At 29.0% G+C, this 110349-nt stretch overlaps 3 protein-coding genes across 3 annotated transcripts; all 3 read right to left on the bottom strand.

Annotated features, from left to right (window-relative positions):
- Window positions 1–2705: 2705 nt before the first annotated feature.
- LOC107444895 (cell adhesion molecule Dscam1) lies at window positions 2706–45620 on the bottom strand. The gene is made up of 16 exons (XM_016059165.4): window positions 45570–45620; window positions 45405–45476; window positions 43106–43396; window positions 40064–40183; window positions 37573–37743; window positions 36012–36153; window positions 34310–34458; window positions 31871–32005; window positions 28761–28925; window positions 26048–26118; window positions 17701–17938; window positions 15224–15325; window positions 12017–12199; window positions 8219–8386; window positions 4225–4402; window positions 2706–3000 (listed from the first exon to the last, which is right to left on the bottom strand). The coding sequence occupies exons 2-15, from the start codon at window positions 45451–45453 to the stop codon at window positions 4227–4229; spliced, it is 2160 nt and encodes a 719-aa protein (XP_015914651.2). The 5' UTR covers window positions 45454–45476; window positions 45570–45620; the 3' UTR covers window positions 2706–3000; window positions 4225–4226.
- A 130-nt stretch (window positions 45621–45750) lies between these two features.
- LOC147808281 (hemicentin-1-like) lies at window positions 45751–96086 on the bottom strand. Its single transcript, XM_087166968.1, has 20 exons — window positions 95824–96086; window positions 94637–94939; window positions 90668–90958; window positions 88849–89139; window positions 84837–85127; window positions 82885–83175; window positions 78247–78537; window positions 76548–76838; window positions 74483–74773; window positions 72435–72725; window positions 70232–70522; window positions 66244–66534; window positions 63247–63537; window positions 60193–60483; window positions 57248–57538; window positions 54872–55168; window positions 52472–52762; window positions 49835–50125; window positions 46078–46368; window positions 45751–45809 (listed from the first exon to the last, which is right to left on the bottom strand). Exons 1-20 carry the CDS (start codon window positions 95882–95884, stop codon window positions 45751–45753), a joined length of 5376 nt encoding a protein of 1791 aa, XP_087023094.1. The 5' UTR covers window positions 95885–96086.
- Window positions 96087–96248: 162 nt separating this feature from the next.
- LOC147808280 (cell adhesion molecule DSCAM-like) lies at window positions 96249–98799 on the bottom strand. Its single transcript, XM_087166967.1, has 3 exons — window positions 98592–98799; window positions 96429–96719; window positions 96249–96277 (listed from the first exon to the last, which is right to left on the bottom strand). Exons 1-3 carry the CDS (start codon window positions 98641–98643, stop codon window positions 96249–96251), a joined length of 372 nt encoding a protein of 123 aa, XP_087023093.1. The 5' UTR covers window positions 98644–98799.
- Window positions 98800–110349: the final 11550 nt, after the last annotated feature.

Genomic DNA, 110349 nt, shown 5'->3' with positions numbered 1-110349 from the left:
AACTACTGGGTCATTCTGCACTGAGTGGAGGTCTTTCTGATGGAACTAACCAGCTTTTGCGTTACAGTGAGAGGAAAACCACGAAAAAAATATGGTTAGCCCGATTGCAAAGGGATTCTAATCCACGATCCGTGTACCACTGAGGATAATTTACGCTAGCATTGAACTATAGGAGCATTCTTATTATGCAAAATTTATCTTGAATAAGATGAAGAAGACCTAAATATCACTATCATAAAAATAACAAAATTATAACGATTCAGTTGTTACCATACTTTTTTTTCCCCCGATAGCAATAGAGCGGAAGCATGCGTGCACATTTTGCAAAAAGGCATCAGATTGATTAAAATTTTTTAGCTACTCGAAATTAAATGAAGTAATATAACTGTTTTCAATGTGATTTGTCACGGTAGAGTTCGTAATTTCGTCCCCATTTTTTAAGTTTATGAAGAATTTCATGTTTAGTATTACATTAAGTAAACCAGGAATTCATAGAGCTCTTTTATATTTTAGTGGTGCTGCCATCTGCAGTTGAAACTATGCATTTATAAGATACCCAAGGATCTTTTACCCAAAGAATGATATATCGAAGTAGTTAGACTGCACAGGGGGTGAAAAATTAGAGGGTCTTTTTTATCAAATAAAAAAAATTTACATAGAAAATAAAACCAAACCTGGCCAAAATATCATCCAATATATAAGATCAATCTATGAAAAACACATGCATGTTAACATGCATATCTTTAGATTTAGACATTTTGCTTGTATTTCAATTCTCCCATTTTTATTTATATAGTTTAATTAAGACAATTTTGGCTGTATCTGCTTTTTAGAGCTTTTCCATTTTGATTTACTATTTTTAAATTAAATTTTGTTGTTAATTTTTGTTTAATTCTATTTTCATACTTTGATTAGAGATAAACATGTCTAATAAGGTGGCTTGGACGATTTAGTGACTTCCGTATAGATTTTAAATTATTTTATAAAATTCAATACATGAAGAACTTTGACTTTGTCAAAGTCATCTCTTTTGAAAATAGAAAATTTTTTAACCGAAGTACTACCGCATGAGCAAAATCGTGGGCAATAGTTTGACGGTGAAAAATTTTGGCTACTTTAATCGCTTGAAGCTAATTAAAACGTTGTAGGAGGGCTTGAAAAATTAGAATATTTAAACATGTTAACTTTAAAGTTTATATGTTATGTAAGATAATTTTTCAAAGTGAGCCAGGCTAGTCTCGTATATAAGATATAACCTCTTTCAACTCACGCATTTATTTTCGCAAAAATTATTGCTTTCTGATGGTGCATTAATAAAGAATCAATGCAATGCACTTTGTTATTATTGCATTAATATTAATTACTAATATCGCATTAATAATGCCATGTATTAACCCCTCACTGCGCCTCTTTTCATATCTGCAAGCCAGGATTGAATTGGATTTTCTCAGCTGTTCTGTTTAATTTAACATCGAAAACTGCTTTGCATATTCAAGGTTGAAGGATTTGCTGTCTCTTCTCGTTAGTTTGGTGCCTACTGTCATTTGGATGAGAGGTTTTGATGATTTAGCGTTATTAGAAACATTTATTGCAGCTTGATGATTTAGAAACATTTATTGCAGCTTGATGATTTAGAAACATTTATTGCAGCTTGATGATTTAGAAACATTTATTGCAGCTTGATGATTTAGAAACATTTATTGCAGCTTGATGATTTAGAAACATTTATTGCAGCTTGAAGCTTCGTTTCTTATATTTCAGTTTTTATTTGATTTTTGTATTCATTATTGCGAAGATTCTATTGTATGCATTTAAGTTGGGCATCAGTGAATTTAAAACATTGTACAAGCACCTTTGTAGATACGGTAGGTAGGTACTTTATTAGTATTGGTAGGGCTATTGGTGACTGTCTGGGAAACATCCCTGAGGATGATCCGAAGACATACCCATTGCAATTTTGATCCTCTGCAGAGGGGGGTGGCTCCCCTGCCTTGGTAGTGTAGTTTCATCTAGACACAAATTCTGGAAATATTCTGGGTTCAGGAAATAAGACTCATGTAAATATCCAAAGAAAACATTTATTTACAGCTGCTTGAAAAATAATACGCGAAGACCAAATATCAAATCCACGTCACAGCATTTATGCTGTGAAGATCGATGCAGAAGTGACGCCACTATAGCACTTTACGGTTGAACAGTTTAACGAGGACTGATACCACGCACTCTCGGTCCCTACGCAGCGTGATGAAAGTGGTCACCAACCCGCACACTCGCCGCAGCCAGAGATGCTTGGCTTCGTTGTTCTACTGGGAACCGTGTCCACTGCGCTACCAGAACATTTAAAGATAGTTGTAGATAGTGCGTCCAGAAAAACATTTCGTCTCATGTTCATATTGTTGGGATCATTAAGTTTGAAATAAATTACTAAACAATTTTATTTTTTCTGTTCTTGCAGATATGTTAAGTGACAAAAAAAAATAAAAGATTTTATGCTTCAAAACATTGCAACTCATTATTTTTTTTGTAATTTTTCAGGTATTTCTTGACAAATCCTGCATATAAAAATAACTATTGTTTTTCACTTAAAAAAACTCGCAGCCCCTTTTTAACGGCTTGTTTTTTTTATAGAGGGTTAATTTTCCGTCTCAGATATCGAAAATATTGCCCAGTCATAATCCGTGGGAAAAAAATGGTTACAAAGAAGCTTATAATACGAATACAAACATTTATTTGAGAAGAAGCATTTCTTACAAAAGAAAAATGAATGCAGTAAGTAGAGACAATCACATGAATGAAATGAAACATTTACAAATATGTACAACTCTTCTTCTTCTTCTTTAAATGCACAAATGGGAAAAATTGACGCTAAAAATAATGACACCAAAATGCACGAACACTTCACTCACTAATAATTCCTTACAAAATAGTAGAAAATGCATTTTCATAAGTAGTATAATAAGTTTTTTTTTTTCGTTTTGTTCGATGATTGCACTTAAATACCTATAAAAGAAAAATAATATAATTATGTTTGCAGAAAATCAGACACCAAAGAAAAAATGTAAAAGATGAATGATGAGGAAAAAACTATGTTTGTATCTTTTAAATTGATTGCCAATTTTCGATTTTCATTTGAAACCATTCATGTCAATACTATAATATTGTGAACTTAACATATAAATTACTAAACATAAGATTGACCCGTTTTATGGAAACTTAGAAATTTTATAAAACGTGGTATTATTATCATGGAAATATGCTTAAATTACACTCATTGAGTCGCAAAAAAGATTCGTGCATGAAAAATAATATTTTATTTCACAAAATAAATTATTATTTATCATGCACGAAACCTGGACCTGGGATTGAGCGGGGAGTACTCTGTCCCCTAAACCTCCATGGTTCCCCATTAAAAACTAGATGACAAGTAGTAAAAATTATAATGAAGTATTCGTTAGAGAAGTACTCGAAAGAATCATTAATGAAAGATTATAACGGAAAAATTTAAACTATAAAACGAAAATAAAATAATTGTTTGAAACGACTGTCGAAAGTAAAATTATCCATCCAGAAAACAAGAAATCTATTGATCTGAAAATTCTTATTCAAAGACGGTAAAATATCGCCGTTTTTCTTTTTATTTGAACGGCAATCTAAACATAGCTTGTAGCAATTCAAACTATAGTGTGTCTAAGCTGAGAACTCCTCCCGCCGCAAAGTCTGAGGCGATCTGGTGCTATGGAAACAAGAATGGTGCACTTTAGGGAGGGTAGCTTCAATTTCGGACTAACACAATAGACCGAAGAAAGATATTCCTGTCTCTCGCCGACCCGAGCAGAAACCACTCCAAAACAGTGACCCTGCACCCCTATTTAAAAAAGTCATACCTCGTTACCATAGTCACCGCCACAGCTCCAGACGAATGTCTGGAGAAGTTCTTATTTTAGACAAACTATACACTAGTTATAGAAATGGTCACTTCATGTTTAAAGTGAATAGGATTAATAGTGAAGGGGTTATTATGGTATCTCCTATAATGATGTTCATTTAGGAGAACGGTATTCAAAATTTGTGAAAGCTCATTTCATTTACACACGTGATGGCAAAGAAGAAAAAAAAACAAAACAATGCATTTATTGTTTTGACGTCACTTTTTAGGACAATGTTAAATTTCGAAAAATACAAGTATAATCATTAACAGAATTGTTATGGAATAGTTAAATATACCTCTATTGCTTGGGCCTGGCTGCTACAGGAATGTCCCACGGTATGTCATAAGCATCGTCTGATGGTACAACTGGACCTCCAGCAACCGTTACACCTGATCCACCGGCATTTTGAGGAGGGAAATAGGCAGTCTTGTGGGGCAAAGTATAGTAGGCTTCGGCGTACAAAGACACCCGAGCTACAAAAGAAACAAATTCAAAGTTAAAAAACTCAACTTAAACAAACTCAAAGTTAAAATCAACTCATCAAACTCAAAGTCAAAAAAACAACCTTTTATATAAAAAACTTAAATCGAGGTTGACTTAAGGTTTCAAAGCATCCTTTCATAAAGTTAGTATCAAGTTGAAAATAATCTTAACTCTAGGTAATTATAAGGTTTCTTTTCGCAACTTCTTGTATGATCAGCTAAAATCTGAGTCACGAAATTTTAAGCGCAGGTCGTCGGGCTACCGAAGCGGGGGTGCCATCCCCTCCGCAGAGGATCAAAATTGTGATGGCATGTCTTCGGATCATCCTCCGGGATGTTTCCCAGACCGTCGCCAATAGCCCATTGTGCAGCTCTAGTGCGACGTAAATTATCAACAACAACGAAATTTCAATGGAAAATGCAAATTGATCTTATCGCTAGTGTGACGTCAGCTAAAACGTCATTATGAACCTAAGTGAACATTTTATATATATATATATATACATACATAAATAAATACAAGAAAACACGAAGAAAGTTAAGAAAAACAATGAATTTCATTTATTGCGCTTAAGCTGCAAGTAAACAGAACTCATTAGATAAGTTCAAAATGAAGAATGAAACAAAGAAAAATTATAGACATATAAAAAGAAAGGGGGGGGGGAATAATAAGTAAAAAAATAACAAAAAATAGTATATATATATATATATATATATATATATATATATATATATATATATATATATATATATATATATATATATATATATATATATATATATATATATATATATAAAAAGAAAAAAAAAGATATAATCTTTTCCTCGGCTCACACGATCATATCCGCAAAACAGAGGGCTTTCTGATATTGTATCAATAAAGCCAAAGCAAAATATATTAATACAATAGTATGTAAGTTGATGTAAGTTGATCTGATTTTGCTACTCGCTTTATAGCCCCCTTTTTAATGTTTTTCCTTCTATTTCATTTTATTTTCTGTTTTTACATGTTATTTTTACTTTTTGTGATCTATTTTACTCATTGTTATTTTTATAAAAATTTTTTTGAGTGCTCCTCACATTATTGCATTAATATATTTTGCTTTGGCTTTATTGATACAATATCAGAAAGCACTCTGTTTTGCGGATATAATCGTGTGAGCTGAAGAAAAGATTATATCTTTTTTTTTCTTCCGGTTTTTTGAATAAAATTTAATTCTTTTTTATATATATATATATATATATATATATATATATATATATATATATATATATATATATATATATATATATATATATATATATATATATATTACACGAAATTTCTCATTTTTCAGTGCATGTAAATTAATTCGCTCACCCGTCACTGACACTATTCTTTGAAGAGATAGAGACAAGAAACCAATATACAAACTCAATAATATAACAATATGTAATAAATAACAGTGTATATAGATTAAGAATAACTATGCAATAATAATAACAATATATAACACCTATATAACAATGTAAGTCATAAAAAGGAAAATTCTTTACTCTGCTAAAATTCTGCATAATACTTGCTAATTTTCTTTCTTAACTTAGGTAAATTTATTCATGAATATGATTCATGAATTTCTTTTTATTTTTCTGATACATTGAAAAGTATTTTTAATTACTTCTGATAATCATGCTTTCATCTATATTTACAGTAAATAATATAAAGAAGTTAATGAGATCCAGGTGAAAAATTCCTAAATAAATATTCAATAACCAATATCACAGATTAAATTCGAGATCAAGTCAAATATGTACGCGACCACTAAAGCTCGAAAGTCATAATATGCATATTACTAACAGACTGATTAGGTTAAACCATTAAAGTGCAGAATCAAGAGCTTTCCCTAATTTATCTTGGTAATATATACATTAAAACTTTCCCTATGAACAAATTTCATAAGTTTGTTTCTTTCATTCTATCTATTAATATGGTGATTGTGTGATAGTATTTATTGACTTGAATCTTCAAATTATGAAAAACAAATAAATTACCCAGGAGGACATTATGTTAATTTCTTTAACTGTAATATCATTTCAAACCGTTTAATTCTTTGCATTATAGCTTTTAAATGCGATTGATAACTGATTCTATCAACAATTTTTTATATTTTATAGCTGTCTTTGAACAGCCAACCCAATTTTTTTTGGGGTTTACGACTAATGTTAAACTCCGTAGCCTTGTAATTTTGAGCCCAATCCAGAAGATAGGGGAACTCCTGTATCAAGTATAGAGTGAAATTTGCATTCGTGGAGGACATTATGATGGAACTAACTCGCATTTGCGTCACACGGAGAGGAAAGTCACGAAAACCTCTTATGGTTAGCCTGACAGCAAGGGGACTCTAACCCGTGATCCGTCTACCACTGAGGATATTTTACGTGAGCATTGTGGTCGATGCAAGCCGGATGTGAAATTCCTATTGACCAGTCATTGCTGGGATTCGAATCTTGGTTGCCTCATTAGAGGGCGAACATTATACCATTACTGCTCTCTATCAACAATTGTAGTAACTTGATTTTTTTAGAGAGCAGAAAATAAATAATTAACATTATATCAATTTAAACTAAACTCAGTGGCGGGACAGCCTGTAGAGGGCCAAGCCCTACTGGGCCCATCTCAGTTTTCTTGACCTTGGGCTCTGGGGTGCAGGAGCAGATGTCCCGGTCAGGTGGTCAGCCGAACACGGAACCCCCAGTGTGTATCAATTACAGCATAAGAAAATGTTGCTAATGTTTTAACAAAGATTTCCGCTTTAACAAGTGCCTCGTAGGTAATATGCAAATTATACAGTTATTTTGCAGATTATACACTTTAGAGGTAACATTGACACAAAATAATTGGTTGGTTGGTATAAATATTTATACCATATCTATTTGTATTGTAGAAAATCAAAATCGATACAAGTCTATGTGAGATCTTTTATTTTTTATTTTTAAAAATTAAAACTTTGTTAGAAATTATTTGAAAAATGTAATGAAACTAAACAATGTCCCAAAGGTATTACTTGATTGAAAGTTTTACTTGAGTGTGAAGGATTACATGACTGAAATTTTTCAAACTAATACACACATAAAATGCAACAGAAAAAAAAACAAAAATAATTTTACAAACAATACTTCAATATGAAATTCTTATTCTAAAAGATAGATATTGTTAGCAATAGATACTCTTTCTCTTTGATTTCATTAAAATAATTAAAGATAAATTTACAAATAAGATGAATACTTCTCAAAACTAATGAAAAAATTTTTTTTTTATAAAATATTTTTTAAAAAATTAATATATTTCTAAAAATTAGAAAATATGTATTTTAAAAAAGTATACCATGCCATGCTATAAGGCAAAATTTCGTTAAAAAAAATTATTTAAAACGTTGTCAACAAAAAAAAACACCAAAAAGACTTATTTTTAAAATTTTTTTTTTTATAAAATTTGAAAGATATTAAAAAAATAGTAAAGAAAATGTTATTGTAGAGAAAATAAAATATTTAAGAAATTTTTAATGTAAAATTTTTTTTCCACACAAAATAAAAGCGTCGTAAATTTCATAAATATTTTTTACATTTCGTTTTGATCAAAATTTTTAAATATTTTGCAGCAAAATGTGCGCTTTGCGATTAAATTAAAACTTATAATTATTATAATAAAAATTCCTTAAGTTGTATAACAAAAATAATTCATAGGTATAAAATAAACACTCCATCTTAATTTTTTAAAAAAATTAATTTCTTTTTAATATTTTAATAAATTAAGTATTTGTAAAATACCTGCTTCTCTTTCATCTCTAAATTGAGCTTTCTTTACCCAAACCCAGGCTACTACAATTACTATAACTATAATGACGATAGATGCCGCTACTGGTACTATGAAGTGTAGTTTTAGAAAATATGGCGTGTCACCATGATGACTAACGATAGATGGCGTTAGTGCCTTGCCTGAAAGAAAGATATTAGTACAAGGTCAGGTCAATGAAATGCAAAAACACATACAAAATCAGGGATGTCTTTTTTGGCAATATATCCCCTATTTTGGCAAAATAAATAATTATTTTAATATAATAAATAATATTGATGCTGATAAAGATGTCTATCGTATTTAAACTCGTTTAAAAATTGCGCTGTTATTTAGAATACATCCTCTTTACATAACCTTATTTCTAAAAATACATATTTTTTCTGTTTCAGAAATTATTAAATACAAAAATTAGTTAAAGTTAAAATTAAGTTCTTAAATAAACTAGTTAAAATTAAGTTCATTCATATGTGTAGAAAATTTGGTACTTATTTTGACTAGTATTCTTGATTAATATACATAGCATTTTTTTTCCTTCCATTTTTACAAACTTTGATCATTTAAGAGGATAATTATATAATTTATCGCATTTTTGTTCATTCATTGAACCAATCTATATTAAAGATTGTGCAACAAAATGTCATTGTTTTATAACTTTTAATCCGTTATCTTTTATTTTATTCAATATTTTTTAAAAAAAATAATAACCAAAAGCTTTATATCTTGATACCTTTTTCCTATTTTTTAAAAAATTTTATTTTTGGCTTACTGCACAGATTGTCAAATGCCCTTAATTACAACTTAACTTATAGCTTACAGTGTAGAAATAATAAATAATTTCCGATTCTAAGGATTTTATTTTTAATCTGGGCTAAAGCAAAACGGTTGCAGTTTATTTTCATGGCCGTGATTGGATGACCACAATGGAGGTTTAAGAAATATTTCATAGGACACGCCACCTCGAGATAGAAAATTAATTCCATTACAAATTAATTTAATAGATATTCCAATTTCTTTTTTTTAAATATATACAATCATTTGTACTTGGTTTCAGGGACTGCGAAACCGGTGGGGGTAGAGGGGACTTTAGCCCACTCACATTTTATAAATGCACTTTTTGAACTGTGAAACTAAATTTACAGCTAATCGAATTCTTATATATATATATATATATATATATATATATATATATATATATATATATATATATATATATATATATATATATCTAGTGATTTCAGAGTTCCCCAGTAACCCTTTAACCTGACTGTAATCAAGTTCTCCCTGGAAAGGAATTCGCTAGACAAAATGACGTAAGCAATTTATAAGTATTTCCTGCCTTTTCTCTTTCCACTTACGACAGCCATCGCAATCTGCGGTGAATGTCATCACTAGATTGCATAAATTACGAAGCAAAGGTTTAATGTTCTCTAGAAGGAAAAAAAAAACATTCAATTTATTTATTTGTTTTTTCTACACTGTCTTTTAAGCTATAAACAAAGTAGTTCTTAAGGGTATTTGGCACTCTGTGTAGTATGCCAAAAATAAAAGAAGAAAAAGGTATCACTGTATAAAGTTTTTAGTAATTACTTAAAAAAAATTAAATAAAATAAGAGATAATGGATAAAAAGCTATTTAATGATATTTTTTTTGAACACTCCTTATATGGATTAGTTCAATAATGAACATATATGGGATAAATTATATAATCATCCTCTTAAATGATCAAAGTTTAAAAAATAGGGGAAAAAAATGCTATAGATAATCAATAATTGTAGCCAAAATAAGTACCAAACCTTTTACACAAATGAATGAAATTTGCTTGAATAATAACAATAAAACGCGGACCTTTAAACAAGTAACTTTTCAACTTTTAATTCATTCAAGTCAAATGTATAATGTTTTGTTTCAAACTTGTTTTTTTTTTTATCTAAACAAAAGACCAATTCAATCTAGATTTTTATCGCACATTATAAAACCATATTTTATTGTTAATTTTACACAAATCAATACTAAAGCTTTATCAAAATCATTACAGAACTTATTGATGTTTTCATAGAGCCACGGTAAATGCTACCTTACTCTCAGTGCATACTGAAAAATGACATCTCAATTTATAGTGAAAAGCAAAAGTGTTTGAAATGTCCATGCAAAGAATTTCGTGGTTATGAACACTTTGTCATATGATGTAATGAATCTATTTGTTACCGTTAAAGTGCATCCGTTATTTCATAGAATAAATAGGTTATTTCATGGAATAACAATAGGTATTCTGTAGAATAACGATTACTTGATCGTTAAAGAATGAAATACGGCACTCGCAAATTTCTTAGAACCGGTTTCTAGCTGCATTTTAGTTATCTGAATCGCTTATAGATGCTTTGTAATGATGTGTGTACACTAATTCGGTTGCTTTTTGACGTAATTATTGATAGGAGCAATAAAACATTATATCATCTGTTTTTCCTTATTATTTATCAATTAATCATCCGCAATAGAGATAAAATGCATTTTTCGAGATATTTCAGCTATTTATGATCAATTAATTTATAAAATAATTTTGAAATTGCTTATTTTTCACTTTAATGGTCTATCATTAGTTATTTCATAGAATATCTAGTTAAATTGAAGAATTCAATAATTTTGTATATACTGTTAGAAATTTCTCGGAAAAGATGGTTAAATAACAATTTATTTTTTTGTTATTTCACATATTAAAAAAAAAAAACAGACAAATCACCATAAATAATAAGGTAATCAAACTGCTAACTGTGAAAAAAAATCGTTTATTTACTGCTTTCACATATTATTGGTCAAACAACCAGAATTTTATCGTAGCAACTAAGCCCACCTCATGAAGCCACTTAGTGCCTTGTAAATGGATGCATATTATAGCCGAGAAGGCTAATCGGAGAGTCTCATGATCGATAGAACTGGGGTTCGAGTTCCAGCGTTGATACAACAATATTTCCTCCATTCCTTTCAACTCAAAAGAATCCTTCATGCCCATGAAGAATTTCCAGTGTCCTGCACTCTCTAATGCTCATTACCCAACGAAAATCCTAGCCATGTTTGAAGCCATTCTAGTTGTAAGTGGTTAAAAATCCCATAAGTTTTGAATTCATGGTCTTAAAACCATTTTAGTTATAAATGGTTTCAAAATCGCAAAGGAAAAAAATATTTTTTCCGTAAATTTTACGGTAAATCGGATAGACATACTACTTCCGGTTATTTTACCATAATTTTAGATAGAAAATTCTGACAGTGTATTTTAACTGACTTGTCTGGATATTTCATGAAATACTATGAAATAACTAAACTATACGGACTGGGATAGCCTGGTTGCCAGGGCGCTGGACTCCCGTTCGTGGGAACGGGAGTTTCAATCCAGCCGGCCGAAGACTCCCTGGGCAGTAAATGGTGACGGGTGCACATTAAATCTGTCGGGTTACAAAGTCAGCCATGTTTCCATAACAAATTATACCTTTGGGGGTACTGAATTGGAGATTGATCGTTCGCTGGTTCAGGTCGAAATTACGATCTGTGGATGAATGAATGGATGTAAGTCCACCCTGTAAACAGGTGTGACGTATGGGTGTGGCAGAGGTCTCATTCTAGATAGATGGCGCCATTGGAAAACAAGAACAATCGTATCCCTTCTGCCTTAATGGCCGACAACAACAACTTAATTATACACTTTGACGGTAACATAATAAAAATACATTTGTGGTTATTATAGTAGAAAAAGAGAATAAAAGTGAGAAAATGAATACCTTCTGTTAGAAGCGTGAGTGTATCAGATGGATCCGACACCCCCGATTCGCTGTAAGCGGTCAGATAGACCTGGTATTTGGTGCCGCTCTCCAAAGAGGTCAGCTTGAACTTCTTATCTTTCGAAGGAACGTGCACACTGTGCCAGTTGCCTTCTGATCCAGGTCTATAGTAGACCATATAATCTATGGTTGAGAAGAAAAAAAAATCACAATGTCTTAAATTCATTCGATAAAAAAGGAAACACATTCTGAAAAAACATTTTATATTTTATTTTATAACCGGCGTTAAATAACCGAACCAATCTTTTGAGTTTACAAACACCGATGTTCAACTCGGTAGTCTTGAAATTCTGAACCCGATCCAGATGATAAGGGAAGTCCAGGATCAAGTATTGGAAGAAATTTGTCTTCGTGGAGGACTGTTTGATAAAACTAACCCGCATTTGCTTTACATGGAGAGGAAAATCACGATTACTAACTAACTAACGAACTAACCCATGATCCGTCAACCACTGAGGACATTTTACGTCAGCAATGAGGTCGGTAATACCCGGGTGAGGAATTCGTATCGATCAGTCATCGCTGAGATTCGAACCCGGCGCACCTCATTGGGTGGAGAGAGCTCCATCCTCTGAGCCACAACGACTCTCTAAAAACACAATATACAATCCGACTTTGCTAAGAGCCGTCATTTTGAATTGCACCCGATTCATTAAAAAGGTCTTTTGCATTTCCTAAACAGGCCGGCACTTTTTAAACTTATTGCAGTTAGCAAACATATCTTTAGGCTAAATAAGAAATAAATGAAGCACTTCACTCACAAAAGGTTAAGTGTAAAATGTGAATCAAAAGTGTAAAAAGTAAATTGTAAAATTAACATTAAAGCGTCAAGAGGGATATAGCTCAGGATACAATATTACATACATAATATTACATATATATATATATATATATATATATATATATATATATATATATATATATATATATATTACATATATACTCAATATACAATATTACATGTATATATGTATATATTACAAATTAGAAATGTAGACAGTGATATTGAAATTTATGTTGGCTCTATGACCATTACTGAAATCTGTTTTCTTTATTTAATGCAAAACTTGATCTTGTGACGTAGGGCTTTCTACGTTGTGGAAATAGAATAAAACTGTTAGTGTTTGAATTAAAGCTATTATAATATGAAGAGTTCAGAAGCTCTTAAAGTTGTTCTATGAGAGTTGAAGTGGAGTCCAGATTAATTTTCCAAGACCAAGCATGCATGAAAGAATACTATCATCAACAATAAAAGGAAACAATTTCTTAAGTCTCACTGGGTTAGACTGGGTCGGGATAGCCTGGAATGTAGGGTGTTGGGCCTATGTCTAAGAAGTCGTGAGTTCGAGCCCCGCCGACCGAAAACAAAATACTGATTGGTGTACGCTAAATCTGTTGAGTTCACAAAGTCTTCTAAGTTCCCATAACAAATCAACACCTCTAGGGGTACTGGATCGGAGATAAATCGTACCCTTGTCAGCTCAAAATTGCGATGGATGGTGTGTGAATGTGTCTTCCCAGTAAAACGGGCTGTGACGTATGTATGTAGCAGAAGTCGAATTCTTGGCCATAGATGGCGCCACTGGAAAACAAGTCATTAATAAATATTTAATGGATGCATTATGTCCCCTCCGTAATCTTTTCCTTTTAAATTCACTATAGAGCGAATTTCGTTAAACAGAGGTTAAAGAAGATGGCATGTAGGTTACAAATGTTTTAGTCAGTGTACGTTAAAATATGACTTTTAATTAAAGTAAAATAAGACGCATTTTATAGGAGCGCTATTACCAGAAACATGGTAAATTTTACCATATTCTAGTAGTTGTGACCATACTTTTTTTTTTCTCAGTGTGGTTTCTCAGCGAAAATCGAAAAGACGAACAATTGATATGTTCTAAAAATGAGGAAAATGGGAAAAACAAACTCTTATAAATTACGTTACTGAGATGTAACTTCTCTCTAGAGTGAATTGTTGAACACTCTATAACGACCTGATTCATTACAAGGAGGTAAACAAGATTGTGTTTATTTAGGGAGGGAATTCTTGCAATGAATTCACGAAAAATGGTATTGTCGGTATTTTTATGAATTTATTTTTCTTGAAATGTTTTTGTGAAGCTTTTTTTTCCCTAATAACATGCTATTTTCATAACTGCTGTGAGTAAAGCAACAGTTGACTTATGACTGATAGGTCAAGTATAGCTTATCTGTAACCAGAGCTCTTTATGCTTATTTTGAAATAAATAAGAACAGAAAAAATAGCGCAAAACGTCAATATCCACATTTTAGTAAAAATGAAAATCATTCGAGGTCTAATTTTTTAACATTTTAAGACTTATTCCACAGCTACATTAACTGGGCTCATAAAAATTTGCAAAAACTGATTTTCAAAATTTTTCATGGAAAAATGACGTAAAGTTTAATAAATTTTTTTAAAATATCTAAGTTATTAGTCCGTTCTAAAGTCCAGATAATTCCTCACGGCATGTGGGTCACGTGTCACGTGTTCTTCATGACAGAAATGATTGGTTGTTGACTTCCACCGGTGAATGTTGACAATCAAACAGTCACTTTGGTAAATGTCCGAAATATATACTAGGTCTAGTTAAGTGCCACTGCCCGACATATTTTTGCCCGGTATGCCCGACATTGCTTTTTTAAGGTCAAGTGCCACTGCCCGGTATGCATTTAACAGGTATTCCGAAAACTGATGTTTCTCCTAATCTATTCTCAGTGATATTAAAACATCGAATTTGAAGGATAATATCAACGAATAAATTAATATCAAATCGGATATAACAAATATTTCGGACATTCACCACAGGGACAATGTGATTGTTGACATTCACCAGTGAAAGTCGACATTCTCTTGATTTTGGTTATTCACGGCAACATATACAGTTGTAGCTTTTTAGTGTAAGGCACTTGAACTGCTGCTTTTTTTGTATTTTCTCAGAGCTTCGAAAATGCATCTTACTTCAGTTACTATCACAATGCAGTACCAGTTACTAAGCAAATTATCACAATGCATTTCAGTAATTAAAGCTTTACCTGAACTCTCTCTTTTTTTTCTTAGATTACTTATAAAAAAGTAAATTGCTGTATAAGTGTGTAAAAAAACGAAAGAAAAAAAAAAGTAAAACTTACGTGTGAAAACATTTTCTGGCAGGTCTCTGGGATGTTCCCATTCTAATAGAGCAGCGGTGTCACTTGTTTCAGACACGTACAGGTGAGGGGGTTTCAGGCTGTCTGTATATACAAATAATATCATACATTTGTGGCTTAACTACCATTACAATTATTAAACATCTATTCACTAGTATATAAGACATGGTAACTCTACTCAATCTTGGGGTACCTTTTGATAGATGAAGGTTGGCATTGTCGATTTCTACTCTTCCATATTGGTAACCTACGGACGTGCTATGAACACGCCTACTTCGATGGATGGCACACATTGAAAAGTTAACTTGCTATTTGTTACTGTGTCATCGTCCTCGTGCTGTTGCTTCTCAGTCTCATTTACACAGAACGGGATTCTGTACACACTCAACTGCTAATAGCAGCACAGAAGAAAGAACACAAAACCGTGAATTTAATACAGCCAGCTCTCACGAGAGACGTTTAAAACTCGGTGAACTTAATGCAGCTCTCCCCACAAGTGCTTAAAGTCCGGTGAACTTAATACAGTTGGCCCCGTCTTTCACAAATATGGCAACTAGTGGTATCCGTTTATCGAGTTCCATTCCTGATTAAACCTTCTGGTGGAGGTGTATTGCGGCTTAACTACCACTACGATTATCAAACATCAATTCATTAGTATATAAGACATGCAAACTCGATTCAATCTTGAGGTACCTTTCGATAGATGAAGGTTAACATTGTCGAAAGATCCTTTTCCCACATTGGTGACCTGCTGACGTGCTACTTTGGTACACATTGAAAAGTTGACAGTACACATTGAAAAGTTGACTTTGTAACTGCGTCATCTTCCTAGCTCTGTTGCTTCTCAGTCTCATTTACACAAAACGGGATCCCGCACACACTCGGCTGCTAATAGCAACACAGGAAGGAACTACACACACAACTGTGAACATAATACAGCTCTGACGACAAACGCTCAAAACTCAGTGAACTCAATACAGCTCTCACCACAAGCTCTCAAAATTCGGTTAATTTAATATAGCTTTCCCGGTCTTTCGCAAATACGGCAACTAGTGATATCTGTTCATCGAATTCTATCTCTGATAAAATTCTGGTGAGGGAGTATTGTGGCGTAACTACCACTAAAATTATTAAACACTAATTTACTAGCATATAAGACATGCTAATTCGATTCAATCTTAAGGTACCTTTTGATTGATGAAAATTGGCATGGGCGATAACTACTCTCCCCACGCATTCCTTGAAACACATTATGCAATGTAAAAGGATGGGATTGGCTATGTAAAACATGTAAAAGGATGGGATTGGCTAAAGAGGCACGGGCTTCGATAGTGTACGCACTATAGATAGCGTATACGTACTAACTAATACGAGAGTACTAAAATGATATCACGTTCATGCTAATCAATGCCGTTGGAGTCATAAAGCTCTCTTCATATAAAATACCGTAGTATATGATCACCAGTTAAGCCGATTTTGAAAAGAATTACCATGTCTCATATACCATTATTAAATAAAAGAAACTTGAAATACAAAACAAAACTCATGTAGGCTGTGACATCGAGTCACTGACTTGCATTTTAGTAAATTTTATTCTTTCCTTTTCCCTGTTTTAGTCGGCGTTTTCTTTCATTTTTGCTATGTTATAAATCTACGCCACACCTGCTAGTCGCCAAGCAGCGAAGTAGATTTATAACATAGGAGCAAAAATGAAAGAAAACACCGAACTATAAAAGTGAAAAGGGTGAAAATTATTAAAATGCAAGTCAGTGACCTGATGCTACAGGCATTAATAGTTTCCTGTACCATACCTGTGACAAATTAATCTTCTTTCCAAAATGTAATAGAAACTATTAGAAATGCAAACTTCGTTGCTTCAAAACAATCCCCGATTTCAGCAATTATAGTTGTTAATCTAAAGTATGACTAAAGTCTAAAAAGTCAAAAAGTTAATTTGAATTTTTAATTTCTTTCACAAACACTGGAGAAAGACTGATTTTATCGACATATTTGACGCAGACAAAATATTTTTCGCAGAATAAATGCGATTCGAAACTTTATCTGCATTTTTAAGCATAAAATAGTTCATTAATTTAATGATATTTAGCTCCATTTCTTATGATATTTCTCTCTTTTGAGAGAATAGTTTGTCCTTTTTGAGACATTTTGCTGGGAAAACAGCAGTTTTTAAATTTAAAATATATTTAATTAGCTAGAGAAACGAAAGGTATAATAGCAGATGATAAAGCGAAGTAAGTGTCTGAAAAAGACGTCGATGATGTTCCTTTTCCTGCTTCCGCGCTGGAATTCTGCGTCCGAGGAGGTGGATCCAAGTGCAGACTCCTGGTGAACGAACTATACCTCTTGACCACTGAGCCCTCTTGGCTCACAATTTTATTCAAGTGTTCACATTTTAACTCAGAAAAACAGTTTAGATGGGAGAAGATATGATTCTTTACCTTTGTCAGATGTCTCGACAAGCAGTTCGTGAGATTCAGGACCTGATCCCACAGAATTGAAAGCTTTCACAACCACCGAGTATCGGGTGGCTTTTTGAAGTCTGGTCAGCCTGTAGTCAGCGTGGGTGGACCTTCCAGCCGGCACTGTGTGATAGGCAAACGGTTCCATAGATTGGTGACGCTTGTGGCCCACGTAATAACCCAACAACCGGCCGTTCCAATGTTCCCGCGGAGGGGCCTATCGGAATATATACATATATATTAAATCACAATAAATCAATACCAACAATTTTACCTTGACCCTAGTTGGGCTCAAAGTTGACCCAATGAACATGCACCAAGGAACCAATATTGGGATGTATAGATTCTTTAACATTGGTCCTATACAGTTGCAATATTGGGATGTATAGATTCTTTAATATTGGTCCTATACAGTTGCAATATTGGGATGTATAGATTCTTTAATATTGGTCATATACAGTTGCAATATTGGGATGTATAGATTCTTTAATATTGGTCATATACAGTTGCAATATTGGGATGTATAGATTCTTTAATATTGGCCCTATATAAGGGCAGTATTGAAATACCATGAGAACAAATGGAAAGTAACTGTGATTAAATACGTCAAAATTTTCCATAAAACAACCGAAACTTATATCGATGACCTTTCAGCTTTATTGATGTCACGTTTTCCCATCTTCTACAATCTACCGAAGTGTAAAGGCACTCTGTAACTAATGAAACCTTTTCAACTCGAAAAACAGTGCTAGTGTTTCATAATTTGATTGCTAAATGTTTTTAGACAAAAGAAAAAAGGCTTCAAAAATTATTACGTGTCATATCTAATAAAGCAAAGTGTTATGTTAGTGCGGTTATTTTAAACGAATTTTCCATCTTTTTTTTTTTTTTTTTTTGAAAGGTATTGCTTGGTCGAAAGATACCTCATTTAAGAAGTTTATTAAGAGCTAATAAACTCGAGAAAGTGAATCTGATAAATTCAACATAAAATCGAGCATTATCGAAGGAAGACTCTTAAGATTTGATTATGGTACCTGGTGGTGGTTCGTTCGCACGTCGGAACACACTGGTAGCAAAAACGGTGTTTCGCGACAAAAAAAAAAAAAAAAAAAAAAAAAAAAATTAAAACATTTATAAACAATGTTAGGAGATGCATTAAAATGTTTTTTTTTTAAAATAAAATGTATCAGTGTTCTTGATATATTTAAATAAAAAACGATTTATTTATTTTAAATTTTCCACAGCTTCATTATTTTTTTTTTTATCTGTGATGTAAATAAGCTATCTCATATTAAAGACAAGTTAAAAGGCTTCTTAAAAGAAAACAAAAAGCATAATTATTTTACTAATTTTTTTTAAGTTTCAGTCAAAAATTAAATTGGGCCGAAAATATTTGTGGCTTAGGTAAATTTCAGAGAGACAAAAACACATTAGTGATCATTGCTAAATTATAAACATTACGCTTGATAATATCCTTAGACGACTTTTAAAAATGAAGTGAACTAAATCATATTCCTTCCTTCCTTCCTCAATGGCACGACAGCCCCGGGTGGGCCCTGGCCTTCTCAATCAACTTCCTCCAGGCCTGTCTCTGCCTGGCAGTTGTCTTCCAGTTTGAGACTTTTAAGACTGAAAAGTCTCTTTCCACGCAGTCGGCCCATCTCAGCTTTGGTCGACCTCTGGGCCTTGATCCGATGGGCTGAGCCGAAAAGATTATGTTTGTCGGACGCTCTCTGTTCATCCGAATGATGTGACCAGCCCATTTAATTCTTTGAATTTTTACGTACTTGACAACTTCAGGCTCTCTAAGGGCCCGATAGAGTTGTGAGTTTGAACGTCTGTACCAAGTACCATCAACTTGTTTGCCCCCAAAAATGGATCTTAGGATCCGACGTTCGAAGATTCCCAAGGAATTCTCATCTTTCTGTGTTGTTGTCCAAGTTTCTGAGGCATATGTTAGGATAGGTCTGATCAAGCATTTATAAATTAACAGTTTAGTATCTCTTTTTAGTAGGTTTGAGTTTAAATATTTTTTTAATCCATAGAAACATTTACTTGCACTATTGATTCTTCTTTGTATTTCGGGTGCGATATTGCCATTAACGTTGACTTCAGAACCAAGATAAACAAAACTGTTTACTTTTTCAAACTTGTATTCACCAATTTGCAAGTGAGTTGTAGAATCAGTTATTTTGGTGCATTGCATGTACTTGGTTTTCTCCTGGTTAATAGTGAGATGCATTTTTTCTGCCTCTTTTTCCATGGATAGAAAGGCTTGCTTTAAGTCAGATTGTGTTCGAGCTATGATGTCAATGTCATCGGCAAAAGCGAAAATTTGGACAGACTTATGAAAGATATGTCCTCTGGTATTGATTCCTGAATCTCTGATAATTTTTTCTAATGCCAAATTGAAGAGTAGGCATGCCAAAGCATCGCCTTGCCTTACACCATTTTTTACCTCCATTGGTTCCGAGAAGTCATTTTGGATTTTAACTTTCTGCATGGTCTTACACAGTGTAAGTGTGGTGAGTCGTACAAGCTTGTCCGGGATATTGAATTCTCGCATAGCTTCAATGAGTCGCTTCCGGTTTACACTGTCGTAAGCAGTTTTGAAATCCACAAATAGGTGGTGGGTACCAATTCCAAATTCCCTGGTCTTTTCCAGAATCTGTCTTATGCAAAATATTTGGTCAGTTGTAGACCTGCCCCTCCTAAAGCCGCACTGGTATTCACCAATGATGTTTTCTACATAGGGGCTAAGTCTGTTAAATAGAATTTTTGAAAAGACTTTATATGCAGTGCAGAGCATGCTGATACCCCGGTAGTTTGAACATTCAAGAATGTCTCCTTTTTTGTGTATAAGACAAACAGTGCTGTGTTTCCATTCTTCCGGGAGTATCTCTTTTTCCCATACTGATGTTAGAATATTATGTATGGCCTTTAACCCATCTGGTCCTGAGTTTTTTAAGAATTCTGGTGATATCAAATCTGGGCCAGGAGCCTTGTTGTTCTTAAGTTTTTGAACTGCTTCTTCAACCTCAATCATTGAAAGAGGTGCTATACACTCTTGGTTAACGTTTGGTGAACAGGACTCTACTAAATCATATTACTCACAAATATTCCACCGCTATTGCACGTTTTCTTGTGTCACGTTATTTGTTTCTCTCCTTATTAAAAAAGTTACGGTTATGAAGTTTTTTTTTCCTTCTTTTTTTTTTTTAATCCTTGATCCTGCTTTTGCTAGGGTCCTGAACACTGGAGCCCAAACGGGGGGGGGGCATAGATTTTTTAAAGATCGTAATTGGGTATAATATAGCCTACGTCACAGGTTGTGTTATTCCTACTAAATTTAACCCATGAACGACATTTTCTGCGAGCCTAACTTCAAGCCACAAATAAACAAACGAAGTGTTTGATCGTTTAAATAGCTGCTCGCCAGATTTTATTGCATTATAAAGAAGAGTAATTGATATTCGATTTTTGATTAATAATTGATTTATGTGGATAGTGGCATAGAATTTAGCATTGCGTCATGGTAAATGTTATTCCTACTAAGTGGAAGTAGTTGTGTTTTTTTACTATTATACCCAATTGATACTTTCAAACTTTTTTAATGACTATTCGTAAAAAAATTGTGAGGCATAATTATATTTATACTATGGTAACGACATACTATCTTAAAAACTTAATTGTGCTTTAAAAAGTGTAAAACAGTGGTAGTGTGAACGATAAAACATCGAGTCGAAAAAAAAAGCAATAAACTATTATGTAAATTTTTTGCGATAGTGTTTCTTCGAATTCGAACTTAAATGTAAGCATGTTCATAATCGGCATCATAAGAGATGTTGCATAAAATAAAAGTTAATTGAGAAAAAAAGTAAATTGCTTATCCAGTGTAATCATTTGCGTTTCATTATCGTCAATAACATAGTTTTAAGTATTGTTGTCATCATTAACATCATTTCAGTTTAACAATCGACATTAATTGCTATCGTCATTATCATTAATGGCATTTTTTTCATCCTCAAGTCTAAGTTTTTAGAGGTGGCAAACGAAATATAAAGATTTTTTTCCCTTTGCACACAGTGAGAGTCAAAATTCTGGCGTCACGCCATTTTAGAAGAATTATTTTTAATAAAGAATATATGTAGAATATTAATTACACAGTATTTTAATATCAATAGTTGTTAATCTTTAATAACCTTTATATGAGGTTAACCGGGTTAAAATCCCAGCGATGACTGATCGATACGAATTGCGCATCTGGCTTGCACCGACCACAGTGCTGACGTAAAATATCCTCAGTGGTAGACGGATCATGGGTTCGAGTCCCCTTGCTGTCGGTCAAACCTAGGGAGGTGTTCGTGGTTTTCCTGTTTATGTAACGCAAATGCGAGTTAGTTCCATCAAAAAGTCTTCCAAATTTTTCCCAATACTTGATCCAGGAGTTCCCTTGTCTTCTGGATTGAGTTAATAATTACAAGACTGAGGAGTTGCACATGAGTAATCATAAGGAAAAAGGGGAAAAAAAGGAAGGAAAAAAAATGGTCGGCTGCTTAACGACGGTTATAAAATAAAATCTTTTATAATCCATAATAACATAATTTTTTGCTTGTTTGCAACATTTCGTTATAAATAATTATAAAAAATAAAACTAGTAGCGTATACATCGGTGTATAAGACTTTACTTCTACACCAGCGATAAAGTCGGACATTCGTTGATCGTGAAATATCGATCGTGCATTACAAGCAATAACATAGATGTAAATAATTCTGTATAAATTTATCCCTTTCAAAAACTATTTCTAATATGTACATTTTGCATTTTCTCTCAACACAATCGATTAATTTTGCATTTTTTTCTCATCAGAATCAATTAATTTTGTATCTTCTCTCATCACAATCAATTAATTTTGCATTTTTTTCTCATCCCCAATCAATTAATTTTGCATCTTCTCTTATCACAATCAATTAATTTTACATTTTGTCTCATCACATTTTCCTCACATATAAAGCTTTTTTTTAGAAACGATATTTTAAATTATGTTAAGAAAAGAATTAAGAATGAGAAAAATTTAAGATTCGAGAATATTTCATAAAATATGACAGTTTAAAACATTATAAAATTACAAATTTAAAGAACATCGTCTGTGACGGACTCAGTAACGTTATTAAATCTTTATTTTAAGGGAAATATCCAGAAAAAAAAAATAACGTGAAACATTTTTAAGTGGAGAAAATTTTGTAGACTTATTAATTCTCATTTATGTTTTTATTTATTTATTCTTATATTTTAGAAAGTTTTATATTTGTTTTTTTCAGCTGTCACATCCGACATGTCAGAAATTTGCTACCTCATAATCAAAAATAAGGAATCAACTTACACACCGAGATATACGGTAAATAATATAAATAATAGTAATTGTAAAAGTCTTTTAATTTTGCATTAGTTTCATAAATTAATAGTACTTCTTACAACACATGAGCAAAGGAAATTAATTTATCTTCGCATAAATGCAACTAATATTAAATAAAAATAGAAGTGTTTAATGAATGTGCATAAATACACAAAAATTTCTTTTTTCATTTCCATAACAGTTAGAGGAAGAAACACAAATTTCCTTCACGCCACATTCAAGTAAAGGGCGGATGTTATTTATTAGGGGTAGTGATTAGGCTTAGCGTGTTTGGCAATATTGGCGATGAATTCGGAGAATGCAGCCGACGATGGATGCAGCAGCAGATGTGAATGGAGTAGAGTGTGGTAACCCGGATGGAGCGTGAGTAAGGAGGAAAAAAATCAATAGAACACGTGAAGAGGGAAAAACCAGCTGTTCTTTCTTTCTCTCTTGAAAAGAGCAAGTGCTGCTGCGAGGGAAAGTAGTTCTCGCAGGTGATCCAGACAGTCGCAAGTGCTGCATATTTATTTATTTGTTTTTATTTAGAGAACTGGTTTTTAATTAGGTACAGTTAAAATATGAATATCAAAACACAGAATGAGTCGCATACTTTAGATAACAAATATTTAAATTTTAGCAATATTCCTTTTCGGTAACTTTTTATGTACCGTTAGAAAACTTACATTTTAAATGCTTTTTCAAGAAGATTGAATAATTATTTTGAATGACGCAACAACAGTTTTACGAGGAAGCGTTTTAAAATGACAAGATCGCAATTCACATTCATTAGTATACGAAATGAAGTGATGACGTAACGAAGAAAAATCATTTAGTTCATTCGAAGGAAATGTAAAATATTTCAGGAGTTTAATTTTTAAGCAGATTTTGCAGTGGCCTAAATAACAACCCCGCGGCGAAAGGGCGCACGATTAAAAAAACAAAACAAAACACTAATAGGGGAGCACAACCTGCGGCCCGCGGTAGCACCTGAACATATTAAAAAAACTATCATAATCTTTTAATAATCTTTTAAAACTATCTTAATCTTTTTTTTTTTTGGTACTTTTTTCTAAATTCCACCTTTTCATCACGATTATTAATTCATATTAAACTAATTTAAATTAAAATCGTTAAATTAATATAAATTAAAATAAATTGAATGATTATAAGTTCCCAAATTTTTCTTCGCAGTGTTCTTGTCTCATTTTATAATTTAAAAAAAATTGTCTTAAGTCTAAGATAGAGCACATTTATAATTCTTGCAGGGGGGCGTAACTAAGTTTGTGTAAGTGACTGAGATTTTGCATATATATATATATATATATATATATATATATATATATATATATATATATATATATATATATATATATATGGATATTTTGGACAGATATATTTATACGTTTTGATCTATTTTGTATTATAAGTTATATAATCATCATAGTCTTATTATTTATTAATATAGATCTTAGACTTAATACAATTCTTCCTCAAACATGTCATTTATAATATTTTATAATAATATTTTCAAAATAATATTTTTTAATCTATTTAAATATGTTAAGAGTGTTATTTTGTCTTGTTCTTTGTCAATAAATTATTACTGTGTACACTTTGTCAATAAATTATTACTTTTTTTTTGGACTTCGCCATTTTGGTATAAATGATATCTTACTCCCTCGTCTTTGAGTCAAAATTAGTTTATAGAATTTACGTTGAATTTTTTTCTGAAGGTAATTCAAAAGCATAAAGTTTCGTCTTTTATAACTGAGAGCATATATTATTTATTTTTTAAAGGTATTTTTTAAGTAGAATTAAATGGAACAATTTGATTGGCATAAAAAAGATCGATTAGAAATTGGAAGATACATTGTGTAGAACGAGTGAGATAAAGAACCCTTCATTTGAAAAGAAAATTTATTTTTAGAAGAATTTTATTTTGTTTTATATTCAGAAAATTTATTTTTAGAACGTCGAAATAGTTGTCTAGAAATATAATAACAAATTAAAATGCAATGGAAGTATCAAAAATTCAAGTTTTACATTGCTAAGAGATTTGCAACCAAAATTCATTTCATAGCAATTAATAACTAATAAGAGAAGTAATCGATTGCATTAGGAAAAAGTTTCAGGATGTGACTAAACATGCCTGGAAAAATTATTAAATTAAACCTCATTTTATAAATTTTATTATTGCTTTTTTTTATTAGTTTTGCTATTTATGAACTAAATCATATAAATGTTTTATAGATATAAAAGAAATGTATAAAAAGTCACACAAATAAAAATCTATGAAATACACACAAATCAAAAGCAATAGTAAATAATTAAAAAAACACAAATAATTATAAATAAATAAACAAATGAAAACTAATAAATATTCCTAAAACATAGAATCTGATAAGTTAATATAAAATGCTCAATTTTAACAATGGAAATACTTAACCCTTTCGACTTTTGCTGCATTAAAATTTAAGTATGAAAAGCAGCTAATGTTAATGCTGACATATTAAAATAAGTATAGTATAAAGTTTTCCTGGAAATCTCCTGGGACAATATATCCCAATCATCTTGAATATTGTAAAAATACCTATACATTGCGTGGGAATAAATAATGGAAATAATATAAGTGCATCAAAGTATTTGTTCTGCAAAAATTGGGATCTGTTTATTTGTGAAGGAATAAAGTTTAATCTTTGAGACGTATATGTCCCATTCGGGTTGAAAGGGTTAACCTCCATTAATAGTGTGAACACAAAGTCATTTTTTAATTTCCCTCTTATTCTTGATTAATGAAAATTATAATTGAAATTAATAAATAACAAAATATTAAAATCGTTATTATATGGGATGTATGAGACAATAATTGAAAGAAAGTAAAAATGATTGCAATTCAATCACGTGTTCAATGCAACATATAATCTCACCTTCCACGTCACTGAGACGCTGGTCGGTCCGGTTGCAATAACTGTGACGTCAGTTGGGGGTGCCGAAGGGGCTGCAATAAAATATACCCATTGAGTAATAATAATTATTATACTAAAAGATATATATTCAAATAGTACATCATCACAATATAGGAAATATTTGTGATAAGGTATTAAGAACAAATACAATTGTAAGAAATCTTTTTTAGGTAATCTGATATCACTATAGATTTTGATTGTATTGGATAAAAAATAAGAAGCTGTCACGTTAATAAGGCGTCATAATAAGGTGTCACGGTAATAAGGTGTCACTGTAGATCGGATTTCTCACATATGTGGTAAATAAAATAATGGAAACACTTCTTTAACAATACATTCTTTCATATTTTTCAAGTTATACTTAAAGAATCATTTTATAACTTCAGAAGTGTTTATATCAAGTGATGATTTCTCATACTTATCAATGAAGTTTAAAGCTTTTAGAGGTTTTAGGGACCGACAGTAAATTACAAACGGAAAATAGTGTTTTTGGACACCCTATGCGAAAAAACGTAGCAATAAATTTGTAACTTGTAACAATTATTTTGGTTATTATATGATATCATTGTACGAAATTTCGTCAGCCTAGCTTAAAGGTTTATGGAGATATGGACAGTTTTTTTTTTTTTAAAAAAACTAACTTTTTTATCTTACGTTTTTTTTTGCTGTAACTTTGAAAACATTCAATAAAATTTAATAAAATTTGTACAGCATTTTAAAATTATATTGGTTTAAAATTTGAGAAAAATTCGTTTAAAATTACGCAAGATATGGGTAATTAAATCAGTTCTTTCATACTGCGCATGAGCGGGGAAAAATAAGAAAATTATTTTTCTTTCAAGCAATTTTCTAAGTAGTTTTTTTACTTTTTAAGAGAAACTCAAAATGATAAGGGGTTATCTAAAAACATTATTTTGTATCATGAGACAAAATTAAACAACAAATGGTAATGCCTTACAATAAACTTTAGCAGATCACCGAAGTCAAGCATCACTGGCTGCGATCAGTGTGCGGGTGGGTGACCACTTGGATCAGTAGGGACCGAGGGTGTGCGATATTGGTCCTCGTTAAACTGTGCTACCATAAAGTGCTCGACTTCACGTGCAGGTCGTTGGGCTACCGAAGCGGGGGTGCCATCCCCTCTGCAGAGGATCAAAATTGTGATGGCATGTCTTCGGATCATCCTCAGGGATGTCGCCAATAGCCCATTGTGCAGCTCTAGTGCGACGTAAATGAACTACAACAACTACAATAAACTTTATAAACCAATGCTAGTGCCATTTTTTATAAATCTTATTTAATAGTACAAAATAAAATTTGTGGGAAACCCCATATCATCCTTATTTCATATCCCATTTAATCTTGATTTACGAAATTTTGTGCAATTATTGCATATAATAAACAAAATAATCGCTACACGTTGCAAATTTATTGCTACATTTTTTGGCACAGAATGTATAAATATATATATTGCGGAATGAAAACAGGATTGTTCAGTGATTTTTATTTCAAATAAACAATTTCGTTTTATTGAAAGCACAGTACCTGATAAACTGCACATTATAATGTAGGTAAAATATATACAATTTATCAATTTAAAGTTTTCGATACTTTTTTTTTGTTGACAAAATGATAAATTATTTGTTTTCAATTATCAAAACACAAACATTTATAAGCTGAAAATAACAATCTATAACTACATTCGCTTTTGGTAAACAGCGTCATTTCTTTTTTATATCACTTTGATAAGATGATGGTTGAAATCAGACGAAAAAAAAAAAATGCGATTTTCAAGAAGGTCACTCAGAGTTGCTGTTTCATAACTATAGAAAAATATTAATAAACATACTCGGCGATAGCGCTACCTGATTACAAAATAACCTTTATCGATCAATGAATGTAGCGTAAATTAAATAAATAAATAACAAATAAACACTATTATACCAAGTTTAAGTTTTTTCTTTAAGTTATAGTTTTTTAAGAAATTGTTAAGATTTCAGTTTGTTTAAGTATTTTTAAAAATTTTTCGAAATTAAATATATTTCAAGATACGAGCAAAAACGTAAAATGTCAAAATAACCCTCATCATCATCATCATAGTTGGCCAGACAACCCAATGTGGGCCAATGCCTTCTTCTGAAGATTTCTTCACAACGATTTCCGATTTATCTTTGATCCGATAAGAATCCGAATTATCTTTATTAGTTAATCCTAACAAAATAACCCTAAAAACATCGAAATGCAGATCCCTCTACGGACGAAACTAAGGAAATCTGACTTGTCCTCCAAATTGTGCCCCACGTTTTGAAGGCCAGTAAAATCTAAATCTGTGAAGTGGAAAAAAAAGGAATGCAAACGCATAGACAATACCCTTTTTGTTTAACTTCTCAACTTAATGTATACGTAATTAAATAGCATATTTATATTCTAATTAATTACTAGTAACTATTCATTTAGTTAGTCACTCACTAATGTCCCGCTTTCTAGAAAGCATTCTGAAACTAACATTACAATTCACGTATATTCCATTATTTTGCAGTTTTGGGTAATCAAGATTGTTTGTCAAAATCTGTTCATGAGATAAAAAGTTATTTTATATCATTTTGCTCAACGTCTTTAACCATGATCGTACGTAAATTTTAATTAGTTCGGATAAAAGAAGGATATGAAAGACCTTCTTCCTCCGTTCGTAATTTGAAGGGTTCTGAAGATTCTCCTCTTCCGACGTCGTTCTCTGCGACCACCCTCAACAGGTAGGTGGTACCTGGCTGCAGATCTCCCAGAAGAACGGTTGTCTGGGTGGGTGGTACACTCCGTTCCTGAAGTCTATGCGAAGCCCCTAAACAAACATATACATATATATATATAGGCCAATAAAGAAAAAACAGAAAAAAGAAGAAAATTAATAAGTTTTATTTACTGCGCAAAAGCTGCAAGTATATAAAACTCATTAAACAAGTTTAAAAATTTATATATATATATATATATATATATATATATATATATTTATATAAATTGCAATACGATTACATTCAGTAATCAAGGAGAACGTTTTTTTATGAGGTCTACAAGTACTTTAACTGTAAGGTAATATGCGAACATCATGCACTGGGTTCTTTAAAACTTCCATCGCAGCAATGGCGTGCTATTGTCTGTGTCATTACGTATCTTCTGCCCTGAAGGTTTCCTCAAAACGTTTAAGTAGAAACAAAAAGCAGATTTCTTTGAAACTTGTTTTTTTTACTTCAAAATATAACAATCAATTGCAATCCATAACGAAATTCGCTGATACAACAATAAAGCATAGGGGATATTCCTGGAAGACGAGTTATCTCGTTCTTTGCGATGAAAGAGTTAAAAGAAGCCTTGTATTATTGTTAACCTTATTGTTTACCAAGTATTAAAAGCACTGCCGGAATTTTATGAGGTTAATAATAATAACAAGGCACTTTAAAAAAAAAAGAAGAAAGTTATGCTTAAACTTTTATTACTTTTTGTTTTGTTAAACTTTTGTTGATAATTCTGTGTTAAAACAAAAAAATCAAACGCCTCTTTGAAGATAAGCGAAATTTTTTTTTGTTGGTTTCGTGACATGAGTGAAATGACGGACATACAGATTTTAAACAAATCAGTAATACATTGTTATTAATATGCATAACTCACAAACAAAAAGTCTCCAGCATTACAGTAGGAAAAAAGTTTTTTCAACTTTACAAACTTTATTATACCAAATTCCAATTTAGTTCAATATATAACTAAATTATAACACATCACATAGGTCACCTTTATGTAGTATTGATATAAAGATTAGTCAAAATTGAATAATTCAATTAACAAGGGGAGAAGTTGATTCCTTATTCCTTCAATTTTAACCATTAAATTTGATTTGATCTGAAATAAAAAAAGGAACAAAGTCTGCCATGCAGGTACATACGACATACATGTTCGTAAACTGTTTACCATCAGGGATAAATAAATCACAGTAATTTGATCGTTTCAGTCACGAACAAGCTGAGTACGCAATGGAGTGTTTTCCCATTTTACTTCGAAAATGTGGAGTATTTATTAAGCTCTTCACGAGGCAGGCACTCACACAACGAATAAGGGGGTCGTGGAATTAAGACCCCATTATTTTGTGATTGACGGCATGTTGGTGGAAATGCGGTCAGTTCTCTGCACTGGCCGCTTTTACTTCTAAGAAACAGTTTGGACCCATCGATCGAAAGCTGGATGAGCTTCACGCCAATTCCAATGATAGAATGCAACGACAGCTCAGTACTTTAAGGGGACGCTATAGAGCAGGAAAAACTATTCATTGCAAATTACGCTTCACCTCCATAACTAATTTATAATTTAAATCATAAAAAAACTCAGTTAAGATAAATCTAGAGTACGCCATGAAGATTCTATTGCTAAAAAAAATTTCAAAATATCAAAATACAAACAAATTATTGGATGAGATTTTTCCTCATTACGTAACCCTAAATTATTGTCAAGTAATTTGTTATCACTTTATTTTGAAATTTTCTTTTCAGTATTTGAAATTTCATGGCTTATATAAGGTTTGTCTGAAGGGCAATTCCATATGTGACGGAATGACAGTTTGACTTGTAAAATAACAATTAATTGAAGTTTCTATGTATCGAATTTCAAAGAAATTTTTTTTTCTCTCATACATATCATTATTATTGGCATAATGCGCTTCATAAACTAAAAAAGGAGGATTTTCTATCTCTTTGAATTTCAATTTTACGAACTTTTTATTTGCGTGACGGAATGGCATATTGGCAACCAAACTTTTGGCATGCCTCTTAGAACTGGTAGTTTCTGCGAATTTTGCAGCTATTATTTTTCTGAACTATTTTATACTTTTAGTATAATGTGTAAGCAATGTAAAATGTGAATTTGGAAAATTAACCTCAGGTTGGCTAGCAGTTATTAACATCTATTTGCTGTGACGGAATGACAAAAAGTTTAGTAGAAGAAAGCCTTCATTTAAAAAATATTTTATTAATATGTAAATGATAAACAGAATGTAACAAATAAACAAGATTAATATTTATGTAAGAATTAGTAAAAATTTCAACATTTTGAAAATTAGGTTGTCTCTGAAGAGGTTTTATATCTAACTTGCCAATGTCACATCTTATCTTCGTTCTCAGGAAATTTATGCATTATTAAGACGTGTGACGGAATGACGTAAAAGAAGTTACTTTTATTTTATATACTAAACTTAAAATGTTTACATTTTGTTCTATATGCATATTTTTATCAAAAAATTGCAAAAGAAAGATACATTTCTTTTATTTTAAAAGTATTTTTCAAGAAAACAATTTGAGCACAAATGTGAACAGTTCACTTGTCAGCCATGTGATTACTTTAGAATGCTGCCAGATTCAAAAAAATTAAAGTTATCAAAAATGAAACGGCAATATGTAGACTTTGGCTATTTTTGAATATATTTTTAAAATTAAAATAAGCAATTCATAAAAAAAAATTTCACTTAAAAGTTGACACTTCCGTGGAATTGCCCTGAACTCAATTTTTCTATGCTTTAAATTTTCAATTACTTATGAAGGTAAAAGAGGATTTGCAATGAAAAGTTACTCTGGTGGCATGGCGTCCTTTAAACCACTGTGTCATGACGGCATCAAGTATGTTACAAAATCGCTAATGTAACCACACTGAATGAGTCATTACGTTCTTGATTTCGATCAAAGACAAGAATATACTTGTAATTTCTTGATTTAAATGTCAGTCAAAGATTGAAAGAAAAAAAGTTACCTTCGATATCTTTCCAGTAGTGGACGATATATTGTGTGATGGGACTGTTGCCATCAAAGGGGGCTGACCAAGAGACGGTGGCCGCTCTGCTCCATACGTCTCCAACTTTCACTGAGACAGGTCGCTCCGGTGGTTCTGCGAATACAAAGAGACATTCTGAGTACACTTATTTTCTAAAGCACCATCTTTGATTTTACAAATTGTTTTCTTTAAAAAATGTCGGATATAAAAAAAAATAGGAGAAATGGCCTATAATAATTTTTAGAACTTCCTCATCCTTTTTTTCCTTCTAAGAAAAATATTACGTGGCTAGTCAGTTTTGATGCGTAATTCAAGCTATTTGTGCTGAGCGCATAGGCGTAGCGTGGGGGGAAGCACACTTTTTCTTTCCTGTTCGTCTATTTTAAGTTTTATACATAAATTTTTTTTAAATATGCATACATTTTATTTTATTTTATAACCGTCGCCGAACAGCCGACCTAATTTTTGGGTTTACGACTACTAATGTTCAACTCTGTAGCCACGTAATTTTGAACCGAAACCCGAAGGGAACTACTGGATCAAGTATAGTGAGAAATTTGCCTTCGTGGAGGACGTTTTCGATAGAACTAATTTGCTTTTGCGTTACATAGAGAGGAAAACCACGAAAGCCTCCCACGAACAGCTTCATGGCAAGGGGATTCTAACCCATGATCCGTCTTCCACTGATAATATTTTACGTCCGAACTGTGGCCGGTGAGAGCCGTGGGCATATATATATATATACATACAATGCACTCCCGATTATCCGGGTTAATCACCGGGACAGGTCGCACGGACAATCGAAAAACACGGATAATCCGAAAACTTCTTTTTATTAAAGAAAAAATCAATACCAGTACAAAAAATATAAAAATTACTGACACTTGAACGTTGTATAGCATCAAATTAGGAATTTTCCTTTTGACGTTTACTGCTTAAAATTTTTTTTAATGCGACTTTGCCGTATATTGACACATATTTTACAAACCGCAGTAATGTCAAATCGTCCCGTATAATCTAATAAAGTTTCCACAGAGCAGCAGAATGAGAAATTATATTTCCCTCATTTACTGCATCAGTTACTATCATCACTGTTTGATTTAACAAGTAACGATGTCGTCATCTGTCAAATACAGGAACGCAGGCTCACACTTTTGAAACTAATCTTCTAAATTTTCTTCATCAGAAATTTCGAAACCTTAGATTTCTTTTGCTTGTTCAAGAATACTGTTATCATATTCTTTTTGAATATCTAAAGATTGTTCATCAAGCGGTATGATCTTTCTCCACTATCGTAATAACGTAGATGATTTTACCTTTGACCATGCTGCTGATATACTGCATCCAATAATGAATATTGCTTCGAAAAATTTGGTAGTGTTATAACTTCATGAATCAAATTTTTTTAATCGTAAAAATGTTTCTCGTTAAATTTTTTGTGTAACTCCGGAATGAACACGGATAATCCGCAAACCGGATAATCCTCGCACGGATAATCGGGAGTGTACTGTATATGATATAGACAAATGTGTACTAGTGTACTGCTACTTTTTACATATATGTGTTTTTCATATACGTATAGGACTATTTTTGTAGCTATGGTTAATGTTGTTCATTTGCCTTAAGTTTACTTTCACTTTTGTTTTTCTTTACTCTTAAGCAACTCTTACTATCTTAGTTTTCCATTCTGCTTTGGCTATCCTTTTCTTACATCTAACATGCATCAAAAGAAATTATCGAATAGAGTAAAACATCCCATATTTGTTTTGAATAAAAGGGTTTTTAGCAATGGGATACCTGCTAGCGACGTAGAGTGAGTATTTCAGTACCGATAGGTTGTTGAAACGTGGCGTTTATTTTCGTTAGCGACTTTTCTTTCCATTATATTTCGAGTAAGCCAAGCCCGCGAAGTATCAGTTCTCTTATGTGACACATTCTATATTCTTTCACAAAGATTTAAATTCTTTCAATATATATTTCTCACTTAACACAAAAACAGGTAGGGAGCCTAAAACTATATCACGGTTACAGTACAATACATAAACAAATAATAAATCTAAGTTAAGTGTAGACCAGAAAGATTTATCTTTTAACGAATTCGATGTGCGATACGGCACTGTATTTAATTAACTGCACATTAATTAACATTCTAACTTATGTGGTGCAACAAAGCTCAACATTAACACGTTATTTTGCTTATAGACGATCAGCTGGAGTTAACGTCATAGGTCACAAACGTGATTTTATTCTTCGTAAAGTGCAGGTACACAATTCTGATTGCTGAGTGAAGTGTAATGCTTCTTAAAAACGCAGATTTATGTATTTTCGCTGAACATTCCAAGAAGATTTCATTTTCACAGAACATTCTGCTGTACGGATATAGTTGAGAAGCGCTGATCTGAAGCAAAGAAAACTTACCAACAATGCGAAGAATGATGGTGTTGTTGACTTCACCGAATTTGTTCTTCGCGGAACACGTGTAAGATCCTCCGTCGTTCCTGTGAGTGGACAGGATGGTAAATTGAGCTATGACACCTGTTGCAGACAATTCTTCATTCATCTGGATCCTTTAAATACACACAAACAACAACACTTTAGAATGCTATAAATGGTAGCAAATTTTCAAAAAGTATTTTTTTTTTAACACAGCACAAATGCTTAAGAAAATGGACAAAGCTCGAAACGCGTGCTAAAGAAATTTGATATAGCATTTGATTCCATTTTCCTAAGTTTTCTCATGAAAGTTGTTATTTTTTTTAATCAATAAAATAAGGGATACAAACAATTCCTAATGCGACGCAGTCCATTTGCCTTAATCAGTGAGTGCGTTTTTTCTTCTTCAAAATAAGTTTTTCTTAAAAAGATATGAACAGTTAACTTTTTGCAAGATTGGCGACTATCCTACAAACTTAGAATACTAGGAATAAATTGATGTTGTACGAATTAAGATTTTAAACCACTTCATCGTTTAGTGTGCTGAATCCGGAGAAATACTTGAAAAGTTACATTTATAATATATCCGACCCCTCGAAAGCCAAGACTTTGTCCCGTAATGATTATGCGTAGTGTTTAAAAAAGTGTATCCGTAGTGTTTAAGTAAGTAAATTTAAATACGTAACGTAAAATGTAAAAATTTGGGTTGAACTTTAAATAAGGTTGAACTTTAAATAATATAATTGTTTAATTTCTTTTTTTAAATTTTCTTTATCGTTAAAGAGATCTAACGAAAAACGTTATAAGTAAAAATAATATTAAGGTGATTTAACTCACTTGCTTAAATTACATTTTCTAGATAAACGCTATTTACAATTGTCTGAAAGTTCTGAAATTGTAACATATGTATATATACAATGTACATAAATGTCGGAAAAAAACCCAACTATATTCAATTTAATAAAATTGGACTTGAATGCAGGAACACCTAATCACACATAACCTACAAACATGACCTAGCACCTAGATTAGTTTATTATTCTATTTTTTATTCGCGATTTTTATTTTTATTACTCTAGCATTTAACAGTCATAGTAAGATAGGGCTCTATTTTTTAACAGTCATGATAGAATTACCACGTGGTTTTAACCCAGGTCAGATGACGTACTCCTCTCTCCAGACACCACAACAAACGAGACCATTTTCAGCCACGATACATTTAACGAGCATCTTGCTGCCTTACACAAGCCGGTCGTTACATCGGTTACCAGGATCGAACTTACCACCCTTGCTGAAAATCCGATCTAACGTTATTTAGAGTGATATACTTTCCTTTTCTATTTCAGCTATACTCCTGGTAAACAGGACAGCTGTCAAGGTTACGTGATTTACACACTTTACCCCTCTCCGATATCAAGGTATCTGCAAATCCTGATTTTTTTTTCTACATTTTAATAGATTTCCATTTGTTACTGGAACGTACTGCCATAGTAAAAACGCAAGAATTTCCGTACACACGGTAACGGAAAGGAGAAAAGTGTGGAGAGTGGGAAAATCGGGTAACCTTGAAACGCGTATTCCATTCACAAAGAGTACAGATAGTTTCTGTCAGTGGGGGAATCAATATAATCGCTATTTTCACAAAAACAAAGTAATCCTAAGAGGAAGAAAAAGAGAAAGAATGTACCGTCCAGTTGTCTGAAGTTGGACGCCATTTTTAGCCCATGATGTGATGAGTGGCTGGTCACCTTCTGCCTCACACACCAGGGTAGTTGATTCTGCTTTGCGGGCACTCTTGATCCGATACGCCGAACTGATACGAGGCGGAGCTACGATAAGAAGGATTCATTGAAGTCTTCATTTTAAATAAAAGTATAACATAATTTTTTTAAAATTTATTTCAAATTAAAATTTATTTTTCAAAAAAACGACAGATGACTGAAGAATTTGAAAAAATAATTTAAAAAAATTTATTTATGTATTATTATATGTATTTATTATTTAACCTGCATTCGATTTTTAAAATAAAGCTTGCTTTCTGATTAAGAATTTACATCAAGTTTCAAAAGTAGGTCGACCGATCATACCATATTTAATTGGGCATCATTGGCGCCAATAACAGTGTTTACGACCTTCGATATAAGTACCGATATTTGTTCATGCGCCAAATTTGATTATGAATATATTAATGTCGTTACTAATGATTTTCGAGAATTACAATGAATTAATTTTGGTAGCAGGTAAAAATTGAAACGAAAAAAAAACAACTTTTGCATTAAAAAAGTTATGTTGATAGAAATAAGAACCGTTAAAAATTGTTATTGGCGCCATTGTTGCTTCATTAATTTCAGTAATGGGTAGGAATTTAAATAAAAACATAAATTATGTACTAAGCTAGATAAATGAAGAAAAGGTACTTATTTAGGAAATCCATAAAAAATCATTATTATTATTAACGCTAATGATGGTTAATTAATTTTAATAATGGGTATTACTGGTATGTTAATAGGTGTTTTTTCAATAGGTACTAATATCGGTACTATAATGCATACTGTAGGTACGATAAAAATAGGTTTTTAGGTACCCGAAAGGGTGAAGTACCGGAGAAAGGTGTTGGTTTCTCAGCTGTTGAACTCGAGCAATAGCATTATGCCAGTTTGTATTGAATATAATTAACCTTTTGCTTACGGCGCTTGGTATGATGAAGCCATTCTGGTCCATTTAGTGTATCAGCCGTAAGGAAAAGGTTTAGTTTGAATGAATGAACTTCTAAAAACACGTTTTGCATAATATGATAAGATAAAGCCACATGGAAAGGCAACAAACAAAAAATTTTTTTGAAATTGTTTGAGCTTAATTGATTGCATTGGTTTTTAAGTTTTGTGCATGATTTCATAGTGGTAATTAATATCGATTTATTGACTATTTACTTCTTTTCCTCACGTAGGTATTTATCTAGTCATTTATAAAAATTGTGCAGTTATTCTATTATACCGATATTAAATATTTATGCATACATTTATACAAAAGTTTGCACAAGCTATGCTAGAGCTAAGAGTGTGTAAGCATACTACAAAAGAAATTTAATCAAGAAAGAATTTAATTGAACGTCCTTACAAAAAACCATAATTTTACTATTATGTTAATCTTTTCTTTATTTTTTACTCTATATTAGAATCTTCGAAACAACTTGAGGAGCGACAATTAAATACTTTATTTAAGTCATATTTGAAGTCAATCTTACATACCTTTGACGTCCAGCTTGGCTGCTTTTTTGATGTTTTCCCCAACACCGTTGGACACTTCGCAGGAGTAGAGACCCTCATCGTTTTTGTCAATCTTCTTGAAAACGAGAGATCCGTTCTCTGCGATTTTCCAACGGGAACTCTCATTGATCACCATCTCATTGCCACCATCATCTGAAAACAAAAACACATTCATTTCAATTCTCTCTCTCTCCATCTTTACCCATTGGCATAATGGGTGTTGTTTTGGGCTTGATGGCGCGCGCACCTTATTTGGACGTTATCGCACTTTTCAACTGTGTTCAAAAGTAATATTAAACAGTGCGCATGCGTCGTCATTGCATACGTTGATATGACGACCGCTACTGTTGGATAATTTTTTTTAGAATTATTTTTTTTCACTTTTAAATTTGTTATGGATTAAGTTGGTGAGCTTATTTTATTTTATTTATTTTTTTGCGGCTAAAGTGAAAGTTTGTGTAGAATTACAATAGCTTGACCGTGAATGAATGAAATCAAGAGAATGTCGACTTTCACCGGTGAATGTCAACAATCACATAGTCGCTTTTTTGAGAGTCCTAAATATTTGTTATATCCGATTTAAAATTAATTTATTCGTTTATATTGTTTTATTTTAGTTCATAATCGTAGTTGAACAGTCGACCCAATTTTGGGTTTTCGACTACTATGTTCAACTCCGTAGCCTTATAATTTTGAACCAATCCAGAAGACAAGGAAACTCTTAGATGAGTACCCTCAGAGGTATGATTTGTTATGGGTACATGGTGGACTTTGTGACTCAACATATTTAACTTGCATCAGTCATCATTTACTACAGGAGGAGTCTTCAGACGGCGGGGATCGAACCCACGACCTCAGTGCCCTACCAATCAAGCTGTACCGGCCCGTTGATACTATTTATTCGATATTTCAATATCTGCTGAGGATAGATTAGGAGAATCATCAGTTTTCGGAGTACCGGTTAAATGCATACAGGGCGCAGTGGCACTGAACCTTAAAAAAACATTGATGTAGGGCATACCGGGTAAAAGTATACCGAGCAGTGGCACTTAAATAGACTTATTATATATTTCTGACATTTACCAAAGTTTTCATTCTCGCCTCTTCTTTCACTAGTTATAGTAGAATTTAATGGTGTGCTCTCAGAATCTGATAAAACTATTAGTCACTAGATGGCGTCTTAATAATAAAAATTTAATTCAGAGCCTCCAGATGGCGTCTTATAATGAAGATGTAATATAGATTGATTCAAGAATTCAATGTAGGCAGATCTAAGCCTAATGTACCAAAATAAATTTTTGCTATTGTTTGAAACGAGAGCTCATCTTTGCATGTTACAGTGCTTATTCATAACTGTTTCATGAAGTAATTCATAGTGAAATGCTTATACTGCTTATGACAATTTTTACGCAGAAAATTCGCAACCATTAGAATTTTTAATTCGCCCTTGAAAGCATCAATGCTATTAGTTTTATTCTATATAAATGAATTTGCTATGTTAGCAACGCATTCAATAGTTGTGCATTTCATTGATATTATGAGTAGCGACCCATTAATTTTAGATACAAAATTCGGAACTTACATGCATTTTTCTGTAATTAGAAATATTGTATAGTGGGGTTAAAGATCGTGGACTTCATCATTTAGCACGATAAAATTTATGACATAAGACCCAAAAAGCATGTGACTTTACGGCAACCTTGTCTCGGAATTTTCTTTTTATTGTCACGAAAATGTTTGTTCTAAAAACCTTTTTTTCAATAAAGCAAAAATAGTGCAGTTTCAAACCTTTCATCCTAAAAGGACTAAAAATTATTTTTTAGAGCTTTTTTTTAAAAGTATCTTAGGTAAGATCACTTAGATTCATAATGACGTTTTAGCTGACGACACACAAGCGATAGGATCGAATTGCATTGTCCATTAAAATTTCATGTCAAGGTGGATTTTACCTGAGCATACAAGGAGTTTGCGAAAAGAAACCTTATGATTACCTAGATTTAAGATTATTTTCAACTTGAGACAAGTTTAATTAAAGGATTTTTCTCACGCTTGAAAACCCTAAATCAACCTCGATTTAAGGTTTCTATATAGAAGGCTTGTTTTCCAAGGTTTTGTATTAGGGTAATGTGCGTAAAATAGAGCAGATTGTCACAGATATCGTTTTAAGGTTACAAGGTTTACATGTAAGCCGGATAACACACTTTTTTAGGTTTACATTAAAAAGGTTTTTGCTGAGTGAAAATAAACCTTATTTTGCTATCTGGGGAGTAGTGCCGTATATTCGTAATCATTCATTTCTATTGATATGACATTCGATTGATATGGCATTGAATAATTTTGATTTATATAGAAATTTTTAATAGCTAACACTTGAGTCAAAATAACCTCATTCACGATAAATCATTGAATTTTTTAAACAGTTCGTTAACTTGTTTGGTTTCATATTATTTTTTTAAAAAAAAGTATGACAGACCTATTTTTTTCCTCCATGTCACTGAGGGCTTTGGATATCCTCTTGTGGAGCAATCCAAGACGGCTGTCTGACCTCCCATTGCTGATGTATCTCTCGGTTCATGCACCCACTGCGGTGACACTGAAAATAAACACTCTGTTTAGTTGAAGAGTTGGTTTTCTTCATTTTCTATCGGAAGGAAGAAATAATTGAAATAACGTTTAAAAATGAAATGATGAAAAGAAAATTATATATTAGTCAGTGGTCGGAAGTGAGTACACATAGCGAAACTACTGTACTCGCTGCGTTTTTTTCTCGTAGTTTGTAGGGTAGTGGGCTACTTTTTTAAAAAAAGCAGTGTAGTTAGTAGTGTGATATAAAAAACAGTAGCTTGTAGCGATTTCTGGCAACTATTTTAACATCAGTTTGATAAAGAAAAAAGATTCGAACGCAACAAATGTTTCGATTTTGATGGGTACAAGTCTTCGCGGGTTCACCAATGGGCGCAATGAAAAGGATCATATAGTGTATTTAGAATCAGGAATTACGTATTTAGAATCCCATATAACTCATATTTAAACTAGCCATTACACATAATAAATAATTTATCACTAAGATCACACTTTTTCATATGAGGATATACACTCGCGAAACATTGACATTTCAAAAGAAGGGACCGTATTTCCGCTGCAATGGAAAAAATTAAAATAAATAAAAGAGCATTAAACACTTAAAATGGCAACGATTTGATAACTGCCTATAGTTTTTTAAATTAAATATTCGCTGTCGAGAATGGCATAAAAAAGTTGAAGGTTAAATCAACAAATTCGAAAGGAAAGTCTTGGAATAACAAACTGGCTTATATGAACATGAATAAATATATCTTAATAATTATTCATGTTTAAAATAAGCCAATTTTTATTTTTTTAACCATTTTGAGCATGAGTGTAAATTAAGTTTACCAGCAAAGTTTGTATCCTTAAAGTAGTGACTACATTTCAAAAATAGTTTGTAGTTACTTACTACATTATAAAAAGTAGTTGTGATAAACTACGAAAATAATGTAGTTTTTCCGACCACTGATATAAGTCATATCTTTATAATGAATGATACTTAAAAGAACAGTTAAGTAAAATAAATCATATACAGTTCATTGTATTTGTGTTATTAGCGTCGTCAGTGCATATCTTCATCATTCACATACAATTTAATAATAATGAACAATGTAATTCAGAAACAATATAATAATAATATTCATAACAATGTTGTAGTAAGCTAAAAAATAATATAGTTTTTCCGGCCACTGATATTAGTCATATCATAAATATGAATGATGCTTAAAAATAACAGTTCAGTAAACAAAATCATATACAGTTCATTGTATATGTGTTATAGTTTCAGAGCAAATCTTCATTCACAGACAATACAAACACATTCATAAACAATGTCTTCTTCATTCACAAACAATGCATGAGATTGCATTGTTTATCAGAAAAAAAAAAGAATACGTAAACTGATATATAAATATTTAAAACATACTATTGTCAATGCATCAAAAACAATTAAAAAAAGAAGAAATAATAACATCTTTGACATTAACTGCTAATAACATTAAAACTAGTGCATTTGTATTTTAAAAAAAAGAAAGCAGAACTGCTATATCAAAACAACTAATTAAACACATACATTCATTTTTATAAAATAAATTTGCTTTATAATATAGGCAATATCGAAAATATATTCAAGAAACTGGAAGTAAATAATCATTAAAAATGCTATGTTCATATTCAGAGTAAATATATCGATAAGAAAACGCAGCAAAAGCAATATAAAATTAAAGTAGAACACCGAGATAAATCACTGCAAAGAAAGAATTAAAGACACACTGGTACGATCAATACTTTTTTGGCAAACATAAACGTAATTTCTCTTCATGATAATATGATTTAATTATTCAATATATAATAACCACACTGTCGTAAACACTTAGCACAAAAATACTGAAACACATAAATCATGAGCATTTGTTATAATTGATAATAACAATTGATAAAAGAAAAATCTTAATTGTTTTCCGCAAACTAAAATTTCATGACATTCTATCTTTTCCACATTCATTCAAATCCATAAAATCCAGCCAAAATACATTCCCAAAAATCGCAACGTCGTAAACCTCGTATCATCAACGTCGTCGTATTGTTCGTACTGGATACTCAAGACTGGATACGACAGATTTTCTCTAATCATAAAAAGTAAACAATTTATGCAATCAACAATTTTTAGCAAACTTAAATATCTTTAAATTAGGTATCTTAATTGGATTAGGACGTAATTGTGGCAACGCTGCAAAGACTTTGTGTACTCACATAAAACATGAATATTTTTTAATAAATAATGAAACAAAAGAATCAATTTTTACCAATAATATGTTTTAGCACATTAAAATTTCGTAAAACATACATCTCTCGTTACAACACGATTTAGTTAACGTCTATAGTAATTTCAATGTCGTAAGCACTTAGTACACCATACACCCCCCCCCCAATGTTCAACCGAATGATACTCGTTATTCTGGTATCAGTAGAGCATATTTGTTGGCCACTCTTCAGGGGTACCCTATTAGGTGGGCCAACGTTGCTCAACCATAAGGACTGATAGTACAGAGAATGAAAAAACATACAAGCGTTGTCCAGGATTCGAACCCAGGATCTTTCTGATAGGAGATCAGTTGGCTTTGTGCCTAATATGGATACTCACAAAAATATGAATGATATTCTTTAATTCATAATAAAATGTAAACAATAAGTTTCTTGAACAGTTTTCGCAATACAGGTCTTTATTAATTACGTAAATAAATAATAAGATTAAAAATTCAATTGAATCAGTGATACACTTCGTTGATGAAATTACCAATAACTTGATATTTCCTCAATTGAGGCGTTTCGCATGAGTTTTGTTCTAATGTTATTAAAAATTAAAGTTATATTTTGAGATTGCTGTACGTTGTTACCAGAATATAAAAGTTTGAAAAACACCCGTTAGAATCCGTTTCTGTAATCTTACCATTCACACGTAATTCATCTCGTTTTTCGTCGAATCCGTATTTGTTCGACACTCGACAAGTATAATTGCCATTGCTGGCGGCATCCAGTTTGGCAATTGATAAAATATTTGTGAATTGGTCCACAGGAACGATTGAGTAAGAATTTTCTGTGATTTCTTTCCCGTCTTTTAGCCAAGTAAAATGAAGTGGTAGTTCACCGTCCGTCACTGTGCAAGTAACAGTGGTTCTTTTACCAAACGTGAGATTGTTGGCGAAACTAAAAAGTCCTATCTCCGGTTTTGTTGCTTCAGCTGAAAGAATAGTAAATTGAACAGTGAATAGCAGTAACTATTTTAATAAAAATAATTAAAGTATATCAACCAACCATATTCAATATTTATTTGATAGAGCAAAATGCATTCCTGTCTTTTTATAGCGAACTTATGGATTACTTTTTGGTAGTTTTTTTATGAAAGAGGTATGTAACATTTAATGTTAAAGGCAGAGTAAAACGTAACGATACATTTTTATATATATTCAAATGAATATTATATTTAGTGCTTTTTAAAGATATTTATTTTAATTAAAGATGCATATGCATTGATGCATATATATGCATATAATCGTTATTAATTACATGAACGGTCGAGTGATGTTTATTTTTTGTAAACTGTGATTTAATCTATCGTACGAAAGCAAAGAAGCTAAAAAATGGTTATTTTATTAGAATAAAAATATCATAAATAGTATAATGCAATTAATTGGAAACTTCACACAAAAAACAATTACAGTAGCTGAATTTTGTTGCTATTTATGTTATAAGCACCAATATTCTTTTCTAATAGAATATAATTTTCTGCCTAAATTAAATTAACACTGGACATAACTATGCTAATTTATCAAATTTTATGGGAAAAAGCTATCGGTGTTGCGTACGTTACATTTTCGGACAATCTTATTTTTTACTTTGAAGAATATAGAAATATTTCATAAAAACATAAGAAAATACTTAAATGCGGGAAAACTTATATAAGAAAATATTTAAATGCTGGAAAACTTATTTTAAGGATACATAAATAAATAAGTTTTCAATAGCGCAGTTTCGTACGTTATTTTTTTGGACATGCATTAAACCACTAAATTGTTTTTTTCTATAATTCTTTCACTCAGTAACATAACTTATATATTGTTGCCATTTGTATGGGTTTTTATTAAGTAATCTTCTTATTTGAACTTTATAATTCTACTTTTATTTGTAAGCATCTGGACACTATTAATAAAAATATTTTTGGTAGATAACATCATAAATCTTCGGGCCCTTTAGGATAGAAAAAAACATTTTTTAGGGTATTTATAAAAAACTTATGTTTTGTTCGAGTTAGATTCTACCTTAAGCTCGAAGAATGCCAAAAATATAAAAATAGCTTTATACATTTTAAAAATAAAATGCTGGCAAAATATAACCTAAACAAAACGTTCATTTTAGACAAATACACAATTTAAAATGAAAATATAAACAAAACGAGATTTACAACTTGAACTAATTATAATTTCTATTTAATATTAATGTTGTTATATAGCAATATGTATTTATTGTTATATAAATAGAACTGACAAAATATAACTGAATGCAATATTTTTTTAAATTCAATTTTCATTAAAAAAGCATTTTAATTCCTAAATTTCTTCTCTAACTGAAATTTAGCAATGTATTTTAATTAGCAACAAATGTTTAAAAAACCTATTTTTAAAAGTAATCGTCAAATATTTTACATTATATTAGTTTAGCAATGTAATTCTGTTTCAACAGCAATTTTAAAGGCAAAAATATTTTTCTTAAAATTGAGTCAAGTCTTATAAGGGTTACATTTTTTGTTAAATATTAGCTTAAAACAAATTAAATTTTAAGACTGAAAAATGATTACAATTTTTAAAACTGAATAGCACCAAAAATAATATAACTTATTTTTAAATTATATCAACAACTCGATAACGGAGTTTTGTATCTGGATATCGTGCTAGAATTTTCTTTTCAGTAAATCATCAAAATAATAAATAAAAAACATATTAATAGTGTTATTCTATAATGTTTAAAATGTAACATATCAAAAAAATCCAATTAAAAAAATTTAATAATTTTAGTCGATCTGTAAAAGGGTAAGTGAGCAACAAGATTTACGTTCGAAATTTAAAAAAAAAGATATTCTGTTACTAGATAAAAACAAACTAATTAAATAACACACAAATTTTAAAGAAAAGAGATAAAAGGACTGACAGAAAATAAAACTGAAACAAATACGTGTATTGCAGGGAAAATACCTGTAAGAAGCAAAGTGATGAAAACTGCAATTGAGTGATATACAAACATTGGAAGATTTTGTTGAGCGTTCACTGAAATATAAACATTCACATATTTACTGAGTTATCTTAATTTAAATTAATTTTACATGAGAAAAGAGAAGTGTAAACAAAGAAAAGGCTTACCGTACTGTAAAAGCGTTGTGATAATTCTGCTGAAACGATCCTTTATAAGAAATCTGGGAGACTAGCGCCACATAGTGACAGCTAGATGAAATAATTGTACTCACAAAATACTTTTTTCTCCTGAAAATTCGACTTCAATAACAATTTAAAAAAAACGAAGCAATTTTAGTACGAACAACGATCATAGAATAAATATCGTATTTAATAAATAATATTCCGTGTAAGGATTTGTCATCAATTCTGAAAGAAATACATAAACAAAATTATTCATGTAGTCAAACAGATGATTCAACATTTTGAAAAATATTACATTTTAATACGTAAACAAAACAAACACTAAAATAAAGAAAAGTAGTACGAACTTATGAAATAGCGATGAAGAAACATTTATTATTCTTTCTTGTTTACATAAATATGTCAGAAAATTCATCTTATTTCTTTGCGCAATTTCATACTATAGTTAATATTATTCATATATTGGTTATTAAAAAGTCATACATTAACTTACTTTTAATGTTCAAAACATCAAACGCTTCGTCAGAACCCGCGATGTTGCTAGCTTTACATGTGTAATTTCCATTGCTGTCGGCATTGAGACTTTTAATGATTAGAGATGAAGTATATTCATCGATAGTTTTTATCGATATTTGGTCATTTTCTCGAAGAAGAATGTTCTCCTTATACCAATTAAATTCGAAAGGAGGATCTCCACTGGTAACACTACAAAGGACAATAGTCCTCGAACCTACTTCGGCTTTTACAGGAAAATGAAACGGAGTCACATTTGGCTTTTTTAATCCTGAAATAAAAATTACTTTGTAAGATGCGCAAAACGCTACATTCTAATAGAATTAGTTATGCCTTAAATCAACACAATTTTGAAGAAATAAGAGGTGTGTGTGTGTGATATTTGCTGATGACATGATATCTTTTGAATTGGAATGCATGAAATGTATAATGTATGTATATACAATGTATAATATGTATATCAGCTATATATGCATAAAATATGTACATAAAAATGTATATACAGGAAATGTAAATAATGTTATTGATCGGTATGACCATAGCTTCCAGCCTTAGGAATCAAAAATTAGGAATATTATATGCGACAAAATAACACGCAAAAATTACGAGAGTAAGACCAAAATTTAACTATTAAATAATAACATTAATAGACATGTATTTAAATATTGTATGTAAATTAGTAAAACAAAACTAGAAACACTATCTTTAGTGGGAAATTAATAATATTAATATTTTATAATTAATAATACCGGTATAATTTAAAAACAACCATTACCTATTAATATATAATTATTCCTCTCAAAATTATAAGACACAGGTAAATAATAATCTACATAATAAACAAATATTTCTGATGCAAGTGTTAAAGTACTACAACAAATTTTTTTAAAAATAATAATAGTTGTTAAAGATTCATCTTAGTGAAATGATCAGCAACAGCTATTGGAATAGTATTTTCTAATAGAAAGCTACTAAAAATTACTTCAGCACAATAAACACAGGAAGCGCGGTTGCGGCGATCAGAATAAGGGATTAGTTTAAAAACAAATCTATTGCAAATTTATGAAAATTCAGATTTTTTTTTAAAATATCAGATTTTCAGATTTGATTTAAAAATTAGGAACAAATCCAAAAAATTCAGAACAGTTGGCAGATATGTATGACCAATAAATTTGAATCATGCGAATAGAGTTTTGATTTGAACACACTTGTAAATGAATTATAAATCTTGAAATACAACAAACAAGTTAAACAATAAAATAAACATGAAGTGAAGTTAGATATTTTTCTCATTTTTGGAAATAAGTTTATAAGTGAAACACATTTGACATTTTACGATTTGTATTCTTTAAAAGAATGGAAGTCAAAAAATTTATACGAAAGGACATTTATTTAGAAATTATAAGAGTATTATTTTCAGTGCTTCATAATATTTTTGACCACGTTGTATTTCATGTCTTCAATCTAATCAAGGACGATGTTAAAAACACAGTCCTTGATTAGATTGAAGACAAAAATGAACTTTAAATTATAATAATATGCTTATAATGCATAAATGACAATGGATAAAAATTCTCTTCTAATATTCATTTTATTTGAAAGATAAGACTAGAAAATACGTAAGCTATTAAATAAATGTCATACTGTAAATGACATACTGCCAAATGAAATACAAACATGTTTTATAAAAATTTGCCGACAAGCTAATAAAATAAATACATAAAATATGCTTACCGTGTGTTAGGAAAAAACAACTTGCAGTTAGAAGAAAAAAAGTCCAATTCACAGCCATATTCTCATTGTTGATGACCAAGCCTTCTTTTCTCAAGCACCCCCGAATATGAAGATATAATTATTTAAAATAAGATAACGATGGTGCGTCGCTAAAAAGCGTAATGAGATATATTTATGCGTTTGAAATAATACTATTCCATCATTAAAATACAATTTTTAAATCGACTGTCTCTGTTCTAACAAGATTAAAAGGATGCACGCTTCTCGGATACAGTTAGTGCCGTGTACATCATGTTTGTAGCGGTATAGTAACGCCACATGGTGACACAAATTGTAGTGAAATATTCAACCCAAGTTTATAAATTTCATTTAATTTGATTATTAATAATTTTGTAATAAAACACCATACACACTATTAAAATCATAAAAATAAGTACTACTGCACTATTTTCTTGAAATAAAATTACTCAACATACTATGCATGACATAATCGGAGTACACTTTAACAAAGAAAATACCACATAAAATTTAGGGAAAAGAAATCAAATTCAAAAATAAATCAAATTCAATCAACAATGAAAGAAAAACTGAGTGTTTTTTAGGCAGAAGTAACAAAACGAATAGAGAGAAATTCGTACACGGCAGGAAAAAGATTACTATACGAATGTGATATTGCAAGGGTTACATTAAATTAAATATGCAAACACTGGAAGCATTCATTATTTTAAAAATTGATAAGCTGAGACAACAATAAGTTTTACAAAACTTATTGCCGCAGAATTAATTTTGTCTTCTAAAAAACATCTTATTTCATTTGACTATAATTGAAAACATGTTATTGCATCTCTTAAAGAAATAATAAAAAAATTAAATGGCAATAAACTATTAAAATCATATTCACCACAATTCTCCAAAATATAAGAATCTTTCATAGAATATAAAACAGTCCTTTTCTAACATATAATGCAAATAAGTTGTTATAAAACGAAGTTATGTTTCAGAGAAAGTATAAGTGAACGATTGTATTGTTATTTTTACAAATTCTATTTCATATTCGTTTTTAACGTTTGAAGAATATAAACGTTCATACAGTTTACATTAAAAAAATGAAACTTGAATAAAAGTAAATTGGAGTTACAATAGTCCTTTTACCTTTTATTTTAAGTGATATAGATCGCGAAACGTGCAGTTATCATTGCTTTCAAAGTATGGAGATATAATGATCGAAAACCATTTTGAAGTACCACTCGAATCGTCACTGTACCAGAAAAGTCTCATACCTACATCTCACAAAGAACAAAACTATTAAAATGAACAGGCTGTAAAGAAGAAATATTTAAAACGAAGTGGCTGTAAAGAAAAAATGAACAGACTGTAAGGAAGAAACATTTAAAATTCAACAAATTAGTTTTGTCATATTATCATACTATCTAAAAACGCTTTTTCATTCAAAATCAAAATTAGTTGCTGCTTTGAGCAAGGAATAGTAAATTTAACCACATGCAGTATTTTAGGAACGATTTCACAGCATAACATATTGGTAAACAATAATATAATATAGGATCAGATTCTTTTTGCTTATTAGTATTTTAAATAAGTGGAGACAATATTAAGTAATGGAAATTTTCTTAATAAAAATCACTAATCAAAAAACTCGAGTAGATTATCTGTGAATGAAACGAAATTACAGATATTCACTATAAATTTATGAAACGGTACCGTATGAGATGTAGTCAAAATAATAAAAAGTAAACATGTTTACTGTGATTCTAGTTCAGTAATTAATGGCCTTTAAAGAAAATATTTATTTTAATAATTATAAACACATTCAGAAAGCAAAGATTTTGCTAAACTAACTTAGTGCAATATAATATTGAAATTCAATATATGAACAGTTTATATATATTTATAGAACAATTTGTACAGAATAGTTAACTAACAATATTATACAGAAGTGAACAGTTTTCGCTTGTTTCGTTACATAAGTCATAAAAACAGTTTACCTTTCATATTTAAAACATCGTACTTTTCATCATGTCCAACACTATTGGATGCCCGACAAGTGTAGTTACCATTGTTTCTAACATTCAGCGTTGAAATGGTTAAAATAGAAGAATAATCATTAAATTTCGTGATCGAAACAGAATCTTTTGCATCGAGTGGTTGACCGTCTTGGAACCAAAAAAACTCGAAAGGTGGCGTACCATCAATTACTGTACACATCAAACTCGTCCTCATGCCAACTTGAAGACCACCAGAAAAATTCATTGCACCAATTTTCGGTGCTCTTAAACCTAAAAACAAAATAATTTTTATATATTATTTATTCAGTTACGAAATCTGACTACCGTATTAATAACGTTGCTGTCTCAACAGACCTAAAGAAAGTCAAACAAGCAACAAACAAACAAATTATGATTAAAAAGCAATTATTTAAACTGCTGAAAAAATATAAAAGCAGTAATCTAGTTTTATTATCATGAAAGAACATTAAATATTTTTAAGAAGCATATTTTTTTTACAATTTTTAATCAATTTACAGAAGCAAAATTCAATTTATACGATGAAACTATAATAATTTTTCTTAAAGATAAAAAAAATAAAATTAGGTGATGGATATTATTATTCCCGTGTGAAATTATTGTCACATAAATAAACTTAGCTTTTTCGTTATGATAGAAATTAATAATAGTTCTTATTAAATTCTAAAACGTAAATGGAGGCTTTTAATTAAAAAATAGTTATTTAATATTATAGAATTAAGTATTTCTGTAACATTCATAAATAAATTTGAAAAATTACCAGTTAGAAGAAAAAGTTATTTTCTAATAAAAAAAATTGATTTTGTGATGGATACAGGTAAAAATAATGTTGAACAGAAAAGCAGTGATTGTTGAAACTCAAAACAAAATCTAATTAAAAAAAATCCATAAGATTTTTTTTTCAAATAATAATAATTTTCTTACAAAATATTTAATGGCGAAAGGCTTAAGACTTTACATTATCTACAAAATGTTTGATCCTGAAATACCGAATATTTAATTAGTTATTGTTTTATAATGAGTAAACATATTTCAAATGAATAAACCTATAAACTGAAATAAATTTAATTTCTACATCAGGTGTTTCAGCGTATTATTTTATCAATGCCATATGAAATTTTAATGTAAGAAATAGGTAAAACTAATAGCAAAACTTTTGCAGCAGTTGTAAGACAGCAAATATTCTCAGAATCAAAAGTACCATGCAGTGAAAACACAATTACAGTCAGAATTTAAACTTACCTTGGATGAAGAGGAAACATCTTGAGATGAAGAGCAAAAGAAAAATCTCCCTTAATTGATATGTAGAAGATAATTGCATGATACAGCAATTGTCTGCAATATTTTAGAATAGAAATACGATACTCATCTATTTATCCTACAATGCAGAGTTATGACGATTCAAGCTATTGTTGTATAGCATGAAATAGAAGTTTAAAATACCACTATTAAAAGGTGTTTCATGTAAAAAGGAATGTAAGTGATAATACAAACAGAGAGCAACTCGCACACGAACTCAAAGAACAGTGACATACAGTATAGTAGCGCCACACAGCGACGTAAATCAGACTGAATAAATCAAAATGCAGTTCATAAATTTGAAAAATGATTTAACCGTCTCGCTTTATCAAATTTATTACTTCGTCATCTAACAGTATTTATGCACAATTTTTCATTAATGGTTTTCACGCCATCATTAAATGCCCATAAAATTAACTGAAAAATTAAGAAAAAAAATATCTAGTTTGATACTCGGTCTATGACAGTCAAAAAATTAAAAAAAAAATTTAAAGAGTGACGGAAAATATCAATAACCAGTTAAAAAAGAAAAAAATAGTAAGATTCTCAACAAATGAGATTCGCAACAAATTCAAACAACTTATTCGGTATAGATCATTTCAGACATTACGACTGATGGAACTAGACTGAAACGCTGAATATAATCTGTTAATGATATTAATTAACGCATACCTAAAAGTAATTAATAAAAAAAGAATCATTTTTGTGAAATATTTTTAGAGTCGTCCAACATAACAAAAAAGAAAGTGAGAACTAATGAGTAAAAAGTAGTTTGTTAATATTTAATCATATCATTCAATCAATCATCTGCAAATATTCAGTTATTACACATATTTAATACATACATCTGAGAAAGAAAATGTGAAGTGAACATGAATACCCTTTTTAAAACAAATTCAACGCAACTTAATCGTTTTGCAATACATTAGTTTTGCAAATACATTAGTTAATAATACCACGAATATTATTCAATACATAATAAGAGATTGCGATAAATTCATTAGCAAAAAAAAATTATGAGTGTATATATATATATATATATATATCTTGTGAAAATAAATGCATAAATTGGGTATTTCAGCATAACAGTTAATCGAAAACTTCAGAGATAGCAGCTGAAGAATAATATTTTCTCATTAATTTAAAAAAAACCAAACTAAACAATTATGAATGAAGAATACACGATATATTTTTAGACGAGATATATTCTTACACTATACGAGATATATTACCACACTATACGATATATATTATCACACTATACGAGAATATTTTTTTACACCTGAATGTATTACTCACCATTCATTTTAAGTGAATCGGATTTTTGATCTGATCCGGCGCTATTGATCGCGCGACACGTGTAATTGCCGTTGCTTTCAGAATCTAAATGTTTGAGATTGAGAAAAGAAGTGAACTCGTCGATAGATTTAATTAGAATCTTCTCATTGTTTTGGAGTGGGTGGTCATCTTTGTACCACTCAAATTGAAAAGGAGGATCTCCATCGATGACGGTGCACATGACCGCAATCCTCAATCCTTCCCTTACATCGCCGGTGAAGTGAAATCCTTTGATCACTGGAGCTCTTCCACCTATACACGCAAAATAAATAAATAAATATCTTACTAACTTGCTACGTCATTCAAAGAAAATTGAATATGTAACACAAAACAAACGAATCGTTTATTAATTGACAGAAAAACTTATGATAAATGTGTACACCTTTTATTAGGTCTAAGGGTGTCAAAGGGTAGAAAAGAGAAGTTCTCAATTTAATAAAAAATACTAAAATTTTTTTTTAAATGTTTTTCTTTCCCAATGGAAGATACCAACACTAAATTTGAAAAAAAAAATAGATAGCAATGTATATAGAAGCAAGCATTATCGAATCCAGTAACAAAGAGAAATAAACAAATGGTTTAAGGTTAGTACAATCAATAATATTTAAATTATAAAATTAACAAGTCAAAACTATACCGCCTGTCACATTCATAATATATATCAAAGAACTACTTTAAAAACAAAACGTTTATTTTAAAGAAAGAATGTAATACTATTGTACATGATCTATGATTTATAGAAAACAAATAGTAAAAAAGAAATGGACAATGGCACATTAAGTGCCGCCAAAATAGTTCATCCATTCAGTTTAAGAATAAATACGCAATTTAAGTTTAAAAGTGTTTACTAAATATAACTAGAGATAAATAAGTAGATATTGCATTTAAAATTCTTAAACTACTATTCTAAACTACGTTTGAAAATGAAATACATTCAAAACACAGGAGTTTTAATGAAGAACTTACCTTCTGTGAAAAGTAAGAAGCTTGAGAGGAAGATAAGAAAAAAACTACTTTTGAGCTGCTCTATAGGAAATCTATGCATCATGAGCACATTCACTTACTACAATTGCTGAAAAATGTATACCATCAGGCAACAATAGAATGCACAATGAAGGAAAGATGGAAATAGCAGATATGCTAGTTACACATCGATTAAATACATCAAGTTCCCAAAACTAGGGTTTTGTAGTGATTACTCGCTCGATTAACTAATAATTTCGTTATAGTTTAGATAAATAACTAAAACTAAATCTTACACTTTTTACTTTTTCAATGATAAAGAATTGTTTTCAAATGGAGAGCTGTAACCGGACAAAACATTTGATACTAATCTGACACAAACGCTGCGAGTGAATTACAGTATACTAGCGCCACACAGTGACAAAAGTTGCACCGAATCGCAGTTTATTCTATAATTTGAAACATCTTGTTTTACATAATGCAGAAATTAAGTGAAACAAATAAATTAAATTTTGCAAGTCGAATACAACCCATTCTACAGTAATACAACGAAAGGAAATCGAAGGTGCAGAAAATATAGTTCACAAATAGGCATTCTAAGAGAATACCTTATAGTTATGAATAATTATGGAATATTCTAATATAACAATACACATCAAACTAAAATTAATAAACAAAAATATTTTTGTATGTAAGACATTAAAATAATATCAAAACTCGACATTCTATTATACCTTAAAATATTAAGGTTTTGGATCTATAAGTATAAAAAATACACAATTTAAGCTACACATTTGAAGACGAAAAATATGACTGTCGCATTCATCATCATTTGTAACTCAAAATGCAAAATAACCTACTTAAATATCAAAAGAATGTTTTTTTAATGCACATATTGAAGAATCTTTTAATTTCCCTCATTTTATGACTACTTACTGTGAAGATGTGTTCCTTAGAGAACAAATTTGCACCAATGATCGTAAAACAATGTAACCTATTGACAAAAAAAATTGAAAATTTTTAAAATTACGTTACCTAAAATAATCTTTTTCTTTTGAAAAAGGAAACTCAGTTTAAAAAGTTTTGTTTCGAATTTTAATAATCAATTTAGCTGAAATGGTAAGAATGAATTCCAGTGGAAGAGAAGAAGTAAATGTAAGAGTCAATTCAAAAATGGAAAAAAAAATGCAAAAACAAATTTTAATATACAGCTTTATTACAAATTATTTCACTTCAATTGTAAACACAACGATCAGTATAGAACAATTTTGGAATGAATTATGCCACACAAAAACATATTTTGTAGTTTTAATTGGTTTCTTTTGAAAATAAAATGGCTAAATAAATGTCTTCATTTTTATTCTTAATGACTGAAAGTGGAATGAGTAAAATGCTTACCATTTATTTTGAGCGAGTCAGATTTTTGATCAGATCCAGCGTTGTTAATCGCACGGCACGTATAATTTCCGTTGCTTTCAGAATCTAGATATTTGAGTGTTAGAAACGATGTGAATTCGTCGAAATTTTTAATCGAAATCTTCTCATTGTTTTGGAGGAGGTGGTCGTCTTTATACCATTCGAATTGGAAGGGTGGATCCCCCTTAATGAGTGTGCAAGCGATGGCGATTCTTACGCCTTGTTGTAGATCTCCAGAAAACTGAAATGGTTTAATGACTGGGGGATTCGAACCTGATACTGAAAATTCAGAAGAAAAAATATTTACTTTTCTTATGATGAATTTTGTACTAAAATACTTGTGAAAAAAATTAAATAATTTATTTAACAATAGATACATACAATTAAAACAACATCATTATCAAACAGAAGCACGGAGCACGGAAAAAATAATTGTTATTTATTTCAAAATAAAAGCATTCCTTATACGAAATTAATTGTTATTATTAAATAATTGTTATTACGATGAAAACTAATTTATTTGGAAATGAAACAGATTTTTATAAAGAGAGTAGGACTTGGTAAGAGAGCAAGTAAAAGCCCACATAAAAAGCATTAAATCTCATTCTCAATAAAACTCTGGGCACGTTTACAGGTTTACAGAAATTGAAGCACTGCTCTGCATTCATATGTTTTAAGGTAAACAGAACGTTTTAAAAACCTTAAAAAAAATTTTCGAAACATATTTATTCTCTATACTCTTCATCACTTGAAAATTATGCGAAATCATTTTTTCAGTAGTAGTGATATATATCAGACATTATGTCAAACATAATTTTTTAAAACTTTCCTCAGAAATTTGGAACATGAAAATTTGTATATCTGATCTCTTATATATTAATTTTATATATTAATATCTTTTATATATTTTATCTATTAGTAGTGATGAACTAAACTATTTTAATTCTACTTTATTAGAATATTAATTATATACCTTCGTTATATCTGGGAAAAAGGGTCTCTGAAATCCTAGGAAGGTATGAAAATCTCTTACAAACGACAGTGATACAGAAAAAAATGCTTATTTCTAGAGATTTTAATGAATAAAAATTTATTTTTAATAATCATTTCAACTTAAAATCATTTTTTGCCTTTAAAAGACGTTTCAAACTAATTTCATGATTATTCAAATTTAAATTACGTCTCTATCAATATTTACCTATTTTCACAAACATGTTTGTCTTATGCATAATCATGCCTGTCAAATATTTATGAAAAGATTCACGGAGGGGTTAAACTTTTTTATAAGATAATAATTGTGCGTGAAATATAAATAAGAGAAAGAGAGTACTTACTGTGACAGAGGATAAAACTGTTAGCAATGATTAGAATAAATAGCGTCCTCATCCTGGATGAATCCCTAATTCGCGTGAAAATTATGAACTATCTTAAAATATAATATAGCTTATTAGCAACGAAATAGCAAAATTTCAGATGCACATTTTGAAGCAAGCCATATTAGTATTTTTCAACCAAGTGAATCATTCTCGTTTTATGAAGCCTGTGCTGGAAGGTATGCTAACGGTATAGCAGCGCCACACAGTGACGAATATCGCATTAAAAAGTATTATTTAAAGTTGCATGAAATTTAAAAAAAATAACAAATTTTTTTCTGTTTTTATGTACGTAGTGAATTCTAAAAAATTATTTTTCTAGAGGAAGTTTCTTTTTTTAAATACTTAAAATAATATAAAACATCATAGTTTTTTCAAAATCGTTTATAATGCTTAGTTGATTTATTGTTGAGTGTATGAACAAAAATACTCACCACAATACTAAAAGAATGTTTTAATAAGTTATTACATAAAACTACTAATTTTCAAATATATTATTTTTTGAAGCAAGTAAATGAATTTTCTACAAATTTATGTTATTTATGAGCTGATTTTGTATATGCGATGAACATGCTGTTGCATATGCAAAAGGTTTAAAAAGTTTAAGCTGTTATATTTTAAGATTTTACATAAGTAGCAGCCATTTTTGAAGAAGAAACGATGTCAGATTAATAAGAAAAAGAAAAGAAAATTACTTTTTTTATAAGCACAGACTATAGCTTACACATTGATACAGTAAACAAGAAATAATACCCATTTATTACAAATATTTGCAATAACTCAAAAATAAATAAATAATAATAATAAGAATTTTCATACGAACAAATTTGTATTGGTGACATATACAGACAACTTATTAAACTATAGAAATGGTTATAAGAATAAAAAGAGAGTAACTTAATATTAGAAAATAGGAAAAGAAAAGTGTTAAAGTCTCAGTATATAAAATATTTTAAAAATTATCAATATCTCATTTAAAGCTTACCTTTCATATTTAATATCTCGTACTTTTCATCATACCCAGCAGTATTTGATGCCCGACACGTGTAATTACCAACGCTGCCGACTTCAAGCGTGGTTATGGTAAGAACGGATGTAAAGTCGTTTATTTTTTCAATTTTAATTGAATCTTTTGGATTGAGTTGTCGACCATCTTTAAGCCAAAGAAACTCGAAAGGGGAGTCTCCATCAATGACTGTACACATTAAATTAGTCCTCATGCCGATTTGAAGCTGGCTGGAAAAATGCATGGGACCGACTATAGGAATTCTTAAACCTAAATGGGAAGAGAAGTTATTAATTTTCATTCATTTATTTAAGTTAGTTGAATCATAAGTAAATATAGATTGCAAAATTACAATAAACTGAAATAAATGAACACCCAAACACAAAAATCATCTTTATCTTATTTTCTGAGCAGTAAAAAATAAAATAAAAGAGGAAAAAGAAAGAAATTTCCATTATGATCCAAAAGAATTATTAAATCCTAACAGAATTTTCAAAGGGAAGATTTTGCCTCACTTGCCTAAAAATCATATTTTAAAAGAAAATCATGAATTCATTGATTAGTTCTAATTATGTATTGAAAATTTATCTGCAGTTTAGAACATACAAAATGGCAATAAAAATAATTATAATTAATATTATATAATGGCAGAAAACATTTATAATTAATCTTATAGGCGATTAATTTGAAGAAGAGCAAAAAAATTAAAGTTAAAGATGAGCTAAATTAATGTCTTTTAATTTTGAAGTTTTAAATTTATTAAGTTTACGAATTTTTTTTAAAGCTTATGTATTTCTCGAATTCATAATTTGAAAATTTCTTTCTTTTTTTCTTTTCTGACATTGACTAAAGAAACTTGCAGCTTGCATTACTCTGAATACATTACAATGCTTACAACACAAACAAAATGTAACAAATCTATTTTGGATCGATTTTAAAATTAATTGAGATACACCTACATTAATTATGTTACGAAACTATCACTTGTGTTTTGATTGATTTGAAAAGTGATTAGTGTACACATTAAACATTTAACTCCCATCGTATTGAATATTTATCTTGGTAAATAAAGATTATTACCTAGTCAAAGCTCATCTTACGTGTGTAAGTTACACAGTTATCCAACAAGAAAGTCAAGTTCTTTCAAACATTTTTCATAATGGAAATATACATTTTTTCAAACAGTTAAGAAGGAAAAACAAAGCAGAAAAGATAATTGTAACTTACCAAATATGGGGAGAAAGCAGCTTGCAAGGATGAGAACAAGGATCATTTCCATTTAGGCAAGCTTCTTATTTGAATTTCCGATTTAAGTTTTCTTTATGTTAGTGACAATTTTTTATAAAGATCATATGAGTGCAAGTATATTGAAAATTTACAATAGATAAGTGTAATGACAAATATAATTTGTTTCTTCCACACTAAAGTAATGGCGCGTGCATTAATACTACCACAATGAAATGCCTTTTATTTGTACATAAGAGCAAACTAACTTGCGAATAGTATTGTAGCGCCACACAGTGACAGAAAATGCAAATAAAAGTATTAAAACAGTTTAAAAAATAAACCATTGAATTTGTTTTTGCAAATTCTAAGATTCAAAGCTTTAATATCTAAAGTTATTTTATTTTTAGAAAAAAAAAATCTAGTATAAGCCAGTATTTTATATTACCAGATGATTTATGTTTCTTTTTTTAAACTCTTGACTGTGAAATAGAATTTATTTTTTTTATTTAAAAGATAGATTTATTTTAGCAAGTCTAAAATCTGCAAAAAACTAATTTATGGAAAGCTATTCGAATTTAACGTAATTCCATACATTTATTTTTACTTTTTCTGATGCTGCATTTTATTGGATTCAAATCCTAAGAACTTTAAAAAAAAGTAGATAAATTTATCAGTTTATTAAAACAAACAAATAAATTTAACTTTTACTTAATTGATGCGAGTCATTTTATTACTGATGGAAAGTAATTAGATATAAAAATATTCATAATAATTATGATGTTCTCGTGAATGTAACAACATGCATGGAAGAATAATGTGCAACAGAGAAATATGAAAATGAATTGGAAATACCTGTAATGATGAAAACAAAAATTTAGAAAAAAAGTGGAGTGAAAAAAAAAAGATAAATAGAATAAATTGAGGAAATTTTTTTAAATCTGTTGCATGAAGTCTAATATATTTTTGCTTCTCTGATTTCAAATCTGCATTTTATTTCGGCCTACAAATCACAATTTTTATACAAATTAACAATGTATTCCTAAGCATGATATTTTTAAATTCATACTAAGTGTCCCTTCCCTTCTCTGCTGCATAGGGAATGCCAGGAAGAAGGTGATGATACATCTCAGATCAAGATGCGATATGTTAAGATCACACACATGTTTTTTGTTTTAAGTGTTATTTTTAAAAGTATACCTGTATATGTACGTTTATAAATCGATCTGTTTTTTTATAAACTTTTACATTCAGTTAAAAATATAAGCTTACGCAAAAATATCATTTTAAAAAAACATCTGTAGCCTTCCAAACAAAATTAATTTCATATTTCAACCCTACATCAAGTTCTAAATCAAGTGCTAGTAAAAGTGCAGCAACAAAAATTTTCCCCAGAGTTATCAACTTTCTTGAATATTACAAAAGATTAAAATATAAATATACAAAAGATAAATTACTACATGTTGAGAAAATATTCGTACTGGATTCAGAAGTAAATCGTGAGTAGAAGTTTCGAAAAACACATTTAGAAATAACAAAATGTATACTTCATATACAACATTAATAAATATTTTGGACAAAAATGCGTAATTTCATTAACAAGGGAAAAAGAAATCTAACTTTGCAAAATATTTTTAAAAAATTTATGAAAGTAACAATAATTTTTACAACAAAAAAATGTAAAAATTTTTAAAGCGTACCTTTCATATTTAATATATCGTATTTTTCATCATAACCCGCTGCGCTTGAAGCCCGACACGTGTAATTTCCAATGCTTCCAACGTCAAGTGTGGTTATCGTTAAAAATGAAGTGAAATCATTTGCTTTTTCAATTTTAATCGAATCTTTCGAATTGAGCTGTCGACCATCTTTAAACCAAAGAAACTCGAAAGGAGAGTCTCCGTCAATGACTGTACACATTACACTTGTCCTCATGCCGATTTGAAGCTGACTGGGAAAATGCAGCGGGCCGACTATAGGAATTCTTAAACCTAAATGGGGAAGAGATCTTATTTAATTCCATTCATTTATTCAATCTTGTTGAATAATAAATAAATATAGTTAGCAAAATTATAATAAATTCTAATAAATGAGCACCCACACACACGAATCATTTTTACTTTATTTTCTAAGCAATAAAAATAAAAAAAAGGAAAAAGTAAGAAGTATCCATTATGATTCAAAACATAAAATCGAAACGAAATTTTAAGAGGGAAGATTTTGCCTCACTTGCCTAATAACTATATGTTAAAAGAAAATAATGAATTCACTGATTACTTTTATTATATTGAAAACAAGTATATGTATTGAAAATTTATCGACATTTTAAAATAAACAAAATTGCAATAAAAATAATTATAATTAGAATTATGCAATTACAAAAAACATTTATTATTAATCTTATTGGCTGAATAATTTGCCATAGAGAGGAGAAAAAGCAATGAAGTACTTAAAGTTAAGGATGAGCTTAATTAATGTCTTTCTAATTCTGAAGCTTTAAATTTACTTGGGTTGTTAGAACATGTTACCTTTACGAATTTTTTCTATAACTTATGTATCTCTCGACTTCATAATTAGAAAAGCTCTTTTCTTCTTTTTCTCTTCTAACAGTGATGAAAGACACTTGCAGCTTGCAAATGGAAAATATAAAGCACGTTACATTGCTCATACTACAGTGCATATATTACAATGGCTACATTGCTATGTTATATTTTAAAATTAAAGATACACATATATTAATTATATTACAAAACTATCACTTGTGTTTTGATTGATTTGGAAAGTCATTAGTATACACATTGAATCTTCAACTTGCATCGTATTTAATATTTATCATAGTAAAAATAGAAAATTATTTCCTATTCTAAGCTTATCTTTTACGTGTGTAAGTAACACAGTTATCCAATAAAAAAGTCAAATACTTTCACACATTTTTCGGAATGGAAATATGAATCTTTTACAAATAATTAGGATGGAAAAACAAATCAGAAAAGAGAATTGTAACTCACCGAATATAGGGAGAAAACAACTTGCAAGGATGACAACAAGAATCATTTCCATTTAGGCAAGTACTTGGATTTAACTTCCGGTTCTAGTTTTCTTTATACTGGTGACAATTTTTTATGAAGATCATATGAGTGAAAGTAGATTGAAAATTTACAATAGCTAAGTGTAGTGACAAATATAATTTGTCTCTTCACCACCGAAGCAATGGCGCGTGCTTTAATACTACCACAATGAAATGATTTATATTTGTACATACGAGCAAACTAACTTCTGAATAGTATTGTAGCGCCACACAGTGACCGAAAAGGCAAATAAAAGAATTAAAACAATTTTTAAAAAAATCAAGCATCGAGTTTCTATTTGCAAATTCTAAGATACAAAGCTCTAATTTCTAAAGTTATTTTATTTAAAAAATAATATTTAGTATAAGGAAGTATTTTATATTTCCAGATGATTTATGTTCATTTTTTAAGTTTTCTCAATCGTGAAATCGAATTTACTTCCTTATTTAAAAGATAGATATATTTTAGTAAGTTTAAAATCTACAAGCAACTAATTAAAGGGTAGCTATTTGAATGTAAGCTAATTCCATACATTTATTTTCAATTTTCTGATGCCACATCTCATTTGATTTGAATCCTGAGAACTTCAAAAAAAGTAGATAAATTTGTCAGTTTATTAAAACAAGCGAATAAATGTAAATGTTAAGGCAAAAATTTTTTTTACTGACAGAAAATATTTCGATGGAAAGAGACTCATAATATTTAGGATTTTATTATGAGTATAACCAGATGCATAGAAGAATAATATGCAACAGATATAAGAATCACAATTTATAAAAATGAATTGGGAATACCTGTAATGATGCAAACGATAATTCAGAGAAAAAAATGAAGCAAATAAAAGAGTAATAGAATAAATACATTGAGGAACAATTTTACTTAATCAGTTACAGGAGATTTTATATATTTCAGCGCCAAATTTCAAATCTGCAAGCGGTTTTATTCCATAAGTTACAGAATTTATGCAATTTAACAATCAATTCCAAACCAAAAAATTTTTTAAATTCGCTAAAGTGAACAGAGAGTGGCCCTCCACTTCTCTGCTACGTAGGGAGTGGTAGGAAAGATGCTATGATACATGTAAGTTTATGATGCAATATGTTAAGATCTCATGTGTTTTTTGAGCATTATTTTTAAAGGAGCGGACTGTACATGTACGTATGTAAATCTATACGATCTTTATAAAATTGAACATTCAGACAAGGAAAAAAAAATAATCCAAAAATATCATTTTGAAAATGTCAAAACAAAATTAATTTTATATTTGAACCGTGAATCAGGTTCTAGATTAATAAATGTAGCAACAAAAATTTTCCCCAGTGATATCAATTTTCTTGAATATTACAGAAGATTTTAAATACAAATTAATACACGCAGAGAAAATATTTTCACTATATTGGGAAGTAAATCTTAAGCAGAAGTTTGGAAAAACACCTTTGAATAATAAAAATACGAAAGGTATACTTGATATATAAATTATACAGAAAAATGCGCAATTTCATTAACGGAAGAAAGAAAAATTAATAAAATTTTTGCAAAAAAATTTACGATATACGATATATGGCAACATTTTTTTAAAAAAATGTATGAAAGCAACAAAAATTTTTACAATAAAAATTTTACAACAAAATTTGTTTCAATAAAAAAAAATTTTACAGTAAAAATTTATATATTTTTAAAACATACCTTTCATGTTTAATATATCGTATTTTTCATCGTATCCCGCAGCGTTTGCGGCCCGACAAGTGTAATTTCCAATGTTTCCGACGTCAAGCGTGGTTATGGTAAGAACGGATGTAAAGTCGTTTATTTTTTCAATTTTAATCGAATCCTTCGGATTGAGCTGTCGACCATCTTTAAGCCAAAGAAACTCGAAAGGGGAGTCTCCATCAATGACTGTACACAATATACTCGTCCTCATGCCGATTTGAAGCTGGCTGGAAAATTGCATTGGGCCGACTATAGGAATTCTTAAACCTAAATGGGGAAGAGATCTTATTAATTTCCATTCTTTTATTTAATTTTGTTGAATAATAAATAAATGTTGATAGCAAAATTACAATTAATGAATACCCAAACACAGGAATCATCTTTATTTTATTTTCTAAGCAATGAATAAGAAAAAAAAGGAGAAAATTCCATTATAATCTAAAAGCATTATAGCCAAACGGGATTTAAAAGGCGAAGATTTTGCCACAGTTTCTTAATAACCGTGTTTTAAAAGAAAATTGCGAATTCATTGAGTATTTTTATTGACTATATTTATGTATGGAAAATGTATCGACATTTCAAAATAAACAAAATTGCGATAAAAATAATTATAATTAATATCATGTAAATACAGAAACCATTTGTTATTAATCTTAAAGGCTGATTAATTTGCAATACAGAGGAGAAAAAGCAATGAAGTACTTAAAGTTAAAGCTGAGCTAAATTAATTTCGTTCTAATCCTGAAGTTTTAAATTTACTTGGGTTGTCAGAACATGTTAACTTTACGAATTTTTTCAAAAACTTATGCATCTATCGAATTCCTAATCAGAAAAGTTCTAATTTTTAATTTATTTCTGACAGTGATGATAGAAACTTGCAGCTTGCAAGTAGAAAATAAAAAGCACGTTTCATTGCTTACACTACAGTGCATACATTACAATACCTACATTACTATGTAATGAAATAAAAGCTATTTTTCATCGATTTTAAAATTAATTAAGATACACCTACATTAATTATATTACGAAACTATCACTTGTGTTTTGATTGATTTGAAAAGTCATTAGTATACACATTGAATCTTTTTCTTCATCGTATTTAATATTTATCATAGTAAAAATTGAAGATTATTTTCTATTCTAAGTTATTTTACGTGTGTAAGTAACACAGTTATCTAATAAAAAAGTCAAATACTTTCACACATTTTTCAGAATGGAAATATGAATCTTTCAAAAGTAATTAAGAAGGAAAAACAAATCGGAAAAGATAATAGTAACTCACCGAATATGGGGAGAAAACAACTTGCAAGGATGAGAACAAGAATCATTTCCATTTAGGCAAGTACTTGGATTTAACTTCCGGTTCTAGTTTTCTTTATGCTGGTGACAAGTTTTTATGAAGATCATATGAATGCAAGTATATTGAGAATCTACAATAGCTAAATGCAATGACAAATATAATTTGTTTCTTCCACACTAAAGTAATGGCGCGTGCATTAATACTACCACAATGAAATGCCTTTTATTTGTACATAAGAGCAAACTAACTTGCGAATAGTATTGCAGCGCCACACAGTGACCGAAAATGCAAATAAAAGTACTAAAACATTTTCAAAAAATCAAACATCGAGTGTGTTTTGCAAATTCTAAGATTCAAAAGTTTAATTTCAAAAGTAATTTTATTTTTAGAAAAAAAAATCTAGTAGAAGGCAGTATTTTATATTACCAGATGATTTATGTTTATTTTTTAAGAATGGTGAAATATAATTTACTTTGTTATTTCAAAAATAGATTTATTTTATTAAGTAAAAATATATTAATTTTATTAAATCTACAAAAAATTAATTTAAGGGAAGCTATTTGAATTTAAGGTAATTCCATACAATTATTTTTGTTTTTTCTGATATTGCATCTCATTTGATTTGAATCCTGAAAACTCTAAAAAAAGTCGATAAATTTGTCAGTTTATTAAAACAAGCAAATTGATGCTAGTCATTTTATTAAAGTAGTTAGATGTAAAGTGATTATGATGTTATCGTGAATGTAACGACATGCATGGAAGAATAATGTGCAATAGAGAAAATATGAATAATAACGTTTTATAAAAATGAAAAATAAATGAATGAAAAATGATGCATTAAATGCTCTTATTCTTGAAAGGAAGCAACACAAAAATTTGGAAAAAAAGTGTAGCGAAAAGAAGATAAATAGAATACAGAATACAGGAGGAAGATTTTGTTTATCTGTTGCACGAAGTCTTATATATTCTGTCTTAAAATTCTTTCTATATACTTCTTATATATTTATGTCAACAAATTACAGTTTTTATGCAATTTAACAATGTATTCCCAACTAGGATGTTTTTCACTTCTCTGCTACATATGGAATGGTAGGAAAAAGATGCCACATGCCAGTTTATGATGCACTACGTTAAGGATGCATGTTTTTTGGTTTCAGTGTAATTTTCAAAAGACCAGGCACGTGTATATGTACGCATATACATCCATGGGCTCTTTATAAACTTGCACATTTAGTCCAAAATACAAAACTAATCTAAAAATACCATTTTGAAGAACATCTGTAGCCTTCCAAACAAAATTAATTTCATAATTGAACCCTGAATCAGGTCCCAGATCAAGTACTATTATAAATGCAACAACAAAAAATTTTCGCCAGTGTTATAAATTTTCTTGAATGCTACAAAAAAAGAAACTTAAATATAAATTATTACACGTTGAGAAAAAAACCACAACATGTAGATATTTTTACTGGATTGGGAAGAAAATCGAAGAAGTTTGGAAAAACACATTCAGAAATAACAATACATAAGGTATACTTAATATATAATGCTAATAAACATTTTGCACAAACACACGCAATGTGATTAAAAAGATTAACAATGTAAAATTTTTTAAAAAATTTAATATAACAACAAAACTTTTTTCAATTAAAAAAAAATATTTTTAAGCGTACCTTTCATATTTAATATATCGTACTTTTCATCGTATCCCGCTGAATTTGATGCCCGACAAGTGTAATTTCCAATGCTTCCAACATCAAGCGTGGTTATGGTCAAAAATGAAGTGAAATCATTTACTTTTTCAATTTTAATCGAATCCTTCGGACTGAGCTGTCGACCATCTTTAAACCAAAGAAACTCGAAAGGGGAGTCTCCATCAATGACTGTGCACATTAAACTCGTCCTCATGCCGATTTGAAGCTGACTGGAAAATTGCATCGGGCCGACTATAGGAATTCTTAAACCTAAATGGGGAAGAGATCTTATTAATTTCCATTCATTTATTTAATTTTGTTGAATAATAAATAAATGTCGATAGCAAAATTACAATAAGCTGAAATATATGAATATCCAAACACACGAATCATAGTTACTTCATTTTCTAAGCAATAAAAAAGAAAAAGGAAGAAATTCCCATTATGATCCAAAAGCACTAAATCCAAACAGGATTTTCAAAAGGAAAATTTTGCCTCAGTTTCCTAACAAACATGTTTTAAAAGAAAATAATGAATTCATTGATTATTCAAAAATATGTATTGAAAATTTATCTACATTTTAGAATAAATAAAATGCAATCAAAAAGATTATATTCAATATCATGTTATTATGGAAAACTTTTATAAATAATCTTATAGGCTGATTAATTAGCAGAATTCACGAGAACTTGGAGTTAAAGATGAGTTAAATTAATGCCGATTTAACTCTCATGTTTTAAATTAATTTGGGTTGTCAAAACATGTTAATTTAACGAATATGTAACGAATGTAATTCCTGTCAAATTCATAATTAGCAAAGTTATACTTTTTTTCCTGTTTGCTGACAGTGAGAAAAGAAACAATTTGCACGAGGAAAATAAAAATTGAAGCATGTTACTATGCAATACAATTATTATTGCAATACATACATTACTATGTAATGTTATAAAATCTGTTTTTGATCGATTTCAAAATTAATTAAGATACACCTACAAATTAATTATATTACAAAACTATCACTTGTGTTTTTATTATTTTAAAAGTCATTAGTATACACATTGAATCTTTACATTGCATCGTAATTAATATTTATCATAGTAAAAATTGCAAATTATTTCCTATTCTAAGCTTATCTTTTACGTGTGTAAGTAACACAGTTATCTAATAAAAAGGTCAAATACTTTCACGCATTTTTCAGAATGGAAATATGAATATTTTTCGAATAATTAAGAAGGAAAAACAAATCAGAAAAGAGAATTGTAACTTACCGAATATGGGGAGAAAACAACTTGCAAGGATGACAACAAGAATCATTTCCATTTAGGCAAGCTCTCTGATTTAACTTCCGGTTCTAGTTTTCTTAATACTGGTGACAAGTTTTTATGAAGATCATATGAATGCAAGTATATTGAAAATTTACAATAGCTAAGTGTAATGACAAATAAAATTTGTCTCTTCCACACCGTAGTAATGGCGCGTGCATTAATACTACCACAATGAAATGATTTTTATTTGTACATAAAGACAAACTAACTGGCGAATAGTATTGTAGCGCCACACAGTGACCAGAAATACAAATAAAAGTGTTTAAACAGTTTTTAAAAATCAAACACTGAGTTCTTGTAAAATCTAAGATATAAAAAATATTATCTGGTATAAGGCAGTATTTTATATTATCAGATATTTTATGTTTATCTTTTACGTACTCTTAATTGTGAAATAGAATTTTTTTTCTTTTTTAAAAGATTTATTTATTTATTAAGTTTAAAATTTACAAAAAAACCAATTTGAGGGAAGCTATTTGAAATTAAAACAATTACATAAATTTCTTTTTACCTTTTCTGATGATGCATTTCATTGGATTCAAATCCTAAGAACTCAAAAAAAAGTAGATAAATTTGCCAGTTTACTAAAAAAAAGTGAATAAATGAAATTTCTATTAATTAAAGCGAGTCATTTTGTGACTGCGAACTAAGTGATAAGACGTAAAGTGATTTGTATTAATAATAATGTTAGTATGATCATAACAACATGCATAGAAGATCAATGTGAAACTGAGAAAATATGAATCACAACATTTGAAAAAAAAATGAATTGGAAATATCGGTAATGATGCAAACAATAATTTAGAAATAAGTGTAGCGAATGAAAGATACATAAAATACATTGGGAAATCAAACATTTTTTTTGTTTCTTGCAGGAGGTCTGATACATTTTTCTGCATGGCCGATTGCAAATCTGTAATTGGTTTCCATCTACAAATTACATATTTTATGCAATTTAACAATGTATTCCTAACCAAGATATTTTTAACTTCTCTAAAGTGAATATTAAGTGTTCCTTCACTTCTCTGCTACGCAGGGAATAGTAGGAAGAAGGCATGTCAGTTTATGATGCGATACGTTAAGGTCACATGTTTTTGTTTTAAATGTTACTTTTGCAGGAACAGACACGTGTATGTGCACGTCTATAAACCGTTAATATGTTCTTTATGGTATTGCACATTCAGACAAGAAAATAAACTAAGCTAAAAATGTTATTTTAAAAAAAAATCGTTTACAACCCAAAATTTATTTCACATTTGAACCCTGAATCCGGTTCTAAGTCAAGTACTGGTATGAATGCAACAAAAAAATTTTCCCCCAGTGTAATTAAATATTCTTGAATATTGCGTGAAATTTTTATATATAATATTATATAACTATAAATTACAACATGTAGAGAAAATATTTTTACTGTTTTGGGAAGAGAATCGTTAACGCAGTATTGCAGTACTACGATGCCGCGATGCTTCCGCGGTTAAGGCACTAGGCTGTCATTGGGAAGAACTGGGTTTGATCCCCAATGGCAATTTGAAACTTACCCAGCTTGAGATCGAAGGATACGAGTTTGTCACGGACATAAAGGCGGCCTGTGTGCAGCGCTGACCAAGTTGCCATAATCATGCCGTTGGTCAAGGAAATCTGCAGCCGTGTCTTTCATGACCACCTAGCCCATAATGGGCTGTAGTGGAAATGTTTAACTTTTTTTATTGTATTTGTACACAATGACGAAAAATACATAAAACATTTTTAAGCAACAATAACATTTTTCACTTTCCTCTAAATTACAAATGAAATTAAGAGGTTTGGACACATCAAATTTCCAATTTGTATTGATTATAAATGCAAAATTAACTTTAGTATCATGCATTCCAAAATGTTTATGTGAGCAATTAAAAAAATATTCATATGACGATTAAAAAATGAGATTCATATTAGAGTGACTATGACTATATTAAGATATAACACCTTAATTTCTATTGAAAGCAACATTGAAATGAAATGACATATTTAAAAACAATAAAAGAAGAGGGATTCATGTTAGAGTGACAATATTATGACGATAACACAACAATTTCTATTGGTTATTTTTTTTCTACGGCAGGCACTGAACTTTCGTTCTTCACCTCGGAAGATGCCGGAAGTGTTGCTCACTTAACGTTACTCTCTGGGCACCTGTGAACCTAAGTCACGGAGGCGAGCAACATTACCCAAGGCACACACATACCCGTTCATAGGGTGGGCCACATTCACACAACAGAGAACAACACACTGAGAGACACATCCATGCCCTGAACAGAATTCGAACCCGCAACCATTGGCTTCACAGTCACGCACGCTGATCACTCTGCCAAGTGCCCGTGACAGTTTCGATTGAAAACAACACATTCGAAAGCAAAACATCAGAAAAATATTTATTAACACGGAAAAAGTTCTCTCAAATACAAAAAACATTATTAAACATACGAAATGAAACAAGAAATATTTATATTTATGTACGACACAACAAAAAGTAAAAGTCTTGTTAAAAGAATTTGTGTTTAAAGAACAATAAAAATAAAAACATACGGCTTTGAAATAAAACGAGGAAAATACATCTGCTGACCAACAAACATACATGACACGACACAACTAAATGTACTGACCTTTCATGTTTAAGACATCGAATTTTTCATCGGATCCAACAGCATTCGATACCCGACAAGTATAATTACCATTGCTTCTAGCATCGAGGGTAGTAATGCTCAGTATGGAGGTGAAGTCATTAATTTTTTCAATCGAAATAGTATCTCCTGCATTGATTAGGTGACCATCTTTAAGCCATACAAATTCAAATGGAGAATCTCCATCATTCACGATGCACATTAAGCCAGTTCTCCTGCCTATTTGAAGTTCACCAGAAAACTGCATAGGGTTTAATTTTGGTACTCTTAAACCTAAAATCGCCAAAATTATTTTTAATGTGTTAATTAAAATTGATATATAAATCCAAAAACATAAGGTATATTCTTAACAGAAAAATCAAAAATATTTTTTTTTGTGGTAAACACGAGTATTGCATAAAACGTCATATTAAAAACTCATATTAAACTTTATCAGAAAACTACATAGGGTTTAATTTTAGTATTCTTAAACCTAAAGTCGCCAAAATTATTTTTAACGTATTAGTTAAAATTGTTATATAAATCTAAAAACGTATAGTATACTCTTAACAGCAAAAGGAAAAATGATTTTCTTTTGTGTTAATTATGAGTATTGCATACAACGTCGTATAAAGAACTTATATTAAACGTCACCAGAAAACTGCATAGAGTTTAATTTTATTACTCTATAAACCTAAAACCGCTAAAATTAGTTTTTAATGTGTTAATTAAAACTGGTATATAAATCCAAAAACATAAGCTATATTCTTAACAGCAAAAGGAAAAATATTTTTTTTTGTGATAATTGTGTATTGCATAAAACGTATTTTTCTTTTGTGATTTTGAGTATTGCATAAAACGTACATATTAAAAAATTTCTGAAACAGCGAAATTAATATATTATTTAATGATGTATTCCAGAATTTTAAAACAGTTAAAAAGTGTTACTGTTTTCTATTGTGTAGATGAAAATAATTCGGAAATATTTTTCATTAAAAGAAATGAATATTATATCACTAATGAATTAACAACATGGATATTTTTTTAATGACAAATTATATACCTTCAAAATACTAGAGGATACATTTTTTTTGTAAATGCATTGCTTTAAAATCAAAACAGAAATTTTTAAAAACATTTTTTAGTAGAGAGAATTAATAATATTAATACGATTGCTTTTCAGTAATAATAACGTTCTTATAAAGTCATAAAAATACATTTTTTAAATCAATCACAGTTATACAATGCTGTGTAAACCATATACAATGCTCTAATAAATATGAGCATAGTTTGATGAATGAAATAATTAAGTTTTTGAAAATCACTTGCAAAAATTAATAATTAAAAATTAATAACGAATCATATATATATGTACGAAAATAAATCTTTGTATTTAGCAATATGCTTACAAAGCTAATATATAGAACATGCAGAGAAAAAATAAAACTACAGAATGAAGTAAACTTACCACAACAGAAAATAAAAACATTGAAGACAAATAGTAGAAGAAAATTGTTCCGCTGTTGGTTTGTTTTAAGTCTATGCATTCTGAAATGTACGGATTTGTGTTAAAAATGAGTAACATGTACCCGCTTTTGTAAAGGGTAATATCTTCCAGTATCACAAATAAAATGGACACAATATAATTTCGGAAAATGTTGCGTTTTTGAAGTTTCGACCCAAAAAAGTTTATAGCCCGAAATGTGACAAGCAATTGATAACAGTGACTAGCATTTCATACTTTATCAAGGATTTACGAATACTCAGTTACTAACGTATGATGAATTTCAAGACTATGAACGTATCCCAAGCAAACGTAAAGAGTACCACGCAGTATAGTAGCGCCGCATAGTGACAAAATTTACAACTAATACCAGTTTATTAAAATATATGTATATAAATAGGATGTAATAGGATAAAATGGGATATAAATTAAAATAACTTCTTTTGCTTTATGTCGAGTAAAATAATTTCTCAAATTCAAGTTTTAGAAATGTAATCAGCTTGAAATCAGGAAAAGTAATTGCAAAATGTCTAAGAATATAACCAAAATTGCACTTAGAATTAATTCTAATCATTAAAATTCTTTATTAAACACTTTGTATCCAGAAATAGAAACATTTTTTTACTAATTTTGAAGCAAAAACGTATGTTGTATGAGAAAACATTTTGAATCAATAAGAGAGGTTTACAAATACAATCTCACCATTCATTTTTAGAGAATCAGACTTTTGGTCTGAACCAGCAGCATTTTGAGCCCGACATGTGTAATTGCCGTTACTTGCGGAATCTAAATGTTTAAGTGTGAAAAACGAAGAGAATTCATCGATAGATTTGATCGAAATCATCTCATTGTTTTGAAGAATTTGGCCATCTTTGTACCATTCGAATTGGAAGGGTGGATCACCTTCGATGAGGGTGCACGGAACAGCAATCCTCAAACCTTGACGCAAATCTCCAGAAAACTGAAATGGTTTAATGACAGGTGGTCTTCCACCTAATACAAAGTAAAAGAAATATAATTATATCAAGAAATATTGAGACAGTATAGTTTTGAAATTCTATCAACGCAACAAAATCAACATAACTTGCCGCGATGTTTAGCTTACAAGCATGCATATGTTCCAGACATATACCATATAAAATCATTGTTCATTGAGTCAAGCATTGTTATCACAAAACTCAAAGAGTAATTTAATTCAAGAATAGTGGTCTTAGTAATAAATTAAATATCGTTTAAAATTATCATTTTGAAAATAATACATAGTAAAAATACTCAATTATTAATTAAAAAAACATTAGACTTTTCTTATGCAAATTCATTCTGATAAATAGAAATTGGTATTTATTGTACAGTTGACGTAGGGAATGAAAAATCAATATTTTCCATTTCATTTATTATGAAATTAATATTAATTATTAATATAGCATTATATATGTTCATACTGTATGTTAGCAAAAATATGCATATTTTATGATTTTTTGGATGAAGATGTTGGATAGAGATTGATATTTATAGGTTTTCCTAAATAGATCGATAGTGAATTCATCAAAAAAATTTTCAAGTTTTAATATCCAAATTTTACATTCATTTCTCAAATGTAATTCATCAAATCATTATTATTGAATTAAATTAGGCGATATTTGAAAGATAATTTCTTACAACTGACACATTTAAGTAAACATGACTGATAATGTCTAAAAAATTTAATAATTTTTAAGAATGTTTGAGCCATGTATAGATTTTTCCTATTCACCAATATTAAAGTTATTTTCACAACAATTACAGAATATTCTTACATAAATCTCAAAACTGAGTTCTGAATATTTTTTATAAAAGAAGAAAAAAAATATTGACACTTACCGATGATGAGGGAAAAACTACTTGAGAGGATAAGTATAGGCATCCATTTCATTTTGAACAGTTATTAGAGCACAATTCTTTTTTTTTTTACACAAATAGTTATATAAAACTTATAACAAATATTAGAAGTTACATAAATTCAATACATTTAAGAACTCCAGATAAAATGACATAAAAAATACTTTTACAGAGCAGATTTATAATCATAACAATGACTACACCATGTCATAGCAACTACCGACTCTCATTACTACGTGAATGCTTATTCTGATACTTGTATGGAAACAGAAATTTTAACAGTATTGTAGCGCCACATGGTGACAAAAAATGAAGTGAAAAAGATTAAAATTTTTTTGTAGAAAAGCTAAGCACCAAAATTAACTTCATTTAATGTAAAGAAAGCGTTTTCATTACGATTAAACTTTTAGATAGCATGTAGGCTTTTATCAAATTCTGTAAAATTGAATCACATGAAAGCTTTTTAAAAGACAAATGTTCTTTTATACTATACAAACAGTGATTTCGTGCATAAAGAATTAAAATAAGTAAAATAGGCAAAAATAGCTTTTTTTTATTAATAAATTAAAAAAGAAAATAATAGTAAATTATCATTTAAATACCTCATCTTCCAATTATTTCTTGAAAAAGTTTCACTCAGAAATTTTTTATTTCTTTCATAGAAGTTTCAATTTTTCCCTAAATACCAGTAAATATTTTCTCGTTAAATTTGAAATTAAAAGTACTGCACCCCTTCAAAATGATCTGAAAAATGAATTTTCCAGTCAAATTGTATGGAATTTTTTTTATGTGGAAATACAATGAAATTGCTTACTAACTTTTTAGATTGGCTGTCAATATATACATAATAAAAAAGTGACTTTTTGTCTTACCGTTCATTTTAAGGAAATCAGACTTTTGGTCTGAACCAGCAGCGTTTTGAGCCCGACATGTGTAATTGCCGTTACTTGCGGAATCTAAATGTTTAAGCGACAGAATCGAAGTGAACTCATCGAAATTTTTGATCGAAATCATCTCATTATTTTGAAGAATTTTGCCATCTTTGTGCCATTCTAACAGGAAAGGAGGTTCGCCTTCCATAATCGTACATGGGACAACAATTCTCAGTCCTTGGCGCAAATCTCCAGGAAACTGAAATGGTTTAATGACAGGTGGTCTTCCACCTAATACAAAGTAAATACAAAATATAATTACACCAAGAAATATAGAGACAATATAGTTTTGAAATTCAATCAACGCAACGAAATTAGCATAACTTGCCGCGCTATTTAGCCTTCAGAGAATACATATCTTCCAGACATATACTATATAAAAATCATTGTTGATGTAGTCAAGCATTATTGTCACTAAGTTCAAAGAATGATTCAATTCAAGAATAGTTGCCTCAGGAATAATTTAAATATCGATAAATATCCATTATCATTTTAAATATCACACATAACTAAGAACTAAATTATTAATTAGAAAATAAAAACATTAGACTCTTATGCTAATTCATTTTGAAATATAGAAATTGATGTTTATCGCTCAGTTAAAGCAGTGAGTGAAAAATCTACATTTTCCGTTTAATTTACTGTGAAATTTAACGTTAATTATTAATATAGGGTTACATATGTTCATAGAGTATGTATGCAAAAATTTGCATATTTTATCAATTTTCGAATGAAGATGGTGGATAACGAATGATATTTTTAGGTTTTCCTTAATAATCTGATCAATGGTGAATTCAGCTAAGAAATTCAAATATTTAAATCTCTCATTTCATTTCTCAAATGTAATTTTTCATCAAATCATTATTATTGAATTGAATTAGGCTATATTTGAAAGATATTTTCTTACTACCAACATTTTTCAGTAAGTATGAATGATAATAGAATTTAATAATTTTTAAAAATGCTTGAGCCATGTTTAGATTTTATACATTCACTAATATTAAAATCATTTTCACAACAATTACAGAATGTTCTTACATAAATCTCAAAACTTAAATCTTGGATATTTTTTTTATAAAAGAAGATAAAAGATTAAAACTTACCGATGATGAAGGAAAAACTACTTGCGAGGATAAGTATAAGCATCCATTTCATCTTGAACAGATATTAGAGCACGTTTTTTTAACACAAATACTTATAAACAACGTATTACAAATATTCGAAATTACATATGCACAATATATTTAAGTACTCCAGATAGAATGACATAAAAAATACGTTTACGGAACAGATTTATAATCATAACAATGACTACACCATGTCATACCAACTACAGACTCTCATTACTGTGAATGCCTATTCTGATACTTGGATGGAAACAGATATTTTAACAGTATTGTAGCGCCACACAGTGACAAAAAATGAAGTGAAAAAGATTCTAAATTTTTAACAGAAACACTGAGCACCGAATTTTTCAAACTTAATTTAGTGAATAGAAAACGTTTAATTACGATCAAATTTTTAGATAGCATGTAGGCTTTTATTAGATTCTGTAAAATTGAATCACATGAGAGCTTTCTAAAACACAAATTTTCTTTTATACTATACAAACGGTGATTCTGTGCATAAAAAACTAAAATAAGCAAAATAGGCAAAAAATAGTTTTTTTATTAATACAATAAATTTATTAATACAATAAAAATTATTAATACAATAAAAAATAAAACAATAGTAAATCATCATTTGAATATCTCACTTTTTTCAATACTCAAAGGTTTCACTCAGATAATTAAAGAAGTTTCAATTTTTCCCTAAGTACTAGTCGATACTTTTTCCTGAAATTTGAAATTAAAGTACTTGTTTTGTACCCCTTAAAAATGATTTGAAACATGAATTTTTCACTTAAACTGCATGGAGTTATTTTCATGGAAATACCATGAAATTGCATACTAACTTTTGAGACTGGCTGTTAATATATGCATAAAAAAGTAACTTTTTGTCTTACCGTTCATTTTGAGGGAATCAGACTTTTGGTCTGAACCAGCAGCGTTTTGAACTCGACATGTGTAATTGCCGTTACTTGCGGAATCTAAATGTTTAAGAGACAGAATCGAAGTGAATTCATCGAAAATTTTGATCGAAATCTTCTCATTGTTTTGAAGAATTTGGCTATCTTTGTACCACAGGAATTGGAAAGGAGGCTCGCCTTCAATAATGGTACACGTGACAGCAATTCTCAGACCTTGGCGCAAATCTCCAGAAAACTGAAATGGTTTAATGACAGGTGGTCTTCCACCTAATACAAAATAAAGGCAAAAGATAATTATAACAAGAAATTTTATGACAATAAAATTCGAAATTCAATCAAAGCTATAAAATTAACATGACTTGCCGCTATATTTAGCTTACATATCTTCCAGATATAATATAAAACCATTATTAGTGTTGTCCAACATTATGTCTTACGAATAATTTAAATATCGTTAAATGTAAATTATCATTTTAAAAATCATACATAGTAAAATACTCAATTATTAATTAGAAAAAAAAAACCTAGACTCTTCCATACAAATTCATTCTGAAATATAGAAATTGATGTTTACATACAGTTAAAGAAGTGAGTAAAAAATCTATATTTTTTGTTTATTCATAATGAAATTTAATCATTATTAATATAGCATTGGATATGTTCATACAGTATCTAGAGGAAAATATGCATATTTTATGACTTTTTGCATGAAGATGTTGGATAGGGAATGATATTTTTAAGTTTTCCTAAATAATCAGATCAATAGAGAATTCAGTCAAAAATTTCCAAGTTCAAATATTTATATCTTTCATTTCATTTCCCAAATTCTTCATCAAATCATTATTATTGAATCAAATTAGGCAATATTCTATCTTACTACTAACACATTTAAGTAAGTATGAACGATAATATCTGTAAGTCTAAATAATTTTTAAAAATATTTGAACCATGTTTAAATTTTACTCGTTCACTAATATTAAAATTAATTTCTCAACAATTACAGAATATTCGTACATAAATATCGAAACTGAGATCTTGAATATTTTTTAGGAAAGAATACCAAAGATTGAAACTTACCTATGATGAGGGAAAAACTACTTGCTAGGTTAAGTATAAGCATCCATTTCATCTTGAACAGATATTAGTGCACGTTTTTTTTCTTCACAAATGATTATTTACAACTTATAACCAATATTAGAAGTTACATATACTCAATATATTTAGGTACTCAAGATAAAATGACATAATAAATACGTTTATAGAGCAGGTTTATAATCATAACAATGACTACACCAAGTCATAGCAACTACCAACTCTCATTACTGTGTGAAGGCCTATTCTGATACTTGGATGGAAACAAATATTTTAACAGTATTGTAGCGCCACATAGTGTCAAAAAAAGAAGATAAAAAGACATAAAATGTTTAACAGAAAAACTAAACACTAAATTTTTCGAATTTCACTTAATGTAAAGAGAACGTTTTTATTACGAGTAAACTATTAGTATGAACATGTAGGCTTTTATTAAATTCTGTTAAATTGAATCACATAAAAGCTTTCTGAAACACAAAGTATTTTTTATAATTTACTAAAATAACGAAAATAGGCGAAAAAGTTTTCTTTATTAATGTAATAAAAAATGTAATATTCGTAAATAATTTATTTAAAACCTCACCTTTCATATTTAATACATCGTATTTTTCATCGTATCCAGCAGTATTTGATGCCCGACACGTGTAATTACCAATGCTTCCGACATCAAGAGTGGTCATGGTCAGAATAGATGTAAAGTCGTTTACTTTTTCGACTAAAACGGTATTCTTTGATGGGAGGGGTTGACCATCTTTAAACCAATTAAATTCGAATGGTGTATCGCCGGCAATAACTGCACACATTAAACTAGCTCTCATGCCGATTTGAAGTTCACCAGAAAACTGCATTGGGTTGAGTTTGGGTGCTTTCAAGCCTAAAAAATAAAATTGAAAAATATCTGTAAAAACTACTTAAAAAGTTTGCAAAATTATTAAAAAAATTATTTAAAAAATGCACCCTCCCCAAATTTTCTCTTAGTCATAATAAATAATAGTCATAACCATATATGGCAACGTTACTTTTAAAAAGTAACGAGTAAAAGTACAAGTATTTTTAAAAAAAGTAACGAGTAAAAAGTAAAAAGTTCATATTTTAAAAAGTAACGAGTAAAAAGTACAAGTAAAAGTACAAGTACTAAGCAAAAAAAGTAACGATTTAAAAGTACATTTCTAGGAAATCGAAAATTCAAAGTAACCTAAAATTTTATTGAATAATATTCTTATGCTCTTTAAAGTTTTTGCCAAATTGTTGTCATTTATTTAATTATTTTTAATTTTGAAAGTTATGGATTTAAATTTATTTTTAAATTCGAAAGAATATTATAATATAATTTTATAATATAATCGTATCATATAATTTTAAAATCATATATAGTTTTAATTTCAAACTTTTTATGGATTAGCACGAAAAAGAAATTTTATCTATTGATTTTAATTTTTAGTTTATTATTTTTATTTATTAAAATTACCATTGATTTAAGATTGTTTTACTCTTTAGAGACGCGTTTCAAAAGCACAAACGTAAACAAAGCAAACACAGGGTTTCAGATAGCTTTGTGATGTTCGAGCTAGTAAAAAATAATTGAATGTGCAGTATAAGTTGAAACAGAAGGTATTTAAACACGAAGTTAGCTGTGAATGCATGTATATTGCACATTAATTTTATTAATTAAAAAAAAAACATAAGCACTTTTTTTCAATTTAATATTTTTTTTTAGAAAGCTTACCGAGTTTTAGAAAAAAAGTAACGATTTCGTTCGATATTTCCGTTACAAATACTTGTACTTTTTCCCTAAAAAAGTAACGAAAGTACAAGTAAAAGTACTAAATTTAAAAAGTAACGAAGTACAAGTAAAAGTACGTACTTTTTACTTGTTCCGGCGGTACAAGTAACGAAAGTAAAAGTACTGCCATCTATGGTCATAACCAATAATATTCATAATAAAAAATAAAAAAACATTAAGAAAAAGCAACAAAATCTACTTAAAAAAATGCATAAAATAAATACTCATTTCAAATGATTTTACTCGAAAATTTAAATTTAATAAAAATAACGATATTTAATGCAAGTGATTCATATTAAATCTGTTCCTATTTTGTTGTGCAACAACTAATAACTATTGTTTAACAACTAATAACAGCTTATTACTACAATAACTATTGTTTGTAACTAATAATATCATAAAAGAATTAAAAGAAAAAACTGAAACAAAATAATAGACATTGACAAGATTTAGTTTTGAACTTAAAATTTAGATTTGTTAACTTGTATGATTGTTAACTTGTGATAATACTACAATAAAAAATCAAGCAAAACTCATAAATTATACACAAACATATCATAAAAATAACACATTTTGAAACTTTCTCGCAAGCTGAGATGGCCAAAATTTTAGCATTTATAAGAGACTACATTACACATACATTATACATATACATTATTACGAACGAGTTACTGAGATAGAAATGGAAATGAAATCACATCAATAATAATTTTACCGAAATCTTTTTTGACCCACCGGTGGTTTAGCAAATGAACAGATTTGGTTGAATATTTTTTTCCAGACACCATTTTTCTATAGAATTACATGAAAAAGAATCGCTATTGTTATGTGGAGAAGACTGCAGGTCAAAATACAATTATTTCCGTGAAAAATTTAATTACTGCATTTTTTACGTCCTTTTATGTATCCCCGTCAAATTCGAGTTTTGTTAATATATATAATATGAATAATTAAAAAAATTTTGAGATAGACACCGTGATTACAGATCTAAAATATAGCTAAAGAAACAAACATAGGAATTGTTCACAATGTTGCTAAAAGAAAGCTGATAATACGAATTTCTAATAGTCCGAAAAATATTTTTATTACTTTTTATTCTTTTATGAAGTTTATTTATTTATTTTTTCCCGCTCTGAATAGTGTTATTTTTTACATTATTCAAATTATTCAAATATTTTAAATTATTCAAATTGTACAATGATATCTGTCATATTAAAACCAATGATTGTTAAATTATTTTTCAATCTAACAAATATAACAATTCGAGATATGCTTACAATAATAATGACTATTTTACTTACTTATTAAGATTGACATCTTGTGAATAATGCAGTTTGATTATTAATTTGAAAAAAAAAATTTAATTTACAATATTTCACAAATATAACTTTTCACCAATACATACATAATATCAAAAGAGAAACATTTAATTTTATCTAATTAAAACATGTTTCAAATGATTATGAAGTTTCTAAAAAAAGGTAAAATTTATGTAAAATCCTACATATTTATAGTTAAAGTCATTTTATAATACATCAAACTGAGTACAAATCTTATTTGAATGGAGAGAAAAACTGAAACTTACCGAAGCTGAGAAGAAAACAACTTGAAAGGAAAACAACAATCATCCATTTCATTTTATTCGGAAGAAGTTGAAGAGAACGTTTCGTGTGAATAATGAGGTATTAATTGAAACAGATTTTAAATAATCAGTAATACTGAAAAAGGAATGTAACATAAAAATATGAATATAATTATTTAATTATTGAATACAACAACTTAACAATGACTAATACAACACCATGCTGTAGACAGTGGTGACTGCCATTACTGCGCGAAGACTTTGATGTACTTGGGGAAAATAGAAATGTGAACAGTATTGCAGCGCCACACAGTGACAATAATGGAAAAAGAAAAGAACTTAAAAAATTTTGCTGGAAAATAAATATTACAATTCAAACATATGTAATAAGTGCCATTTATTTCAAAATGAAAAAATTATTTTACGTTGTGTTTAGCATCTTCGATATTTATTAATAAGTTAAATAAAGTTTTCTAGAGTCAGTGATTTCAAAATATAATGGAGGACTTTTGATAGATAAGTACCATATACAACGAATGTATGAACGTTAGTTAGGCCGTCATGTTTTAATACTACGCATTTAATTTTTATGAAAATATAACTCTATTTCATAATTTATGAATACATTTTCAAAAAAAACAAAATAATTTCTTAAAGAATGTTTTTGAATTGCTTGTCAATTCAAGTTTATTGTATAGCATGATAATATCCATTAGCTAAGAAATAAAAGTAACAAATACAGATAAAACGTACACATAATAAATGGTACAAAAATGAGTTATAAAAATGAGTTCGTACACATAATAATGGTACGAAACAATGCTCTTTAGTGCCAGACTTTAATAAGCTGCACTCAATGAAAACTAGTAATTCAACATAGTTTTGAAACTTCGCCTTTCATATTTAACACAGCGTATTTTTCGTCGTATCCAGCAGTAATTGATGCCCGACCCGAACCAATGCTTCCGACGTCAAGCGTGGTTATGGTCAACACTGACCTTATTAGATTCAACTTTCGACCATCAAAAAAAACTATGGAATACATTTTCCAAGCATATTAACATTTTTCGCATGTTTCTGAGAAAATGAAAATAATTTCTACCACATAAGCTGATTTCTAACGCGAAAGTAGTAAATGACATATAAAATGCTAGAATACACAGAGGCAGAAATTGTTCACAATATTTATATATTCTAGATTTTGTGAATCATATACAAAAAATTTTTTCTATACAACGACAAAAATAATAAGTAGGTAATAAAATAAGTAATAATATAAGCTATATTGCAACAAACAACAAAATTAATCACCACATAGGAAGGGAAAATATAGACGAATATCTAGAATATTTTAAAATGGTTAATTTATATTCTTAACGGGCTTTGATGAATGTTCTAAGAAACGAAATTATTCAGAAACACCATAAATTCAAGCAAATTACTATAAGTAGAGACAGTAGTAAATAGCTTAACAGAAAATTCATTAATCGAAATTTCTGTCAGTTAATATAAATTTTTATTAGATCATCGCATAAATCTGACTAAATGTTCATTAAAAATAAAACACAATTAAGAAAAATAATATCTATTAAACCAATTCTTTTTTAAAAATACTTTTACTCAAAAAATTAAAGAAATTTTAATTTTTCCCTAAGGACGAGTGGATATTTTTTCCATAAATTTGAAATTAAAATATTTATTTCGTACCACTTCAAAATGATTTGAAACATGAATTTTCCAGTTAAACTGTATGGAGTTATTTTCATGGAAATACTAATATATATACTATATATTGCATACTAACTTATGAGACTGGCTGTTAATATATGTATAAAAAAAGGGAATTTTTGTCTTACCGTTCATTTTAAGGGAATCAGATATTTGGTCTGACCCAGCAGCATTTTGAGCCCGACATGTATAATTGCCATTACTTGCGGAATCTAAATGTTTAAGAGTGAGAAACGAAGAAAATTCATCGATAGATTTTATCGAAATCTTTTCATTGTTTTGAAGAATTTGACCATCTTTGTACCATTCGAATTGGAAGGGTGGATCACCTTCAATTAGAGTGCACGTAACAGCAACTCTCAGTCCTTGACGCAAATCTCCAGAAAACTGAAATGGTTTGATGACAGGTGATCTTCCACCTAATACAAGGTAAAGGCAAAATATAATTATAATAAGAAATTCTAAGACAATATAGTTTGAAATTCAATCAACGCAACGAAATTAACATGACTTGCTGTGATATTTAGCTTACAACATACATATCTTCCAGACTTATAGTACCATATAAAATCATAGTTGATGCTGCCAAGCATTATTGTCACTAAGTTCAAAGGATGATTCAATTCAAGAATAGTTGTCTCAGGAATAAATGAAATATCGTTTAATATCCATTATAATTTTGAAAATTATCCCTTGTCAAATACTAAAATATTAATTAAAAAAAACATTAAACTCTTCTTATGCAAATTCATTCTGAAATACAGAAATTGATGTTTATCATACAGTTGACGCAGTGACTGAAAAATATGTATTTTCCACTTTATTTTCATGCAGTATAAAGGCAAAAATATACATATTTTACGAAAATTGCAATGAAGATGATGAACAATGAATGATATTTTTAGATTTTCCTAAATAATCTGATCGATAGGGAATTCAGCAAGAATATTTACAAGTTTAAATATCTAAATCTTTCATTTCATTTAATATCTGATATTATTAATAAGTTAAATTTATTTGAAATTAATTATAAATTATTAATATAGCATTATATAAGTTCATACAGAATAAAGGCAAAAATATGCATATTTTATGAATTTTAGGATAAAGATGATGGATAACGAATGATGTTTTTAGATTTTCCAAAGTAATCAAATTTACAAGTTCAAATATCTAAATCTGTTATTTCATTTTTCAAATTTATCTCTTCATCAAATCATTATTATTGAAATAAATTAGGTGATATTTGAAAGACATTTTCTTACAAACAGCAGATTTAAGTTAGCATAAGTTATAATAAGTTTTATAAATTTTAAAAATATTTGAGCCATGGTCAGATTTTACTCATTCACTACCATTAATATCAATTTAACAACAATTTCAGAATATTCGTACATAAATCTAAAAGTATTTTACATAAAAGAAGAAAAAAAGATTGACACTTACCGATGATGAGGGAAAAACTACTTAAGAGGATGAGTATAAGCATCCATTTCATCTTGAACAGATATTAGAGCAAAAGATTTTTTTTTTACACAAATACTTATATGCAAGTTGCAACAAATATCAGAAATTACATATACTCAATATATTTAAGTACTCAAGATAAAATGTCATAAAAAATACGTTTACGGAACAGATTTATAATCATAACAATGACTACACCATGTCATAGTAACTACAGACTCTCATTACTGTGAATGCCTATTCTGATACTTGGATAGAAACAGATATCTTAACAGTATTGTAGCGCCACACAGTGACAAAAAAAGAAGAGAAAAATATTGGAAATTTTAAGACAAAAAATTAAACAATTAATTTTCCAAACTTCATTTAAAGTAAAGAGAACGTTTTAATTACGCGTAAACTATTATTACTATTATAAAATTCTGTAAAAAAGAATAAAATAAAAGCTTTTTAAAACACTAAGTTGTTTTATAATTTACAAACAGTGATTTCCGCATAAAGAACTGAAATAACGAAAATAGGCATAATTTTTTTTTTATTAATATAAGACAAATATGATAATATTAAATAATAATTTGAAGAGCAATCATTTGCAATCATTTGAAAACCTCACCTTTCATATTTAATACATCGTTTTTTTCATCGTATCCAGCAGCATTTGATGCCCGACACGTGTAATTACCAATGCTCCCGACATCAAGAGTGGTTATGGTCAAAACTGAAGTGAAATCATTAATTTTTTCGATTGAAATTGTACTCTTTGATACGAGGGGTCGACTATCTTTAAACCAATTAAATTCGAATGGTGCATCACCGGCAATAACGGCACACATTACACTGGCTGTTATTCCGATTTGAAATTCTCCAGAAATATGCATCGGGTTGAGTTTGGGTGCTTTCAAGCCTAGAAAATAATTAGAAAAATATCTGAAAAAATTATTGAACAATTACAAACTAATCATTTAAAAAATTGTTTAAAAAATGCACCCGCAGCAGATGTTTCCACAACAAATAGTACTCAGAATAATAAACAAAAAAATATTAAGAAAAAGCAACAAAATCTACTTAAAAGGAATATATTAAATAATCACTCCTCTAGAAATGGTTTTACTTCAAAATTTTAATTTTAAAAAAGTTTTGAGAATGATATTTAATGTAAGTGATTCATAATAAATCTGTTCCTATTTTGTTGTTCAGCAACTAATACTCATATTGATTATAACTAATAATATCGTAAAAGAATTTAAAATAGAAACTCGAACAAAATAATAAACATAGACAATATTTAGTTTTGAGTCTTGTATATTTTAAATTGAGATTTGTTAATTAATATTGTTATTGTGATAATGCTACAATCAAAATGCAATTTAAACTCATAAATTACACAAAAACATATCATAAAAATAACACATTTTGAAACTCTCTGGCAAATTGTGATGGTAAAATGTTAACATTTAAAAAAAAAAAATACAACCCAAATTACAACATTATTACGAACGAATTATTGAGATAGACATGGAAATAATTTCGCAGTAATAAGCATAATTTTACATATTTTCTTTTAACGAACCACTTATAAGTAGAAAGCATTCAGAAAAGAAAATAGCAAAACAATTTCTTTGTATTGCAGAATATCAATAAAAACTGAATTATGTGCATAAACACTGAATGTAATGGCCCAAACATGCAATTAAAGACAAAATGTACAATTTGGACAAGCCAAATTTACTAACACAAATAAAATAGGGAAAAAAAGAAGAATTAGGTATTGACTAAATTGAATTCAAAAACAATTTCACTCTCACATACCGAAATAAATAAGTTTTTTTCACCCATTGGCAGTTTGGCAAATTTGGTGGAATATGCTTTTCCCTCTCTACACTATTTTACTTGCTAATTACATGGAGATAATCGTTATTGTTATGCGGAGAAGACAGGTCAAAATACGATTATTTACATGCAAAATTTAAATATTGAATTTTCTTTTGCATCCCCTTATGTATCTCTGTTAAATTCGAGTTTTGTTAATATAAATATGATATAGAGAATTAGAAATATTATGATAGACGCGGTCTTAAAGATCCAAAATATAGCTAAACAAACAAACAAATATAGATATTGTTCTCAATTTTGCTAAAAGAAAGCTAAAAGTGCGAATTTCTACTAATGCAAATAATATTTAGATAACATATCTTTTTTATTACTTTAAATATATATATATATATTTTTTTCCTGATCTGAAGAGTGTTATTTTTCACAACAGAAAAACTATTCAATTTATTCAATGATATCTGTCATATTAAAAAGAATCATTGTTAGACAATTTTTGAATCTAACAATAATAGAAATTCGAGATATGCTCACACTAATAATGACTATTTTTTGCGCTAATTAAGGAAGAAATCTTATGAATAAGTCAGTTTGATTATAATATTAGAAAAAAAATATTTCATTTTAAATATTTCGCAAATATAACGTTTCAACAAATCATACATAATATCAAAAGAGAAACATTTAATTTTCTGCTTCAAAGGATTATGAAGTTTCTTAAAAACACAAATTGTATGTTATAGTTAAAATCATTTTATAATACATCAAATTGAGTACAAATCTTATTTGAATGGAGTGAAAAACTGAAACTTACCGAAGCTGAGAAGAAAACAACTTGAAAGGATAACAACAATCATCCATTTCATTTTATTTGGAAGAAGTTGAAGAGAACGTTTTTTCGAGAATTATGAGATATTACTTAAAACAGATTTTAAATAATCAGTAATATTGAAAAAATAATATAACACACAAATATTAATTATTGAATAAGACACTTTCACGATGTCTAATATAACACCATGTTGCAGACAATGCTGACTGCCATTATTATGTGAAGACTTTGATGTACTTGGGATAACAGAAATGTGAACGGTATTGCAGCGCCACACAGTGACGAAAATTGAAAAGAAAAGAACTTAAAAAATTTTACTGAAAAATAAGTATTGAAATTCAAACATATGTAATAAGTGCCATTTATTTCAAAATGAAAAAAAGGATTTTGCTTTATGTTTAGCATTTTTGATATTTATTAGAAAGTTAAATAAAGTTTTCTAGAGTCAGTGATTTGAGAAAAAAATGGATGGGCAAATTTTGACAGACAAGTGCCATATACAACGAAAGTATGAGGACGTCATGTTTTAATAATACACATTTAATTTTTATGAAAATATAACTATATTTCATAATTAATGAATACAGTTTCATAATTAAAGAATTATGAGAATATAACTATATTTCAAAAAATAAAATTTCCTAAAGAATATTTATGAATTGCTTGTTACTTGAATTTGATGGTATAACATGATGTTGTGCAATAAAAAGCATCGAATTAGATGGAAAAAATGAAAGCAGAGAAACGAATTATCCATGAGCTAAGAAATAAAAATAACAAATACAGATAAAAAGTTGACTAAAATCGTATACACACGAATTCTAAAAAAATGAATTAGCGAAACAATACTTTTATCCATGAGCTAAGAAATAAAAATAACAAATACAGATAAAAAGTTGACTAAAATCGTATACACACGAATTCTAAAAAAATGAATTAGCGAAACAATACTTTTTTGTGCCAGACGTTAAAAAAGTTGAACTCAACAAAAACTAGTAATTCAACATAGTTTTGAAACTTCGCCTTTCATATTTAAACCATCGTATTTTTCATAGTATCCCGCAGTAATTGATGTCCGACACGTGCAATTACCAATGCTTCTGACATCGAGAGTGGTTATGGATAACACATCTTATTAGATTCAACTTCCTACTTTCAAAAAAATATGGAATACATTTTACAAGCATATTAACTATTTCGTATGTTTCTCAGAAAATGAAAACATAATTTAACTCACAAACTGATTCCGTATGCGAACGTAGTAAATGACATACAAAATACTGGAATACACAAAAGCAGAAATTGTTCAAAACATTTATATATTCAGGATTTTGTAAATCATGTACAAACACTTTTTTCTATACAACGATAAAAATAATGAGTAGGTAATAAAATAATATAAGCTATATTGTAACAACAACAAAATCAATCACCACATAGGAGGGGAAAATATAGACGAAAATTTAAAATATTTTAAAATGGTTAATTTATATTCTTAACGGGTTTTGATGAATGTTCTAAGAAACGAAATTATTCAGAAACACCATAAATTCAAGCAAATTACTTTAAGCAGAGACAGTAGTAAATAGCTTAACAGAATTTTTTTTAAACTGGGATTTCTGTCAGTTAATATAAATTTCATTAACTAATCGAATAAATATGGCTAAATGTTTATCCAAAATTAAACACTATTAAGTAAAATAATCTTTATTATACCAATTATGTTTTAAAAATGCTTTCACTCAAGAAAATTATAGAACGTTTATTTTTTCCCTAAGTACAACTCGATACTTTTTCATTAAATTTGAAATTAAAAGTACTTGGTATGTACCACTTTAAAATGATTTGAAATATGGATTTTCCAGTTAAACAGTTTGCAGTTATTTTCATGGAAATACAATGCAATTGCATTCTAACTTTTGAGATTGGCTGTTAATATATGCATAAATAAAAAGTGACTTACCATTCATTTTAAGGGAATCAGACTTTTGGTCTGACCCAGCAGCGTTTTGAGCCTGACATGTGTAATTGCCGTTACTTGCGGAATCTAAATGTTTAAGTGTGAGAATCGAAGTGAATTCATCGAAATTTTTGATCGAAATCATTTCATTATTTTGGAGATTTTGGCCATCCTTGAACCATTCGAATTGGAAGGGTGGATCACCTTCCATGAGGGTGCACGTGACAGCAATTCTCAGTCCTTGGCGCAAATCTCCAGGAAAATGAAATGGTTTAATGACTGGAGGTTTTCCACCTAATACAAAATAAACACAAAAGTTAATTATATCAAGAAATATTGAGACAATATGGTTATGAAATTCGATTGACGCAATAAAATTAACCGAACTTTTAGTGATATTTATCTTAAAAGCATACATATCTTCCAAACATGTACCATAAAAAATCATTGTTGATGTTGTCAAGCATTATTATACATAGCTAAGTTCAAAGGATGATTCAATTCAAAAATTGCTGTCTCAGAAATAATTTAAACATCGTTAAATATCCATTATTATTTTAAATATCAGACATAGTAAAGTACTAAATTGTTAATTTAAAAAAAAAACATTAAGACTCTACTACGCAAATTAAATCCAGAATATAGAAATTTATACAGTTGAAGTACTGAATAAAAAATCTATATTTTCCATTTCATTTATAGTGAAATTTTATGTTAATTATTAATATAGCATATTATATGTTCATAGAGTATATAGGCAAAAATGTGCTATGTTGTTGTAAGATGTTGGATAACGAATGATATTTTAAGATGGTCCTAAACAATCTGATCAATAGTGAATTCAGCCAAAAAATTTCCAAGTTCAAATATTTAATCTTTCATTTCATTTCTCAAATTTAATTTTTTATCAAATCATTATCAGTGAATTAAATTAGGCTATATTTAAGAGATAATTTCTTACTAATTCTTTACACATTTAAGTAAGTATGAATGGTAATATCTATAAGTTTTAATAATTTTTAAAAATGTTTGAGCCATGTTTAGATTTTATACATTCACTAATATTAAAATCATTTTCACATTAATGACAGATTATTCGTACATAAATTTCGAAACTGAGAACTTGAATATGTTTTATAAAAGAAGATAAAAGATTGAAACTTACCGATGATGAGGGAAAAACTGCTTGAGAGGATAAGTATAAGCATCCATTTCATCTTGAACAGATATTAGAGCACACGTTTTTTTTCACAAGTATTTATATACAACTTTTAACAAACATTAGAAGTTATATATACCTAATATATTGAAGTACTTTAGATAAAATGACATAAAAAATACGTTTACAGAGCAGGTTTATAATCATAACAAAGGACTACAAAATATCATAGCAACTAAGCGACTCTCATAACTGTATTAAAGCCTATTCTGATGGTTGAATGGAAACAGATACTTTAACAGTATTGTAGCGCCACATAGTGACAAGAAAAGAAGTTAAAAAGACATAAAATTCTTAACAGTGAAACTAAACACTAAATATTTTAAACTTCATTTATTTAAACTTCCTTTTTTAAATTTAGTAAACTTTATTTAAATTCCTTTTTTGATCACAGATAGCGCTTTCTTCACGAGTAAACTATTAGATCGCATGCAGACTTTTATCAAATTCTGTAAAATTAGATCACATAAAAGCTTTTTGAAATATAATTTTTCATAATTTACAAACAGTGATTTTGGCAAAAAGAACTATAATAAAAATAGGCAAAGAAAGTATATTTTTAATATTATAATCAAAAATACAATAATAGTAAATAATCATCACCTTTCATGTTTAATACATCGTATTTTTCATCGTATCCGGCAATATTTGATGCCCGACATGTGTAATTACCAATGCTTCCGACATCAAGGGTGGTTATGGTCAGAATAGATGTAAAGTCGTTTAATTTTTCGATTAAAACGGTATTTTTTGAAGCGAGGGGTTGACCATCTTTAAACCACTTGAATTCGAATGGTGCATCACCGGCAGTAACTGCACACATTACACTTGCTCTCATGCCGATTTGAAGTTCACCAGAAAACTGCATTGGGTTAAGTTTGGGTGCTTTTAGGCCTAGAAAATGAAATTGAAAAATATCTGTAAAAATCACAAGATATATATATATATATATATATATATATATATATATATATATATATATATATATATATATATATATATGTACTCCTTAAAAAATATACTTATACATCAAAACTTACAGTTTACTAAAGTTTTCAGAACGATATTTAAGGTAAGAAATTTATAATAACTCTGTTCCGGTTTTTTTGTGCAAAAAGAATAACTTATATTGATTACAACTACTAATATCATAAAAATAAACATTCACAAGATTTACCTTCGAGGTCCGAATATTTAAAAATTAAGACTTAATAATTTGTACTGTTATTGAGATACTGCTACAACCAAAATGTAATTATAACTCATAAATTAAAAAAATTTTAAATCACAAAAACTTATTGTAAAAATGACACTTTTTTCTACTTTCTTTCAAATTGAGATGGCCAAAATTGTAGCATTTATAAAAGCCAATTCCAAACAGATTATTAAGAACGAAATAGTGAAACAGAAATGGAAATAATTTCGCAGAAATGAATATAATTTAAAAAAATATTTATTTTTAACCAACCACTTATGAAATTAAAGCATACAAAGACAAATAAAAAATAATTCCTTCGCATTTCAGAATTTAAAAAAAAAAAAATAAAAAAAAAAAACTGCTATTTAACCAAACTTGCCCTAAAAATGCAATAAAAGACGAAATATACAAATGAGCACGCTAAATTTATAATCATAAAGAAAATGGGAAAAGAAGATAATAAAGTATTGGTTAAATTAAATTCAAAAACAATTTCACTGAAATTGATTAAACGTTTTGAACCACTGGCTGTTTAGCAAATGAACAAATTTGGTGGAACATTTTTTTCCCTCTAAACACTATTTTACTATCGAATTACATGAAAAAAATCGGTATTATTATGCGGAGAAGAGTGCTGATCAAAATACGATTATTTACATGAAACATTTAATTATTGAATTGTTTTTTAATCCTCCAATGTATCACTGACAAATTCGAGTTTTGTAAATATAATATAGATAATTAAAAATATTATGTCAGACGCTGTGTTTAAAGACTCAAAATATGGCTAGCGAAACAAACAAACAAACATAATTGTTCACAATGCTATTAACAGAAATCTGAAAATGTGAATTTCTACCAGTGCAACATATATTTATGTTACTTATCTTTTTATTCTTTTATGAAGTTTATTTGTTCAATGATATTTGTCTTATTAAAATGAATCATTGTTTGATTATTTTTCAATCTAACAATAGTAGCAAGCTGAGATATGCTCAAATTAATACTGACTATTTCACGCACGTATTAAGATAGAGATAGATATCTTGTGAATAATGCAGTTTGATTATTAATTTAAAAAAAATTATTTCTTAGTCAATGTTTCACAAATATAACTTTTCACCAAATTATGCATAGTATCAAAAGAGAAACATTTATTTTATCTAATTAAAACATGCTGCAAATAGTTATGAAATTTTTTAAAAACATAAAATGTATGCGAAATCCTACATATTTATAGTTAAAATCATTTCATAAAACATCAAATTGTGTACAAATCTTATTTGAATGGAGAGAAAGATTGAAACTTACCGAAGCTGAGAAGAAAACAACTTGAAAGGATAACAACATTCATCCATTTCATTTTATTTGGAAGAAGTTGAAGAGAACGTTTCGCGTGAATAATGAGGTATCACTTAAAACAGATTTTAAATAATCAGTAATCCTGAAAAAGGAATGTAACATTAAAATATGAATATAATTATTTATTTATTGAATAAAACAACTTAATAACTAATACAACACCATGTTGTAGACAATGCTGACTGCCATTATTATGTGAAGACTGTATTTGGGAAAAATAGAAACGTGAACGGTATTGCAGCGCCACACAGTGACAAATATTGAAAAGAAAAGAACTTAAAAAATTTTACTGAAAAATAAGTATTGAAATTCGAACAAGTATAATAAGCGTCATGTATTTCAAAATGAAAAAAATTATTTTACGTTACGTTTAGAAATTTTGATAGATATGTATTAAAAAGTCAAATAAAGTTTTTTAGAGTCAGTGATTTGTAAAAATAATTGAGCAATTTTGATAGACCAGTATCATATACAACGAATAAATAAACGATAATTAGTACGTCATGTTTCAATATAACGCATTTGATTTTTATGAAAATATCAATTTAAAAAATATAATTTAAAAAAAAAAACAATTTCTTCAATAATGTTTTTAAATTGCTTGTCACTTGAATTTGATGGTACAACATGATGTTGTGCAATAAACATCATCGAATTCGATGGAGGGAAAAAATGAAAGCAGAGAAACGAATTTTCCATGAGCTAAGAAATAAAAATAACAAATACAGATAAAATGTTGACAAAAATCGTAGAGACACAAATTCCATAAAAAGGAGTTCACGAAGAAATACTCCTTTATACCAGACATTTAAAAAAATGAACTCAACAGAAACTAGTAATTCAACATAGTTTTCAAACTTCGCCTTTCATATTTAATACATCGTATTTTTCATCGTATCCAGCAGTATTTGAAGCCCGAAACATGTAATTACCAATGTTTCCGACATCAAAAGTGGTTATGTTGAATATTGAAGCGAAATCATGAAATTTCTCGTTAAATTTAACGTTCATTAAATTTGACTGTTTTAAAATATATAAAAAAATTAAACACTCCAAATGTACAAACACAAAGAAAATAAAGAAAAAAAAATATTGTCAAAATTGAATTCAAAAGCAATTTTACCCTCACGTACCAAATTAGATTCAACTTTTCAAACATGCCCGACTATCAACAAAATATAGAATACATTTTCCAGGCGTATTAACTATAGGCGTATTAACGTACGTTTTTCAGAAAATGAAACTGATGTCTAACGCACGCTTTAAATGAATATGTAGTAAATGACATAATATAGCAAATGTAAACGACGTAGTAAATGACATACAAAATACTGGAATACACAGAGGCAGAAATTGTTCACAATATTTATCTATTTTAAATTTTGTGAATCGTATACAAATATTTTTTTTATACACAACGGGCAGAAAATAATGAGTAAATAATAAAATAATATAAGCTACATTGCAACAAACAACAAAACTAATCACCACATAGGAGTGGAAAATACAGACTAAATTATAAAACTTTTTGTGATGATTAATTTATATTTCTAATGGGCTTTGATTATAGTTCTGCATTGATATTATTCAGGAACACTATAATTCAATCAAATTATAACTATATTCTGTTAAACTATATGCAGAGATAGTTTAACAGAAATTTTTTTAATTGACAATTCAGTCAGTTAATATAATTTTTATTAGCTCATCTCATAAATATAGCCAAATGTTTAACCAAAATAAAAAAGAATTAAGAAAAATAATCTGTATTAAACCAATTGTTTTTTTAAAAAGGTTTCACTCAGAAAATTGTAGAAGTTTCATTTTTTCCCTAAGTACTAGCTCATACTTTTTCATTAAATTTAAAATTGAAGTATTTGTCTTGTACTCCTTTAAAATGATTTCAAACATGAATTTTCCAGTTTAACTGTATGGAGTTTTTTCATGGAAATACAATGAAATTGCACAATAACTTTGGAGACTGGCTGTTAATATATGTATAAAAAAGTAACTTTTTGTCTTACCGTTCATTTTGAGGGAATCAGACTTTTGGTCTGACCCAGCAGCGTTTTGAACCCGACATGTGTAATTGCCGTTACTTGCAGAATCTAAATGTTTAAGCGACAGAATCGAAGTGAATTCATCGACAGTTTTGATCGAAATTTTTTCACTGTTTTGAAGAATTTGGCCATCTTTGTACCATTCGAATTGGAAGGGTGCATCACCTACCATAAGGGTGCACGTGACAGCAATTCTCAGACCTTGGCTCAAATCCCCAGGAAAATTAAATGGTTTAATGACAGGTGGTCTTCCACCTAATGTAAAAAAAAAGTCAAAATATAATTATATCAAGATATATTGAGACAAAATAGTTTTTAAATTCAATCAACGCAACGAAATTAACATGACTTGCTGTGATATTTAACTTACAACATACATATCTTCCAGATTTATAGTACCATATAAAATCATAGTTGATGCTGCCAAGCATTATTGTCACTAAGTTCAAAGGATGATTCAATTCAAGAATAGTTGTCTCAGGAATAATTTAAATATCGTTAAATATCCATTATCATTTTAAATATCACACGTAGTAAAAAACACTCAATTTTTAATTAACAAAAGAAAAAAAACAGCATTCGAATCTTCTACGCAAATTCATTCAAAAATATAAAAATTTATGTTTATCATACAGTTAAAGTAGCGAGTGAAAAATCTATATTTTCCATTTATAATGAAATTTAATATTAATTATTAATACAGTATTGGATATGTTCATACAGTATAAAGGCAAAAATATGAATATTTTATGAATTTTTGGATGAAGAAGATGAATAACGAATGATATTTTTAGGTTTGCTTAAATATTCTGATCAATAGGGAAATCAGCAGAAGTATTACCAACTTTATGTATGTAAATCTGTCGTTTCATGTTTTAAATATAATTCTTCATCAAATCATGATTATTGAATTAAATTAGGCGATATTTGAAAGACATTTTCTTACAGCCAACTTATTTAAGTAACTATAAGTGATAATAAGTTTTAGCATTTTTAAAAATATTTGAACCTCGCTTAGATTTTATACATTCACTAATATTAAAATTATTTTCCCTTTAATTACAGAGTATCCGTACATAAATCTCAAAACATAAATCTTGAATATTTTTTATAAAAGAAGATAAAAGGTTAAAACTTACCAAAGATGAGGGAAAAACTACTTGCGAGGATAAGTATAAGCATCCATTTCATCTTGAACATATAATAGAGCACGAGTTATTTTTTACACAAATGCTTACGTACAACTAACAACAAATATTCGAAATTACATGTACACAATATATTTAAGTACTCAAGATAAAATGACATAAAAAATGCGTTTACAGAGCATGATTATAATCATAAGAAAGGACTACACCATGTCATAGCAACTACCGACTCTCATTACTGTGTAAAAACCTATTCTGATACTTGGATGGAGACAGATATTTTAACAGTATTGTAGCGCCACACAGTGACAAAAAAGGAAAATAAAAAGATTGAAATTTTTTAACAGTGAAACTGAACACTAAATTTTTTAAACTTTATTTAATGTTAAGAGAACTTTTTTATTACGAGTAAACTATTAAATAGAATGTAGGCTTTTATCAAATCCTGTAAAAAAGAAACATATTGAAGCTTTTTAAAACACGAAGTTCCTTTATAATTTACTAAAATAACGAACTAAAATAGTGATAATTGGAAATTTTTTTTTTTATTCTAAATATAATAAAAAATATTTGTAAATAATCATTTAAAATTTCACCTTTCATATTTAAAACATCGTATTTTTCATCGTATCCAGCAGTATTTGATGCTCGACACGTGTAATTACCAATGCTTCCGACATCAAGAGTGGTTATGGTCAAAACTGAAGAGAAATCATTAATTTTTTCGATTGAAACAGTATTCTTTGCTACGAGGGGTTGACCATCTTTGAACCAATTAAATTCGAATGGTGCATCACCGGCAATAACTGCACACATTACACTTGCTCTCATGCCGATTTGAAATTCTCCAGAAAATTGCATCGGATTGAGTTTGGGTGCTTTCAAGCCTAGAACATAAAATAAATAAAAAATCTTTAAAAACTACTTAAATATTTTGTAAAATTATTTAAAAATTTTTTCAAAAAATGTGGCAGGTGTTCACATAGTTAAAAAATGTAACAGATGATTGCATAGTCATAATAAATAATAGTCATAAATAATTGTCAATAACAACAACTATAACAACAACATAATAGTCATATAACAACAACATAATAGTCAATAACAACAACAATAGTCAATAGCAACAAAGAAATAAAATAAGTACTCCTTTAAAAAATGACTTCACTTGAAAGTTTAAATTTTAAAAAAATTTTGAGAATGATATTTAATGTAAGTGGTTCATAATAAATCTGTTCCTATTTTGTTGTTCAACAACTTATACTCATATTGATTATAACTAATAATATCATAAAAGAATTTTAAAAAAGAAATTTAAACAAAATAATAAACATTGGCAAGATAAAGATTTGAACTTCGGATATTTTAAAATGTAGATTTGTTTACTTGTATTTTAATGAGATAATACTACAATCACAAAGCATTTCAAGCTCATAAGTTACACAAATGCTAAGTCACAAAAACAAATCGTAAAAATAACACATTTTGAGTTTTTCTCTCAAATTATAATGACTAAATGTTTTAGTATTATAAGATAATCCAAAACTTCCACATTTTTAAGAACGAATTACTGAGATTGAAATGGAAATAATTTTGCAGAAATAAATATAATTTTACAGACATTTTTTTAGCTAACCACTTATGAGTATAAAGCGTGCAGAAACAAATAACAAATCAATTCCTTTGCATTGCAGAATTTCAATAAAAATTTGCATTATGTGTGCAAACATTGAACAAACTTGCCCTAAACATGCAATAAAAAAAGAAATGTGAAATTGAACACACTATATATACTAATACGAAGAAAATGGGAAAAAAAGGAGAACAAGTTATTGGCTAAATTGAATTCAAAAACAATTTCACTCTCACATACCGAAATTAACCACTGCCTTTCAAACCACTGCCTTTCAAACCACTGCCTTTTCGAACCACTGCCGGTTTGGCAAATGGGAAAATTTGGTAGAATATTTTTTTCCTTTATACACTATTTTTCTATCTAATTACATGAAAATAATCAGTATTGTTATGCTGAGAAGACTGCAGATCGAATTACTATTATTTATATGCTAAATTAAATTATTGAAATTTTTTGAATCCCCTTATGTATCACTATCAAATTCAAGTTTTGTTTTACATATAATACGGATAATTAAAAATATTGTGTTAAACGCCCTGTTTAAAGACCCAAATAAAGCTGAAGCAACAAACTAACTTAATCGTTCACTGTGTTGCTAAAGATAGCCAAAAATGTGAATTTCTTCCAGCACTAAATATTTTTATACTGTATATATTTATTATTTTATGAAGTTTATTTATTTTTTCCCCTACTATAAATCATATTATTTTTCACTGCAGAAAAATTATTCCAATTGCTCAATGATATCTGTCATATTAAAACAGATAGTTTTTAGATTATTTTTCGATCTAAAAATTGTAGCAAGCTGAGATATGTTTCGAATAATAATGACTGCTTTACGTCTTTATTAAGGTTGACATCTTGTGAATAATGCATTTGATTATTAATTTGAAAAAAATTATTTCATTTTCAATATTTCACAATTATAACTTTTCACCAATAGATACATAATTGCAAAAAAGAGAAACATTTAATTTTATATAAATAAAGCAAGATGAAAATGATCATAAAGTTTCTTAAAAGCATAATATGTGAAATATTCATATTTATAAGTAAAATAATTTTATAATACATCAAATTGAGTACAAATCTTATTTGAATGGAGAGAAAAACTGAAACTTACCGAAGCTGAGAAGAAAACAACTTGAAAGGAAAACAACAATCATCCATTCCATTTTATTTGGAAGAAGTTGAAGAGAACGTTTCGCGTGAATAATGAGGTATCACTTAAAACAGATTTTAAATAATCAGTAATACTGAAAAAGGAATATAACATACAAATAGTATTATAATTATTTAATCTCTGTATAAGACAACTTAATGACTAATACAAACACTATGTTGTAGACAATGCTGACTGCCATTATTATGTGAAGACTGTATTTGGGGAATATATAAATGTGAACAGTATTGCAGCGCCACACAGTGACAAAAATTGAAGAGAAAAGATCTTAAAAAATTCAATTGAAAAATAAATAATGAAATTCAATCAAATATAATAAGTGTCATGCATTTCAAGTTGAAAAAATATTATTGTATGGTATGTTTAGCAATTTTGATACGTATTAGAAAGTTAAATAAAGTTTTCTAGAGTCAGTGATTTGAAAAAATAATGGAGCAATTTTGATAGACTAGTATGATATACAACGAATATATAAACGATAATTAGCACGTCATGTTTTTACATTTAATTTTTATGAAAATATAATATTTCATAATAATGAATAAATTTCCCCCCAAAAAAATGTCCTAAGGAATATTTTTGAATTGCTTGTCACTTGAATTCGATGGCATAACATGATGTTGTGCAATAAACATCATCGAACACGAAAAAAAAATTAAAGCAGAGAAACGAATTTTAAATTAGCTAAGAACTAAAATAACAAATACAGACAATAAGTTGACAAAAATTACGTACACTTAAATTCTATAAAACTGAGTACACGAAGCAATACTCTTTTACACCAGATATTAAAAAAACTTAACGAAAACTAGTAATTAATTGTATCTTTCATCGTATCCAGCAGTGTTTGATGCTTGACACGTGTAATTACCAATGCTTCCGACATCAAGAGTTGTTATGGTTAATACTGAAGTGAAATTATAAAATTTTTCGATTAAAACGGTATTCCTTGATATTAGGGGTTGACCATCTTTAAGCCAATTAAATTCGAATGGTGCATCACCGGCAATCAATGCACACATTATACTCGATTGACCACGATATTGCATCGGGTTGAATTCGAGTGAATCATAGAAAATTAAATAGAAAAATACTTGTAAAAACTATAAATATTTACTAATTAATTATTTAAACAAATGTTAAAAAAAATTCCTTAAGCTTCATATTTATACTTCAAAACTTAAATTTTTCCAGAACGAAATTTAATGTGATTCACATTAAATCTGTTACCACTTTGTTGTACAACAACTGAAACTGATATTGTATATAACTTATATTGAATAAAACTCTACAAAATTATAAACCTTGAGAAGATTTAGTTTTGAGCTTTCGACATTTTAAAATTGAGATTTATTGAGTTGTTTTGTAATTAAAATAATGCTACAATCAAAAAGGCAACATCAATAATAATGCTGCAATTTAAACTCGTAAATTAAAGAAACGTTGAGTCACAGAAATATATAAAAAAAATTTGAAACTTCCTCTCAAATTGCAGAAATTTTATCATTTATAAAAGCAAATCCCAAACTTTTACATTATTAAGAACGAATTAGTTTGTTAGAAATGGAAATAATATTACGCCAACAAATATAATACACAAAAAGAAAAAAAAATTAATTTACCACCAATAAACAGAAAGGATTCAGAGAAAAATAGCAAAATAATCCCTTTTGCATCGCAGAATATCAGAAAAAAAGTGCGTTGTCTATGTAAACACTGAAAATACTTGTCCAAACATTTATTAAGAGGCGAAATGTCCAACTGTACACTCCAGAGCCGCTGTGGCTCAGGGGATATAACTCTCACCTCTCAAATCCCAATAAGGTGAACCCGGTTCGAATCAGATTGATTCGAACCCAGCTGAATCAGATTGATTATAGCTGGTCGATACGAATTCCGCACCCGGCTCGCATCTACCACAGTTCTTACATAATCATCCTCAGTGGTAGACGGATAATGGGTTAGAGTCTTCTTGTGGTCAAGTAAACCATGGGAGATTTTCGTGGTTTCCCTCTCAATGTAACGCTAATGTGGGTTAGTTTCCTCAAAAAAAGTCCCCAACGAAGGCAAGTTTCTTGAAATATTTGAACCAGGAGTTCCAATGTCTTCTGAATTGGGTTCAAAATTATAAGGCTGCGGTACATTCGTCGTCGTAACATTGTTAGTCGTAAATCCAAAATTGGGTTGGCTGTTCTCTCAATGACGGTTTTAAAATATATAAGAAAATTAAACAGTCCAAATGTACAAACACAAAGAAAATAAAGGAAAAAATTATTGTCTAAACTGAATTCAAAAACATTTTCACCCTCACGTATCTAATTAGATTCAACTTTTTCAACACGCCCTACTATCAACAAAAATATAGAATACATTTCCCAGGCGTATTAACTGTTTCGTACGTTTTTAAGAAAATGAAACTGATGTCTAACGCACGCTTTAAATGAATATGCATTAAATGACATAATATAGCAAATGTAAACGACGTAGTAAATGACATACAAAATACTAGAATACACAGAGGCAGAAATTGTTCACAATATTTATCTATTCTAAATTTTGTGAATCGTATACAAACATTTTTTTTATTTACAACGGGCACAAAATAATGAGTAAGTAATAAAATAATATAAGCTATATTGTAACTACAACAAAATCAATCACCACATAGGAGTGGAAAATACAGACCAAAATATAAAATATTTTAAGATGATTAATTTATATTTCTAATGGGCTTTGATTACAGTTCTGAATTGATATTATTCAGGAACACTATAATTCAATCAAATTATAACTATATTCTGTTAAACTATATGCAGAGATAGTTTAACTGAAAATTTTTAGTTGACACTTCGATTAGTTAATAAAATTTTTAAATCTGCTGGCTAAATGTTTATCTAAAATAAAACACAATTAAGAAAAAGAATCTTTATTGAACTAATTATTTTTTTAAAAAGGTTTCACTCAGAAAATTATGGAAGTTTCTGTTTTTCCCGAAGTACTAGCCCATACTTTTTCCTTAAATTTAAAATTAAAGTATTTGTTTTGTACCCCTTTAAAATAACTTGAAACCAGAATTTTCCAGTTAATGGAGTTATTTTCATGGAAATACAACGTAATTGCATACTAAATTTCGAGATAGGCTGTTTAAATATATATATAAATAAAAAGTAGCTTTTTGTCTTACCGTTCATTTTAAGGGAATCAGACTTTTGGTCTGAACCAGCAGCGTTTTGCGCCCGACATGTGTAATTGCCGTTACTTGCGGAATCTAAATGTTTAAGAGTAAGAAATGAAGTGAATTCATCAAAAATTTTGATTGAAATCTTCTCATTGCTGTGTAGAATTTGGCCATCTTTGTACCATTCGAATTGGAAGGGTGGATCACCTTCGATGAGGATGCACGGAACAGCATTTCTCAAACCTTGACGCAAATCTCCAGAAAACTGAAATGGTTTAATGACAGGTGGTCTTCCACCTAATACAAAATAAAGACAAAAATAACTATAACATGAAATATTAAGACAATATAATTTTGAAATTCAATCAGCGCATGATAACTAACATAAATTGCTGCGATACTAGCATACATGTCCTCCAGAAATATACTACTTAAAATCATTGTTGATGCTGTCAAGCATTATTGTCACCAAGTTCAATGGAAGATTCAATTCAAAAATAGTTGCCTCAGGAACCATTTAAATATCGTTAAATATCTATTAACATTTCAAATATCTGGCATAGAAAATACTTAATAATTAATTAGGAAGAAAAAAAAAGTTTTCTTATGCAAATTCATTCTGAAATACAGAAACTGATGTTTATCATACAGTTGAAGTTGTGAGTGAAAAAACTATATTTTTCATTTCATTTATAAAGAAATTTATTATTAATTATTAATATAGCATTGATATGTCAAAATGCATGTTTTATGAAGGTGCATATTTTATGATTATATGCATATTTTATGAATTTTTGGATGAAGATGATGGATAACGAATGATATTTTTAGGTTTTCTAAATAATCTGATGTATAGTGGATTCAACACATTTAAATATAAGTGTGAGTGATAATAAGTTTTATAATTTTTAAAAAAATATTTGAACCATGTTTAGATCTTACTTATTCACTAATATTAAAATTATTTTCACAAAACTTTATAATTATTAACAGAATATTTGTGCATAAATCTCATTAAATCTTGAATATTTTTTATAAAAGAAGATAAGAGATACAAACTTACCTATGATGAAGGAAAAACTACTTGCGAGGATAAGTATAAGCATCCATTTCATCTTGAACAGATATTAGAGCACGTTTTTTTTCCTTCACAAATGCTTATGTACAACTTATAACATATATTCGAAATTACACATGCACAATATATTTAAGTACTCAAGATAAAATGCCATAAAAAACACGTTTACAGAGCAGGCTTATAATCACAACAATGACTACACCATGTCATAGCAACTACAGACTCTCATTACTGTGTAAAGGCCTATTCTGATACTTGGATGGAAACAGATATTTTAACAGTATTGTAGCGCCACATAGTGACAAAAAAAGAAGATAAAAAGATATAAAATTCTCAACCGTAAAATTAACAATAAATTTATTAAGCTTCATTTAAACTTTATTTTTGATCACAGAGAAAGTTTGCATTATGGGTAAACTATTAGCTAGCATGTAGGCACTTATCGAATTCTATAAAATTGAATCACATAAAAGCTCAAAGTTCTTTTATAATTTACAAGCAATGATTTCGGGTATAAAGAACTAAAATAAGTAAAATAGGCAAAAAAAAGTTTTTTTCAAATTAATATAAGGAAAAATGCAATAATAATAAATAATCATTTAAAAACCTCACCTTTCATATTTAATGCATCATATTTTTCATCGTATCCAGCAGTATTTGATGCCCGACACGTGTAATTGTCAATGCTTCCCACATCAAGCGTAATTATGGTCAATACTGAAGCGAAATCATAAATTTTTTCGATTGAAACAGTATTCTTTGATACTACTAATAATTTTTTTTTTCCAGAACGAGATTTAATGTGATTCACATTAAATCTGTTTTGATTTTGCTGTGCAACTACTAAAACTGATATTGAATATAACTTATATTGAGTAAAACTCAAACAAAATTATATACATTGAGAAGAATCAGTTTTGAGCTTTGGATATTTTAAAATAAAGATTTATTTAGTTGTTTCGTATTTAAAATAATGCTACAATCAAAAAAGCAACATCAATAATAACGCTGCAATTAAAACTTATAAATTAAACAAGTATTAAGTCACAAAAACATATCTAAAAAGTTGAAACTTCCTCTCAAATTGCAGAAATTTTATCATTTATAAAAACAAATCTTAAAGTTTTACATTAATTAAGAACTAATTAGTCAGTTAGAAATGGAAATAATATTACACCAATAAATATACTTTTACAAAAAAAAACAACAACCCTACTACCGATAAAGCAGAAAACATCCAGAGACAAATAGCAAAATTTTTTTTTTCCAACGCAGAATAGCAGCGAAAAAAAGAAAAGAAAAATAATAAATAAATAAAATAGAAAATGCGTTGTCTATGTAAACACTGAAAATACTTGTCCAAACATTTATTAAGAGGCGAAATGTACAATTGAACACTCCAGAGCCGCAGTGGCTCAGGGGATAGAGCGCTCACCTCTCAAATCCCAATGAGGTGAACCGGGTTCGAATCAGATCGATAGCTGGTCTATAAGAATACCACACCCGGCTCACACAGAGTTGTTTTAAAATATCCTCAGTGGTAGACGGATCATGGGTCAGAGTCCTCTTGTGGTCAAGTAAGTCATGGGAGATTTTTGTGGTTTCCCTCTCCATGTAACGCTAATGTGGATTAGTTTCATAAAAAAAAGTCCTTTATTAAGCGAATTTCTTCAAATATTTGACCCAGGAGTTCTTCTAGATTGGGTTCACAATGACAAGGCTACGGAGATGAACATTGGTAGTCGTAAACCCAAAATTGGGTCAGATGCTCATTGACGGTTATAAAATAAAATAAAAAAAAATTAACACTCCAAATGAACAAATACAAAGAAAATGACAAAAGAAATTTTCATTTTGTGTAAATTGAATTCAAAAGCAATTTCATTCTCACGTACCTAATTAGATTCAACTTTTTAAAAATGTCCTACTATCAACAAAATATAGAATATTTTTCTAAGCATATTAATTTTTTCGTTTGTTTCTAAGAAAATTAAAATAATGCCTAACGCACAAGCTGATTTCTAACGCGATATTAGTAAATGACATACAAAATGCTAGAATACACAAAGGTAGTAATTGTTCACATTGTTTATACATTCTAGATTTTGTGACTCATATACAAATATTTTGTTTTATACAACGGGCAAAAAATAATGAGTAGGTAGTAAAATAATCTAAGCTATATTGCAACAAGTAGCTAAAATAACCACCACATATGACGGGAAAATACTGAATAAAATCTAAAAAATATTTTAAAATGGTTAATTTATATTTTTAACAAGCTTTGATTACAGTTCAATCAAATTAGCGAAATTCAATCAAAGTACTTTACGCAGAGACAGTAGATAATTTTTATAAGATCATCGCATAAATATGGCTAAATTTTTATCCAAAATAAAACACAGTTAGGAAAAAGAATCTTTATCAAACCAATAATTTTTTTAAAAATGCTTTCAAAAAAATAATTTGAAACATGAATTTTCCAGTAAAACTGCATGGAGTTATTTTCATGGAAATACAATGAAACTGCATACTAACTTTTGAGATTGGCTGTAAATACATGTACAACTAAAAAGTGACTTTTTGTCTTACCGTTCATTTTAAGGGAATCAGACTTTTGGTCTGAACCAGCAGCATTTTGAGCCCGACATGTATAATTGCCATTACTTGCGGAATCTAAATGTTTAAGAGTGAGAAACGAAGAGAATTCATCGACAGTTTTGATAGAATTCATCTCATTGTTTTGAAGAATTTGGCCATCTTTGTACCATTCGAATTGGAAGGGTGGATCACCTTCCATAAGGGTGCACGTGATAGCAATTCTCAGACCTTGGCGCAAATCTCCAGGAAAATTAAATGGTTTAATGGCAGGTGGTCTTCCACCTAATACAAAAAAAAGTCAAAAGATAATTATAATAAGAAATTCTAAGACAATATAGTTTTGAAATTCAATGAACGCAACGAAATTAACATAATTTGTCGCAATATTTAGCTTACAAACATAATATCTTCCAGACATGTACCATAAAAAAGCATTGTCGATGTTTTCAAGCTTTATTGTCACTAAGTTCAAGGGAAGAATCAAGTCAAAATTATTGTCGCAAGAATAATTTGAATATCGTATCATTTTAAATATGATCCATAGTAAAGTACTAAATTATTAATTCGAAAAAACAAACAAAAATTAGACTCTTTTTATGCAAATTCATTCAAAAGTATAGAAATTGACGTTTACCATACAGTTGAAGTAGTGAGTGAAAAAACTGTATTTTGCGTTTCATTTATAATTAAAATTGAATATTAATTATTCATATAGCATTTAATATGTTCATACAGTATGTAAGTAAAAATATTCATATTTTATGAATTTTTGGATGAAGAGGATAAATAACGAATGATATTTTAAGGATTTGATAAATAATCTAATCGATAGGTAATTCAGCAAATATATTTCCAAATTTATAAATGTAAATCTGTCTTTTCATTTTTCATTGTAATTTTTCATCAAATCATTAATCTTGAATTAAAGTAGGTGATATTTCAAAGATAGTTTCTTATAACCAACTCATTTAAGTAATTATGAGTGACAATAAGTTTTGTAATTTTCAAAAATATTTTAACCACGTTTAGATTTTAATCATTCACTAATATTAAAATTATTTTCTCATTAATTAGAGAATATTCGTACATAAATTCCAAAACTTAAATCTTGAATATTTTTTATAAAAGAAGATAAAAGATTGAAACTTACCGAAGATGATGGAAAAACTACTTGAGAGGATAAGTATAAGCATCCATTTCATCTTGAACAGATATTAGAGCACACGTTTTCTTTTTCACAAATATTTATATACAACTTTTAACAAACATTAGAAGTTATATATACCTAATATATTGAAGTACTTATGATAAAATGACATAAAAAATACGTTTACATAGCAGGTTTATAATCATAACAAAGGAGTACACCATGTCATAGCAACTACCGACTCTCATTACTGTGTGAAAGCCTATTCTGATACTTGGATGGAAACAGATATTTTAACAGTATTGTAGCGCCACATAGTGACAAAAAAAGAAGATAAAAAGACAAAAAAATTTTAACAGTAAAACTGAACACTGAAGCTTTTAAACTTCATTTTTAAATTTATTAACTTTCATTTAATTTTTTTTAACACAGAGAACGCTTTCATTACGTGTAAATTATAAGATAGCATGTAGGCCTTTATCAAACTCTGTAAAAATTAATCAAATAAAAGCTTTTTAAAATACTAAGTTCTTTTATAATTTACAAAGAGTGATTATGGCAAAAAGGTCTATAATAACGAAAATAGGCAAAAAGAAGTCCTTTTTATTAATATAATTAAAAATACAGTAATAATAAACGATCATTTGAAAACCTCACCTTTCATATTTAATACATCGTATTTTTCATCGTATCCAGCATTATTTGATGCCCGACACGTGTAATTACCAATGCTTCCGACGTCGAGAGTGGTTATGGTCAAAACTGAAGCGAAATCATTAATTTTTTCGATTGAAACAGTATTTTTTGATACGAGGGATTGACCATCTTTAAACCAATTAAAGTCGAATGGTGCATCACCGGCAATAACTGCACACATTAAACTCGCTCTCATGCCGATTTGGAATTCACCAGAAAAATGCATCGGGTTTAGTTTGGGGGATTTCAAGCCTAGAAAATAAAATAGAAAAATATCTGTAAAAACTACTTAATAATTTTGCCTAATTATTTAAAAAATTGTTAAAAAAAATGTACCGTCAGCAGATGATTCCACAACAAATGACAGTTACAATAATAAAATAACAAATATTAAGAAAAAACAACAAAATCTACTTAAAAATGAATCTATAAAATATGTACTCCTTTAAAAATATATTTATACCTCAAAACGTAAATTTTATAATGATTTTCAGAACGATTTTTAATTTAAGTAATTCATTATAAATTGGTTCCGATTTTGTTGTGCAACAATTAAAATTTATATTGATTACAACTAATAATATCAAAAAAGAATTTAAAAAAAAAACTCAAACAAAATAATGAACATTGACAAGATTTAGTTTTGAGGTCCGGAGAAAATTGAGACTTATTAATTTATATTGTTATTGAGATAATTCTGTAACCAAACTGCAGTTAAGACTCATAAATCAAACAAATGTTAAGTCATAAAAACATATAGTAAAAATAACACTCTTTGAATCTTTCTCTTAAATTGAGATGGCCGAAATTTTAGAATTTATAAAAGCAAATTTCAAACTTGCACATTATTAAGCACGAAATACTAGGATGGAAATGTAAATAATTTCGCAGAAATAAACATAATTTTCAGAATTTGTTTAACTAACCACTTAAGAGTAAAAAGCATAAAGAGACAAATAGCAAGATAGTTCCTTTATGTCTCAGAATTCCCCCCCCCCCAAAAAAAAAATGCATTACGTTGTAAACTCTGAACAAAATTGCCCCAAACATGCAATAAAAGATGAAGTGTGCAATTGAATACTCCAAATTTACAGATAGAAAGAAAATGGGGGGGGGGGGGGGGGTAAAGGAGAACAGAGTATCGGCTAAATTAAATTCAAAAACATTTCAACTCTCACATACCGAAATTGATTAAACTTTTTGAACTACTGGCATTTTAGCTAATGGGCAAATTTGGTAGAATCTTTTTTTGCCTCTATATAATTTTTCTATCTAATTATATGAAAATAATCTTTATTGGTTTGCGAAAAAGACAGGTCAAAATACAATTATTTACATGCAAAATTTAATTATTGAATTCATTTTCAATCCTTTTGTATATTTCTGTCAAATTCGAATTTTATTAATATATATAATATAGATAATTAAAAGTATTGTGATAGACGCCGTGTTTAAAGATCCAAAATATAGCTAAAGAAACAAACAAACATAGGAATTGTTCACAATGTTGCAAAATGAAAGCTAAAAATGTTAATTTCTACCAGTGCAATATATATTTAAATTACTTATCTTTTTATTATTTTATGAAGTTTATTATTTTTTTCCTGTTCTGAATAGTGTTATTTTACCTAACTAAAAAGTTATTCAAATTCTTCAATAATATCTGTCATATTAAAATGTCATATTAAATTGTTAGATTATTTTTCAATCTAACAATAATAGAAATCTGAGATAGATTAATAATGACTTTTTCACGCATGTATTAAGATAGATATCTTGAGAATAATGCAGTTTGATTATTAATAATTATTACACATTCAATGTTTCACAAATATAACCTTTCACCATATAATACATAATATCAAAAGAGAAACATTTATTTTATCTAATTAAAGCATGCTGCAAATAGTTATGAAATTTTTTAAAACCATAAAATGTATGCGAAATCCTACATATTTATAGTTAAAATCATTTCATAAAACATCAAATTGTGTACAAATCATATTTGAATGGAGAGAAAGATTGAAACTTACCGAAGCTGAGAAGAAAACAACTTGAAAGGATAACAACAATCATCCATTTCATTTTATTTAGAAGAAGTTGAAGAGAACGTTTTTTCGAGAATAATGAGGTATTACTTAAAACAGATTTTAAATAATCAGTAATACTGAAAAAGGAATATAACATACAAATAGTATTATAATTATTTAATCACTGCATAAGACAACTTAATGACTAATACAACACCATGTCGCAGACAGTGGTGACTGCCATTACTATGTGAAGACTTTGATGTAATTGGGGAAAATAGAAATGTGAACAGTATTGCAGCGCCACACAGTGACAGTAATGGAAAAGAAAAGAATTTAATAAATGTAACTGAAAAATAAATATTGAAATTCTAATAAATATAATAAGTGTAATGTATTTTGAAATAAAAAAATATTTTACGTTATGTTTAGTATTTTTGATATTTATTAAATAGTTAAACAAAATTTTCAAGAGTCTGTGATAATTGAAAGTAAGGGAGCAGTTTTCATAAACAAGTATCATTAACAACGAATGTATGAAAACTAATTAAGAGGCCATGCTTTAATGTTACAGGCTTAATTTTTATGAAAATACTGTATTTCATAAATGTAGAATAACTTTTCCAAAAAAATAAATTTTTTGAAGGAATTTTTTTTGCCTTGCTCTTTTCAATTAGACGTTATCATCTAGATGTTGTGCAATAAACATCATTGAATTGGATGAAAAATATGGAAAGAGCGAAACGAACTTTCCGTGCACTAAGAAATAAAAATAACAAATACAGATTACACGTTGAATAAAATCATACACATAATAAATTCTACATTAAGAAATAAACTCTATAAAAACGAGTTCACGAAAAAATACTCTTTTATAACAGACATTTAAAAAAAATTAAACTCAACAAAACCTCACCTTTCATATTTAATAAATCGTATTTTTCATCGTATCCTGCAGTATTTGATGC

Source organism: Parasteatoda tepidariorum, chromosome 6, assembly GCF_982258835.1.
Source record: "Parasteatoda tepidariorum strain Cologne lab strain chromosome 6, Ptep-v5.0, whole genome shotgun sequence".
Classification (NCBI taxonomy): Eukaryota; Metazoa; Arthropoda; class Arachnida; order Araneae; family Theridiidae; genus Parasteatoda; species Parasteatoda tepidariorum.
This window is presented reverse-complemented; position numbering and strand designations above follow the sequence as displayed.

Excerpts from the sequence above, each read along its gene's own strand:
- LOC107444895 (XM_016059165.4), bottom strand. The coding sequence starts at position 45,453 with ATGTTTGTATATCACTCAATTGCAGTTTTCATCACTTTGCTTCTTACA. Across the intron at positions 40,184-43,105 it reads AGATGAATTACGTGTGAATG|TGTCACCGCAGTGGGTGCAT; the intron begins GTAAGATTACAG and ends GTTTATTTTCAG. Across the intron at positions 15,326-17,700 it reads TGTCGAGACATCTGACAAAG|ACAGCCTGAAACCCCCTCAC; the intron begins GTAAAGAATCAT and ends TTGTATATACAG.
- LOC147808280 (XM_087166967.1), bottom strand. The coding sequence starts at position 98,643 with ATGGAATGGATGATTGTTGTTTTCCTTTCAAGTTGTTTTCTTCTCAGC. Across the intron at positions 96,720-98,591 it reads TTGTTTTCTTCTCAGCTTCG|GCTTGAAAGCACCCAAACTC; the intron begins GTAAGTTTCAGT and ends TTTATGTTCTAG. Across the intron at positions 96,278-96,428 it reads CGATGTTTTAAATATGAAAG|GATTTGATAAAAGCCTACAT; the intron begins GTGAAATTTTAA and ends TCTTTTTTACAG.
- LOC147808281 (XM_087166968.1), bottom strand. The coding sequence starts at position 95,884 with ATGTTCAAGATGAAATGGATGCTTATACTTATCCTCGCAAGTAGTTTT. Across the intron at positions 70,523-72,434 it reads TGATTCTCTAAAAATGAATG|GTTTAAGAGTACCAAAATTA; the intron begins GTGAGATTGTAT and ends TGGCGATTTTAG. Across the intron at positions 60,484-63,246 it reads CGATATATTAAACATGAAAG|GTTTAAGAATTCCTATAGTC; the intron begins GTATGTTTTAAA and ends TTCCCCATTTAG.